General features: G+C 42.7%; 3 protein-coding genes across 6 annotated transcripts; all 3 read right to left on the minus strand.

The window, feature by feature from the left end:
- Positions 1 to 13243: 13243 nt before the first annotated feature.
- Positions 13244 to 80156, minus strand: COMMD1 (copper metabolism domain containing 1; the record flags this gene model as incomplete). The annotated part of the gene is made up of 3 exons (XM_079532870.1): positions 13244 to 13351; positions 60894 to 61175; positions 79962 to 80156. The coding sequence occupies 3 exons, from the start codon at positions 80154 to 80156 to the stop codon at positions 13244 to 13246; spliced, it is 585 nt and encodes a 194-aa protein (XP_079388996.1).
- A 2804-nt stretch (positions 80157 to 82960) lies between these two features.
- PPP1R21 (protein phosphatase 1 regulatory subunit 21) lies at positions 82961 to 110906 on the minus strand (the record flags this gene model as incomplete). Of its 3 annotated transcripts, XM_079550881.1 has the most annotated exons (22): positions 82961 to 82990; positions 84534 to 84662; positions 85521 to 85619; positions 86513 to 86629; positions 87501 to 87536; positions 88873 to 89106; positions 90048 to 90140; positions 90916 to 91068; positions 91390 to 91517; positions 93239 to 93331; positions 93455 to 93591; positions 94273 to 94361; positions 94435 to 94536; positions 98396 to 98545; positions 100617 to 100669; positions 102712 to 102806; positions 105206 to 105264; positions 105360 to 105524; positions 106174 to 106275; positions 107407 to 107553; positions 107939 to 108007; positions 110847 to 110906. In XM_079550881.1, 22 exons carry the CDS (start codon positions 110904 to 110906, stop codon positions 82961 to 82963), a joined length of 2340 nt encoding a protein of 779 aa, XP_079407007.1. The 3 variants fall into 3 exon arrangements, with proteins under 3 accessions (XP_079407007.1, XP_079407008.1, XP_079407009.1); XM_079550882.1 differs by lacking the exon at positions 87501 to 87536; XM_079550883.1 differs by lacking the exons at positions 87501 to 87536; positions 90048 to 90140.
- Positions 110907 to 123402: 12496 nt separating this feature from the next.
- FOXN2 (forkhead box N2) lies at positions 123403 to 137688 on the minus strand (the record flags this gene model as incomplete). Of its 2 annotated transcripts, none has more annotated exons than XM_079532527.1 (5): positions 123403 to 123920; positions 124366 to 124434; positions 129761 to 129822; positions 133646 to 133770; positions 137152 to 137688. In XM_079532527.1, the coding sequence occupies 5 exons, from the start codon at positions 137686 to 137688 to the stop codon at positions 123403 to 123405; spliced, it is 1311 nt and encodes a 436-aa protein (XP_079388653.1). The 2 variants fall into 2 exon arrangements, with proteins under 2 accessions (XP_079388653.1, XP_079388652.1); XM_079532526.1 differs by having other exon boundaries at positions 129761 to 129825.
- Between the last annotated feature and the right edge of the window lie 6491 nt (positions 137689 to 144179).

The raw sequence follows: 144179 nt of genomic DNA on the forward strand, positions 1-144179 counted from the left end.
AACGTTAGGAGCTAAGGAGCCTGGAAAAAAACACTGAAGCTGGAAGGTTTGGGCCTTGGACGTGTGTGATGGCTCACTGTCTTTGAGGAAGGACATTTCTCTGTCCTCCTGCTCCCACACCCACAGCAGTGCCTGCATTGCACCGACACAGCTGGTCATGGGGCTGTGTTGTGAAACCTCGTGGGGAGGTGATGGGGAGGAAGGGTTGTGCAACCCAAATGCATTCTCCAATGCGATTCACAGCCAAGCCTCATCAATTGGCTAAAGGGGGAGAATACCTAGAACCGATCTTGCCACCAACACAGCATATTGTCGTCCTACTGCCTAACTGCAATGCCTCTGTTGTGTTTGGGACAGCTGCACTCTAAAAACCTGGGCAGAGGGTAAGGCAGGAGCTCTTTTTCCAGCCCCACTCCCCTGAATGCAGGCAGCTCGACCTTCCCCTTATCTGCACATCATGTGGGGCTAAGCATTGAGCTGGGGAGGTTTCTTACCTGGCACTGCCAATGAGTTGGTCCCAGCAGGAGTAAGAGTGAATGCAGATCTCTCCCGGGGCTGGGGCAGCAGGGCTTCAGTGCTCCTCAGCTGGCAGCAACTGCATGAGAACCCCTCTGTGCTAAACCCAAATCTCCTCTGTCAGTCATCAGGTGTAATACAATCTCATTAGCAAAACAAAACAATCCCACTGAGCAGCGTTTCCCTCTGCTATGCCCTCCCTTCAGGCTTCATCCCCTTACCCCACATGCTCTTGCTGGGGACAGGACACGGCCCTTGTTTAGGGGTGCGGTGAGCACTGTGGCTAACATGAGCTAACCAACCCCATGGCAAAGTGAGGGGGAGGGAAGCCCACATTCAGCCCATGCCAAAGGCAGTCTGCTTAATTTAAACTAGCCCCCTTCCTTCCTAGCTGCTTGCATTAGCTAGTGCAGCATCACCAACGCCAGCACCTGGTATTGTTTAAAATGTCTTGGTCACTTTCAGATTTATATTTATTTGATTTTACCTGTATCTCTTTCCTCCTTTGCAGCATGCCCTGTTGCTTATGGCCACACAACACAGGAGAAAGTCGAGAGAAGCCATAAATCCACCTGATCCCACACCATCCAGTGTCATGACCTGATACAACCTTATCCACTAATTAACGGGAACCAGTTCCTAACAGCTCCTAGACATGCTGTTCCCAGGCTTGCTGTCATCATTGGTATTGTTCTTTTGAATGCACATATGCAGCCTGGCAGGGCCTGCTGGGGAAGAGGATTTTATATACAGCTGTTGAGATCAGTAGTGGAGTGGCAGAGTGATGACTAGCCTTATAAAACACACTTTTTAAAGCACTGATGATGGAGTAGATACTAATTATGCCTGCCAGCATGACTGCTGGGGAGTGCAGTCCCATGGCCACCTTCAGCACTCGTTTGCACAAAGCAGGATGCAAAGTACAGCATTTGAACTCAGTCCCAGTTAAGTTGTCTTCTGGATAGTTGAGTGTGGTTGGGTAAAACTTAAAGCTCTGAAAAATTAGATATTAAAATTGTTCTGCAGGATTATCGTGTTTTAGGTCTGTATAGCTGAGTTTTCTTCTTACAATTAGAATAGTAAATTGCTGCTTTTTTTTTTCTTTTCTCCGAGAAAGAGAGCAAATGCTTTTGATTGCAGCCATTGTCGGTAGCAGGTAGACACATTTAGTCAGAATCGGGAATAATTTTTTTTGCCTACGTATCAAAAACATCACCTTCCCTCACCATCACCATGTGAATTATTCAGTGCAGTGTTCGGCACTTGGCAGCAAACTGCAGAGCATCAGACAGTTCTCACGGGATGGTAATGATGAAGCAGTACACCCAGGGCACTGGAGCTGCGTCAGTGGGTGACACTAATCCTTAGTGCCTGAGCTTTTCCACAGCAGGTGTGATATTCACAAAAGCCAGGAAAGAACATTTTCAAAGAATTCAATTCTTCACTTCTGACTGAGTTTTAAATCAAGTCTGTTTTTTCCAGGCTATTTGTTCGTTGCTGTCATAGCAATTGGGTGCACTGTAATAAAAAGTTATTTTGGGGGGCTACTGCTTTTACAGCTGAGCTATGTAATTTGGCCTTTTCTGTAGCATTTGCTTTTTAATTAATAATTGGTACATTGCCAGAAGCAAAAAAGTAGGAACACGTCCTAGGTTATAAAATCATCAAGGTTATCTTGCTCTTCTTGTTTCACTGCAGCAAAGTAAGAAGCAGAAATGTCTGATGCAGCCAAGCAGCAAGAAAGTGCTGCCACTGCAATGTGGAGCCAGGACCTGCAAGCTGCTCTCTCAAGGTTCCTGCCCGCAGCCACACTTGTGAGCATGGTCAGCATCTCCTCTGTGGCAGAAGCTCCCCAAAAAGGAGCAGAACACCTTTCATCAGAAACACTGATTGCTCCCACATGGAGCATCTGTAAGTCCATCACAGAATCATAGAACTATAGAGGTAGGAAGGGACCTCTGGAGATCATCAAGTCTAATCCCCTTCTAAAGCAGGTTCCTTGCAGCAGGTTTTACAGGAAGGCATCCAGCTGGGTCTTGAATGTCTCCAGTGAAGGAGACTCCACAACCTCTCCAGGCAGCCTGTTGCAGTGCTCTGTCACCCTCACAGGAAAGAAGTCCTGCATGCTTGTATGGAACTTCCTGTGTTGTAGCTTTTGCCCGTTCCCCTTGTTCTGTCAGTGCACACCACCAAAAAGAGCCTGTCCTGATCCATTTGGCTCCCACAAAGTAGACATTTATAAGCAGTGATAAGATCCTCACTCAGTCTTTACTTCTCCAGGCTGAACAGTCCCAGGTCTACCAGCCTTTCCTTGTGCAGGAGATGCTCCAGGTTCCTCATTATTTCTGCAGAGGCTGGACTCTCTGTAGAAGATCCCTGTGTTTTTTGATCTGAGAAGCCCAAAGTGGGCAGGTTACTCCAGCCGTGGCCTCACCAGGGCAGAATAGTGGGGGAGGATCACCTCTCTCAACCTGCTGGCCACACTTATTCTAAGGCACCCCATTGACACCACTGGCCTTCTTGGCCACAGGGGCATGCTGCTGGCCCATGGCCAAAATATAAACCCTAAAAATGACAGCTGATGTTGGAGTATCTCGGCTCTTCCAGGAACAAGCCTGATTTTCCCACTCAGAAGGTTATAGCCTGGAAGTCAGCCAAGGAAAACACCTCTCCCATGGCAGGCAAGGTTTACCAGCAGGATTTATCAGCAGCATGAACACAAGTAAAGCCTTTGACTGTGTCTCCCATGGTACTCTCCTGCTGAAGCTGGCAGCCCATGGCTCGGATAGGTGTACTATTCACTGGATAAAAAAATGGCTGGATGGCCGGGCCCAGAGAGTGGTGGTGAATGAAGTTAAATCCAGCTGGAGGCCAGTCACAAGTGGTGTTCGCCAGTACTGGGGCCTGCCCTGTTTAATATCTTCATTGGTGATCTGGAACGAGGGGATTGAGTGCTCCCTCACTAAGTCTGCAGGTGACACCAAGCTGGGAGAAAGCATTGAACTGCCAAGGGGTAGGAAGGCCCTACAGTTGCATCAATGGGCTGAAATCACTGGGATGAAGTTCAACAAGACCAAGTGCTGGGTCACTTTGGTCACAATGATCCCAGGTATCACTACAGGCTGGGGGCAGAGTGGCAGAAAAGCTGCATGAAGGAAAAGGACCTGGGGGTGTTAGCTGACAGCTGGTTGAACGTGAGCCAGCAGTGTGCCCAAGAAGGCCAGTGGCATCCTGGCTTGTGTCAGCAGGAGTGCAGCCGGCAGGAGCAAGGAGGTGATCATTCCACTGTACTCAGCTGTGGTGAGGTCACACCTCAAGTATTGTGTTCACTGTTTGGCCCCTCACTACAAGAAAGACATCGAGGCCCTGGAGTGTGTCCAGAGAAGGGCAACAGAGCTGTGAAGGGCCTGGAGCACAAATCTTATGGGAAGTGGCTGAGGGAACTGGGATTGTTCAATCGGGGGACCTCATTGCTCTTTTACAGCTCTCTGAAAGGAGGTTGTAACAAGTTGAGGGTGTGCCTCTTCTCCTGCGTAACAGTGATAGGACAGGAGGGAATGGCTTCAAGTGGTGCCAGAGAAGGTTCAGGTTGGGTGTTAGGAAACATTTCTTCTCCAAAAGAGTGCTGAGGTTTGGCACAGCTGCCAGGGAGGTGGTAGAGTCACTGTGAGGAGATGTGGCACTGAGGGATAGGGGCTGGTGAGCATGGTGGGGATGGGTTGATGTTTGGACATGATGATCTTAGAGGTCTTTTCCAGTCTTAATGATTCTATGAACTCAAGATCCTGAGCGTTTACATTCAGCCACTCAAATTCAAAAGATTCTCACATCCATCCACATCTCCTGCAGCACCACTAGTTAGCACTGCAGCTTGTTCTCACAGGCAAACCAGAGCAGAAGAGCAATAGTGGAATGAAACTTATCCCTGCTATGTTGCCTTCTGCCACTTGCAAGCTGTGGGCAGAGCTCTGTCATACTTGCACTGATTCACATTTCCATAGAATAGTTACTCCCTGAGCTACTTGGATTCAAGTAAATGCTCTAGAAGGACATAGCTGCCTTTTGCAGGTAAAGAGTACAGGAACTAACTATGTTTTCCTCCCAGTGAGGCTCCTCCTACAGCAGTGTACAGAAGTTCATCTTCTGTATCAGTAGAAACTGGGCAATAATTATCTTGCAAACAACGAAAATATGTACAAAACTTTTTTTTTTTTTTTTTTTTTTTTCCCTGTCCTGGAATTGTGAACATTTTATCCCTCTCCTTGCCTTGCCTCAGAGGCATCCCACAGCATTTTGTGCAAGATGAAGAGCTGCAAACCTGAAATCTGCCAAGCAGCATAGTCTCTTCACTGGTGAGAAAACTCAGGAACACATGTACTGGAGCAGATTCAGCTGAACCTCTTCCATTTTGTTTTCATTTTTTTGCAGATATAGTTTGAAGCACCAGTAAACTCCCAGCTGCAGGAATGCTGCCAGTCCTCATATATAACAGATTTTGAAACATTTTGACTTCATGCCCCTCCTTGATGAGGCTCTGCTGCATGACTTCCCTTGGACTCTCAGAGCCAACTTGGGCAACCTAACTCCAGTTAAAGCCATTCATTTTGTGGGACAGGTGCTGACATCCAAGCTGGCTGTTGCCTGGGCAGTGTGAGAGCGTGCCAGTAAGCAGAGGAGACCAAGCCAACACCATGTGCAGGAAGTTTCTAAAGACACTCCCAAAGGTTTGGCAAAGAACTTGCAGCCATGACAGGAGTGACGTTTCACCCAGCCCACAGCCATGCAGGGCACAGCAGGCGTTTCACCACCAGGTTGGGACTGGAACATCCCCAGCGAGATGGAGAGAAACTGGGCTGTTCTGAAGCTCCCTCAGAGGCACTCATCATGCTTGATCCCAAAGGAAGTCCAGGGCATCCTCACTATGCCAACTCCCTGGAACCTTGGCAAAGCAACAGTTGCAAGTCATGGTTTCAGTCCTGTAGCTCTGGCTGGGAAATTCCTGCCCCGCACCCATCACCAGACCCTGTGGATTCCCTGTAACTGGTTTCCCTGGGTTTGTGCTCATAAAGCCTTTGCTGGAGGCCATTTGTCGCATTGCTGCGTTGCCTGAGCAGTCAGTGCCCGTGCCTCAGGCTCACAGCAGCAAGCAGAGGCACACGGTACTCCCTGCTGGGGTACAGGATGCTGTCCCCAGCATCCTTCATGGGGCTCCCAGAGCTCAGAGTGAGTCAAGGCAAGGGTGCACAGTGAGCAGAGGTGTCCAGCTGTGTCAGCCCCAACCCCTCCCCACCTTTGGTGAGGGCAGTTAGGAGGAGTACACAAAAACATGGCCTTTCTTCTGCAGCAGCGTGCACACATACCAGAGCTATCGGAAAGCTCTCATCTTGCTATCGTAGAACTCACTGATGAACTTCAGCAATAATAAAAACAAAAAACAGGGCGAGGGGAAACAAAATAATCCACACATCTCATATTAATATCCAGCCTCACAGCTCACACAAGTTAATGAAAAATGAAGACATAGGGAAGATAAATGGAAGATGTGCCTAGGGACTGAGATCAGCAATGTCATCAAAGTAAATACAGTGTTTTCTTCTTGCAGCTCTGTGGAGAAATCCCTCTGACGTGGATGCGTATAAATAAATAGAAGTTTAGGAGCCAGCGCACAGCACAGATGAGATCTGGCCACATAAATTAGTAAATTAGTACACTGTCTCATGTATGAAATCACTGCAGGTTTTGTGCTTGATCCCGTATGTATTTAACCTTTCCCATGTAAACAGTCTTCTGAAGTTAATGGGGCTGTAGTAATTTGCAATGGCTGGGGATTAAGCCAGAGGGTTTAAGCATTCCTGCCGGCTCACATTGCAGCTCGCTGTAGTAACCAGGCTGTAGGACAACTCGGAGATGTTCCTGCTCTGCCACAAACAGCCATTGCAGCACATCGCTGGCGGTGTCGTCGTGTCCACGGGCAGAGAAATGCAGCTCTGGCCCTGCAGAGGAGCGTGCAGACATGTTGTCGGCCACAGCCAACAGGAAAGCTCATTTCTTGCTTCCTCTCACTGGGGATGTGCCAATGCTTTCCAGAGAGCGTTTCATTACTGTTATGCTGCTTACAAGCATCTTAATTTAAATAGCTTTATAGATGCATTGAGGCAAAATGATCTATCCACAGCCTAAATGATGAACCGGGGTGAAAAACTCCTCGGGCTGCGAGAAGCTAGAACAAGCACTAATTGAAACATATAAACTTACATAACATTATTTATAAAAAGGAGCTCGGCTGTCCAAGGCTGGAGCATGGGAATGTTTCTCTCCGCAGAGAAAAATTAATTACGTAGCTTTATATATTCCAGTTGCTTTGGTTGCTCATCTCCTAATGTGCCTAAGGACTACTCGAATGGTATTTATGGTTCCCAGCCACTGCTTCTGGATGGTGGTTTTTAACTTAGCACTTGTGCACGTCATTGCCTCGCAGGATATTGCAGCGGGGGGGTAATTAGCTTTATGCACCGTGCTCCTCAGCTTTAAAAGAAATGTAGATTTGCCCTGAGGTTCTGCAGTACTGTAGAAGATGCTGGGAGGAGGCCAGGGCTCACCAGATACTTGGTGCAGGGTGGTGGGATGGCTGCTGTGTCTGGAGGTGCAGGCAGAGCTCTGAGGTAGCTGTAGTCAAATGCACTCCTCTCTCTGCACAAGCCTGCTGTCTCCTTTTATCATGGCTTTTATCATGGCTTAATTTCTGCTGCTGCTGCCAGAGAGATGCTACAAAGACTCAATGAAGACCCTTATGCATAGCTGGAAGATCCATGGAGTGGCCAACAACACAGCATGGGACCAAACATCCTCCAGCAAGCACCCCAACCCAGCTTAGTCAGGTAAATAAATCAGGCAACATCCATCACCTTGCACGTGGGCCAGAGGTGTAGCAGGAGTGTTTGTGGTATGAGTGTTTAATGACTTTGCTGGGAACCCCACGAGAAGTGCCAGAGGGGCAGCCTGGCAGTGCCATGCTGGAGGGAAGGTTGCTTGCCATGTGCCACGCCACCACTGCGCAATGGCCGTGGCTGGTACTTTCAGGCCTGGAAGACAGGTTGCCTGAGCCCTGCCCCTGCGTTTCTGATTTGTCTTCTCATGGCTGCCATTGATTTTCATCATAGGAAACTCGCTTATTGTGCGCTCTGTTGCAGGACAGGAAGTGTGCCACTTATTGCAAAAATGCACTGTACAATTTCCTGGTAATGCTGTGTTTGGCCAGGGCTGCCAGCTGGCTGGAAGGCACAGAAAATATGGCAGAAAAAAATGACATATAATCAAACTTGAATGAGGACTGTTTCTGCTGGGGCTCTGCTTAGAGCTGTGGCTTTGGGATTTGTGCTGTGACTGCTACTTTTCTCCCTAACCACATTTGCAAGACTTTGCTCCTGAAAGGTCCAAGATGCTCGCCAGCATCCAAAAATGCCATTTATTCAATTATCTGGGTTTGCATGTTCTCCAGAACTATCTCCTGATGAAAGCTAGCAGCTGAGTGCTGGAGTTTCAGCATGGCTGGTTGCTAAGTGAATTAAAACGCAAATTCCAAGTTACTTGCACCCCAAGGAGGTAAGAGACATGGAAATGTCTTTGGATAAACACCTTGTAGCTCCCTGTTGGGCAATGTCCTCTGGCTGTGGAGCAGCTCAGCATTATGGTGGTCTCCCCACGGAGGCAGCCCCAGGCATGCTTTGCTTACTTCAGTAAAGTTAACAGCTACCTGCAGGATGCTCCAGGCAGGCTCTCCTGACATCCTTTTAAACCTGTTTTCCTGCAATTTCTCATGTTTCAAGATCTTTGCTACCACTAAAATCAAGGAGGAAGGACAAGGTGTTTGGGGTTTTGATCATAGGGAAAACTTCCCCCAGGACTCTGCTGAGGGCAAGGGCACAAGATGGCTTTCCCCCAATTTGCAGACTGCCTTCCAGCACCCACAAATCTCCAGACTTACCTCTTATCAGGAGGTTTTCTTTTGCAGCTTGGTTCCTCAGTTCTCATTTCTCGATTTGTTTTCTTTCCCAAGAATGCCTACACAAGAAGGAAGTTACAGCCAGGACAGTTGTGGTGCAGGGGCTCCCTCAACCCCTCAATTTCTTGGGGAGGCAAAGCTTGTAGCTGGCAGCCTGATCTCCACGTTTGCTGAACAGCACCATGAGCCCTGGGATTTTGACAGACCTGGTTCCACAGCAGTGAGTTGTCATCTATTTTCCAGATACAAACCACATGAAAAGTGCCACAAACAGACATCAGTGGCTGCTGCAAAGGACTCTGAGCCTCCCTGGCCAGGCTGTCTTAAAAAGGCACTGTCTGTACCCAGCACTGACTGAGCACCTTTCTGTAAATATTTGGCATAAATGAATATTTGGAATAAACGAACCATTCAAATTCCCCAGGAGGGGAAGAAAACATTTCCTCCACCAATGTGGAGCAAGCTGAGTCATCAGGTGAAGCTTCTCAGAGACTTACACATCCACAGATGTTCAGTCAATACATAAACGAAGAAGCATACTCAGAAAGATGGTGATTGATTTTATTGATGGGTAACAAAGTATATAAAGGACCGGTGTACAGAAATGAAAATCTCTCAAATCTCTCAAAACGCCCAGAAAAATGTTCTATAAATTAAGCAATTCTGGGAATACATGGACTCAAATTAAAAAAAAAAACAAACAATTGCATCCAGAGAAACCTTTTTGCAACCAGACAGCAAATGTAAGCCTTGCACATTGTGCAATGTGTGACTGAAGGTGATGGCACTGGGAGATAATGTGGGGAGCACCAGATCATAAACAAGTGGCAACTTGGAGGAATTCCCAGAAAACAAGAAGTGATTGACTGAAGAAACTGCAAGGCATATTAGCAATGCAAAAGGTGACATCAAAGGAAGAACAAGGCGAAGGTTGCAACAACACACGGCTGCCATTCACTAATTACAGGCCACAAAAAGCAGCAGCAGATGTTGGGATGAGATGCATCTCTGGAGGTGCACATCTGAGGTCGTCATACATGGTGCCAGAGCTACAGCCACAGCCCCATCCTGCTCTTGTTTGCTGTGGGGTGAATCCACCATGATTTTTGGGAGTCATCACCTGCGTCAGTAGGAAAGCACCGGCAGAAACAGGCCTGACTGACTGCTCTGGGCAGTGACAATGCCGATTTCATTCACAGTGAGGTGGAAGGTTTCCTGGATAAATTCATCCAGGGTTTTGTATGGCTGGAGACCTCTATCCCCAACCACTGAGCATGCTGTGGAGGGCAGGAGTGGCAGTCACAGGGCAGGAAACAGGGCTGGTGGCCAGCTTTCACTGCCACCACTGCAAAGATAACAGAAACACAGAATTATTTGAATTGGAAGGGACTTTAAAGGCCATGTAGACCAACTCTCCTGCAATGAATAGGGACAGCTATAGCTCCATGAGGTGCTCAGAGCCCCATGCAGCCTGACCTCAGGTGTCTTCAGGGATGGGGCATCCGTCACCTCTCTGGGCAACCTGCCACACCATCCTTATGGTAAAAACAACTTCTTTGTATCCAGTCCAAGTCTTCTCTTTTAGTTGGAAACCATTTCCCCTTGTCCTATCTCACAGGCCCTGGTGAAGAGGCTGTCCCCTTCCCTCCTACAGCCCCCCTTTAGACACTGAAAGGCCGCTCTCAGGTCTCCCTGGAGCCTTCTCTCTCTTCTCCAGGCTGCACAGCTCCAGCTCTCGCTCTCTCAGCCTGTTCTTGTAGGGGACACATTTTTGTGTCCCTCTTCTGGATGCACTCCAACAGGTCAGTGTCTCTCCTGTGCTGAGGACTCCCCATCTGGACGCAGCACTGCAGCTGAGGTCTCACAGCACAGAGCAGAAGGGCAGGATCACCCCCCTCATCTTGCTGCCCACACTGCTTTGGATGCAGCCCAGGATCTGGTTGGCTTTCTGGGCTGTGAGGGCACATTGCTTGCCATCCACCAGCACTCCAGGTTCTTTTCAGCAGGGCTACGCTCCATCCTTACATTCCCAGCTTGTACTGATAGCAGGGGTTGCCACGACCCAGGTACAAGACAGCCTTGCACGTGGCTTTGTATTTAGTACACTCAGTATATTCAGTAGGATCACTGATAGCAGGCTAATAGCCCATGCATCCCAACAAAGAGCCAAGTGGTCCTTCACTCAAGGAAGCATAGCAGAGCTGCATCTGAAGCCTCTTCTCCTCCACCACTCTCAGACGAAAGCAGGCACAGTCCTGCTCAAGGGGGAAATCTGTTCTCCTTGCTCAGACTGAGAAAGCACAGCATCCTCTGCCTGCCCATGTCAAAGCTTGTGAAGCAGAAACAATTTTGCTGTCCAGTGACTCTGTGTCCTTACCAAGGGTTGAGCAGTGTGGTCCCAAAAATATTAAGCTTTTTTTTTCTTTCTAGTTTTTGCCTGGTAGTTTACTAAGATCCACCAAGAAGAAAATGAGAAGGATTCGATTTAAACATCTTACCACTACTAGGAAAGTGTCCAATCATTTCCTCAATGGCCCCATCTTTTTTTGCCTCAGCCTCCTTGCCTTGCCTTGCCTGGTTAGCCATTTCACGTATTTATTATTCTCTGTATGAAATAATACTTCCTGACATCTGTTCCCAGTTTGTTTCTCTTTAATTTCCATTTATAGCACATTTTCCTATCCTCTGACCATGTTGAAATAAAACAATAAGTATGTTTGACACAGTGCAAGTTACTTAAGATCACGGTCCTTCCCTGACCTTGACTTTTTTCTTTTTTTTTTTTTGCATGTGCTAAAATGCGGAAAAATAATTAAATGAACATCAAGAAGAGGCAAGTAGAAATCCAAAAGAATCAGCAACCCGTCAGCGTTTCACTCCTCTGATTATCCAGGGACTGGTGTGAGGACCAGGCTCAGCAGTCCCCTGTTCCACTCTGACAAGCATCAGCTGCAGCCAAATGGGGAAAGTAAAGAGCTGGAGCTGTGTGCTCATTCCAAAAAGAGGGGAGAAGCAGGTGGCTGTAAGGGTCGGGCAGAAGCATGGGAAAGCAAATGTTAATTCCGAGTGCAGTGATACAAATCGGCTTGAGTGATGCTTTACCTCCTGAGCAGGGAGATGGGAAGAGGTGCCCTTTCTTTGCTCTGAAAAGAATGTGTGCTTCCAAGTACAATCTGGCAACTCTACAAGCAAAAAAATCATATGGGGAATCAGCGAGGAGCACTTTAGTTACGGCATCTCTAGCTTAGTACAGACAGCCAATATGATTTTTGCTCAGGAGAAGTTTGCTTATGAAGCTAAGGAAGAAACAGCGTAGCCTCCAACCAAATGTGTGAGCATGCCTTCCTGTTAGTGACAAGAGCAGCACACCAGGGTTGTGCTCCATCACTACTCTACGGACTATCAGGCAGTTCTCCAGTAGGAACCATCATGCTCCATGCAGCTCCTCCATGTCATCCTGCACAGGGAAGGCAGGAATTATGGTTAATGCTCCTGTTGTGGCAAAGTGGACAACCCCTGAACTGAAACATGTGAAACAAAACATCTCAGCTCATTCCCCCCTGGCTGGAAGGGCAGCAGCTGCACTGCAGTTCTGTGTTATGGCCAGGGAGAGAGGCGGGTTCCCGCAACAGCCAAAAAAGCCACAGCTCAGTTTCAATCATGATGCTCTGTATGTACCTTATCTGCCTTTGGAAGTTTTCTTCACACAACTATTTTATCAGTAGAGCTTTATAATCTGCACGTGTGCCAAGGGCATTTTCCTTCTGAGGATTCCTAGCTGAGCACACCCACACTACAAACTCTGGGTTTAACCTGGGAGTTTTCAAGGTCAAGACAAACATCATGGTAAAGAGCAGCCAAGTTAAATTGCACACTGACAAAGTACTGGTCTCTCAAACACAGCATGCAGCACCACGCCAGGGCTGTGCCACGTAAGGCTCAGGAGCTGGAAGGCTAACGGGGGTGGCCAGCCTTCAGGGAAGCAGGCTAGAAGTGGCTTTGGAAGCTTGCCAGCAGGTCACTACATCAGGCTTTTGGGAAACCAGTGTCACCTTGAGCTGCCCAAGAGATGCTGCCATGGCCGCCCCCTGGCTCTCTGCGGCATGGGGTGAGTGTTCATCAGCGGCCCGGCAGGGACAACTCACGTGCTTGGGAACCATTTACTTCATCCTCAGCAGCACAGAGGCTTGTGATTAGAAAAAAGTGTGTCTGTGACTCTTCTCCCTCAACTCTCTGCACTTCATCTCCTGTGCTCCAAGCTCTAGGCAGGCAGAGTTTGCGTAGGTAGATTTGTCCTACATAGCCCATGGTTTGGAAGGATAAACACAAATCCCCCTAGTCTGTCTGTTCCTTCTGCTCATTTCTCTCCTGCCACAACTGGCCAATTTACCTTTGCTGTTCACTCGGCACAGCATTTACAGCATCTGGAAGAGTAAAAAACTGATGGGTAGGAAAAAAAAAAGAGAAAAGCTACTCTAAACTCGAAGGGATGATTATGCAAAGCTTTATGCAAGCAACATCACTGCTGCCTTGGAGAACAGGCCTGGAGGAGGGGCTGGAGAGAGCTTTACAGCTTAACTTCATCCATCCTTTGTTCTGAATGTGTTGTACAGTTATAACTGATACTTAACAATCATTACCTATTTTATATACAGGAACAGGCATTATGAATAAGTACTGAGGTCATTTGTTTTTTCGAGTTGCAATCTCTTTATTTTCTGTGAGTCAGGTGGTCTGAGTCAATGCAGTCATGCTGTCCTCTATTTCTGAGAGTTTCTTCAGCATCTGGCTCACCTTGGCCTCATCAAACTCCAGGCAGAGAAATTCAGATTCCTACAAAACAAAATTGCAAAAGCAGGAGTTGAGAAAGATGATAATTTTTCAGAGATACAATAGAAGAGGCATAGCGCATTCTGCTTTCCTGCTGATTTATATCCTGTATCTCCTTTACTTCTGGTCAAGAGGGGGAGGTTTTCTACCTCCCAGAAGTTTGTAACCAACATACCAAACAAGAGCAGTACACGCTGGAGGCCAGCCTGCTGCTGCCTAAGAGGGCACACGTCAACTGAGCTCCACTCTAGCATCAGTGTAAATTCACAAGTTAAGCAGCAGCACTGATTTGTTATTCTCTGACAGGATGGGTGCTGGGGTGTAGTAAAAGAGCTACAAGGGATCGTATCAAAGGCTCAGAAAATAAAGCATACATAGAGAGAGAATTTCTAATCATATGGTACTCATTAGTAAATACAAATGTGAAAAGGCCTCCTGAGATCTCCAGGCCTTTGGTATTATCCACTGGTATGCCTGCAGTCACCAAGTACTTCCTGTGGTGATTCTCCCAGAGGAAACGTTTGAGGCCACAGGGAATGTGACTGCATAGCAAAGGCCACTCTGGGTGAAGCACTGTCAGTGGCAGAGGAACACACTGCAAGTATTTGGAACTGAAAGTGCAGCAAATATGAAGGGATGTTTCCTTATGAGAAATTGGAATAGTTTTAGCAACTGGAATAGCTGAACGTGCACAGAATTTCTGTACATAGCACAGACGCTGCAGGAGAGCATCTGCAGTTCCCATTTGGTTTCGAGCACACTCACTTTCTGTCATTATTTCAAAATATGCTTTTTCGTCTGACAAAAACACTTCAGTGTTATTTATGTTCATAGAACAAATAGTTTATGTGCAAGGGTAAAGTCGTCATACAGATGCAAACCATCCATTTTTACAACTGAATTTCTCACTAAATTTCACAAGCATTCTTTTTCCACAGACACCAGGAACAGTTCCACCTTTTACCTTCTCTCATCCTCACACGGGCATTGGCTTGTTCTGTTTTGTGTAAAAACCAGCAGGCAACAGGCAAGCCAAGACACTGATGGAAGAGCCAAGGGAGAGTTCTGTGTACAATAATGACAAAAGGCCCTGCCAGAAGAATGCTAACAGGAAGGAAACGAGGTGGCAGAAGTCACTGACCAAACACATGAAGCGCATGCAATGGCCGTGCCAGGATTCCTGCCTGACATCACTCACATGGGGAGCTACCACAGTTCAAAGGAGAAATCCAAAGAGCGACTGAAAGCTTGAAATGGAAGAGATAAAACGACACATTTACACCCAAGCCCAGTGCTTTAAGAAAGCAAACCTGGCAAAATGAAAGCATCGGGCACTGTAAATGTTTTTTGTCCTCAAATACAACTGCATCTCCCTGATGCTGCTATTCAGGCACGGGGAAGACCCTTCTCATAGCTATACTGGATGTATCCATCTTCATGAAGCGTGCATTATTTTATCTGCTAACTGCCAAGGAATCCGACTGACCAAGTACAGAGATCAATTATGTATTTAGTGTGAGAGTGCTTCTGATTAGGAAAGGTTTCATGGGATTAAAAGGAACTTTACTGCCACTTCGTTCAATGAAAATTCAGTATGTCGAGTAACTGATGCATGTCAGGTAGAATACACAAATGACTGTTAGGGCAGACCTCAGCTGTGGCAAGCAGAGCAAGCAGTTATGCTCAGGCTGTTCATAACTATTCACCCCTACAATATTACTCAGTACAGTCCACCAGCGTTTCATTAAATGATTGGGACAGCAACATTTGGGATCAATAACCATGCAGACAGGACATGGATGCAACAGCTTTCACACTTTCTTGTCTTTGACAATGGTTGCTGCCACATACCTCAGTGCTACAGCCCACGTAGAAAATACACAGAATGCCTCTGTAGAACATAATTACAGCTGGACAGCACACATAAACAAATGTTTGGTGAGGAATTTCGCAGCTTACCTCTATTTGGCAGTAGGCTTTCTTGTAGATTCCTGCCTGATTAAGAGTTATTAAAAACATAGGTCACATCTGCCAGAAGAAGATGTGTTTGCAAGCTTAGGAGATTGTGGGAGAAAGGCAAATGAAACCCTTCCTATGCTCTGTCCCTGGAGGTGTTCAAGGCCAGGTTGGATGGGGCCGGGGGCAGCCTGGTCTGGTATTAAATGTGGAGGCTGGTGACCCTGCCTGTGGCAGGGAGGTTGGAGATTGGTCATCCTTGAGGTCCCTTCCAACCCTGACCATTCTGTGATTTACAGCCTGAGGCTCTCGGAAGCATCATACTGAAACCACATCACATTCCCATGCTGGAGTGAATCATTCTTACTGAAATGACCAGAACAGGGCAGACCTTTTAGGAAGGACTGACGGCACCACATGCAGCCCTGGGTCACAATCCTCAGCAGGATGAATCTGCCGCCAGACTCATGCTGAAAACTCGGGCTTTCCGGTCACAACTGCGTACCTCAGGTCATGTGAGCCTGTATTCCCAAGCAAGTTTCCCCAAGGCAAGGTCTGCCCATGCAACCCTTAAGATCTGCATCAGCTGCTTTTACAGCTTAATCACAAGGTGAGTGCGAGCAGAACCAAGCTCCCAGTTCTGGCGGAAGTGGTTTTGCAGGAGCCTAAGGCATAATTCAGCTTTTTTCCCCACTTCAGGTTGTGCCAGTTAAAAGAGAAGTAAATTGAGCAAAAGGACACTCTTGAGTTACACTAAGACTGTGCATGCCACCTTATGCAAGTCTAAGCATAAAGTAAAAGTAAAGCACACTTTTGTCCATAAAGCAGCTAAAAGTTGGCTGTAAGTATGGGATGATAGCTGTGTAATTACCACATTCTCATGTAGACTAACCTGCAATGTGAAGGAGGGGGCAGTAAATCAGGCTGCTCAGAGCTGGGTTTAGTCTCATGTAACACTCCGTTAGTTTACACAGTCCACAAAGTTCTAAAGATAGATAAAAAAGAAAGAAGATGGAGCTCTGAATCTCAAAACTCCACACCACTCCCCTGAGCTGTCTTCCAGCAGCAGGACAGATTTGGTATCTCTGCTGTTCCTAATGAAGAAACAAGGCATCCTTTCTGATATCTTCGAGTGCTATAAAAATTTTCATCCCGTTTGGATGCTTCGCAATTAAACAAAACCAAAATGGAACAAGTCATTCATTAGAAGCCAACCCAGAAGCCACCAAACAGGAACATCCCCAGAGTCATGAGCACGAAGCTGACTGCTGACCTGAAGCCACCAAACACGCAATGCAGCACCGTGAGCCCTTTCACCATATGGGAACCTGCAGCAGCCAATTTCTGTACCTCCAGTATGAAGCTGAAGTGCCATGAAGCTCTGAAGCACGGTGCATCTGCCTGCAAGCCAGAAAGCTGGCACTGGCTGAGCCTTTGTGGAAACAGAAAAGGTCTTTAGGCAGGAGTGGATATGTGTGTCAGTGGGACTGCCAGAGCACTGCTGTGAGATGGGAACAGCACGTGCATACCCACTCTCAGGCTGGAAGACCACGTCGATGCACAAAGAGAACCCCACTGCTCTGCCACTGTCCAGCTGAGCCTTTTGGGAAGCTGTGGGGTGGGCATCCACTTCCTGCAGCCCTCTTGGTTCTGTCCCCACACGTTATCCTATCCCTCCTCCCATTTCCCTTCTGAGCCCAGGCTATGAAAAGGCGCTGCAAAACCAACATCCACAAAACACACCCTCCCCCAGGCATGAATCAGGTCTGCCAGGTTGGTTTGTTTGTTTCAGTAACAACAGAGAGTAGCAAAAATATTTATATAAGAGAACATCTTGTAAACACCAGCATTCTTGCTGTCCTCTAGAAAAATACTCAGAAGCACAACTGTCTGTATCTCAGTAACTACATTTTAAAAAAGCCTCATTTTGAGAAAACCAACTCTCACACATTTGAAAGTCAAGAAAAAAACCAACACAGCTGTTCCCTATTGCATCATTTGGACTCACTCATTAAAAAGTTTCCCATTAACTTCAGCTCTTCTACTGCTTTATGTAACAGTGGATTTAGCTTAGATGCCCAGATCCTGGCCCTGGGCAACCTGATCTAGCTATGGTGCTCTGAAAGCAACGCCTCCTGTTTTATTTTGCAGGCCCACAATGTCAGAGGTAGATGGTGGGATGGCAGTACTGATTGAACCTTCCCACCAATATCCTGTTACGTTTTGTTGTGGTGCTGTTATGTCCCTTCCTAGGGAGGTAATGTTATCTTTATTAACAATTTTTGATACTGTGGTGATTAAAGTGCCTTATTTATGAAAGTTGTTTTCTTAACTTAAAGAATTGTGGAAGCCATGTCTTCAATACAACTAATGGTCTTCAGATCTCCAGTATGTCATAAGAGTTTAGAAGTGTGGCCTTTGGGGGGGGGGGGAGCTGAAGCCCAATGATTCAGCAATAGGTGACTGAAATAAAAAGTAATTCATTTCTCACTTCATCAGATATATGGAAGACTGAATCAAAGAAATTCCTGACAATATTTCCTATAGAAATCAATCTGGCTGCTTTTTGCAGACCTCTTAGTTCCTCAGGGCTAAACAATGAATAACAAGTTCTTTACTTCTACGTGGCATTTCTCCTTACGGATCACTGCATATTCTGCAGCCAAGCAAATCTTCTACTTCCTCTGTTAACCAGGAAAAATACCACGCACACTTTACATAAGTAATTAACTACATTATTGGTAAACAAAGACTCTAAAGTCACAATGGTCACACTTCTAAGCATTTTACGTTAGCTTGGAGAGGAAGAACAGGAAAGGATACCTCCAAAACACTGAAATGGTCTCTGTGACACATTGGGAGACAACTCCGTGCAGTTCTCCACCTGAACATCTGCCCCAGTCACCCCTGCGTGGGCCAAAGGTAACCCTCACACAGCGCCTGGCCCCGGCACCATCAGCCAAACCCTGCAGAGCACAGGGCCGAAGCAGGCAGCTCTGCAGGGAGTCAGGAAGAGAGAACACGAGCCCTGCCCTGCCCTGCCCACCCAGTGGGGACACGTCCTCCTGCAGGGATGGGGCTGCGGGGTGAGGTGCCAGGCACGGTGCCCAGGAGGTTGTGTACCCTGCAGCAGGAAGAGACAGCGCAGCACAGAGAGTGAGGCAGTGGCACAGCTGCCCAGGGAGGGATGGAGTCACCAGCCCTGGAGGTGTTCCAGAACTGTGGAGATGTGGCACAGAGAGACGTGGGTTAGTGGACGTGGACTGGATGTGATCTTAGTGGACTTTTCCAACCGTAATTCCGTGATTCTGTGACTCTAATCACAGGTTTGTTTCCACCAAAGCAGGAGATCTGGGGTTCAATCTGTGGTGTCTTAACACCAGGTGAATATTGTGCAATTGACTGTACAAGCAAATTGAGCTTCAAAGCTACAAGCCAGCTGGGATCCCTAAGCGAGTGGGGAGAGAGCTGTCCTGGCATTGCCTTTTTTTTTATTCCTTAATCATTAATAAGTTCTAATTGTAGTCAAAAAGAAAGTGCCCAGAAACAGCCAGTGAGGAAACCTAAAGAACAAGCAGAAGGGTGGCACCGACCCGACAGCAATAACAGCACCCAAACTCCACAGGTAAGGAAATTACAAAGCACTGCAGGTCTCTGAGTCCTTTTTAGGCACCACACAGTGTGCCCCAGCTGTGGCAGCTCCCCGCCCATGGCAGGCAGTTTTAATGATATTCAGTGTATTGCAATTCTTCCTCTGACAGGCAGAAATAGTAAGATATCAACCTTGAGGTTTAGGAAGGACCCATTTAAAGACTTGCATGATAAAGAAGTGCAAATCTCAGGGGAAAAACAAAACAAAACACAACACAGCACAAAATCGGTGAACATCAAAACAATTCCAAGCAATCCTACATCCAAGAAGGCAACAGAAAAGAAATAAAATCCCAGTCCAACCTGGAATCAGAATTGGAAATGAGACGCTTTATAAAACAGTGCAAGGAAGCTTTTTTTTTTAAAGACATGTTCTTAAGTCATTTTTGCAATGATGCTTGGTAGCTCTGCTATGGAAACCTCAGACTAATGAGTGTGAGAATTTCCTACTGCACTGTCAGATGGCAACAAACAGTCCCTCGTAAACAAATCTCAACACAGTCATCTTAATATTGTCCTTACTACTACTACTTGCTTCCAAACTCTTCTACGAAGAGGCCTCTCCTTGACACCCAGTGCACACAACGTAAGTGTGACTCATCTTGGCACTGAGTCTGGATGCTTAGAAGATAGTGGGTTTACTTCTCTTTTGGATGCTGTATTGTCTCTTCCATGCAAGCACCTGCTATCCGAGTGCCTCAGCGTAAGTGGCAGAAGAGGGAACCAGAAATGACCTGCATTATAATTCAGGCTACAAAAATATAAAAAATAATGCATGAGTTACCATGGCAATGTTCTAGGAAGTATGAAGAGATGACCGAAAAAGAAGGGAAATATTGGGTTTGAGCTTATTTTTCTTCTGAAAGAATCAAAGTGGTAGCACATTGAACTCAGTGATTCATGCTAAGAGGAAATATTGATTGTCAGATGTTTATGAGAGTGACTGACTCCTGCTGCTTAGATTCTCAGATCAGGAAAACTGGGGGAGTGGAAAAAAAGCCCACCAAACCAAAGCTGTGCTGCCAAGCCAAGCCAGCAAGATAAAGCAGAAGTTGCATTGAAGCTGCAATCACTTTGCACCAACGGTGATCTTACTGCAAACCTTGGAAGTTATTTTTAGATCATTAATGTGGGTAATTCCAGACAAACTGGAACGGATGGCAATCCACTGACTTTATAGAAGCATGTGTGACAATACTAAGTTCACTATTTTTAACCAAGTTCAGAACTATTTTTGCAACTATAACCATGGCCTTCAAAAACTCTGTGGCTAAGTGTAATTCTTTTCCATGATCCTGCATAAAATAAATTATTACCATACCAACCTAATTCCTTTGTGTCATTCTGGTATTATATGAACCAAGAATCTCTTCAGCTAATGATTATTACATCAACTCAGGAAAAAAAAAACAAAACAAAACATCCTGCAGATTCCTTTTTAATTCTTTTAATGTAAGATCAAGCCTGTAATACCACGGATTAAATAGAAAGCATTGCAGCAATTGGAATAATCCCAGGCACTAAGACCAGCTCTCTGATACCGCACAGCAAATGTGATGTCATTGCTCATATGTTAGCGACCTACTGAAATATTCCATTCAGCATGTTGAACCCCAAATGAAAGATGATTATTTAGGGTTTACCCTGCTGGTGCTTATGGCTTTTGGAAGCACAGATTTCTTATCAGAAGGTGTTAGGGGGAAAAAATATTAGTGTAACTAATTAGAAGGAAGCTTACTCTGAAAATCTTTCATATTTCACGTCATAAAGAATTATTAAAAGACAACTTTAACACCTTTATGCAAGGTGTATATCTTCAATATGGCTATGCTACTTTCAAACTGGTGATGCTACCCCATATTTTACCTGTAAGCCTTCCAACTTCCTCTCTTTTTTTTTTCCAGTCCCTTTGATTTGTGCCTGCTTCCTTTCCTGAACTCATGCAGTGCCTGCATCCCTTTCCCAGAGCATCATCCTGCCACATGCTGTCCCCATGCAAACTCTTCCAATGGCTACTTATGTACACTTCGACCTAACAGCACAACACCACCGTGTATAAATACAGTCTGACACAGCCAAGCTGTCTGTGTCTCACAGTTAATTATCCCGCATTTGTGATTAGCAATCTCACATTTCGTCTCAGCGCTGAGGGAGCACTCAGCCACAAGCGCAGCGTTCCAGATATTGCTAGGACACTGCTCATTCATTATTGACTCAAAGGAGCTGAAACCCTCTGTTGTTTTACAGAAAGCACCACAAACATCTTTTCTAAAATCACAACACAACAGTCTTGATGTACTGAAGTGATGTGAATGCTGAGCCAATTCATACAGCACCTTGCGGGGGAGGGAAGGGAAAGGTTATACAAGTCCCTGCTCTGCTGGGGCTAATGTAATTTGCACAAAACGATATCTGTTTTTGTTGTCAAAATGCAAATTTAATTCTCATTTCCAGATGACTTCCTGAAATGTTATACCTGCAACTTGTTATAGGGGCATATCTGCAATGGCTCCTCGCTTACCTGGTTCCTGTTAGCCTTTTACAACACACTCTCATGCAGCTGAGAAAATGATCGCATAAAATGCCTTTCTAAACATGTTGAGGTCATTGGTCGTCACGGGAGGTAAAAAGGATGGAAACCCCTTCAGCTGTCCTTCGCTGACAAGTGTCACATGTCTAAATGTATGGAACATGCATAGTGCTGCAGCCTCCTGCCTGTTGAGAGTTCAGGTCTAACGATGGCAAGGTCACTTTGGCTGTATGACATAGAGAAACAGCGTCAGACAGAACTGCCAGGAAAGTCCTTCAGCTGAGTCTCAAAGTTCAGAATGGACCCCTTGATCAGTGGTTTATGTCTGAAAGATTATAGGTGCAATCAGTCCTTTACATCACTTAGTCAAGATTTCAAGCTATACTACCAGTAAACCAGAAAAGATGCAGAACCCACAGTCCATCAGTTGTACTCACAGTTTGGGATATCTACTCCCTAACCTTTCAAAAAATGTCAGCATTTTTAACAGTGCTCCACACCTTTTCAACATGGCTCCAAGGAGCTTTCAGTGTAAGCACGCAGTTGGGGGATCTGCCCGCTTCTGTCCAAAAATAGGAGCATCTTCCTGGGAAAAGACTGTGAGAGACTCAGTTGGAGCCAGCTCCACCAAGCCTCATCAAGGGGCTCTTTGGACTGAAACAAGGCAGGAGGCAGCAGGAGGCTCTCTTCTACCTGCACCCTGCATGTGGGAACCCCTACATCAACTCTAGCACCTTGATAACCCATCAGTGAGGGAAAGCTGAATCCAGGGGCACTCTGGAAAGTGCTGAATTCGGGTCAAGTTCTCTAGGAGCTGAGCTTCTGCATAAAATGTTCACCAAGAATGCACAAACAAGGTTTTGAGGGGCTCCTGATATGTCTGCAGCAACTTCTTCATAAGGTTTGAAAGATGCCTCCCTGACTTTGCTGGAAGACTTGACTTAACTTAATATTTTCCTTTCCTTCAGAAACACAGTGGCACAAGTACCTCCTATATGGAAAGATATTTAAGGAGAAATTCTCTAAACGCTGTTCACCTTGAGTATTGATCCTGGAAACAAACCGATGTGGGGAGGGATTCCTCCGACTCCAGCCTGGCGTAGGAGATGCTGACCTTGTAAGCTGGTCAAAGTTGAAGGCTCCTGAACACAGGGTTGGGTAATCCTAGCTATAGGCACTGCCATCACTGTTGTCTTCTCAGAAGACAGAAATAAAGTCATGATAAGAGAACAGAAAGCATAATGCTCTAATTCCTGGTGCAGAAGTGAGGACACGCTCCTGTACCTAAACCAAACACTATTTTGACATAAGGCATGTCACTACTGTTCTCTGGTTTTGCCAAATCTAAGCATCTTTGAAAGCAGAGCTGAACTCAAGGTTCTTTCAAGCCCTGCAACAATAAGCGTGGGATGGTTAACCTTCAACAGGGCGTCCTGCTGCTGCTGCTTGACTGGCTTGAGATAAATAGGTGCAACAGCACACAAAATAAATTACCACACCTCCTGAGTCCACTGACACTTCCTTGGTAACATTGGTATACACCCCTGGGAGGGTCTCCAGCCCAGATATTATGCAGAAGAGAAGACAAACAAAGAGTCAAAATCACTAGTTAAGAACTACATTTGTCTTCTAACTCTTCTTTACACACACCTCATTTCCATTGGGCAAGCTTAAAAAATGTCTACAGAGCTTTTAGGTAAAGTTTGTGGTCAGTTTTGGAGGCCCCTGGTCTAACCCCCACTTAGGAGATGGTACATAAAAGCTTTATATGGAATCACGTTTATTTTGTAACAAACACGGCTGCCAGTCCCCAGTCATCTGAAAAGTGTGAATTAGACTGAAAACTCTTGGAGTCTCACATTGTTCCTCCATTTGAAAAGAGCTTTCAAGGATCCTGTGCAATTCCAGTGCCTGTCATAAGATGAAATCTTAAAGGAAAACATAATGAATTTTATGTTTAACATTGGCATTCACCTTTCTCCATCTGAATGCCCTAGAGCATACCTGGCAGGGCTTAAGAGGTTTTAAAAGGAAAAGCAATATAGCAACATCCATAAGTTTCACCAATCTGTACAGAGAAGCGTTAGAGACAGCTCTAAAAATAAAGCCTTATTAAATTCCCTTTGTATCACTGTGGCATTTGAATCAATACACATATTTAAAAACGACAGAAATACGCTCTGTTTCTGGCACAGCATCAGCTTCTCATCTTACTTCCCAAAGCCATTTCCCTGCAGCTCATCCCAACTGCCCCACCTGGGAGCTCTCCCACTGCCAATGCTCACAAGGGTACCAAAGAACAGAGAATTCCATTGCAGTGTTTGTGAGCTCTGCTGTGTCAGCTCTCCTCTAACAACACAGCTCTCAGCGGCACCACTGCAAGGTTATGTGCTTTCCTTGGGAGGTGCCAATCCCAAGGTAGGGGATCTTCGGGGTGAACGTCCCTCCTCACCTAGGATCACTATCTTTCTGTGCTGATCTATATTCTTTTTCTATCTGTACTTGTTTTCTTGCACTGTATTTTTGATTTTTTGTTTTAAACCTTATCATGGTTTTGTCGTCTCGCTTAATTGCAACTGAAGAGTATTATTCTCAGAAAAAGAGAAGCAAAACAGGACCGAGCAGTGAGAGTTACTTTCATATAAACTACATACACACAGTTTAAGTAATCTGCATTTAGAAATACCCACATTATCAAAGAATACAGTCAGAAGCTCAGTAAAGGAGCTAATCTTTAAGAGGACCCCGGCATATTCTGGCTGAGAGCACAACCAGCCTGCATAATTACCAGGTTGGTAGCATCCCCCAACCAGATCTTTCCTGTTCCCCAGCTCTTCAGTGTTAGTTTATCCATATTATATAAAGGCCTCAACTACCCATTAATGTCCTCCCTAAAAGTATTACACTGGAAATAAAAGCTGACTGGAATTGAACAGTCTCAGACAGCTCAAGTGGCCATATTTTCCAGGACACCAGACGATGCTGACTCCTGTTGGAATGAGCATTTTGGAATTAGATGTATTGAAAACCTTCTTTTCTGTCCTCTTCTGAGTCATGCATGCTGGCTCTGTAGTCTAACAGGCACCTGGCTCTGCTGAAATAGAAGAACAGATGAGGGAAGTGCAGAGCACAGTGATGAAACACTTAAAAACACAGAGCTCAAACAAAAATAATAGAATCACAGAATGTTTTGGGTTGGAAGAGACCCTAAAGCCCACCCAGCCCTAACGCCTGCTGTGGGCAGGGCTGCCCCCCACCAGCTCAGGCTGCCCAAGGCCTGTCCAGTCGGGCTTTGGGCACCTCCAGGGATGGGGCACCACAGCTCTGGGCAGCAGTGCCAGGGCCTCACCAACCTCTGAGTGAAGATTTTCTTCCTAACATCTAACCTAGATCTTACACATTTCCCAAACGGTTATTTAAGGCCACACAATGCCCTTGTTCCCTGAGCAGCGAGGAGCTGTGTCCCCCAGAATTCCCTTCCCAGTTGGATTCCTGTACCTGTACCTTGGAGATTGGTCTGACTTGGCTAAAACAAATACATCCACGTCCAAGAAATAATGTTTTTCATGAGGAAAGTTATTTTTTTCAAGGGCCTCTTTACACACATCCATCCCCACTGTGCCAGGCATTAATTTCCCCACAGCAGTGTCAGGCATTAATTTCCTCCAGGGTACATGACTACCTAGAGGGAAAGAGCACGAAGGCTGGCCCAGCAGATGCTGTACACGCAGCAGTGGCAGCAGCATCACAGCCCAACAAAACACAGAGCCTCTGCCACAGCACACTGTGAGCCACACAGACCCAGAATGACACACAAATGGGCCACTAAAGGAGAGTGAACCGTCTCTAATTAGGACAGAAGGGCTCATCTGAAAGCACAAAAACAGTGTTACTACAGGCTTGAAAAGAGGCTTGCAGTTCGGCATGCGTTCAGTTGAGGTTTTTGTGATTCTTCTTAAAATATATAGCACAGTAATATATTTAGGCCAGAGGCTTTTTTGTTCATTTGTTTTTGGTGCTTTCAGGATGTCTATCTACACTCTTTCCAAAGGTCTGAAAATAGATTTTATGGGGACAAGAGAGACTACTCAGGAGTTCTGTTGCCACTCCAAACATGAATACTCAGCGGGACCAAAATAATGACACTTGCTTCTCTTTAATAATTTGAATGCATGAACTTACAAAGGAAAAATAAGCCAAACTGGAAAAAGAGTGGTTTTGCTTCATTTCTGATAACCACTCTGTTTTTTCCTGATTAGTTTTAGAATGCAAAGTGCTCTCTTTTAATTCAGAAGCCTCCTATGAGAAGCAGGGCAGCCCCATATTGAGTGGGACAGACCTTGCACTCACATTTATCACTGCAACAGCAGCTCCTGCTGAGCATGACACAAAGCCCACTAAGGCTAGTGGGAATCAGTGCTGCTTCGGTGACCTTTGGTTCCAATGCACTGAAATAGTGGCACCGTGTGCAGGGAAGGCGATACTGACAGAACAGAGCTGAAAAAGTGCAGAAGCTGCAGACTTGCCATTTGCTTTCCTTTTTTTCTTTTAAACACAGAGTACGTGCTTGCTAATATTTGCTGCATGATGCTCAACTCCTCTTTTCTTTCCCTGTGTGAGAGGAAAAGCAAAGGCTCACGATGAAAACTGAAGCTGCAGCTCCAGCCCCGCAGAGCTCAGCGTGGGAGGACACTTGTGCCTGCACAGAATCCCACTGAAGTCAAGCAGCCCAAGGCTCTGCCCACACAGCTCCCTTTGCTCAGCTAATATTACAACTCCGCTTTATTGATGCTGCAATTTCCACATTAATTTCTATGAAGAGAATGCAGGCAGGGCTAAAATATGAAACCTGCATTACAGTCAAAGCGCTGCACATTGCTGCGTCTGTCTGAAAGACTCATCAGGAGAGCTCAGGACATTGGTTCTTAACACATTCACAAAATCAGCCCTGCCACAAGGACTATTTTGATGCCCAGCACTTCACAGCCTTCTTGACAGGCACCACGTTGAACCACCTTTTTTTGGAAAGAGAAAAGATTCAGAGGAAAGTTATCTAATTTTGGTTGACCTCTCTTTCTCAACTCAAGGGCAAGTAGTGCAGAAGCAGGAAGCATTTCCATAACTGAATTGCAGAGCAGCCATTTAACAATTAATGTGTGAACCACTCAACATTGGAAACTGAATGTAAAAATAAGCATGTGGGAATTGGAGATACTCCCACACAAAGAAAGACTACAGCTCCTCCATACCAGATATTTAATTGGCTATTTCTTCTTTTTCTATTTCTTCTTTCCCTCTGCAAGCAAGGGAAGGAGAGGGCTGTGTGTGTTATAAAAGAACATAACCAGCTCTCCAGAAGAAAATGGAGATGATGTGAATGACTCATTGAGCTTTCTGCACCTTTGATGCAGAGCAGAATTCTCTCTTCTTTTTATCCACAGCAGTAATCTTACTTTTCAGTCAGGACTTGTGGTTTGGACATCAGCACGTAGCTGAGGGGCCCAAGGCACACACACTCCTCACTGGCACAAAATCCCTAACACCACAGCCTTGTTCTCCTGCATCAACAGAACTTCAGTTTGTAACCCTAGCAGATGTAAGGTCATCGTTCTTGCTTTAGGGCTGCAAGGAAAAGGATGCATCCCACATCCTCCCCATTTCTGTGAGAGGTGTAATACAAAATCTAAAGTCACTCCCTCTGTAAGAAAACAGGAAGAAGAGGAGAAGTGCAATATTGAGCACTGGTGCCTCAACCAGCGCTGTGTTTTTAGACAGCTGCACTGAAGTGGATATATAATATAATATCTGAGTGGGCCGGTGTCCTCAAACCTTCCAAACTCGCAGGTTTGTGCTGATTGCTGGTCTGTCTGCTGTACTCTTAACCAAAACATATCAACTTGCTTTTTTATTTTATTTTGTCCAGCTTTATTTCCTACCACTTCTCTCGCTTGCTATCATGGGATTCACTGTTGGAAACTGAATGGGGATTTTCAGTGACCATTCAGCACTCAAACCTTTTCTATCTCCTGTGAACTATCACAGCTCAAACCTCAGAGAGGTTTACAAGATCCAAATGACTCCTTCACAGCAGAACTGTTGCCTCCCCTCCGGAAACTGGAGAACTTATCTTGGGTAATATTAATTACAAGGCTGGGTTCAGCCCTTGTTAGCTGTTGTTTGCATGTACCACAAAACCCACACTGATTAACTTCCACCAGCCTGCCAAGCCGTTTCAGGGCAGAATGCAGGACTATGCATCAGCAGTACTGCAGATGAAGAGAGAGGGGCACTGCCAGGACTGCACAGCAAAGGCTGGAATTAGCATTGTTTCACTTTTTACTATGCAGTGTTTCACTTCTGGGAGGGCTAAATTTGCTCATAAATTTAAAACAGAGTTTGAAGAACGGCTAAAAGAGCTCCAAGAAAGAACATTCATGGTGGCACATTGGGCTGTATTGCATTAATTGTGATCTACTGTAGACCTGCTAACATCCATTGGCCACTACAGAAACGTACCTTAACTTCCTTGGATAAAAGGATTACCTTGAGATCAAGTACATTGGGAAGCAGCTCTGCATTTGGAACTGCCTTCACCCCCACAGGCCCAATTAACAGGCTTTGAACCAAGTTGTGAACATGTAAAGGAAGTTTTACTACAGTGGTATTTTCTAAAATATCAGCATGGCTTATGAATAGGGTGTTCTTGCTATAGTGAGCTGCTAAAATAATCAGGAGACAAAGATGGTATTTTTCTCTTCTCCCAATTGATTCACCAATAAATTGTGTTCTGGATCAGGAACCAACTTTCCCATTTAATGGTGTTGGTGCTACTTTTGTACACAACCATTTAACAAAGGGCTGTAATTAAGCACTTATAAAGTACCTTACATTGACATTACAGAACTCAGCTCCTCACTTCAGACCGCTGCAGTATTGGTACTGGTTTTTGCTTGTTTGTTGTCATTGGGACAGCACAACGGGGGCAGGAGGCACCACAAGCACTTGCTGTATAGCCTTCCACAAAGAACCAGGCTGTGCTCCTGCCAACGCCCTGGCCTGGAGTGACAGAGGACAGGCAGCAGAACCAAGCTGCTGAACCTGACCCATCTGTGACAAAACCAGGATACTACATCTGTGCCAAAAAGCATCCCACAGATGCTTTGTGGAAGAAGCTCTTCTGACACGCAGTTGAATGATGTGCTATTCTGAAGAGGTTAATATTGATTTTAGCACACTGATGAATTTTGAACAATAAAATGGTTGCAGACAACTTTAGACTTGTTCTTCTGTAAGCTCACTGGGTTTATCCTGTCACACACTTTGCAGAAGATGGATGGAAGAATGGGCAAACTGTTCAACAGCTTTCTCTGAACTTCTCTTGGGCAGGTATGCTGATAGTGTTATCTTGGTACACAGAAAGTACTGCTTCAGTGGAACTGAGGAAATTCTGACTCAGCAGTTTTGAATCTAACTTAGAAAAATGACAACTCCCCAGGCAAACACAAAAGTTCACAGAGAGGTGAACTCTTCAGGAGGAGGAATAGCAAAATGTCAGCAAAATGCTGCCTGACCTCTCTTATGCCAGCAAGGAGCATTTCACTGACCTGGGGCTGCTGCATCCTCAGCTTTCATAAATTTCACTGTGCCACCAGGTAGTCTTCTGCAACTTGATGGCAGTACTGACCTTACAAAAGGCTTGAATGCTGGTGATGCTGAAATCAGACAAGCTGGGGAGATGCCTGCAATAGTGACAGTGATCTTGCTTCGTTTCACCCAGGTGCATCAGTCACCGATTTACTCACACAACATTGTGTTATGCCCTGAATACATTCTCCCTTGTCATAGCTCACTGGCCTCCTCGGCACTTAAGTCCGTATTTCAAGGTGTCTTAAGAGCAAAAGCCAACAAAGACCGAGCAGTGTGTGTGTGACACACTTTGTCTTACATATGCCCTTGTACATTTGTTCATATGGGCACGGTGTTCTGTTCAGTTCCATGTGGCAGGGCATCAAACATTAGGGAGATGTTTCCTTGCCTTCATTTCCAAGTTTCCACCACGCCAGTGCTATCTGCAAGAAAAACTCCAGATCTCCTCTGTTCCAGCCACAAAACGACCTCCAAGCTTCATCCAAACCACACCAAAGCTCTCAGCCTTCAAGAGGACATATCTTAGGATATGAAGGATATCCTAAGATCAGGACATGGGTGGAGACCTTTCTGAAATAAAAATATCACCTTTAAATTGGGCCTCAGACAGCTTGACCACAACAGCCTTTATGTGATTTGCAGTCAGTATGGACAGTGGGGGAAATAACGATTGTATTTAGGATCAGGGGAAGAATGGGTTTAAATAGCATGTAAGTGCTGCAGTGTGCAGAGCACCTTCACCTCTGCTCAAATTACAGTGACAGGAAAGAAGCCCATGAAGGGAATAGAAGCTAAGGGCTGGCTACGCTTTTTCTATTTTAATCACAACACCAACACATCGATAGAATCAGGAGCTGCAGAAGGACATGCACAGAGTACACAGAAGGGAGACACATTTCAGTAGGCCACGAGCCCCATGGCACCTGAGGAACCAGAATTTGGAAGAGAAGTTAAGGACTTGTACGTCATAGAATCACAAAGTGGCTTGGGTTGAAAGGGAACATTAAAGCCCATCAAGTTCCAACCTCCTGACGTGAGCAGGGCTGCCCCCTACCAGCTCAGGCTGCCCAGGATCCATCCAACCTGGCCATGGGTATCTCTAGGGATGGGGCACCCACAGCTCTCTGGGCAGCAGTGCCAGGGCCTCACTGCTCTCTGAGGGAAACATTTTCCCCTAACATCTAACCAAAAACTACCTTGTTCGAGCTTAAAATCATTTCTCTCTTTTCTATCAGCATCAGACCATGTAAAAAGTTGAGTCTCCCTCCTGATTATAAGCTTCTTTTAAATACTGCAATAGAATCTTTTCAGAGCCTTCTCTTCTTCAGGCTGAAAAAGCCCAGCTCCCTCAGCCTTTCTTCAGCTCTTCTTCATAGGAGAGGTGCTCCAGCCCTCTGAGCATCTTCATGGCCTCCTCTAGACCCATCCTGTAACAGCTCCACATCCTTCTTTGCTGGGGGCCTCAGATCTGGACACAATATTCCAGATGGGGCCTCACAAGGGCACAGCAGAGGGGCGTAACCCCCACCTTCACCTTGCTGTTACCCCTCTGTTGTTGCAGCCCAGGATACCATTGGCCATCTGGGCTGCGAGCACACACTGCTGGCTCATGTCTGTTTTGTCACTCATTAGGACCCCCAAGTCCTTCCATGCAGAGCTGCTCTCAATAAGCTCTCCCAGTCCCATGTGTTTGCTTAGAGGCACCCAGTGCCCCATGGCATGGAAGGTGGGACTGGGAGATGAGCAGACATCACTCTTTACAGCCTGCACCGCTAGCAGAAAGAGACCCAGCAGCAAATCTTGGGCAATACTGGGACTGCATGTGAAGTTCAGGCAGCACAAGGCCCTACAGAACTTCCTCTCAACAGAAAGAAATGAAGTACTGGTGAGAACTAATCTGTCTGGTTGCTGTTTGAGGGAAGCAATGAATGATTTTCCTTGCTGGAAGCCTCTCCTACATGTTAACTAACCAGGGTGAATTACAGTCTTCCCTCCTCCAATGGCTCTCCAGAGCTGCTTCTGAAGAATGCATGCGATAAAATCTCCAACATCCTTCCAAAAGAGTCAGTGATCCTGTAAGGGACTAAATGTAGTGTGACCACTGCAGAAGAATCTGAAAACCATAGAGCTGTCTATGTTTATCACCTTGTGCAGAAGAGGCTATGGGGTCACTGTCCATCAGTTTTTCATGGGACAGAATGAAAAAAAGCTCATTTTCCATGTGGACCAGTCCTCCAGTGCAATTCCTTTTTTACTTGTTTCTGGATGCCCAGGACTGTGTTTCTCAAAATGGTTATTAATAGGAAACTTTAAGTAAATGCAACATCTCCACTTATTCCTACAGTAAGCAATATACTCTTTGTGAGCAAAATGATGCAGACTTTTAAAAATTGTGGGGAAGGGTATCTTTAACTGTTGCTACATTTATGGTGAGCCATTAATGATCTGGGTGCCTCAGGACTGCACTGAAGTTATCATCACTTATTATTCAAGTAAACAGTCAGTCAAAGTTAAAAATGAAGCCCTAGAGCTTCCAGGAACTGGATACTATTCTTTGAATCATTCATGAACAAGATAAGGACAATAAAGGCCATCTAGACCATCGCTCACCCTTTGTAATGGGTATAATAACTCGAGACATTTTCATCAGTACAAGACAATAAAAATGTAGATCCCCTTCAGAAGCTGTTGACACACAGGATGAAGGGAAGGAAACCTAAAAACAATTCTTATTTACTGATCTGATTAAAGTTAAGTTAAATCTCAAGCTACATACTTTTTTTAAAAAAACAAGAAGAGACTCCAGTAGCTAAAAATAATAGCTTCAGAGGAATATTACTTGGAAAAACAAAGTTGTAATTAGAAAAGATCTAGTGTTTAAAACCAGGGTAAGAGTTTTTCCAGACAAAACATTTAGAGGATAGTGTATTGCCAACAAACAGAACTGAGGTCATTTCTTGTCATTAAAAAACAAAACATGATACTTTTCTCCATCTATAACCCTTTTACCTGACTATAACAAAGAGCCAGCATTTATGGTCTGGTCTCCACAGCCTCACCCACTACAGTTTACAGTTCACCCTACTTCAGGAGCAAAAGGACGCTGGTACCTGGGTCTTGAGTGCCAGGAGCCCTGTCTGAAGTCCTTCTGTCTCAGAACAGCTGTATCCACAGTGACACGTGATGCACTCCACTCAATGTGATTTATTGCTATTAGGTAAAATGGCCAGAAAAGCAGCTTTAACATGTATATTTGGAGCTTCATTTCCATCACTACCCTCTCATTCCCTCACTGATCACAGAGACACTCTGTTATACAGACCTTACCGCAAACACCTTCCCGTTTTGCATCTCCTTTTCACAGGAGAGTCTGCCCCCCAAACAATCGTTTTAATATGGTAGATTTGATTCATATTTGAAACACCAACCTCAGTAACTTCTTTACATTGAGGCAATGACTGCACAATTGCTGACATTTTCTAACAGCAAGCAACAGCTCTAATGCCAGTGTTAAAAGCCCAGAAACCTTATAAATACATAATGAAGCATCAGAAGAGCTGCTCACTGCTCTTTCTGTTGACTTAAACATCACACTTTGCTTTGCAATCTAGAATTGAGTTTAACTAAGTAGCTGGTTGAGGATTAAATCCAACACTTCAGATCACAAAAACAGCTCAGAAAGGGGAAAAATGAAAGAAAAGAGCAAGTACTGCCTTGGGCACTTGCTTAGCCACCCTGTCTTGCTTTGTTCATTTCCATGTTCCAGGTGTTCCTGACACCAATAAGTGACTGAGCTGCTTGGTCAAACCTATGGATTTGTGCTTCTCTCCTATTCCTCCTCATTCTTACCCCAACCCAGAGCTGTATTCTGTAGGTTCTCCTCCACCTCACTTCTCAGGCTGCATGCAAGAAATTCAGCTTCCCGTTTACCACTTCAGTCTCTACTTCACGTCATCAATACCACAAGCTTCCTTCCCATAGATGTTCTCATTAACGCATCATCTCCCCACCTGCCCAGAACTGCAAGTAATAAACATCACCTGCCATTCTGCTTATACTACTCCTTCCTTAGGAAAGCCTTGGGTACATGTTTTGCACTGACTCAGATTTGAGATTTCTTCCCTTTTCCTCCCCAGAATGTCTCCCACCCATCTCTCAGCCATGCAGAGCTCTCTCTGAAATACTTAGGAAACCAGGAAAACATCTATACTTTTTACATTGTAATGTAGCACTTACTCCCACCACGACAGCTGTGGGATTACAGCAATGACAGCAGAAAGAAAAGCCAAACAGAAAAGAATGGCACTTACAATGAAAAAGAAAAAAAAGTTCTTTCTTCCTCTTAATCTTCCCTTGTTTCTTTCCATTAGCAGTTGGATGGCTAGAGAAGAGAAATGTTATCAGCATGTCTAATGGAATGGGTTTTATCCTGGAATCCCTAAGGCAACTGCAAGAGATGAGAGAAAACTAAGAAAACCAACCTCACACTTTTGCTTTGGAGCAACTTGCGTGTGAAACATCCAAAGGGTTCAGCTGCTGCTTGGAAGATTCCTCCCGATTAACCCAACACACTCAAGGCAAGTGTGTGCAGCTCTTAGGAGAAGCACAGACAAGAAGCACATACACTGCACCCCAGTAACTGGAAGAGTAGGGCATAGGCATATTTTAATTGTCAATCAAGGATAAACTTTATCCCCAGAATTTGACATTCTGCAGTATTCATATGTACTGCGGAAGACAATAAACACCCCAATCTTGATAAGGTGAATACAGCAATCATTTGGGAACTAAAACAACAAGGAAATTCCCATTAAGCTTTGGATTTAATGCCTGAGCCAGTTCAGTTATTAGAAACAGATGTCAGTCCAAAGGGCAAACCTTTAGAGTTTCAAAATCAGAAATTCAGTAATCCACTAACAGTCAGTCATCTTCCATTCTATTCTAATGCCCTTACTGTTCTGGTCATGGATTATCCAGCTCCTGCTTTAAAAAATTTACGTACAGCATCACACTCCGTTACATAATGCTGTAATGCATTTGGTGTGAGAACAGTTTGGCTAAGATTGCAAACCTGTTACATAAGCTTCAGAGGAAACTGGAATGTAAAAGGATTTCACCACGATCAATCTGCTCCGAACTATAATCTAGCTTCCAAAAATGTTACTGTGGTTCCCACTCTGTAAAAGAAAGAACATTAAATGTTTGAGATGAGCTGATGAGAAGGTAGAGATGCTATTTGCAATTGGCAATGAATGAATTTTAGCATAAAAGTTTTTGCAATACTCGCATTTTTCCTTCAGAGTGAGTTTTATATTAATTTTATATGTATTCATCATCCATTAATGATGGCAGCTATCAAATCAGATTGATTTCCATTAAGAACAAAGCCACAAGTTCCTTTAGGAGCTTCAGGAAGAAGGAGGAACTGCACAAATCAATGGTCTTCACCAGATGACAAAGACTGGACTCGTTCCTAAGTCACAGTTTAGCAAGGGGCAACACAAGCTGACAAACAGCAGCTAATGGACAACTTCAGGCATGGATTAATTATCATAGCTGCAAAACAGGCTCTGCATCTGAAAACCTGGAGGAAGGTGAAGAGATGTGAAAGACCCAAGATTAAGGCCAAGGAATCTTTCTGATCCTCAAACGCACAGATGAAAAATTGCATCCAAGAACTGCCTCCAAAAGCCTGGAAGAATGTTAAGTCCCTTTCACTTATATTTGACTTTTCTTTTTCTTAACCATGTATACCTCCTTGTGGGGCATCAAACTTCATGAAGAAGGCTTCTGACCTTATAAAGAGTTTTCTCCTGTTTTATAGGGGTTTTTTTTTACAGTGTGTGCTTTTGAAATTAGACCTCTAATCCAAGTGCACTTTCCAAATTCATCAGATGCAGAAAAGAAGAAAAATAAACTAAATGCAAATCTGAATTACAAACTTCTACTGTTACTTCCAGCAATCTTGATTAATTTGAGACTTGCATATTCTCTATAGAGCAAGCAAGTGCCAGTGTAATGCCTAAGCTGATGTGTAGTGCCTAATTCCAATGCATTTCACTCCTATTTGAAGGCTTCATGAACAAGAAGTTCTGAAGCTCTAAAGGCCTGTTTTTCTTATTACATTGAATTAGCAACCAGTACTTTTTTTCTCAAGAAAAACAAACAAACAAACCCAAAAACACTGCAAGAGTACATTCATTATTTGTAGATCTTGGACAGTTTAGCAGGTTAACGACTAACAGAGTGAGGCACTCCATGCCATAATCAATGCAGCACCCAATACACTAGCTTTCAAGAAGCTGCCAGTGAGCTCACCATGAACCATGAAGTCTGGCAATCTCAGCAAAATGGGTTAAGGAGTGTGTAAGGGAAGAGAAAACCACAGGTTCATTTGAGGACAGCCTTTGGGCTGCAGCCTACTGGGGCTTCTACTGGGGTCTGGCCCTCCCCTTGGCCGCAGCCCTCTTGACTTCCTCCTCCTGTGCGTGTGAAATGAGCTTAGTATGATCTGAGAGCTGCAGCCTTTGTACAGCTCTATATATTTATGCCTATCTCGATATTTGTTTGTAAAAATTTAAGAAGCAGAGGACTGTGGAATTCGCTAATAAGAGGTTCATTATATTAATCAGGGCTGATTTTGCATCTGGATTGCGTTTATTCATTCACGTTTTTAAACAGATGACCCACTGCATTATTAACAAATTCTATAATCCAATATTCTGTAACATAAAAAAACAAGTTATTTTGGGCAGTAAATGTGAAAAAGGGCAGGACACATCTCCCCAACCCTTTCAATTCTGCTTCCTTGGTGCAGAACACATTTCCCTTACCGACATCCTGCGTCTCATCACAGCTACAATCCACAAGAACCCCAGTAGAGCATTTAAACACAAACTGCAAGGAACAAAACAAAGCCCTTCACATTTGCTGGTAAAACAATCCATACTGCTGTCTGAGCAATCTTCAGAACACCTCTGTTAACTTGTGCCTCAGATCAGCTCTAAAAATAGCTCGCCCTTAAGAGAGCTTTGACCAAAACAAATTATCCAGTTTAATAAGCATCACTCCCTCACTATTCTCAAAACTTCATGCTTGCCAAACAAAAATAGCAGTTTTATATTTGTGAAAACTATCTGACCTAAGGGCTCCCAGCAGAGGTGCAGCTAGGAGCAGTGCAAGAGCCAGAGCTAAGAAGCTTCCAAAGGGAATGCCAGCAATGGTCAGTCAGCCTGCCCAGCACCCTGAAGGGCTGGAGGACACACAGCAGCCAGCAGAACCGAGCAATCCTAAACCAAGTTCAGCCTCAGCTCCTGTTCATGGGTTATCAGGTGTTCACATTGAAGGCCTTCACAGCAGTGAGGTGGTGGAGTCATTGCCTCTGGAGGTTTCCAAGAACCATGGAGATGTAGTCAGTGGGCACGGTGAGGGTGGGTTGGTTGTCGAACTTGATGGTCTTAGTGGTCTTTCCAACCATAATGATTCTGTGATTACAGGTATCATTTGTGAAGTTAGCATCATGAATAAACTCCTGAACAAAGCCCAGATTGTAAATATGTAAGTAATAGAGGCTGTGAAGAACATAGAGAAGAAACACATGAGAAGACAGTACCTTTCCAGAAGGCTTCTCATGGAAACATCCACACTTGAACAACCTGAATTTATCCTGAGTATTGTTCAGTGTTCACAGAAATTTCCATGTTTCAAAGACTCCCTCTGCTACCACCAGGATATTTCCTGGCAATAAAATCTGATGCTCTATTAACACCAAACATGCCATGGGAACCTTTGTTAAAAGTGTATTATTCCTGCAGGGCCAGTGTCACGGTGGGATTTGAGCATCTCACCCAGAATAGATATCCCAACCCTCAAAATCCTGGAAATCAACCTCAATTTGCAGATTGCCAGCCTACTGTGTCCATCTGCTGCACTATTTTAAAACAGCTCATTTGTTGACAAAACTTCACCTCCAAGTTCCAAGGCTTGCTTATTTTGGCCCCAAAGCTACTGCTTTTATTGGACGACACCACTGAGAAATACTCTTTGTGTATACAATGAGTTTCCACCTACTACACAGTCAGAAATAGAAATTGTTAACAGAAGATTCTTAACATGAATTTATTGCAGTGTTTTTAATTCATCTCTGCAAGCGAGGGACGAGTCATTCAGCCTCTCCAGAAAAAGCCTGAAAACTGGGAGAACAGCCAATACCTGAAGGCAGAGAATTACAGAGAAAGAAGAAACACTTGCAATTAAAATGATGTAAAATGAAGTGTAAGTGGCTATTTGCATATGGTTTAAGAACTCACGGGAGCAGTGGGAAGGCAGCTGGATAAACACTGAGCACACCAGTGTCTCTCTCCTTAAAGACAGAGGATACTCACAAACAATTTTAAGTATCACTTGAAGGGATAAAAAAATATTGTTGCTGCAAAGCTTAGTAACAAAATCAGCACAAACCACTGGAATATTTTTCTACCTTTGTAATGAATTTCAAATTTCCTGAGTAACTGTAATCATTAAAGTCTTCTGCATTCTGTAGGTTTCTCTCTATAGCAATAAAGCGAATTCTTAGAAATAGTTACTTTCATTCCAAGCATATAAAAAAATGTGTGAATGCCAAAGTCATAATTTTCTCTTTAAAAGGTTGATGATTTCATAAAATACAGCTTTTGCTGGATTCAAACTATACATAGGCTACTTAGCTGCAAGTGCTCTCTGTTCACAGAAGCAACCTGCAATTGCAGTACTGGTTTGTGTTGCACCAAGTCAAGCTCATACAGAGCCATGCAGGTACCAAGGCCCAGCAGCAGTGAGCACACTCAGTGTATGTGCTGGAGGATACAACCAAGCCAGCAACTCCATCAAAGCTCTGCTGAAGCCAGTGGTCAGAGTGATTTAGCACCTTGAATCTCTTTGGCTATAAGAAGAGATGAGATTAATGCTCTTTTCAAGCTGTTCATTGAAGGCAAATAAAAATGAAGCTCATCTGACTGATAGCATGCTTCTAAGAGAATAATACAAGTGAGGAAGAATTTCTGAGACATCCAGAATTGTAGCTGGGATGCCACAAGAAACCAAATACACTGGAAAGCACAGGAAGGTCCCCAAATGTGTTTCAACCCGCTCCTAAGCAAAGCCCACCACCCTGTGACACGTATCCCATCAGACTGGGCATCAGGGATGCTTGCTGCCCACAGGGTCTGTCTGGGGAGTGCAGCCCCCACACACAGGACTGAAACCAGTGTGATGCTGAGAGCCCAGGGCTGTGCTGTCACTGGGCAAGCTGTCCAGGACTTGGAAGAAACATCAAAAGCTAAAAATAATTTGTAATCTTTATTTTTAATGCTGCCACTAACTTCTGTGACACAAACTTTCCCAAACAGTTGTCAGATGCATTTTTTGAAGGAGATATGTCCAAAATTTCACTTTCTCAACACAAGAATGAAAACCTAAACATACACAAATGACTGGATGGGGTATGAGAAAGTCTATCTGACCTCCAGTTGCTCTTCTGTTGTTTATAATACACAGGAGCAACCACCCCAGGACAGAAAGAAAACACAACTTTAAAACACGCGGCATCTTTGAACATTAAGCAGCAGTGCAAGAACATACATGAGAGATGTCAACCCAGCAGAACCAGAAGAAAGAACACCACTGAAGGACAGAGACGGCAGCCTTCTTGAAGATTTCTAAGTGAAGAGACAAGAGGTTGCAGCATCCACAACTTCTCAGGGTAATAGCGGGAGGGGTATGCAGCTGCAATGGGACAACACAACACATCCAGTGCTGTTGCTACAGCTAACCTCCTGGGGCTCCATCTCCCACTTGCTGAAGACAAAACTCACGAGATTTCTCACAGTGGTGCTCTGGGTCTCCTCACTTCTGACCCAACTTCTGCCCAAGGAGGCTGTGGATGCCCCATCCCTGAAGGCATTCAAGGCCAGGCTGGATGTGGCTCTGGGCAGCCTGGTCTGCTGGTTGGCGACCCTGCACATAGCAGGGAATTGAAACTAGGTGATCATTGTGGTCCTTTCCAACCCATTTTAGAGCACTGCTGTGCCTAGGTGAAGTTTTAGTAAAACCTGGAAGGTTTAGGGATATTATTTAGTGCTGGTGTGAACTCCAATGAACGAGAAGGTAACTTCCACCTTTGTATAACCGGGAGCTGTGCAAATCTCACTGCATCTCTGTGCAACCCTGGACTAAGGAAGGCTCCCCAACACTGCCTGCAACCACTAACTCCACGAACAGCACTAGTTATCCAAGAGCAAAGGAAGAACTGGTAAAACAAGCTCTCTCCCTCCACAAATACACCCAGCTCCAAAACATTTTCCAAGAAGCAATCTGTAAACCAACCACATACATCAGTACTGTCTGTGACAGCTGAGTTGGCAAGACGATGCTGGGAATTGCCCCTATCAGACACCACTCTCTAACCCTGAAGGCACACACTGAGCACCAAGTGTGCCCAGCTGCTGCCCGGCTGGCAGGGCTGTGCTGCTTGCCAGGCCTGAGCCTTTCCTGCTCCGTGCTAGACAAAAATGCTTTTCTTGGGTGATGCGACTTTATAATCAAGCACTGGAACAAGGACTTCAGTTCAGAGCCAAGAACACAATAGAAGGCCCTTTCCTTTCCATGTGAGCAAGACGAATTCTTGATTTATGCAGGTCACCGTAAGGCAAGCTAGGTTTCGGAGATTAGGCCTATGTTTTTGGTGTAGCAAAGCCAAAAGGCAGTAAATTTAAATACCACAAAGAAAATAGGCACTGTTCCAGCTCTCCACCAGATCCTCTTCACTGCTGCTCTTCCTTCATGAGGCACCTCAAGATGGAACAGCAGGAGAGTGGCCAAGCTCTGCAGGAAAACGCTTCTTCCCTTGCTATAAGGAAAGCAGAGAAGAGGTGGGTGTCTGACCCACAGCCACATACATGGCCAGGACTGGGGAAAGCACTTATTCCTCCTCCCAGGCTTTATGCACATGTGCACACCCATGTATTCGCAGTGAATACATACACAAAATCACCTTGTAGAACGCTTTGCCCTGAGCATTAAGCTAATGTTCTTCAACTGCACGAGAAACAACAAATTACAGCACGTGTGACAGTAGGCAGAACATGAAATGACAGAAATAGCACTGCCTCCTTTATTGTTTTCCTTAGGCTTTTATTTAAAGCATTTTATTTAAAACTTTGGAGATAAGCAGAGACTTTCTTTTTTCCAGGTCAAATACAATGAACTTGTCCTGAAAGAATGTAACCTTACTTGCCAGTTGTCCTTCAGACACACTACAGAAAGCAAAGCTTTGGGCGTGCTGGGAAGAGCAGAGACAAAAAGCAAAGCTTTAAGCCATAGCCAGCATCAATCCCACCAGCAGGCTGTAATTCCCTGCTGTCCCAGTGCCAAATGCCAAGAATTTGCTTTGCTCACCACACAGGGCTGTGCTGCTCAGCAATCCCCCATTACCTCACCGCCTTTTTCCGGGAGGTTTGGGGTTTTTTTTTGGCAATGCAAATACATGCATAGCATGACAACGCAGGTCAAGTTACTGTAACAAGCATTCGCTGTTAAAATCTTGATGCTGTATTCAATATAAATTATTCCATGCTTTAAGACAAAGATAAGTACTCAAGGTAAATAGAGACATAGCACTTCATGCAGAAGAAATAAAGAGATGCAAAAAAAATTAAAGAGCCTTAATTGTTTTCGCAGAAGTGTTCACATCCTTGGTTGCAAGTTTAGAAAACTACTTGGAGACGTACAGCAATATTTTGTTGGCAAGTAGGGGTTGGCTTTTGTGTGAAGATTTTGTTTCTTTTATAATGTTAGAGGGACAAATTCTTCAGCCAGCTCTTTTCTTTTCCCCTTCGATAAACAGAAGAGTATTTTTCCATTATTTGTATTACTATAAATGCGCAACCTTTATCACAAAATTGCACTCATTGTGAATTTCCATCTTGTTCTAAAACCTTTCCGAGCAGTCAAATGTAAAATGGAAAGAGACGAGGCTCCTCCAGCAGCAGGGGCAACAATGGGCAAACACCCTGCCTTTATTTAAGGATGATGTTACAGGCACAGCTCCTGCAGCATCAGTGAGAGAACACAAAGAAACACTTCACTAAAAGCTCCTTTCAAAGCACAGCCTTTTTTTCAAGCCTCTTGCTACTGCTAGCAAACAGATGACATACGCAGCGTGACCCTCTGAGAAGCAGTGCAGAAATGCTGCCATAGGAAACATGAGTACTGGTGTGCCTGGGGGGAGATGGGACAGGAGGGGATAACCAGTGGCCATCTCCAAGGACATACAGGTGCGTGTTAGCAGCGCCAAGGAAGTGCTCTCTGTGCCATGCACCCAGCTCAAAACGTGGAGAAAAATGAACAAATCCCATCCTTCAGCTGAGGGAAACAAAAATCCAAGCATCTCCATTTGATTCACCGAGAGTCGCATTTTCAGACAATAGTGCAAGTCTCTGGCAGCAGGAAAGAGACATGTGGTGTGGTGAGACCAGCCTGGGGAAGATCAAGCATCACACAGAGAAGTGAGAATGAAAGTCCTCTTGAAAGCAAACACATCAGTGCAACGTTTTCAAAATTTCTATTACAGAAACAGCTCTTTGCTCAACTGATATTGCCAGAATGCAGCTACACCCTTCGTGAAACACAAGCCAGCAGCACCATGGACTTGACATTTATCAGCTGGAGCACTGCGAGGCAGAGCGAAGACAGGCTTACAGACAGAGCTTTAACTGAAACCTGGCCCAGGCAAGTGCTGCATGTTCTGGCGCAGGAGGGCTGGATGGGAATGGCTGCAAACACCTCTGTATCACTCAATGTGAGACTATCCTGCCATGAAGCTGGCACCCATTCCACCACTTGATATCTGGCATGCTCCGTTCCTCGTGTTGCGTTTAGCACCGTTGTGTCACTGAATGCAATGCAGAGGCCTTCCTCCCATGGCCCTGGTGTGACATCAGCCCTGGAACAAGCTCATGACCCCACACACTGCCACTGAGGAACACTAAAGGCACAGCACTCCATGTCTTTCATGTCTTGCTATGTTCAATCAGTTCCATGTATTTGCAGTAGCTGATATTTTTTTTTTAGATCACTCTTAAGTTGTAAGTCTAATTATTGCCAATATGACTTAGCTTCCCTCTTTCAAGCTCCTTATAAAGCCATGATGAAAGAGAGTCTTTTCTGTTGAAATTCACTAGAATTACCTTCCTTAAACCCATGGTGCCTGTGGCTTTCTTTTTGAAGGAGCGGGGGAAAAAAAAATAAAAAAAAAAATTTTAAATCTTAAATCCTGAGATTAGAAACAAGCAACTTCCCTCCAAATCAAAAGACCCTTTTTTCTTCACATACTGAAAACCAGTCCTCGCCAGGCCAACATGACAAGCTATGTAAACACAGAAGAATCTGATTTTCTGCATTTCGATGCTTATGTCCTTTGCATCATCCCAGGAGAAGGCTATCCCACTCAACTGAATTTTATTTGGTGGTTTCTCCCCTTTCTCCCCAACCAGACTTCCTAGTCTGTCATCAGTTTATAGTGCTTCTTGCCTCTCGGCCCTTATATGACCCATGATACAGAAGCAAAATAATTACGGTGTTACAGTATGCTCATACAGTTAATGTTCTCATTAAGTTGTTAGTTGAGTTTACCAACCTTAACAGCCTCCAAATAAATTTTTAGCTTATTGTGATTGCTGAAATCAATGTGTGTTTCAGATCAGGAGGAAGTCATGACAGGACTGCTGGTTCCATGAGGGCCACCCACCCCATGTGGTTGCTGACCCAGGGCCATCACAGCCAGCAAACGGCAAACTTCCAGCAGAGCTCCCTGAGCCACACAAGGCAGCCAGACAGAGGCCTTTTCCCCTTTCCAAAAAATTCTCCACAAACACAAGCAAGCCTCCCCCAGCTCCGGCTCCAGAGCCTCCAGGAATCACTGAGGACTTTTTTGCCCAGTATCTGGCAGAAAATTCTCTTTATGAAGCAATGGCTTTCTGGGAAAGATGAAGAGATGGGAAAGAGGACTGAACCCTCATTCAGCTGTGGTGCTGCTATTAGGAAGCCCCTGCTGCCCACAGCAAAGTTTAAACCCAATTCTGAAGCAGTTTTGCTGCTATTGACATGGCCTTAAGGTCCAAACACAACAGATTTTGCTGTTTTTTTAGGAAATACTGTTTTGGTTTTCAGAACAAGACCATCAGAAATTGCTTCCTGAACAACTAAGAAAATAGTGAAGTTGGGACAATACTGTGCCATTTACTATTTTTACTTTCAAAGTAGAAGTAGGAAAGAGTTCCTTACCAGTGTGCTGTTGAAACAAATTCCTAAAAGAAGGGCCCACTGGTATCTCAGTGAGAATGCTTTTACACAGGCAGATTCCTACACATGTCACAAGTTGTTCTCCTTTAAGCTAAAGCAGTAAAAAAATGACAAAAAGATGTTGACAAGCAGTAAGCAAACCATTAAAGATGGATTTCTTATAAGGTAAGTAGCGTGACATTGCAGTTGGAATTATACATGTTTGTTGTTTAATCATCAAAGCAATGCAGCAGAAAGTATTTGACAAGCACATGCAGGTGATGTGGCAGTGTTTAAGATCACCATGGTACCTGACTGCAGTGCTGCCGCAGTGACAGCAACCCAGGAATCTGTAGGAGTTTCAGACAAGACAAGCTCTGAGGCTTGCTTTTGGATTCTGATTCTTTGCCTGGAAGAAAACAAGTGCCCAAAGAAAAACATTCCTTCCTGCAAGAGAAGAGATCCTGCAAACTGGCGAAGAAATATCGCGATTTCCTTTAGCACCCCGAATACCTAATGAAGACTGCTGGCTTCAAAGTCCACAGGGACAAAACAGTTCTAAGCAATTTGTACTTCCCACCTTTTAAATACAACATTTCCTAGGTTCAAGCAACCTGCAACAAGAAAAAATATGAAATATGCTAGAAGAGAAATAGAACCTTTGGCAGATTGGGTTGGAACTAGATGACAGTTACAGTCCCTTCCAACCCAAGCCACTCTATGATTCACAAATACACCCCACAACTGTATCTGCATATTGAGGCTGGCTGCTCACAATCAAGGCACATGGGACTGATCTCTCCCACATCTAAGAAGAAGTAAAGGATTTCCATTTCCCTGCACACCTATGAGGAAGGAGACAAACAAAAAGAGAAGTGTCAGGTAGGAGCTGCCACAGCAATCACCTGTGCAAGATGCACTTTCCATAATGAGCCAGCAAATGGTTAAGAGCCACACTGCCTTCTCCATGCTCAGCATAGAAATAGCCACCCCTATCCTGGTCCTATGCTGGGACCCACGCACCACATGGAAGCTAGTAATTGCACACGTGACATTTTTGATATGAAACAAAAATAAATCAACAGGAACGCAACTAATCACATGAGTAAAATAAATCTCTGCCTTTCTTTCGAATGGCTTGGATTTCCATTGAAATTACTTGATTTCTAGTCCTGCAGGAAGCTCCCTGGTTATCTCTGGAGCCTTCTCCACCCTGGAAATCTCCCTGGGTGCCAGCAGCTGCTGACTGGCTCCTAGCACACCTACATGCAGCAAGTTGCTGCCTGTGCACCAAGCTGGCAGGGGCACAGCCTCCAAAAGGGACCAGCTACTGACTGCTTAAATGCAGGCTTTCAAAAATGATGGAAGTCTGAATGCCAGGAGGTGTGTCTGTTTGTGAGCGGGTAGCCAGTGCACTGCAAGGGTGTGAAAGATTCAGAGGTGAGAAAGTAGATGAGGCAAAATGAAGAGCAAGAAAAGCCAGGACGCCCTGCTAATGCCAAATCCTCATGCAAATAAGTGCCTGCATATGAAACAAAGTGTACACAGACTTTATCAGCTTTGCAAAGTATAACATTTTCCTCCCATGAGCACACATATCTAACTACGCAGCGCATCGCCCCCTGTGCACGACACTTTAATGATGTCAGATAGCCATAATTGTAGAAGACACACATTTTCTGTTGGGGTTTTTACACTATCACTTCAATATTCAAACACACGTCCTCCCTGGAAACACGTGACAAGTCTTGCTTATCCAGAAGGATAAACTGCACACACAGAGCACTTTGCGTTGATCCAAAAAGACCAAATATCTTCCTCAGCAGCTGACTTACTGCTTTCCACCTGGCCTGTCTCTAATTAGTACCTGCCAAATCTATACAGCAAGCCTAAGAAATAAAGATGCATTTGAACAGGGGAGAACGAAACGAGAGACAAAATGAGTCTTCACAATATTAAGCAAAACAGATTTGAACATACTTGGTTTCAGCACAAGAAGTGATGTTCCATCCGCTCTGCTGACCCAACCTTCATCTCTCTCAAAAATACCATCAAGTGTCAACAGGATGCTGGGCAGGCGCTTGGCATTAACAATGCTTGTACTGTGAATTATGTTTACCACTGGGGAAAGGGGAAAAAAATAAATCTATTTCAGCATGCAACATACAGAGCTAGTCTTCTCTAAATAAATGGACCCATTTGTTCATACATGTTGATCTTCAATCCTCAGAACTTATCTTCAAATAAGTCCTCTTTGTTAGAGAGCAGAGGGCAAAAGAGGAAGACCTTTGTACAGACTGCTAACAGATGACAGATGAAGTCCAGAGGGAAGTAAAATAAGATTAAAAAAAGATTATGACCCTCCAGTTAGCTAATGTTAAATGAAACACACAAAGGCACATCCAAGGCACACACCAGTAGTTCTCTCAGTCTGGTTAATCTATCCAGCCCTTTGATGGCACCCTGCTTAAGCTGAGATTGCCACATGATCCACTAGTCCAAAGGGGAAAAACATCAGAAAGAAAGAACTGCCTCCTCACAGGCTTTACAGCCACATGGATCCCTAGTATGCAAAATCATTTGTATAGTCTGATGTCTCATTTTAATTGAGTGTTTTGCATCCTTCATGGCAAATGCAGTGCTTACAATGCAAACATGCAATGCTGCACTCTGCCCAGCCCCAGCACTGCTGCTAGTGAAACCTCCAGGGTAACAAGTCTGGGTTTTGTTCGTACCAATCCCAAGGACAAAGCTGATTCTCACTTTAAGCATCATTATGTACAAAATCATACAGCTCAAATGCACAAACCTACCTGATAAAGCTTATTAATAGAATACATTGGAGCATTAGGTGCCAAGTAATTCCTACAGGCTAATTGCTTTATAGTGTGCTCTCAGCTTGGCTTTCTAACGTGGCAGAATCATTTTCTCATTTTAGCCAAGAAAAGAGTGGCAGCACCTGTCCAGGGTGGACTTCTGGTGCAGCTGGGCAGCCTCAGTTTTCAAAATGCACCATTGTATTGCAGGTATCTTACTACACCAGTAATTGCTTTTCTCCATGGTTACCTACTTATTTAAACCATAGATTCACTTCACTGTCCAGACTGCATCCAGTATAACCAAGGTTACATTTCACTGTGTATGAAGCATTATTGCTTAGCACTTCCAAATCTGGAAAAAAAGATGTTAGGAGGAAGAGGCTGTATATTACATGCACTCACAGGGAGCACAAGTATCTAGTATCTAGGGAAACCACTTGAGATAAAAGCGCCATTTCACTTGCATTGCAACAACAGGGAAAGAAGAGAGAGGCACTAAAAGCCCTTTCCCAGGTTCTGGACAGGGAGGCATTGATGTTTTGCTCTGCTCTACCTCCAACTCAGATTTTCTTTGGCCGAAAGAATCCCAGGAATATTTTCTCTGGTGGCTCATGAATATCTTAAGTGTTCTGCCTTTATTTGCATGTAACCATTAGGTAAACTTACTTGCTCACGGGTTCTTGCATACATAGTGGCAGTCAGAGCCAGGACTTTCAGCACAGCATCTTAAATTCTTTTCAACTCAAAACACAAAAAACACTGGAATTAGAGTTGCCAGGCAACCTTAAACAACATTCTGCCCTTTGGCACATGCACTGCAATAGTCTGTGACAACCAGATCCCACTAATCCATGGCGTTTGGCATGCCAGAACTGAAACAGGGCTGCGTACTGAAGCTGTGCTCTGCCCAGGTCATTGACTGCAGAAGCTGGAAAGCATGGGGCAAGGCAGATGGGAAGCTGCAGGAAGAGAAGAAGCAAGATTTTATGGTTAAGACAGCAATACCAGGAGAACTGGGCTGTGTCTTACCAGGAAAGCCTGCTGAGCAGCATCGCACCAAACACAGTGTCACAGCTGCAGGTGTGCCATCAGAAATGTACTCTGGCTGTACTACCACGGTTGAGGCTCAGTCTGAGTGTTTTCCACTGAGTGCCAACATCAGTGGAAATCTTTGTAGTTGCATCTTCTGTCCTCAGACTGCACCTCTGAAATAGGAACTGCAATACTATCATAACTGATTTGTATTTATGGGATTTTTATGATAGTTAGATGGCTTGCCTAGGAGCCTCCCCAGTCATAAACATTATTAAAATAAAACACGAAGAAATTCATAATTTTGTATTCAAAGTACACTGAAAAAAAAAGTTCAACAATAAGAAGGAACAAATGAAGACAACAAGCTACTTAACAGCACCCTTTCAACAAGCCCCTTATTATTCTGGGCAGCGAATGAAACGGTGACAGTGTGGGAATGAAAACAAACACAACCACAGCCAAGCAAAGGGCTTTGTGGGAGCATGCAGAGGAACTGCATTCAAACTGGGTAGCCAGATGAGAAAAGCAGTGAGACGACAAGGGAAAAGCACTACTGACAGCTCCTCACCTGAATGTGAAAGCCCTGTCTTGCAGTGGGTAGGGGAGGAAGAGCTGCTGGACAGTACATCCCCTTGGGATTTGCAGGTATAAGTGCTTGCAACGCTCAGCCCTCCAACCCAAGGGCTCTGCAAGGATATGGGTCAGCATCATCTGCTGGGACTGCTAGTGGGAGCTGCAGGGAGTACACAAGAAGGGTCTGAAAAGATGAAGTTGTATCACAGTCCTGGAGCACAGCACCATTCTCCTGCTCTCCACGTGATTTGAGTTGCAGCCTCTTGCACAGCAAGCTGCCACTGCAGAGAGATTAGCTCACCTTCAGCTGCAGAAGTGCTCTTCCAGTATGCAGTGACTAAGAAAAGCAGTGTCTAAAGCTTTCCCTTTAACCCCCAGAGACAGAAGCTCAGTCTTTGAAACAGATCTGTTTGTCCACTGCAGCCCAAACACTCATCCTTAGCTGAAGGCACTGTCTGCCTGCTATCTGCTCTTCTCTGGCATCTACCAAGTTTAACTTAAGGCGTTTGCAGAGCAAAGTGCTATGACAGAAAGCAGCTAGGTCACACACTACATTCAGACAATTATAGTGTTTCAGCACACCTGGGTTACTGCTTACCAGCACCATAACTGTCACACAGTGTTTGGCATGCTTAAACTTGTAAGTACCTCTGCTCTGGTTCTGGAAGTCCAAGTTTGTTTAGTACGGCTTAAGAAAAACACCCATCTATTCAAAGAGGTTTTCTTTATCCTTTCATTCATATCTTGCATTAATTTTACCCCAGGAATTACAAGTTAAACCAAACCCAGATTGCTGTCACCCAGCAGACAGAGATTAATGACATTGACTCAAGCACTTCCCCCAGGGTTAAGCAGGAGCTGCACCTCTCTTCTGCTTCCTAGAAAGAAGGCTGGGAAACCAGCCTGCCCATCTGGCCCAAGATGCACTAAGCAACCGGGTTCTGCCCACAGTGTTCATCTGAGAAGGGTGGTTGTGAACCACCATTCATCATTATCCAGTTCAAAGGGTAGCATTTACCTCACCAAACATCAGGCTCTACAGCTAAGGCAGTAATATTTGCTTTCTTCTGGAGTCCATGAAGACACATGTTCTTTGTACAAGGGAGTGGTTCAACATAGAAAGCCGAAGTGACCCAGGATTCAGCTGTACATTTCAGTACACATGGAAGGCTGCTGGATTCAATCAGCATCTTCTGCTACTGTGGAAAGAAGTAGTAAGGAAAGCACCAGAAGACACTGTTGCACCAGTGCCTGCACCACCAGTAAGACAACAGCTCTGCTTCAAGTCCTCACAGCAGCAGGTAACACAAAAGCCAATTCTGTCAAGCATCATGTTTGTTCTCATTGGATAACAAAGATATTTGAAGGCAGAAACAGGTTCCAGCCTAATTAGGTTGGACTGGGCTTCAGCTTTTTCCCAGGCAGTCATACTTTACAGCAGCCTGTAACCATCATGGTGATATTTAGTGGAAATGTAAGCGCTCCATTTCCATAAAAGCAGGCAGCTTAAAATTAGCTGCAGGTAATTCAGAATGACTGCCTAGAGCAGAAATGTAATTTTCTGAAAGAGGCTATCGGTTTGAGCACGATGCGCTGCTCTCATGCTGTCACACTTCATTACTTCAGACCAGGTAGGCCAGGAAGCCAGGCTGGTGTAACTCAACCATTAGAGACCCTCCCCAATGTTGACTCTTTTTAATATGTTGCCTTCCAGGCTGAACACTTAAAAAAAAAAAAAAAAAAAAAAAAAAGCTATTATCAAACTAATTTTCTCAAGTCCTGTGGCATACTTAACAATTAAATTCAGCTTTTTCTTTTTCCTTAATAATAGCACTTAACGAACAGCTCCATTTCTGAGAGCGATCCAATAGAAATGAAATCAAATGACTTGAAGTTTACTGCCTGTAAGCATTCAAATATCACTTCACAGGCTTAAAGAAATACTTATTCCAGCAGTCTGGCACATTCAGTGAAGGTTCAGAAGCTGTCAGAGAATTTACTGTAATTTCAGTAGCAATTTGTCAATATCTCAGTTGAATAGGTCAGTGCAAGATACTGGGAGGGAACATCACTGATTTACACTGCCATACCTAAGCACAAGGAAAATTTGTTTTTTCCATCCCATATCTGCCTACCAAGATCCACCTAACATTGTTAGGCACCCAATTACAATGTGATAAACTTCACTAACTTCTTCCTGGTGCCATTTATTGCAATTAAATCACTGGAAATGTGAGCAGGGACACAAGGAGGATTAGAATTCAATTCATAGGCTCTCTGATTGGACAGGGTGAGGTGCATTTCTGTCATTTAAACAAGGTGACTGAAATCCTGAAAAAGTTGCATCATTTGTAGGGAATGTATTTCAAGCATTTATTAACCAAATTATGCAAATGTAATTTAAATTATGCTTTTCTTGTCTTATTAACATATTAATGAATATACATCAGTGAGTTGAACTAAAAAGATATCACAGATTTGCATGTTTGATTATCACTGTAGAGTTTTACAAGCAACAATTTGAAAGAAGGACAAAAAAAGAAGTTGTGTCAGTGTCTATGCAAAATCAAAGCTTAGAGAGCTTTCTTAATCAACAACTTGGTTTGTGTCTTTCGTAAGTTAAAATCAGAATCTCCTTCTAATTGAAGAGGAGTTGGCTTTGGAATGATGCTCAAAGTAGTCATTCTCTGAACATCTAAAGCAGTAAGCAGGACAGTGTTTTAACCAAAACCACTCCAAGGATCTCCTTTTTTCTTTCAGAGAAAACAGGCAAAGTTGCACTTCAACACATTGCTCCAAAGGTATTTTCAAAACAAGCAAAAAGGAGAAGAGGCACACAAGGAAACAACGAACTCTATTTTGTTGATGAAATCTTCAACAGTGATCAACTTGTAACAGCAAATATAAAGAAAGTATTTGTTAAAGCTTGGCTAAGTCAAGACCCACAGGGCTGCTGAGCTCTCCTCCTTGCTGCTTCTGTACTTTCAGTATCAGTTCATGCAACTCAGTCAAACCAGCAGGCTCAGCTCACCTTATCTCCCACCAAACAGTACAGTAAACAACTGGAGAACAGGACAAACATTTCAGTCCTATTTAGTATTAATGACTTCTGTGAATATAACAAAGAAATCGAGAAACAAAATAAACCAACACTGCTGCCTGAAATACCAAGATTCCATTCTTACTGCAATGTTATGAGATTGCCATTTGAAATGATTTCCAAACCAGATACCTGTCCCACACTTCTCCAGATTCAGTCTACGATACTGAGCTCACATTCACATATTCATCTTCTGTTAGATATGTGCACACCTTAAGAAAGGCTGTCACTTCCAAGAGGCTATCCTAAGCGCTCAGAGAAGTTGCTTTATTTCTCACATTCAAGAGAGTGCTAGCAAGTATTTTAAATGGGTGATCCTTTGAACGTATGTGACCATAAGAGCATTTTTCAGTGGCATAGCCAAGTTCTCAATTTCTTCAGCTCAATTTTGCTGTAATTTTCATCTCAGCAAATTGACCCAGACTAAAAATAACTTGGGAAAAAATTAAAAAGATAGGGTGAGTATCTCATTTGAGATTGACTCACTTTCAGCTCTGCAAATGCATAACTAGTGGATAGCACTGTAGTGAGAACAAGTCACAAATGTCAGGAGAACTAAGTCCATAATGCTGCAGGGAAAAAAAAAACACAACACATCTGACCTGCAACTTCCAGCTGAGATTTATATATGATTTTCACTGCAGTTCTATTTACTGGCTTCCTCTTGATCAATGTTAGCAAAGTGAAGCAGACTGTGTACTAAGAAGCACCTGTAAGATGAATCCATTTAAGACACGCATACAAATGAGGTAAGTCCACCTGCAAACACAGATGAAATGTTGGAGCTTTTTCAGTGCAAACACCCACCTGTCATCTGCTGAAAACCTAACCTATACAGCACAGAAGTCAGTGTCTGCAAGAAGAGCCTTCCTTCCTACAGTTTCAGTTCACTCCCTTGGAGTGGGGCATAAGCTTCTCTTTTTTTTTTTAATTTTTAATTTTTTTTTTTTTTTCCAGCAATTAGAATTGCATAGGTACTGCCAGGATGAGCAACTGATAGCAGTAACAACACCTGCAGAAGGAATGAGAGTTTACTTTTATACATATTCTGCACTTATTTACCAAGAATTTCATATGTTCACTAACTGCACTGCTGTACAGGGCGCTCTTAACACCTTAGCCTCAATGCTTGGGTACTTGTTGGTATATAAGTCTGTCCTTGCCCTTGACTTATCAAGTCCAGCGGCTGCAACTCAAATCCTTCAGCTAGCACCGTGGTAATGAGAAAGCTAACTGGGGGGAAAAGAATATGATTTTTTCTCTAGTTTTAATTGGGACAAGACAGATGACTCTAGAAGGAGAGAAAGCCACAGCTTGCTACAAATTAGAAGATAAATACCTCCTTGATAAAAAGATTACCCTGGGAACTGCCTACAAACCACATACTCCTGCTGCCCATGCCTTATGCTGCCCAATTTATTAACAGAAGTCTCTCACCACATGGGAACTCAATTTGTGAAAAAAGGTGAAAAAAGATAAGCTGCTGGCAAATACCATACAAGCTGCTCAAAAGGAATGACACAGCTTCACTCTTCCTTCAAAAACTAAAAGATGCAGAGAAGTTCAGCAAGTTAAATCGAACAGTTGGCAGCAATTTCGCTTTGCTATTGCACATTTTGGTTTTGCACCAATTCTCACACAGCCCAAGCTTTTTAAAGAGGACATATATATATATGCACATATGTAAAACAGAATAAAAAAGAATTCAAAGGGTTAAGCAGCAAAGAAGGGTGTGAATTACAAGTATTTCCGCATCAATTACCAGCTTTCCAATTTTCTATCTTCTGGTATTTTCTTCTGCAGCAGCTCTTCTTATTAAAATAAACTCATAAGAATCCTTTGTTATTTACAGTCCTGTATGCAAATATTCTGGGATCTCAAGAGAGATCACAACAAACCTGGAGGGATCTCCAAAGAGCTTTACAGTGGCAACGTGGCACACTGTCAAGAGTGGGAGGGCTGGCCAACTGGCAAACAATTCTAAATGTGCTTGGCCATGCAAGGCCTGTAAAAACAAGACACTTTGTCAGCCAGTGCAGTGAGCACTTACATTCATTACAACTCCCTTTTTTGCTGAGTTTTCTAAGAACAAATTACTTGCTGCTGCTGACATCCAACCGCTCTGAAGAGTGCAGATGGCCAGCAATGCCAAAGCCAAGGCTAAAACAAAGAAGCCAGTTGCTCTGCTGTATAAAGGCTATCCTGCAAAGAAACTCTAACTCCTTCCCGCCTTTTTCTTTTGAGGATTAGGAAAAACTTTTGACTTTTATTAAAAACAGACTAGTGGAGATTACAAGTTTTGGTTCTTCAACCACGATTCCCTTCACAAAACAGAACACATTCACACCAAAAATCGTGTGCTGCTTGTTTCACAAAAGGTGCATAGTGCCAAACCTAACGACTACCCCCATACTGCCCCTTGGGAGGCCTTAGACCAACAAATGCACCCTGGGTGCACAACAGGTGGCAACACAGCAGCTGATGGGCACCATCTTTGCACAGTAAAGCTCCTCAACTTCTACTAATCTTCAAGGAGCTTCTACTACATACATTACAAACCCATCCTTCTAAGTTTTATTTGAAGTTTGGTCTCCAATAAAGCCTTGCTCAGCTGAAACAAAGCTGAATCTCTAGCTGGCTGCTAAACATGGGACCTGCAGAATTGCACTCCACCTTGCAGCAGTGCCCCAGGCCAGGGAGAAGCTCTGAGTGGCTTCATTGGTCACACAGCCACATGGTGCCAACCTTCATGCAGCACTTCATGCTTTGATTTGTGCATCTGCCGTCAGTCTCTATACAGCCCTCTCAGCCTGCTGAAAACTGAACTCCACATCACCTGACCTAGAAGTTGAAGCAGTCAGACTGAACCAGAGCATGCTGTACAAAATCAACTGAAACACTCTCTGGTTCAAACTTCTACATGAGGCTAGTAAACAGAAAGGGAACAAAAATTCATGCAGTGACTGGATTAAACCAAGAGCAGCAAAACATCCAGTTCCACCCCAGAGACTGTAGACAGAATGCTGGGGTCAGTCAGAGCAGAGACCCTGATGGCACGTCTGACTGCAGGGACTTTATCCAACTTCACAGGTGACCTTAATACAGTTTTAAGAAGGTAAAGAATTTCAAGACTCCGGGACTGAACTGGAAGGATGGATTTGTATGTAGCAGTAGTTGAAATATGAAATAGGTATATTAGAAATACCACAATTTCTCTTGCTAATACCAAGCCTGGGCCACACTTAGCCCATATGATTGATTCCTGGCTTACTAAAAAAGCATTTGGGCAGTTATTTAACTAATATCTCAGTTTAATGCTCTTATCTCCGTAACATATTACACTGAAAAATCCCAACATCCACAAATAAAGTTCTGTTCTCTTTCATCAAATTTCACTTGCTTTTAAGAGGAGGTGACAGAAATTGAATTGATGAAGCAGTGGACTGCAGAGAGTACCATGCAGAGGATTAAGGAAATAATCAAGTTAAGTAAGCCAACTGTGCTCCAGTTTTCTCCTGTGCCGAGTGACCCATTGCCCTTTATGGTTTTTATTTGCTTTTCTCTGTACTGTGTTATGTAACTGTTCCCTCCAGCTCATGAATTTCCAAGGTGAACAAAAGCTCAAGTGATTACATTTGTCCTGGTGGCAAAAGGTGATTTCTTCATTTACTGGGTTTTGTATTTTTAATCACATAAAAAAGCCTGTTGCAGTTAAGTCTGTCGATTCAGACTCTGCACTTCCCACTTCTGGCAGGCACAAAGGTTCCAATAACGTTCATATCTACAAAGATTAAAACAGAAAGAGGCTGGAAAGAAGAAATGGTTTGGTGGTTGCTCTTCCTTCCCTTTTGCAGGTCACACTGCCCTTATTCTGCAGTGATGGAGTCTAGAGCTGTTTTTTACCTCAAGAAGCGTCTCCTCACCCACACTGCTGTCCTACAAAAGGAGGGCTGTCTTACCAGAATGTATTCTACTGCAAGGACTGCAAGTCCACCATCTGAAGTTATTTTCACCAATAGTTATGAAGCAGCCTGACCTGAAGCACTTACACCTCAAATCCAGGGACAAGAGCCAAGGCAGACACAGTGCCTGACCTGTCAGACTCACCTCTGTGCCAGAGAACACCATGAATCAGATCTTCCAGAAAGCTACACTAAGGCACAGGGAAGACAGGAAGGTGACATGAGATAACCAGCATGGCTTCATCAGGAGAAAGTCCTGCCTGACCAATCTTGTCACTTTATGATGGTGTAACTGCATCAATGGACAAGGGAAGAGCTACTGATGTCATCTATCTGCACTTCAGTAAGGCCTTTGACATGGTCCCGCATAACATTCTCTCTCCAAATAGAAAAATATGGATTTGATGGGTGGACTGTTCAGTGAAAAAGGAACTGATTGCAAGATTGTACCCAGAGAGTGGTGATCAATGGCCCAATGTCCAGACGGAGATTAGTGACAAGTGATGTTCCTCAGGGGTCAGTATCAGTGCTCTTGCATCATAAATGACATGGACAGTGGGGTTGAGTGCACTCTCAGCAAGTCTGTGGTGACACCAAGCTACATGGTGCAGTTAACACACCCAAGGGACAGGATACCATTAAGACAGACCTAGACAGACTGCGGCAGTGGGCCCAGATGAACCCTGCGAGGTTAAATAAAACCAAGCGCAAGGTCTTACAATTGGGTCAGACCAATCCTCAGTATCAGTACAAACTAGGGGATATAAGGATAGAGCACAGCCCTGCCAAAAAGAACTTGGGGATACTGGTGGATGGCATATGGACATGAATCAGCAATGTTACTCCTGCAGTCCAGAAAGCCAACTGTACCCTGGGCTGCATCCAAAGCAGCATGGCAAGCTGGGCAACTGAGGTGATCCTGCCCCTCTATTCTGCAAGGTGAGACCTCATCTGGAGTAATGCATCCAGATGTGGAGTTCTCAGTACAGAAAAGATGTGGACCTGTTTGAACATGTCCAGAAGAGGGCTGCAAAAATGATCCTAGGGATGGAACACCTCCCCCTCTACGAGGACTGGCTGAGAGCTGGGGCTGTGCAGCCTGGAGAAGAGAAGGCTCCGGGGAGACCTGAGGGCGGCCTTTCAGTATCTAAAGGGAGGCTGTAAGAAGCAAGGGGACAGACACTTCAGCAGAGTCTATTGTGACAGGACAAGGGGAAATGGATTCAAACTAGAAGAGGGGACATTAAGTTGGCTATAAGAAGATTTTTATACTACTGGCGAAAGCTGCCCAGAGAGCTGGTGGATGCTCATCCTTGAAAACATCCACTGTCAGGCTGGACAGGGCTCTGAGGTGTCCCTGTTCATTGCAAGGCAACTGGACTAGATTGCCTTTATAGGTCCTCTCCAACTCAAAAGATTCTATGATGCTATGAAGCTAAATAGCAGGATTTTGGTTACACTGTGAAAGCATATTCAGTTTTAATATTTGCAAATGTGTGCGAAATCAGCTCATCATATGCCTGTTGGACAGCTGATGGAAGTTTTCATCGAAACTTCTGTAGAATATACATAATTAACAAGTCAGAAATGACACCAAAACAATTTCATTCTTCCTCAAAACAGCAAAAGTAGTAAAGATTCAGTCATACAAACTAAAAGTCACTCAAATTCCAGGCTTCAGAGTATAATCTTTTGACCTTCAGAATTCTAATCGCATTTCACTTTCCACGTACAGCACATGACATGGTCATTACAGGTTCTCTAATTTACTCTGAGTTATCAGGATCTGGACCCAGCCACAAGCAGACACCGTGATGTGACAAACCTCAGGTAAGCCACAAGCTGACAGTTCTTAACTTTTCAGCACCTCACAAACACTTGTACTGGTAAAGGGTTAGTTATCTGTTAAGTCTGTTTATCAGAAAATACTTATCTCACTAGTGAGAATTATCATTAGATCTTCTATTCATCAAAATCTGTTATTAACGTTTGTCTGTTTTGTATGAGGATTATATGCTTGTTTTATATGAGGATTTCAGTCTTCAGAAAAACGATATGGCATGTGAGGCTGCTCTTTACCATTAATTTTGAATGAAATTATTCTGATTTCATAGTATGCTGCAGCATTTAGTATTTGCTCTGTGGTAGTAATCGCTATCAGTACTCACATTAACTACGTTTTATGATACCTGTGTCAGGTGGATAAAAGCATTTTAAAACCTGAAAAGAAGAACTATACAATGCTTTGGGGAAAAGGAGAAGTTTTGCAAATCCCCAAGTCAGTATTTGAGATGAAATTATTGATGAAGTATTGACAAAAAAGGCCATAATCCTGATGCTGTTTCCTTAAGTCTTTATAGAAAGAATCCTGCAGTAGAATTCCTGATTTCATGCGAAGGGAAGCACAGAAAATACTCTGTAGAGCTCATGATTGTCAGGAAAGCATCAGCAGAGCAGTTCCAGCATCTGCTACACATCATCTGAGTCAGTGCCAGCCCTGCTGAGCCGCACGGGTAAGCGACACATGACATCATGAGTGACAGTTTCTGGGTAAAATATTCCAGATCATTTCCAATTGCACACAGCCAACAAAAAAAGTCTGCCAGCAAGTCAGGCTAGCAGGAGGGAGACAAGAAAAAGAACGTGACAAAGCTTGTAGAAAAAGTTTCAATATCTCTTACTACCACAGTGTGGTATATCAGTGTGTTTCTTTTTTTCCTCTTAATATTGACAAGGTCAGATATAAATCTGTAACTGGAAAAAGAGCTTCCTGATGGGAAAGACATGAGGAGAGTGGCTCTCCTCGTTCACCACTCCAGCCCTCCCCACACATATGCATCCTGCTGAAATTTCACACACAAAAACACTCAGAGAACAAGACTGAAAGGACACAAAGTGGGCAGGGAGATATAGATGGTTTTAAAAGTAAACAAGGTACAGAAGACTGGAACCATTCTGAAAAAAGAAAACAAAACAGATGGGCTGTTAAAAAGAAAGAATGGAATGGACTGGCATCAACGAGCATAGAATATCACTTATTGTTAATGCAAAATGAAAGCTAAAGTGCAACTACTTAAGGCTTCTCTTAGTCATATTGTCAAAGAAGAAAGGCTTTTAAGGCAGAGCAATCATCATGGCTAGCTTGTTCATCTCCTTTAACCGGGATGTACAATGCATACACCAGCAGCATCAAGGAGACTTTAAATGTCACTGTAAAATATTTACTGGAGAAGTGTTTTAAAAGCACTAAGAGTTTTTAAAAGGGGCTCATTCTTCTAAAGGATGGCAAAAATTAATTCATTCAAGTTGTAATGAACTCTCAAAACCAGAAACATCTTTGCTCCATTAGAAAACATAATATTGAACATACTTCACTCAGAGGGTGGTGATGCACTGGAACAGGCTGCCCAAGGAGGTTGTGGATGCCCCATCCCTGGATGTGGCTCTGGGCAGCCTGGTCTGGTGACCCTGCACATGGCGGGGGGGTTGAAACTAGATGATCTTTACGAACCTTTTCAACCCAGGCCATTCTATGATACCACACATAAACTTGGCCTATTTATGAACCAGATACTTGAAATTCCCCTTTTCTAGCCATATTAAGCCTTGCATATAAACTCTTCCTTCCCATCATAGAAGAATTGATCAATGACAATTCAGAGGTGTAAGAAAGTGGTTACGTAAGTGGGACCTAAGCCCAATCCAGACAGAGACACTGAGAAGAATCAGAGCGACTTCAAACGCTGGGAAGGCATAGCTCCTACAGAGGATTTCTTTGCTTCTGTTGTAACATAAAATATTCATGTTAATTCGCTGCACATCACTGCAGTTGTATACTCCCCTGCTTTCAAACATCCAAAGGAAAACTGCCTATTCTCTTGAAACAGTCAGCTTTCTTCTATGGATTCATATCTTCACTATTCACCAAATCAAATCTATGACTGACAGTTTTTACCTTTCAGAAATGCCACTCTCTCTGTTTCAGAAAGATATTAGCATATGTACTTTTGATGTGCTACAAAACTGGCTTTTTAGAACTGATATAAGTGTGCTAACGATCTAGTAAAAATACATAAAAAGGCTATAAAGGCTGATGAAGAGTTTCAAGTTGATGGGCTGGATCCAGCATGCAAGAACAACCTGCTCATCCTCCAATAGCAGTCTCTGCTTCCACCTTCCCAGGAGTCCCCAGATACGTGGGGGAGAGGCTGAGAGCTGGATGAAGCAATCTCACAAGCTGATTACTACTGTTTGGTCCCAAAGGTCCTACAACTCCCCTGCCCCAGCCCATCATACAAGGGTGCATTCTTCTGAAAGCTTTTCAGCTGGGAACTGATTTAATCCAAAGCTGAAGACTATGTGAGACAGCAGCTTCTTAAACATAAGTTTTGACTCAAGTGGTGATAACAGTAATTATCCCACAATTATTTCTGTAAATACAGTCTCTTAATACCCTTTTTGCACCCGACATCAGGCTTGCTGACAGCTCACTGCTGCACTGTCCTCAGCAAAGATGTTACCCATTACATCCCCTCCTTGGTACATTTGAAATGACACCACGCTGCTAAATTAGTTCATTCTGGTTTTGCTGCAGTGTTCTTTGCTACAAGAAATGACTGGCTCGGAAGTATCTATTCTTGATTCATCTTCACATCCCCTTTATCTCTCTGCACAGGGTGAGACAATTACAAATGTACTTACTGATTGATGTTACTGTAAAAATACATTACTGGGGAAAAACAGCTTCTGAATAGGAGTCTCTAACTGCATAAGTCCCTTATGAAATACAGTGATGGTTCTGAGTTGAGTGGAGTTTTTTGTTTGTTTTTAAACAACACAGGTATTCTGAGTTTGCTCATTAATTAATTCTGATGTACTTACTATAATCTTTTTTTCCTCTTCCATTGGAATGGAGGGCAAAAAAAATAAAGGGAAGAAAAGCTGACTAAAGAAGTACCTTCAACAATACATACTGCCTTACTTGTACTTTCATTCTAGCCTTGGTAGGGTCAGACAGTTCCAGTAAAACCAGTGAGTCTGCACAGGTACAGTCCACATCCTGTAAGCTACCAAAATATTACAAAGCCCAAAGGAAACTCACTCGGTGTTAACTGTGAGCATCAAAACCCAAGAATGCTCACAGTATGGATTGCACTAGCTACTGGTAAGAAGTGAGTTTTAAGATTCACTAATGCCCTGCAAAGGAAAAATATAGCAAACTGAAAAATACAGGAATCTGCCTACAGGAATCTGTCTACAGGATCTGCCAGAAAAAGAAATTTGAAAAGGGGAAGCCATGCCTTCAGATGTTGGTTACAAAGATGAAAAAGAAATGCAGAGTTCAACACTGATGGAGCAACATATCTTTTTCCGGCAGTTAAGACCAGATCATATAATACAACCAGTAATAAAGATCTACTTGTTAGATGAAAATGGGCAGCAAGTAAAATAAAGGGGAGTCTTCCCCCTCCCTTGTCCTAAAATGTGAAGATGCTCAATCATTTTTGGCATGTGAATCTTACTCCTTTTCAGCTTCCACTTGGCAGGCATTATCCAATTTTAGTTGGATATTATTATTTGATTAGTTTTGTTGTTTGTTTTTAAAGAATTACCAACTGACTTTGACTTTGCAGCACGTGGAATACAATTTTATTAATCATAAATTTAAATACAAATTTAATATAATTGCTAACATGATTAATTTTACATTTGACTTTTGTGTTCTCATATTTTCCAAGCTGAAAGTAAGGAGAGCTCTAAGCATAAGTACAATGATAAGCAAACACTGCATTCACCGCACAGGTGTCCAAAGATGAAACAAGTTCAAGAACATTAAGGGCCCAATGGTGAGAAATCTACTGAATTGATTTGGAGGCAGAGAATTCAGCAACAGGCAAAATATCTCATCCCAAACATAACTACGTTAGGTTAACAAACTTCACAAAATAAAGCTTACCTGACCGTTTTTCCCCAGTTCCATTTCAACTATTGCAACTGGAGTATTTATCTGATCAACATGTCTTGACTGTGACTTCAGATCCACTCTCCAGTTCATGTTTTTCAAGACGTTATCCCAGCGGCTTTGATTTACCAGGCTCTCATGGATCCTCACTCGGTGGTTTTTCCAAAATTTGGCAATGACCGCAGCTTGATCCGACGTGATGCCGCCTTGCTTTTTTGTTTGGGCAGTGAGAAAAGCTTCCAGCTGATTCAAATCCATATCAGCTGAAGCAATTGACTGTAGGGAAAACAGGAGAAGAGAAAGGGAAAAGCTTGCTTACAAGTACTCTTTAAAATTCTAAGCTGAAGGTTGTATCTTTAGGGCTTTACAGATGTATTTTTGAAGGATAGCAGAGGCAAGTCTCAGTCACGGAAATAACAACTTCCATTAGAACTCATTTTGCAAGCGCCTACGCTACTTAACCCAGACTCCTGCCTCAGGACAGCTGGATCTCTTACAATGAGGAGAAAACCGGGAATTCCTTTGGATATGAAGCACAGGGTAGCAAGAACGTTTTCACTGCAAGCTCAGCCATATTCTTCAGTGTGCCCTAGGGATACCAACTGGTCTGTACTGGGTGGCTGGGGCAGACATCTGGGGTGATACTGCTGTCCTGATGGCCTGTTAAACAGGAAGGCACAGGCATGCCTTCGGCCAAGGTTGGGACAAACTGGGAGAAACCCCAGCTCATTACGATATTCACAATTTTTCCACCAATGTTTCTAAGGCTGACAATTCTATATAGCCTTAAGTTAGCACTGCTTAACTGGCAGTGGTTGCTAAATACAGCTTTGAAGAGAAGACAGGACGTGAAGGGAGGAAACTGTGGTTAAGTTTTCTCACTGTCATTTCAAGCAGACACTTGTTTCATACTCACACAAAATGGATGTGACTCATCTTTAACAAACATGCTGCCTCCAAGCACGCATGGATACAGAACACAACAAGGAGATACAAGGCTAAAAATCTTGGGACTTGTATCAATTTAATTTTCCTTGATGCTGTGTTCCTGCTGTTGTAGTCTCTAGGTTACCAGTAAGGTACAAAGCCCTTGGTCTGAAATGCTCCTGGTTTAACACAGGACCACTAAATACCTTATGAGGGATGCCTGCAAGATATCTTGCACTGAATTGCAAGGGACCCACAGGGATCACCAAGTCCAACCCCTACCTCCAAACTGCACCTCTCAAACCCAAAGTCTGAGAGTAGTGTCCCAGTGCTCCAAGTCTTGCCAGCTCATGCTGTGACCATCGCCCTCTGGGGCAGAACCTTTCCCTAAGCTCTCTGCAGCACAGCTCCATGCTGTTCCCTCCACACAGCAGAGCTCAGCGCTGCCCTCCGCTCCCTGTGAGGAGCTGCAGCCACCATCAGGGCTCCCCTCAGCTCCTCTGCTCTGCACTGAGCAAACCCGGGGGGCCTCAGGCACTCTGCATAGACCCTTCCTCATCTCTGTAGCACTTTGCAGAATCCAGCACTTGCTATCATTGAACTTCAAAATACACAGTTGAGCGATTGCCCAGCCCTCTAATTGGTCTAGATCTCTCTGCAGGGCTTCCCTCCCCTTAAGGGAATCAACAACTCTTCTCAATTTAGTATCATCAACACAGTTGCTCAAAACCCCTTCTAGTCCTACATCCAAGTCATTCATAAAAACACTGAAGTGCCCCTACAACGGAGCCCTGCAGAACCCCAGCAGTGAGCAGCCACCAGCCTGGTGTAACCCCATTTAATGTAACCCATCAGCCAGCTGCTCACCCATCGCACAATGGTTTTGCTAAGCTGTATGCCAGGCATTTCGTCCAGAAGAACACTGTGAGAAACAGCACAAAAGCTTTGCTGAAATCCAAAGAGATTACATCAACTGGCTTTCCCAGTCAGTGAGATGGGTAACCTTGCCATAAAAGGAGATTAAGTTGGTTAAAGAGGACTTTTCCCCTTGTGAACCCATGCTGGCTGCACTGTCTTTCAGGTGTTTTTCAGCAACTCCCAGAATAATCTTCAGCACTTTCCAAGCAAAACAAAATATACCGGCACCTTTTAAAGCTGCTGTTCAAAACGAGGCCTAGCATGGAGGCAAGACCTGCATAGTGATGAGCAAAGTGCCAATCTCACTCCCAAAGCCTCCCAGTAGCAAGGAGGTGACTGCAGCAGCCAGCCAACAGAGCACAAAGCACACAACCCTCATCACATCAGGACAGTCTGAAACACAACAGCAGATTAAAAACAAGAAGAAGCCCCAAACAAAGAGCTCGCACATCACGCAAGTGGCACAGAACAGCAGCAGGAGGTTTGCTGCTTGGAAGCAACTGAAGCCAACAATAACACACACTTATCTCCAGCAGATACAACACATCCTTTTTACTGTGAGTTTATTGAAGAGAAAAGCAAATCAAAAGCAAATCCTCCTCCAAAACACAACACACACCTTGTGATCTGCAACAGAGTTCAGCCTTTTAATCACCCAGCATAAGATCCGCCTCCTGAACCTGGGGTACTGTTTAATTTAAGAGGGAAGCTCTGCCTTCCCAAAGTTGCAAGATGCAGCAGCTGCCATCTGTTACACAATTAAGAAAATAAACAGCTACCTGTACTTGAAACAACTGCTCTGTTCTATCACGATTCCAGCTTAATCAGAGCATCTGGCAATTTATTTTAAAATGTGACGTGTCTAACATACCATTCTGTGTATTTCAATTCACTGTATCTGCATATTGACTGCTTTCATCATGAGGATATTTATCTGGAGGAACATTAAAATCTAATGATCCCGTAAGTGAAAAAAAGCTTTTTTTTTTCTTTCCTGTTTTAAAAGAACCATTTAGAATCACGCAGCTTTCATGCATATTTTCCTGAAGAGGCCTGCCTATGAACAGCAGTGTGAAATATAAAGGCTGCTCCAAAAGTAATGCCTGCTATGATATGACATGGGTGATACGGCAGCAGAGGTTGAACCTTCCCACCAATACTACACTTTGGTGCTGTGTGACTGATGGCCAGTCTCAGCAGAGGGCCAGTCTGACACAGCAGCATCTGATAGGAGAGTGCACACAAAGCAAAAGGATGGAACTGAATTCCTCCATGTGCAAACAATGGCACCCAGAGACATTCATCGCTGAACATTTACGGAGATGAAACAGTGGATATGAGCACAGTGTGGTGGTAGGTGGTGCGTTTCAGCAGTGCTGACAACGGGTCACCTCCACTGCTGCAGATCTGTACAGGAGTGGCATGCAGGCTCTCATTCATCGCTTGGGAAAATGCATTGCTGATGGTGGTGACTGTGTTGGAAGAACAGTGTTTTGTAGCTGAGAATTTGCTCTATCAAATAGTGTTATCATGCTTTTTGTAGCTGTTTTAGTTTCCATGGAAATAAATAGGAGGCTGTACTTTCAGAGCAACCTACATATTTTGTTATAATATTTTTCATATTACTGTGTGTGTGCATAGACCTGTTGTGTGTTCTGACACCAGCTTTCCTTTATATAAATATTCCATGCAGGTTACAGGAGCGAGGAGAGGAATGAGGTGAATAAACAACCCTAAAGCCCAGCACCTTCTGGAAGCCAAGTCAAGCCCAAGATCAGCCTGAGATTCAGTCTCCCCTCAGCTGCGCAGAAAATTCAGCTGTGCAAAAAATGCCTTCTGTTTTATTCCTGCACAGAAACCAACACTAGCACGTTCTCTGCACTGAATGAAACAAAGATGTCATGAATTAACAGTGAATCAAATAACCAGGTCATTCTTGTGTGCTTGATTGAATATCAATAGCTTTTGAATATTTCACGTATATAACTTGTGGAACTTTTTCCCCAAGTTTTACCACCTCTATGACAAGGAAAACACCGCAAGATTTCTAGCAACATTTTGCTAAGCTGGTAGAAAAGTAACAAACCACACGAAGTTCCTCATTTCGTTTGACACATTATATAAATCTGACTTCTAAATGCAGCTAAAAGAGGAAGATTACAATCAAGCTTGCAGTTTTAAGCATAAAGATGACAGAAAATATAAGTAGGGCTTGTGCAGGACAGTGAAACTTGCCTGTTTGGCAAAGATCATCCAGAGACTGAGAGTCAAGATTCTCTGTGTCTTACACTTAAAACTTCCATACATTCATATAGAAAATACATACTATATATACACACTTGCTACTTGGTTGTAGTAGCCACGTGTCACAATTAGCAGCCATTTAGATTGTTTTCTCACAGACAGGAGCACACACGTACAGAAAACAGAGACTGTTTACTATTACAGATGTAAGAGACACAGCTCCGAAACCATAGCTGTATTGTGATGGAACATATATCAGATAGCATATGCTTCAAACAACACACCAACACAGTCCACTGTTCAGAACAGAATCTCTCTCGGTTTGCAACCAAGATTACTATCTAAAAGTTCATTTTAAAATAAACGAAAATTATATTAACTGGAAAAGAATACAAACAACGAGTTGTACTTCAGTGTAACCGCACAAAGACATGACTGAAGACATCTTCTTTGATATTCCACAACAAAGCCATCAGCTATAAAGGTTTTCAAGAAACTAAACAGCAGCAACTCATTTTAATATTCTTCTTCATCCTAACTGGGAAACATTTCATAATGAGACAGGAAACCAGATATAAGCTACAAAGAATGACAGAACAATTAAGCTCTTTGCTGGTCTTCCATCTCTTGCTCTGTACAAAGACTTACACAGCTCGTTCTTTAAACAAGCACAGTTGTACTCTGTTGCCCAAATGAATGTTGACAGTTAATTTTTATTTTTTTTTAACTTGAAGAAATGTTTTAATTTAACTTGGCTAAAAATTACAGTTCAGTTAAATTCTGGATAGTATTACAAATTCTTTCCATTATTTTTAACAATGCTCCCTTATTGCCTAGTCAGAATATCAAGTTACAGAAAAATACGCCCGATTGATATTTCTAAGGATTTATTTAAAGTTAAAGGGTGAGCCGTTCTTCTGTGTTTATAACTAGGGACAGATAAAACCCATCTGATTACAGGTCTTCCTTTCATGCTTTTCAGCACTTGAGCTTAGCACCACAGAGGTTGGAAAAGACCACTATGATCACCAAGCCCAACCCCAGCCCATCCCCACCGCATCCACTGACACATCTCTCAGTGCCACATCTCCACTGTTCTTGAACACCTCCCTGCACGGTGACTCCATCACCTCCCTGGGCAGCTCTGCCTCTGCCTCACTGCTCTTTTGGAGAAGAAACGTTTCCTAACATCCATCCCAAACCTCCCTTAGCACAACTCAATGCCATTCCCTCTTGTCCTGTCACTGTTACCTGGATAAGAGACCCCCACATTGCTACAATCTCTTCTCAGGGAGTTGTAGGGAGTGATGAGGTCCTCCCTGTATATTCTCTGCTGTAGACTGAACAATCCCCGTTCCCTCACCTGCTCCCCAGAAGACCTTCTCAGCCTTGTTGCCCTTCTCTGGAGACACAAGAATGAGCACTGAGCATGACCAGGACAGCCAGCAGCTGTTGTCTGGTCCCACTGCAGTGATGAAGGGCGTTTCACCCTCTGAGAACAACGGTGCACAGATTTCAGCATCATTAGTGAAAATTCCTCAGGAATTCAAGGTGTTGAAACCGCTTTATCCACCAGCTCCTACAGCTGAATTACTTCTAGCACTGGTTCAAGAGGGATATATCACTACTGCCAGTCACTTAATCCAGATAAGCCTTAGAGTGCAGGATCTACCACAGCCCCACCTCAATCACACACCAAGGACTGTGGCACCGAGGGAAAGAACTTACGTAGGATCCAGTTCCTGTTTGTACTGCTATCACAAGTCATTTACTACTTCAACACACAAATCATCAACTAACAAAGAGCAGGAAGATTTTCTAGGAATACATAGCTGCTCTTTGTCAGCAAGTAATTCCATTTACATTATTACCGCAATTCATTGAAGTGACTAAGGCACCATAAAGCCTGTTTTCACAAGTAGAGTCTTTAAGAGACCACTGTCAGACATTAAAATTCTCCTCGTGTTATACATCCTGAGATTTGATATAACATGCATTTTTTCCTGGGAAGCACGCCTTAGGAGCATCATACAAGGAGCAACTGACTACAGCTTTTTTGCAGAGGCTGGGTAGGTGCATTTAAGCAACAAGAAACAGATGTGGCCATGCTGCCTTCTCCTTGGATTCATCTTCAGTAGAAACCCATTATCTCTTAGAATATAACTCAGCCAATAAAAACAAGACTTCAAATACTATTTCCTTAATGGGACAATATTTGATAACATTGGGATCTTTTGTATTTGCTTAATTAGATCCATTAGACATATGCCTTGGTACACAGAACAGGAAAACAAACTTAAAATCATTATCTCTTCTGAGAAACAGAGCTGGGCAGGCACGCAATGCTAGAGGGAAACAACAACTGGTAAAATCCACTGGGGAAAAAAACCCAAAACACTTCATTTCCAGAAATAAAACATTACTTGTCAATGACAGTGGAAGAGCTGGCTGTGTCAGTATGTGTAGGCTTTTATTCCAGATGACCCTCAAAACTGCTGCTAGCCTGCAGCATGCAGAGACCACAAGCTCAGACAAACAGGACAGAGGGCTCAGTGCCAGTCTCCACGCTAATGAAATCACCTCTGCAGGCTCTGCTAGGTGGGGGTGAGAGGCTATTGCTGCATCAGTAATGCTGCCATTTGGATGCTCTTTGAAATGCAAGCTTGAAAACTGCTCAGATACTTGGGGCACATGTATGTGGTGGGGGACTGGCTGCAGGCAGGAATAAATGTGGAGCAGCTCTGAGACCTGCCTGGCCAAAAGACATTGATCACCCAGAGCCAGTTCCAAGCAACGTAGGGCTCCTGTGCATTTTTTTTCCCAGTTAACATCTTTTAAAAAAAACTTCATTGCAGATGGGGCATGCAGGTTGCCTCTGCTGCATGCAGCTTTGGGAAGTGCAGCTTCTTCCCCTATGTTTAACAAAAAAAAGAAAAAGATCGCCATGAGAGCAGCAGGAACAAAAATGCCCTCAGCATCAGCATCCTGAGGTTGCAATTGCATGCGTGGGTCTTAAAGACACCAAACTACTTGTGAAGGCCAGCTAGTCAATGTTCTACGGCAAACAGCAGCTTCAAACAGGACTACAAGGATATCTCTGCAGCCCTGTGGTTTCTGGACCCTCCCTCCTAAGCATGCTAACCAACGTCTCTCCCAATGGCTGCAGATACAATCAGTCCCACACTAGATGAGCTGTTCATACAACATTTCCTGGAGGGTAGGCTGTGCCCCACCAGTGCTATTTATTAGTGTCTCAGAGCTCTCCTGACAATTCAAATTAAGACAAAATCAGATGCAACAGCCTGCTTGCATGCATTTGAAACACTGATCTTACAAAAATGTTCACCCCAACCTGCTCACCCCAACAAATTTATAATTTGGAAATCCTAAATGACCTTAACAATACTTTTTAATCAAAGTACAAAGATCTTCATTAAAATCTTAGAGTCTTCACCTAATCCATGGGGATGGTCTTTTATTCAAGCTCCATACTGCATCCAGTATTACTTCAGTTTATGTTTTATTGAGCTGTAATGCAGCTGCAGTGGGGATTAAACTGTTGGCTCACAGAAAAGAGATGTCAATCAGTGTGCATGCTGTAATACATTTTATTGATGAGCCTGCAGTTTAAAATTTTCTCCAGTGTGTAACAGATCATCTTAAACGTCATTCTAACCTGTAGAGCCTTTGGAGTCATTGCCAAGGAGACACTAACCAGGTCAGTGGGCATCCAGTGGATGTGTCAATATTTCCAGGTTTGGGTTACTCTGACATCTGCTAAGCTTCCTGCTTGGACAGGACTTAGAACACACAGTGCTGAGTATGTTACATGACTGCTACTGTAGTTCACAAAATACAAAAACAAAAACATGCATGGTGAAGTTTCAGGCAAAATTACATCCTTCCTGCATTTCTAATCTTATTAAGCTTGATTTCACATAGACTTGTCCAGTGGATTGTTTCCATGCTCCTCTATGCAATGTTCTCTGCTAAAATCACTTTCCCACTTGAACATGAAGTCCAACAACAATTTCTGGGAGGGAGTTTATATGCAGCTCTTTTTGTTCACCTGAATGCAAAAGAGATCCTAGTATTTGTTTTTAAAAGCTGGTGAAGTTACCAGATTTTTTTTTCTCCTGCCTGCCTGCCTTTACCATCAGAGCGTGCGTCTGCCAGAAACAACATTTTGGACACAATTCCCCAACACATCACTTCCTAAAATAATTTGCAGGTGGTGTCATTTTTCTGTGGCACAAAGGCTCATCTGATGACAAAGGAGGACGAAAGGCCGATTAAAACAGATAGCCACCACATGAACCACAACCAGAGCCCTTCTCCTGTGGTCAGATAGCACTTCCTGCAAATCTACAGCACCAAGCACAAAAAAAAAAGCACTCCCCCACCTCATTCCATCCTAAAAACCATCTCCAGCAGAAGGAAAACTGAGAATAATGGGCATTATTCTGTCTGGCCTTTCTGAAAGGCTCTGTGCTTACAGAACAAGAATGAAAGAACAGAACAAGCTCAACCACTGATAGTCACAGCTACACCTCCTCAGATTGTGAATAGATTACAAAAGCTTGGATTCTCAGCACTAAGCATTAAAAAAAAAAGAAGTGCTGTCCCTTTCCTGAGTAATAATTTCCAAATTACCTACATTATTTAAAATAGAAAGAGGAAGAGATGCATAAGAAGAGGCAATGGAAAGCACTTCTCAGAAAGCACAGACAGGCACTGGACAGGATGCAAAAAGAGGTGAGAAATAAAAAAAAAATAAGGAAGTATTCTCTTAATAGCAGACATGCTTCCATCTATGAGGTTCATATACAAGGATTTAAAATACAAATAAATTGTCCATTTGGCCTTTACTCAAATGAAATATATTTTTTAAAAAATCTTTTCATACAAGCTTTTCTCCCCTCGAGTCAAATTCATCGCTACGGTTTAGAAAACATTTTGCCACACGGGGTGGAGGCAAAGAAATGTTACTTTTCCAGTCCTTCTTAAGCATGCAGCTATGCTACAGACAAGTTTGACAGGTTCAACCTTTTTCAAATGAACACGCATGCACACATGCCCCCTGAGATAGCTGCAGTAGAGACAAGCTACCTTCTGTAACAGCCTATGAATCTTTGCAGGTTAAGTTATTCAGCCTAAAATGGTTTCTTCGTCATTCCTCCCAAAGGAGCCAGATTCAGAAATAAGAACTTTCAACAAATGGAAGCCATTTAATGCAGCACTGCTAAGGAAAGAGGGGAAAAGGAAAGAGAAATCCAGATAGAACAGAACAAATACCAGATGGCAATACAAAGAAACTTGAGGGAAAGAATTAAAGAAAGGAGAGAAACAGACAAAGTGACAGCCCCAGAATTGGTGGCATGACCTGGCCTGCTCTGAAGAGAGCATGTGATTGTGATTTTTTCCTCCTCCTTCCTCTTGCAATACAGTAAATGAGAACGGTGTTTATCAGGTTTCTACAATCAGTCTGGGAAAATTACCTGCTGTTGTGGACTATTGCTTCACATTTAATCTCATTTCACTTAGGAGAGTTAAAAACAGAAGTCAGATCAGCTTATATTTTGAGGGCATGCAGAAAAAAAGTTACAGCCTTACCCTGAATGCAGAAGGGGAGAGACACCAGCCAAGCTTACTGTAGTGCTGTGCAGGCAGCATTCTTGTAAGCACATCAGGCCATGGACTAACTTGCTTTATAATGAGCCAAGCGCAGAAAACAGAATTCACATCATGAATTCATCTTGATTTTTGCCGACTGTACCTCGATTGTTTGCACCTTAAAGTTTCATTAACTTTGCTAATTTCCACAGTTACATTTGTAGATTAGCTTCCTGTATAGCAAGGCATAGGTACCCCAGCAGCAAACCACATGAAATATTTAAATCACACACTTGAATCATATCACATCTTGCCATATATTGTGATTTGCAGCCAATTTCTGACTCAAGGCTCTGCTTTCCTTCCTTTCACAGCACTATTGTATGTTATCTGCCGTATCGCATTCTGAGCAATAGGTGGAGTTGAGTTTTCCTACCTGGGAGAACAGTTCCTGTAGACATAAATCAGGCAACACTGCCTCTGCCAGGATCTGGGAGCAAACAGCTGGAAACCACTGCAGCCAACTCTAACTCCGCAGACATGTTTAATAGCATCAGAGAGATCAGCATGTAAAGGAGACAAGTTTACAGACTACACAGCTTGAAGGGATACAGAAGCAAGAGTGTTTTACCATCTTGTCATTCATCACTATTTTGACAACTCATGTTACACACTGACATCTGACGGTGAGAGGTAAGCTTCCAGTCTCAGCGTACCAGACGGCAGGTCTTCCTCTCAGCACGTCCTGAAGGAACTGGCTGATGTGGTTGCCAAGCCACTCTCCATCATATCTGAAAAGTCACAGCTGTCAGGTGAAGTCTCCAGTGACTGGAAAAAGGCAAACAGCACTCCCACTTTGAAGGAAGGGAGAAAGGAAGACTGAGGGAACTATAGCGAGCCTCATGTCTGTGCTTGTGAAAATCATGGAGCAGATCCTCCTGGAAGCTGTGATGTTTAGGCACATGCAAGCTCAGGAGGTGATTTGAGACAGCCAGCACAGATTCACCAAGAGCAGATTGTTGGCTCACCAATCTGGAAAACTTCTATGATGGAATGATGATGGAAGGGCAACTGATGCCATCAGCCCGGACACATACAAGGCCTTTGACACGGTCGTGCACCACATGCTTATTTCTAAATTGGATAGATATGGATAGGAAGGCCAGACTATTCAGAGGATGAAGAAATGGTCAAAAACAGGTTGTGGTCAATGGCTCCATGTCCAGTTGAAGGTCAGACACAAGTGGGGTCCCGCAGGGGTCCATCTTGGGCCTTGTGCCCTTTAACATCTTTATCAATGACACAGACAGTGGGATCGAGTGCACCCTCAGGATCTTGCTGATGACACCAAACTGAGTAGTGTACTTAGAAACACAGAACCATTAAAGTTGGAGAAGACTACTGAAACCATCAAGTCTAACCACCAACCCATCATCACCATGCCCACTAAACCGTGTCCCCAAGTGCCACATACCCACATTCCCTGAACGTTCAGTCTCCCTGCAAATGTACTGATTCCACAAGAAAGAATAGATTTCATTAGTCATTAATTCCTTGGATTCAGAACATGACTCTACATGCCCTTCCTAACTGGAATGCGTACAATCATTTATCAAAAGCAGCAGTTTCCAACCACAGTGATGTTTCTTAGAAGTTATTTGAGGGAAATAGCAGGCCTTTCAAAGCAGCACTGTATTTAGCAGAGAGAAATCACAGTAAGTTACACAACCAGGGGGACTTGTACAGGCTTGAAAAGTAGGTTCACATGAACCAGAAGTGGTTCAAGTAGGCCAAGTGCAGCATTTTGCACTTGTGGATTGGGAGCAATTCCAGCTAAGTGTACATTAGGAGAAGAACTCCTTGAAAGCAATCTGGTGGAGGTTGGGGGTCCTGGGGGATGAAAAGCTGGATGTGAGGCAGCAGCGCGTTCATCACCCAGAATACAAATTGCATTCTGGTCTGCATCAACAGAGCAGTGGCAGCAGGGACATGGAGGGGATTGTCCCCCTCTGCTCTGTTCCTGTGAAGCCCCATCTGGAGCAATGCACCCAGGGCTGTAGCCTCCAGCATAAGATGTGGAGCGCTGGAATGGGTCCAGAGGAGGATCCTCAGAGGGCTGGAGCACCTCTCCTATAAAGAAAGACTGAGGGAGTTGGGCTTGTTCAGCCTGGAGAGTGATCCCAGCAGACCCCATTGCATATTTTCAGTATTTGCAGAGAACTTACAATCAGGAGGGAGCCTGACTTTTTACATGGTCTGATACTGATAGGACAGAGGGGAAATGGTTTTAGACTAAAAAAGGGGGAGATTTAGGTTAGATGTTAGGGAAAGTTTTTCCATCAGAAGGCAGTGAGGCCTTGGCACTGCTGCAAAGAGATCTGTGGGTGCCCCATCTCTGGAGATAGATACTCAAGGCTTGGTTGGATGGGCCCTGGGCAGCCTGAGCGTGTGGGGGGCAATCAGCTCACAACAGGGGTTGGGGCTGGGTGGGCTTTAAGGTCCCTTTCAACCCATGCCATTCCACATATGATTCTGAGTACAAAGTGGGTTTTCTTCCTGTCAGCTTAGTGAAACAAAATTATGTTCCCCAAACCACAAGCAGTCATCCTAGTTGCTAAAAGCAGAGCCTTTATGAGGGCAAGAGAGCAGTAAGCCAAACTCTGCACTGTGGGAACTGTTCTGTATGGGTCCTGTTCCCACCATGCTGCTGGAAACCACCACCAGTGCCTGGAAGCAAAGGCCAGGCTGGAATGGCTCAGCAGGAATCACTCCACACTTTCCCATGAGGACTTAAATACTATGTGCTGTACACAAAATGTTCTTAGAACTGAATCTAATACGTATTTTCAGAAAAAGTTAAAGATTTACTGAAACAGGCAAAATATCAAAGTGTTCTCCAATCAAATCACACTAAATATTTATGACTGCTTTCATTAGCCCAGAGGGAATTCTCCATTTCAATGAAACTAGATCAAGTCACCTCTTGGTAGAGCTGGCCAAGCAATCAAGTTTTCCAGTCCATCTGCAGGAACAGCTTTCCACTGCTGTGCCTCCACAGACCATTTGCACTGCCTTTGAGAGCAGGACGCGCACAGCAGAGGTTTCCAGAGCTCACAAATACCTACCTCAGTTAGAACTGTTGGCACTCTGCAACACTTAGCTCTGTGTTTCACTGCCACAGGCTCCAACAGTGAGACTCAGATGTTTCAAGATAGCGCATGTCACCAAAAAGCTCATGTTCAAAGTTCAAGTCGCCCCTTCTCCCATGGCTGTTAGTCAAACAGGGGCTACCTTATATTAATAAAGTTCCTTATAGTTTGTCCACTTGAGCTAGAAAATTTCTCCAGTACTTACATTTCATTACAGGCTGTTTAGATATTTCCATGACGTCATAAAAACAATCCAGTAAACAAGAGCACTTCTGCTAAGCAATGAGCGACCAGCATCCTTCTAGCCTTGCTCTCAGCAAGCCACAGCCAGATCTGTCGCTTTCTCTTCACCTTGTAGACACAGCAAACAGAAACACACATGGCATACATGCAGCCACATGTCACGCAAGAGGAGAGATGTCCAGAAACCCATTTGGGCATTCCTTCTGGCTTCTTATAGCTCTTCAGCTGTGACATGCAGTATAACAGCCTCTAGCTTCAGGGAGCCATCAGGAAAGCACAAGTCTGGCTACACCGGGATCTCATACTGGAAAGAAAAAAGCACACAGTGCAAACACAAGGGGTGCCCTGTGCAGAAGTAAACAGTGTAAAAGAGCAATAGATTCTTAATCTCAAAGCCTAAGACTGATGGGTTTGCATGTTGCAAGAGGACAGGTTTAGATTAGATATATGGAAGACTTTTCTCCCCAGAGGTTGGTGAGGCCCTGGCACCGCTGCCCAGAGCTGTGGTGCCCCATCCCTGGAGGTGCCCAAGGCCAGGTTGGATGGGCCCTGGGCAGCCTGAGCTGGTGGGGGGCAGCCCTGCCCACAGCAGCAGTTAGAACTGGATGGACTTCAAAGTTCCTTCCAACCCAAACCATCCTATGATCCTAGAAAAACCAAACCTGTCACTCAGGTGTGTTAGTAGGGCACTAATTTCTGACCTCTCTCCTTTCTCATTTCTGCCTCTGTGCAGACATGGACACATGCACACACCATACATTTCACCATCTATGAGATTTATGCCACACTACCAAGATGTGTGGTTTCTTAATTCTGTAGAAAAAGGACATTATACACATTTAGTTCGTTTTGAGAAAAGAAAAAAAAAGCTAAAGTGAGGCTTAATAAAGAAATACTGAAGAAATCACAACTACTTCAAATATATAAATATTTGTACCGTGTTTGAAGATGCAAAACTAAAGAGTATTTATACAAACAGTACACCAATTACACTTGAACCAGAAATGGCAAAAAGAGCATGAATGAATCACACATCAGACACGACAGTCTGAAGAGAGACAGCGGAGTCACATGCAAAAAAGACTCAGAGTAAACACATCTGTTGCTCTCCTGCCTTTTACCAAGATTCTACTTCAGTGCCTGCATGTATCCTAAAAGCACATTTCACAATCCTGACATCACAGTTTATGGAAACCGCAAAGCATGAAAACTACCCACCAAGCTGAGTTAGGAATCTTTTGGCAGAGATACAGATACGTATTGACAAGAAAAAGAATTTAACCTTATTTGGAAAAACAAGGAATTGACTCTAACTATACTTGCACTGCAATTATTGCTGCTAGAACTGAGAGAAGCTTTCCAACATACATTAACATCCTAAATGAGAGAATTATGAAATATATTCTTCACGATTGAGGTCTTCCAGTTTCCAGTCTGATATGACATTAGAAGTATTTGATAAGTATGTGGAGAAAAAGTTAACTGTGTTGAAACTATTTATCATTATTTATAATGATTAAGAAACAAAACAACTAAGTAAAATATTTGAAATGCTTAAGGCTTTCTCTTTAAGGAAGTCACTCATTTCACCTTGTCCTGAAGATGAAGCTCGTCTGGGGATGAATTTGAGGCCTTTTCAGTAAGCTGTAACCAAACCTTCCACCAAAGGAGGAGCTCACACAGAGCACAGAAAGATGTGTTTTGGTTATGCTGAAATTCATTAGTCCAGCCTGGCTGCTTTCCATTGGCCTTAGCAAGAGCCTAATCTGACTGAAGACTAAAGAGTTGGATCTTGCTTTTGAAGTTCATTGCTACAAATTAAATGCTTCTACTTTTCTTAATCAGTGTTTGTCAAACACATGCTTTTTAGAATATATCTGAAAAGGGGAAGACTCCCTTAGGATTCACATGTAGTTTTCTGCCTTTATTTCAATAACACTTATGCTCCATTTCCTATTCCCAAAAGAATGGTGGAAATGCTGAAGAAGATAATGAAGTCACTGCTATCTTTTCAGTTCCAGTTGTTTTCTAAACTAACATTAGTTGCCTTTCTACTATAATTCAGGCCATGAAAAGGGGGAAAAAAACATGAGTTGTCTCTTTTTTCCCCTCTGTTTGATACATTAATAAGAACTAAAAGAAAACCAATCAAATATCCACATGGTAAATGAGAAAAAACAGACTTCTTTTGAGCAATGCAAAGCTTAGCACACCTATTAGATCAACAATGCAAGTTTGCCTCCTCCTTTTAATTTACCAATTGGCCATAGATAAGACCTCGATAACTCAAAAGGTGGGCCCATGAGAACCTACTGAGGCTCAACAAAGCAAAGTGCAGGGTTTTGCAGTTGGGTCAGAGTCATCACAGATGCATATACAGACTGGGAGAACTCCTGGAGAGTAGCCTTATAAACATGAGAAATCAACTTTCTCTTTACAAGGATAGACAGTGACAGGACACGGGTGAATGGCTTTAAACTAAAGGAAGGAAGATATAGATTAGATGTCAGGGGAAGTTTTTCACTGAGAGGGTGGTGATGGAACAGGTTGCGCAGGGAGGTTTTATATGCCTCATTCCTGGAAGCGTGCAAGGTCAGGCTGGATGGGGCCCTGGGCAACCTGCTCTAGTACTTCACCTAGTGGTTGGCAACCCTACTTACAGCAGGGGGGTGGAACTTGATGATCCTAGAGGTCTCTTCCAACATAAGCCATTCTATAGATCTATGAAGATGACACATAAATGAAATAGGTCAAGTAAACCATTAAATATGAAGTACATGATTTCCAGTGACATTGCACATTTATGCTATATCAGTACTTCACAGTCCCAAATGAAATGAGTCTAGGATTGGTCTCATAAGGAGGTGATCTTTCACCCTGCCTCGAACCTTGAGTTGTGGAAAATACTACTGCTTAAGTGAACCATGCTATACCAGAGTCCTTGTTTCTGCCTGCTCTCAGTAACTGCAGTCATCACTGCACAGCAGCAGGAGCACCACAAAGGTTATTATTCCCAGGTGGAAAGGAGAATCGCTGCCTACCCTACTTTGTCTGAATGACAGCCCAATTTGTAGAAGTCTGCTCACACTACAGATTTCATCACCTCAGCATCCTCTAGCACCCAGCAAAAGCATTGCCATCTAAGTGTCTCTTCAGCAATTAAAATAGTAATGGAAACAGAATGTGAAAGGCTTAAGCTTAATAAACCATTGAGTTTTACAATCAGAAAAACTGAAAATGATGACTACTAAAAGAAATCCAGAATGATGAGAGCATACTGCTCTTATTAACTGGCACATACGAGCAGACAATTGCTGCTCCAGGCAGTGAAGCACCACACTACTACTTTAAGTGTTCTCCAGCTGTCTAACAGTCTGCAGCCAGCCCTCCTCACCCATTCCTTCTTTCAAAGAACTTCTCTCCACTTCAGTGTTCTTCCTGCAACTGGCAGCTGCACCAGCCCTGATCTGAACTGACTACATACACACAAACTGAAAGCAAAAATAACAAACATGGGAGGAACCCTAAAAAGAGCAAACATTTTTGTCACTGTAGTATAGTAGATGGCATTTAAAGTAAGCATTCAGCTATCCACTATTCTATGATGATGCTGAAATTTAAAAAGAAAGAGATAACATTAGGCATAAAGAACAGAAAATGAAGGGGTAGCCGAGCTGTATTCAGATTAGTGAGCTATGTAATAGGGGTGCTTTACTCAATTAAAAAACTAAACAAAATAAAAAAGCCTATGGTTGTTATTCAGCTGTCCCAGTCAAGCAGCAGTTTAGTTCATCGTTTTCCCATGCATGTCCAGTTACAACACAGTAAATATATCTTCTTCCCCTCACAAAATTATATGCTAAGTTATTGTTAGCACATTTTTGCCTAGCCCAGTAACAAATGAAGTAGTCCAAAATAAGCACGGCTGTAAGAAGGAAAGGTTTGAAACTATGTACCAAGCTGTGGGTAGAATGTATCTGATATGGACAGAAGACTTGCTGATACTGTTTTACAGGTTAACTGTTCACTTTCATAAGAGCTGATAAGAATAAGCATATCCAATGATCTCTGTTAGCAGATGCAGGCACAACAGCAATTCTAACCATCAGAAAACAAGCCATCTTTCGCATCAACTTTCCCAAACTGTTTTATCTCAGCCTTTGCACTGAGGCTGCTCTGCCTCTGAGCCTTGCAGGAGCTTAGACTTGCATGGTAACTGCAAAGCATTCAATAAAAGGAGCCCGTGACCAACCCAGGTATTTGAAGGTTCGTAACTTACTGAGAGAAGGAAAAACGACAGCTTTCTTGACACATTACAAGAGGCAAGAAGGTTGTTTTTTTTTCCCCTGTCACCAATGGCTGCCAGAGGAAATCCTGAAGAAGATACAAAGGTCTCTTTTTCCACAGTGAGTAAATTCTGAGTGAGTAAATTTTACACCTATGTTTCTGCTCTGACTTGTCACATGAGGGCAGCCTCTTTTATGAAGGCCAATAGCTTCAAGGTGGGGCTTGAATAAACTGAATGCTAGTAGCACCACAGAGCCACACAGGTAAGATACCATCTCCTCCTGTTTGAATAACAGTGAGATGAAATACTATGGTCACCAGAAAAGCTTGTACAAGTGTCAGGCAGTTGCTTGTGAAAACAAGAGAAGGAAGAGGGCTAGAGACTGTTATGTCACATGCACATAGTATGGAAGCATTTCATATGTCACATCTCAAACACTGGGTTGTCACATGTTCCTTATGTACAGTTTAATATTTTACCAGCAGCATACTGGTGTAGTTGTTACAGATGGTAACGCCCTCAGTGAAAATACATATTGATAATCGAATATAACAACATATTTAGACTCCTTGTGCTGACTTTGTGCTCATTTAGGCAACGTACAATCCTGAAGCACAGCCGGAGCCACGACAACTCCAGCACCACAACCAGCACGCACAGTAATCCCAGTAGCCTGCTGCCACCAAAAGGAGAAGAGCAGAATTACTGCAGATGGAAAGGCATAACTTCTGTTACCACAGGACCTAACTCAGCAAATTCAACTGCCATAAGGAAGAGACAAATTCGGTATTTTCATCAAGGTGAGGTCTTTGAAAGCCAAAAGCTGGGAGAACCTCCAGGAGCTGATCTTCCCCAGTTTCTCAATGCTTTGAAGTCTGATGGGGTAGGAGGCTGGGAAATACACAACTGAGATGCTGCAACTCTCCAAGGCCAGCCCTCCAGAGCTTTGTTCTACCTCCTAGGAAACACCACACAAGGAATTACATTTCTCAAAAAAGTTCACATGATGTGAAAGCAGTACAGTAACATGACTGTTCCATGAAATACATTGGGCACCTTAGAAAGGGATCAGACGATTGTAAACGTTCTGCAGAAAACTACACAGTTCTATGGAAGAAATGGATCATTAAGACAGCTTTTATAAATAAACCAGGAGTATACAAAGGTCTGGGGGGGATAGGAGGGGGCACTTAAATACTTGTTGCTGCAGTAAATTCTGTGGTCTCTATTTCACCTCCCTGCTTTCCTCGTGCTCCAAAAATTACCAAGCTTTGCACATATGGAATGTGGGAGGGCACGTGGAAGCCCTTTACCTTCGCCAAGCCCTGATACAAGGAAGTGGTTGATTTACCATACTGACTTCTGATTACTACTTAGAGGACGCTGAGTACCACGGAATTAAATAGTCACAAGGGCAATGAAACTTTCTGCCTCTAACCACGAACCGACAGCACACGGATATAACAGGGAAAAAACTCATCATCCCATCTAACGTAGGTGCTCACACCCCTACAAGGTCAGCAAAAGTCGATGTAAGACAGGGAGTCTTTTCCACACTGGCAATACAAAGGACCTCGGCCCTCCCCTCTGGCTGCTCGACACCGCACCCGGGTGTCAAAGACGCCCAGCCAGGGCTGCGCTCCCCCTCACGGCCCCGCCCGCTCGCCCGCCCGCCGCTACCTGCAGCAGGCCGCCCATCTTGGCGCGCAGGGCGCGGAACTCCTCCGGCGCCGCCTCGGGGTAGAGCTGCCCGCGCAGCAGCTCCTCCGTTATATCGGCCTTGCCGTAGTAGGCGGCCTGCGCGATGCCGCCCAGCAGCGCGCTCAGCGCCTTGCCGCCATCGGCCGCCGGCGGCTGCTGCTCGGCCGCCGCCATGTTGGAGGGGCGGCCCGCGCCTCAGTCCCCGCCTCGGGAAGGGATGTCGCCGCACCGCCTCACTGGGCGCCACCCGGCTGGGACGGGCCTGGGCGCTGGGTCGCTGGGATAGGAAGCGTCTTTTGAAGCTTTAAAGCGGCTGCAGACGCAGGAGATGAACCTCGGTCAGATGGACTGTTCTGCGGGCACCCAGTTTCTGCTTCTGACCAAAATGCCAAAAACCCTTGGAAGGCAGCGTATGAACCAAAACAGAGTTCGTATTTAGTCTTCGAGAATGAGATACTAAATGAATTCATGACTTAAGAACTCAGTGTCTGCCTTCCATACTTAAGAGGGCCTGCTCAGAGCATGCAAAGCAATGGCCGTGCTGCCTAAATCAGCACATTTGCTACTGCAAAGTAGAAAAAAAGAGTGGAAGCAATGATTTGTGTTAAGCGCCTTCCAGCAGCTCTGTGCATTTAAATTGTGTATGCCTTATCTGAACAGGCAGGCAGAAAAAATACAACTCCCCAGATTGAGCCTCCACTGATTTTTGAGTGCAGAAACTGATTAGGATAAAAGGAAGCGGGGAAGGCAGAAGAAAGAGAAGAGCAGGCAACATATGCTGCCTGAACTGCAGAACTGCTATGCGTGGCCCCGTGTCACTAGCTACAGGCAACAGTTCACACAAGGGTGGCTCTACCCCTCAGAACTCTTCCTTGCAATCTCATCCTCGGAAGAAGCAGCTTGCTGGGGTGATGATCTGGGTACAGCCTTGAACAGCATACTGCTCATGAGCCAGAGTAACCGCACAAGGGACAGCTGCAACCCAGACAGGGAATCAGGGACCCTGGTCACTTTACACAACAGCCTTTTGCTGCTCAGAACTGCTATAATCACTTTCACCTCTTCTGGGCAGTAGCAACAACTTCTGGCTATAAAGATGTGGGAGAAAGGGATACATTGCCTACAGATTTCTCCAGAACAACCAGAAATGCGTGTTTTTTCCCAAGGAAAAAGAATGTTCCTGATACTGCCTAAAATATAAAAGCAATTCACTTACTCCTGCTGACTCTTGGATTTTCAGACTATCTTCTTTCTTCTACAGAGGACTGAGTCTGTATTAAGTCACTGAATCTCCCTGCCAGTTGACTTTACCATGTAGAAGCAGCACTACAACATCCACCCATGCTGATCCAGCAGCTTCAGCCTGAAGTTGAAGATCTGTTTTAATTGAATGGTTAAAGGAAGTAAACACTTCCCAGCCCTTGTATCTGCTGGGATGCAGTTCTATTCACCAGGATGCCAGTAAGCTGTGCAGCTGCTCCCCCTCTCTTCTCCCACTTCATGACTACATCCATTTTGTCCTTAGAAGGAAAAACTTGAATCAAAACAGCTCAATAGTTGTGATCGAGCCAGAGAAGATAACTTCTGCCACTGAGGAGGCACAAAGGTGAGAAGCGCTGACAGGGAACCAAGTGCACTTTGCACACCACAGCACTAGTGCAGAAGTTCGGGCTCACTCAGACAAACATTCCTCAAGCAAATGAGCACTACTAAGAGTAATCAGGATTACTGCTTCAGGTCACCTCACCAGGAGATAACCTTCAATTCCTTACCATGGTATCACATTCTGTAAGCCAGGCATAAACAGAACTAAGAAAAAAACGGTTTTGTTTAGTTGATTTTATTGTTACATATTGATAACACATTGACACAGCTGATATCAGAGCAAACCCTTATGGGACAACTAAGTGCCACAATGCACGTTATAGAACTGAAGATCAGTGTGAAGCAGCACAACATCTGGTTTAAAAAAAAAAAAAGTCAGATGTCATGAAACCGTATATTATTAGACTTCACTTAAAGAATCTTGAAAGGCCAAGAGATCACAAGCTTCCCAAAGCACAAGAAAGGCTATGTGCAGCTCCTCGGTCGTCCCATCAGAACTAACCCCACGAGGGACTCTTTGCAAATTCAGTGTTTCAGTGTTCTACGTATTTTATATTCTTCATTGTAAGAGAGCACAGTAAGCTGATCTATTCTACACACACATATACTGCTTCACTCTTTTGGGGCAAAATTACAATCACATTTTCCTATAGCTTTTAACAGCTATTTCAACCAGAATATATACACATGTATACAAAATGCCAAAATTAGGGCTTAAAGCAATTTCAGAGAAGTTTCCCAGTTCAGCTGTTTGTGCTCTTTATTTCAGAATCCAAAGTGCCAAATACAAGTAGCAAGAGTTTCCACTATTGCAATCTAACAACAAAAAAAAAAGAGATGGGGATGAAGAACGATCCCACTTATCCATGGGAATTTGGAGAAATCATTTAAAGACACTTGAATTCATTTCAGAGGGCAGGAGTACATTTACAGTAGTAGCTGCACAGCTCACGTGGCCAGAGTTTCCAAATTAATTTTTAAACTGTCATTAGCAAGAACTGAGTGTACAGCTGTTGACAATTTAACATAACTCAGAAACAGACAACTGCACTGATACCAAATTTCTTAATGCATAATCATATTTGAAAAATATACAAAAGCCAAAGTTATTACAGGAAATTAAAACCCAGTTTTAAAAAGTGCACAGTAAAAACTGAAGGTAATTACAAACTATCCACAGAGTGTACGTGTCCTGGTTTAGAGACAACACCAAGTTCTATCTGTTGGAAGTGCTAAATATTTTAAAGCCATGTACAGCACCAAATCAGTTCACACGAGACCCAACACCACCCTGCTTTCCGCAACAAGAGGCACCAGACAGTATCTGCACTCTCTTCAGCAGCAGCCTCCACAGACAGCTGATGAGCTGGGAGCTATCGGGTTTTGTTCTTTTTAGAGTTTCCCTGCAACAAGAAGCAACCAGTGAATACAATATATAATTCACCTAAGAACACCTACACAGGAAATGTACAACCCAGGGTCTGATAATTTATGCCTACAGCAAGCAAAGGAGCACTGTAAAGCTGAAGATAAGCAGTACTGCTTCAAGTGCTTGCTCTGAAAATCCCTCTGTGCTTACAGGCATAACACAGGAAAGTACCAGTGCTTTCAAACAAGCACAAGAACACCTTAATTTAATTGAAAATTATGAAAAAGACATTGAGTTGCATCCCACAACACTCAACTGTATTAGCACCATTTATATTGCAAAGCAGACTGAAGGCAGGTCCAGTCCTAATTTGACCCGGAGTGGTATTTCAAATATAAACCTTAGAGAATCAACGAGGCAATCATCCTTCACCCTAACGTTTTGTCCCAAAACAAATTTAACTTTAGCTTGGACTAAACATTTGTACTTGAGAAAAGGATTTGTTTTACAACAACTTTCTTACATCTGATTTCCAACAACTCTACAATGCAAACATACAGCCTAAAAAAAAAAAGAAAAAAAGCACAGTAGTTTCTTGCTGGCAATACTCTTTTTTACTCTTTCCTTAAAATAACATTTGGTTTTAAACCTAACCAACAAATCTGTTCAAATGATAATGGCTTTAAGCTATATCACTTTCAATTGAGTTGTTTTCTATGCTTGGTAGCATCTGAAATACAAAAACAAGTGTCTACTATTGGGAGATTAAAAGTCACTTCCTTAAAGACAGCTTATCCTTTCAAGTTTTGAAATTATGAGAAGTGAAAAATCCACAAAGCATTTTATTTTTTGTATATTTTCATGTTTTATAACAACATGAAATGCTATGATCCGTGTACAGCTAAGAGCTCATACACCAAGAAATAGTCCTGAAGAGCATGGTCAACTTCAAAGTTTAGGTATCTGAAGAACTTGAAAGAATAAAAAAGATAAAATCACCGTAAAGGAGCTCTAATCTAAACACAGATTTCTCTTCCCCTCGCTGAAACCTGCTTCCCTGCATTCCACAATTAAGGAGGATTATTAATTTCATAACAAAACGAATGAAAGATAAAGACCTTCACAATGTATATTCCTTCCCAGAACCCCCAGGACAGGATATAGCATGGTGTAAGCACCCTCTGTTCTAAACAGCAGACTTCCACTTTTTTCATCACTAAGGTACATTGGAAAACCTTGCCTCTGGGTAAATGGATGGTTCCCTGCCTGGAAAAAGCTCAAGTGTGGTTTAAGAAAGTTCACAGAATGAAGCAAGTTTTTCATTCTTACATGAAAGAAACAGACAACCTAGACTATGGAAATAAAACAGAGCAGGAAGAAAATTGCCAAGAACCAAGTAGCTGCAACTAGGGTAAGAGCACAGGACAACGTGCATGACCACGCTTGGAGTTTTCTTTCCAGCTGGCCCAGAATAGAAACCACAGCTTGTGGACTGATTTGTGAAAGGGTATTACTGCAGCCATGGCAAAGGCAAACACAGAGCTCCCAACTACAGCCAGCGTCTAGTGTCAACACACCTTACTAGTCATCTTTAGTGTGTCAATTTCTTCCCTTTGTTTAGTTAGAGTCTCATTCATACTGCAGAGATGGTCACTCATCATACTTAACTGATCCTCATAACTTCTCTTTGTCGTCATCAATTCATCCTAGGGGGAAAAAGAAAAAAAAGTCAGCAGTTTGAAGCCTTTGTTCAATGTAAGAAAATGGCTGCTTTGCCAGTTGGTCCCATCTCTGCTGGAAGGTAAATGCAACTAAGCCACACCACTGAAAAATATCACAAAAAGCCCATAGGTCCCCTTTTACCTGAAGACTCGTGTATTGTCTGTCACCCTTAATTTTGATTGGTTTCCTTAATAATTTTCCCAACTCTTTATAGCTTACATGAAAGTTGAACAGCTACATTTTCCAATATCACTTCTAGCCAAGTAACAAGTAAAATCTATAGGGTTAAAAAAAATCCACATGTATATGAACAAGTGTGGTAGATGAAGCTCAAGGAGTCAGCAACCCATATACATTTGCAGTGTGACTGTGACTTTAGAATTAGAGATATGGAAAACCTGTGCACTACTAGAACATAGCAATGACTAGATACAGACCATAGATACAGACAGGATAGGAAGGGGAGGAGTTGCACTCAATACAAATGCATGGTTTAAATACACGATGTTATAATTGGTACGTGTATACTTCAGTAATCTTCCCCTCACAGAGGGAAATAAGGCTAAAACAATCCTGTGCTTACACATACAGAAAACACATTTTTATAAAGCAGCCTTGACAGTGGGCTAAAAACACAGGCTTGGACACTACAACCATTTCCTTGCAAGGATCTTCCACTCCAAGTGTGTTATTTCCATCTAGTCTCCACATACCTCTATTTCTTACACCATATTACTAAGGACCGAAAAAGCACAACTGCAGCTTAGAGGTTTCTTCACCTTCCCCTTATACACAATTACCTTAACAAGCACATCTATTACATCACTTAACATCTTACTTGCCTGTAATCTACTGATGCTTTGACTAGCCAGTTTCAACTCTTCTGTGAGTGATTCCTTGGACTTCTCTGCTAAAGACAGTCTTTTGGCAAGTGCTCGACACTGGCAGTTAGAGCAGCATAGGGAGGACAGAAGGGAAGAAAGTTAGTTCCAAAGTGTTATATTGTGCCATCTTTAACTAAATGCTTCGAGTGTTTCCATCTTTTTGTAATCCTCAGATATCAAGAAACTTACTCACAATCTGCGCAGTTTTAAATACAAAGATAGTGAAATAATTAACAGTAAACTTGCTTTTATTTTACAGATTTTCCATATTAGTAAGTGTTCTGTTTTCATCCCATTACTGCCAGGAAATATTTCATAGAAAGCAACACAAACATCTCACTTTGTACATTATTCAAGTATCATACAAAGATGGCTTACTATGTCATCCACTATCAAAAATTAATTTTTAGTAGTTTCTGTTAATCCCACAAGAAATATTCACTATGTACAAGAATTACTTCTTGACCTAAAGTGAAAAAAGGAAGCTAGAGGGACCATGAATTATTTTATTAATTCTTAAGTAAAAAAAAAGTAAAGTAAAATTCTTAAGTAAAAAAAAAAAAAAAAAAAAAAAAAAAAAGATTCTCAAGGGAGCTATTTTCATTTCTTCATGATACATTCAAGTATTGAATGTTCCCAGCATCACTTTAAGATGAAACCAAAAATAGCTTTTTTGGCTAACTAAAACCAGCCACTTCAATTTATATCAACAGACCAATACACAATACACATTTTAATTCTTAAGCTTTTTTAGCCTTACTGGGTGACATTTTTCTTCCTGTTGTTTAAAGTCTTTCTATAACACCCATTTTTATGCATACAAGACCACAGCCAAAAAATGTACTGCAGAAACACATTTTTCCTGGAATACGTACCATAGATTTAACACTTGCTCATGGAAAATTCAGAAGGGGATTTACTGTTTTCAGTAGAAACAACTGTATTCTCACCTCTGCATGAAAGTGTACTGATTTGCTGTCAGCAAGCTGTAGATGGGATGTAAGTTCTGCTATTCTTGCCATATAGTGTTTTTTAATCAAGTCTTCACGAGATTCAACATCTGGAATCTTATAAATATAAATGACTGTTTAATTTTTTGTTTTAATAGACTGAATACTTACACCACAACACTGTCCTCTATACTGAATCCCCTTCTGTACTGAGGCCTCCCAGTCATATCCAAAAGCATTTATTTCCCCAGTTCACAACAAATTACAGGAGGTCAGCTGACATCAGCTCATACTTCCTTTAAGGACCAAGGATGCAAGAGGTTTGCTTAATTTAAGATATGAAGTCTGATGATGAACCCACTGCAAAAGCTCATTCTACCAAATTCAAGAAATCCAAACACTTACTGGCTTTTCTCTTTAAGGAATAATTCTTCTGCATAACTAAATTTCAGAAGCTACTAAACTGTAAGAACTACAACTAATGTCACACGCTCTACAAGATCATTTAAGATATATTTTTGTTTTGTTGTTGATATTTTGTCTGAGCTGCTCCTATGTTTCTTTGAGAACAACTTCTGGTTTGGGATAGCCTGTACTTGTGTTAAATACAGGGCACTTGAGCCAGCAACTTCCTCTCTCCCCAACCTCAACCCCTTTCTCAGGGATTGAGGCTTTGAATCCACTTCTGGTTTCTAAACACAAAAAGCAAGACTCTCCTTCAGGTACAGAGCACAGATCTGGACGAGCTTGCACTGCTCCAAACTGCTGGCACGAATAAGAGCTACAATTCATGACACAGAAGAATATTTAGAAGAAACACAAAAACAAACAGAAATATCATTTTAGAAACCTGAAAATACAGTACACAAACTACCTGCGTGACTTCTGTCATTCTACTGTTATTTTTAATAGTTAATTACACCTTTGGAATAACATTGAGTTTTAAATTTTTACTAGATACATTTTGATAACATTTAAAAGAGATTACCTTCTCGTTATCAGTAGTTATAGTCAACATCCCAATCTAAAACAAGGAAGACAATATGCATGCGAAAACAGACATCAGTCATAAAAGGACTTCAGTCAAAAACAAATTCTTGTGACAGTTAGAATTAAGTTTAAGCATCTCTACCTGCAACATAAGCAAGGGTGGTGCAATGAACGCCCTGAATAGATCTTAAGGCGACACCAACTCTCCAAAAATGAAATATCCCTTCTACACGTTAGGAGGCTTACAGGGTAACAGCAATGAAATCAAACAAGATCTAGTTAGCTTACCTGATTATAGCTCCCATATTATACACACATGAAAATTAGTGCTTCCGTGTATTGAGATGTCTCTTACTTACCCAGTTTCAAGAGCAAGGAAATCCACCTTGCATTTCTTGAGTACCTTCTGAATTCTTTTCTCTGCAGTTTGATTAATAAATTACACTGGCAGCTGAGTTTCACATACTCACAAAACTCCAGCTGAGATGTATGTGAATAACAAGTTTCACGTCTGGCCCTTTACAAAGACATTCTTACATGTTTTCCTTGACCCAAACAGGACTACAGATTTATGTCTATGGGCAATGTTTACATGATTTACTGACCTACCAGTTACAGGAAGCACCAACCAGAAAAAGATGTCCTCCTTAAACTCCTAAAGGAGAAAACTCCAAAACTTAACATGACAGTTTATTTCAAAACTGGTTGGCCATGATGACCTTTAAGATCAAATCTTCTCCAACCTAAATGATCCTATGAAAACATCTCGTTAGTATTTTTGTGGGCTATTATTTACCAACATACAAAGACAAGACAGAATATATGCCATATCCAAAAGCACTGTTGAACCCAAGCTCTAAGAACTCATGAAAGTTATGCAAAATTAATGATGCAGTGAACACTGGAAACTTGAATGGCTTCAAGTCCAAATTAGGTTATACTACACTGACCTGTTCTTTCTTAATCCACTTAAAAATACTGATCACCTATTTCTGTTTGCTTTCACACACCTGCAAGGGAAGAAGTCCTGGAAACTCAGAGCCAATCTAAGATACATATACTCTTCGCAAGGCCTCCTACCTGTAGTCATAAGAGTCAACAAGTCAAGCACCTATTATTTCCCCCTCAGCCAATCAAGTACAGAACTACATGAATGTTTCCATTAATATCAAGGTACTGAACAAAGTCTCAGAAGTCAAGTTCCAAACTCTGAGGAGAGTATCAGCAAACAGCTTTGCAAATCAGGAGCTTAAGCATGACTGCATTTCAACATCAAAAAACTTTCAATATTAACGTTCCATTGATCAAGTAGTGCTGTTGTCAATTACCTTTTTTTTTTTTTTCTTCTGTTGAAGTAAGAAGTCACTTACCAGACTAGTACTTTTGATAGGTTCCCTCTGACTCTTCTCTGTAGTTTCCTCCTTTTGTTCAGCTATATTTGATAAAACAGAACACTCTTGTACAGTTTCAGCTAATTGTCCACTAAGAGAGTTCTTCAGCTTTTGGTTTTCCTTCTCCAGTTTTATTTTTGCTAGCTGGGCCTCCAACATCCAGTGCTCTTTCTCTTGTTCAAGTTTCGCAATTTTCTCCAAACTCTGCTGGACCTTTTGGATGGAAGTTCACAGTGCATCTTACTGAACATAGGAAAAAATACCCTCCAGGAGATGTTTGAAGACAGTACTATTTTAAACTATTATACAGGTGAGGTAGGCTGCTATCTGTAGGCTTAAGTGTGGTCATGTATCACAAATGACTCATCTGCTCAATGAGTCTGAAATAAGGGTTACCAGCTACTGCTCAAAGAGCCGAGGACAAATTAGATGAAAATCAGAGCAGGCAGAGGTTAGAAGAAAAACAGGAAAGTTTAAAAGATGTTTGCAGATAACAAAGCAATGCTGGTGCCAGGCACACAAGTGAAACACAATCCTTCCCTTCCTAGACATTCCACTGACGCATACAGAAAACCCCAGCTTGTCCAAGTAAGGAAAGCTAAGGAACGTTATATAACCTATCCCTCCACACATTTCTATTTGAAGTCATCTCATCTCAACTAATATGCTTTGAATCGGTTATTACAAAAAACAGTGAAGTCTTTCGTCTACAGAAGTTAAAGGCCATAAGCACAGCAAGAACATTCAAGCTAATAGCTAAGTTTTAGTCAGTACATCAGTCAGTCTCACTCAGAGATGGACAGATTGCACAGGCCTTTTAAACACCACTTAATCTCCCTTTGCCTCACCTTCCAGAAAAAAAACAAACACATACTTCAAGAATGATGGGAATAAGACCTATTTAACATACTCTAAGAAACTTGTTGCTATAAACAACTTCTGCGTAGTCCAAGAAAACCCACTCAAAACAGTACACAATATTAAAACATGTTTGTACTCTTTTACTTCCAGAACTGTAAATAAGATATCTAGAGTCTTATTTTAAGACTCAGAATTTCTATTTATGTACAAAACTACACACAGGTTGACTACTGAATAGTACTTTGCCTTTATAAATACATTACCAAGTATTAGTAAAATGTATACCAGGATACCTGTTGTGCGAGACCTTCTCTACTTTCTGTGGAACTCAGAAGGACTCTGCGATTGGCCAAAGCCTCTTCATAAGGCACTGAATCTGCACAAGGCTGCAGAAGAATAGGAAAAAAAAAATCAAAATGTTTGACAGTAAACCAGAATAAGTGTTCTACATTTATTTTCTTCTTACCCTCGTTACTTTACCAGAGGGAAGAAAAACATTCTCCAGGTGTTTACCATCAGTAGAAAAAAGTTCCAACTTAAAAAAACCCACCTACTCTCCATCAAAATGCACACCTAATTAAAAGGTGCTAAGAAAACTATGTGCTACTTAGTGATCAAAAGTATCTTTAGGTCCACTTGACAGACATCAGAACATCAAAGGGGAGCGATAATAACCCTTAAGTACACCTATATCACCACTCAGTTTTTAATTTTAATAGGAACTGCAGGAGATTTGGTAATGTTCAGTCTTTTAGTTCAGCATATTTTCTCTATCATACTTATTTCCTAACATCTGGTTTCTTCTTCATTTGATCTCAACTGTCTTCAGTTAATGCAAATATAAAAATGATGCCACTCAATTCACATTCTTGGCAAACATGGGAGGCAGGTTAAAATCAGTAAAAAAGATCAACTCAGGACCCTCCTCAGTACAGAAGTTACTCATGGAAATGGGTAACAGCAGAACCAACACATACTGTCAGTTTTGAGAGCAACTGTGCTCTCAGATTTCTTCAATACCATTATTTCTCTATTTCTCTGTTTTCTCATTGAGAAAAATGCTTTCCAAATACTGGAAACCATTGATTTGTATTCTCTTTGTTACAACTGAAGAGCAAGCTAATTATGCTATCTCTATGCAAGCACATGAACAGAACAAACCTTCTTCAGAGTCTTCATATAGGCAACTGCCTTTTTCTTGTATTGCAGCATACACTCTGCTGAAAGAGGGCTGATGAACTCTGTTCCTCCTTTTGGGCCATAGCTCAATGAAGAAGTGAAGTGATCCAAGTTGTTGCTAAAGAACGAAGCAATCTAGACATACCAAGAGAAGTCACTTTCTGAATTAAGCTGAACAGAATGACTTGTCAGAGCAGTTACATGTTTAAGTGAGGGAAAAGCACTTAGTGAAACTGGACTTCACATAGCTCAGACATCACTAAGGCAAAACATCCTTTTCAAGGTACCTACTATTATCACCTATTGTTTTTAATGTACAGCACAAAAATACCTTAGAGTAAGTCTGAATATAGGTAGGAGTACTAAAGACACATTTACATTTCTCAAATCTTTTTTTTTATTAAAGAAAAAAAATGCTCAAGTTGTGGCATTATATTTAGACAAAGTTTCCATTACCTTGCCTATTCCATTTGTTAAAGACAAAATGGAGGACAAAATACAGTCATTTGTAGTTATGAGCTTCTGTGTGGCAGTTGGAACATCTTGTTCTAGTGTAGCTTTTTGACTGTAGTGCTTGGAAATGTCTAGAAAAATAAAAACATTGATATCATTTATGTTTTTGTCTATTTAAGTGACCATTTCCAACTTCAGCTTGTGACATTGAAATTTGAATACTTCTACCCTCCTTGAGTTGAATAAATGTTTAGTCTGGGTACTCTTAGTTGTTCCATAGATTGCCATAGATGGTTGATCATGATCAGAACAGACATTGTATCACAGAAGGGAGAAGAAAGAGACATATTTAAGTGTGCTCTGTCCCAAAAACCATAATTAAACAGGGAAGACAAGCTCCCACTGAACATGCACTTTGTTCCAAAGCATATTTTCCACTTCCACATACTTATATCAGGACAGTAGAGACAGACATTAAACATTACTAACAATTAGTCCAAAGCTTATGGAACTTAAAAGGGTAGGGTATTAAAATCGCCAGGGCAAATCTAGAAGGCTACGAAAACTACACAGCACAACAAGAGGTATTCTAAATTTCTTTCAGGCAAAATTAACAGAATTGTCTTCTGAGGGTGGGGGAACAAACAAAGATCACCACCACCACACAGAGAACTTTCTGAAAGTAATTTACAAAGAAGCATTATTTTCACAAGTGAAGTTTCACAGGTACAAAAATGAGAAATCTCAGGTCATTATCACCAGAAGTTGTAACCTGATGCAAGCTTAAGGAATTGGAGTTACATTTGGGTTAGGGAAGGTAGAGAGAAACTACAGATCAATAATTCTCTAATGCGGGAGTCTGAGGTGTTGCAACGTTTCCATTGCTAACTAACAAGTTCTGAACTTTTCTTCAGACTTTCTCAGTCTTCTTTACTTCTTTTGTTAAGTACAACTTACGCTGATGTTACGTTAGAGAAACCATAACAAGAGGCAGAAGGCACACATCAAACTTACCTATGCTGCAGTGCTGCCTGGTTTAGTAATTCACTGTGTTTGACCTACAAATCTCTAATGTAATCATTTAGTTAAACCAAAGATTCTATAAAATTAGGTAGTACTATTGACATTATTACTAATAGATTAAAAAAACCAAAGCATCTTGTTTAAATTAAGACCTTAATGTTTATATAGCTGACTGGTACCAAACCAGTTCAACTACAGTAATTACTCTCCCCAACACAGCGACACAGGAACAGATGTTACAGGATACATAGACACATCATTGCTTTAAAACTCCTTGAGTGTTAACCAAACAGTACTCCATTAGAAATGCAACATACCCACGTTCTTTATACATAAGGAGAGTCAGTCATTTAGAAGGAAGAAGTTCTGTTTTAATTTTGAAACCAACTCCCTCATCATCTCTGGTCATACAATCATATTTTAAAAGTGTAATCAACTTGAAATCTAAGAAAACTTCCATTTTGATGACAGTGCCAGGTTAACATTATATAAACAGGGAATGCATACATACAACATTCCATTCTATATGTGTTCAATTACAGCAATACAGTTCAAAAACTAAGGTGCCACAGCTCACAAACGGTCTAGAGTGTCACAATTTAATCTTCCAGAAACTTACAAGAACTAAACTAACAGAACAGAGTACCATAAAACATTTGGGGGTGACAAAAACTTGTACTCAGCAGGTTTGGTGTCAATCTATAAAGGCAAAACAAATCAGATTTACTATGTACCACACATTTAACATTGTAACAGAGAAAGCTGATGTTTGCTGTGTTGAAAGACTAAGGATGAAAACTGAAACCTACTACTACTCACGTAGCCTCACCTTTCAGGATGTCATGAGACGCATGAAGGCTTGCAGCAATGTTCGTAAACACCAAGCTGTAATTTGTTCTAAGCAGTCCTTCTGGTTTCGTACCTAAAAGTACCATGAAAAAGGAGAAAAAAGTTAGAACTCTATCATTAATGAAAACATTAACTCTAAAAATCTAAGACCGGTTTCTCCTAGCCTCAAAGCAACTGAGCCCAAGCTCGCACTTACTTGGTAAAGCAAGAAGACTAACATATGTATGTAGCTTCTCAAAGATCGCCGTCAACCTTTTCATGTCTCTGTGTAGCTCCATATTTCTAGCTTTCAAAGCAGCTGTGCAAAGAGAAGACTCACACTCTTCTTCCAAACTAGGAATATGATTTTTAAACACACAAAAACACAAATGAGCAAATCTCTTACATAAGAATTTCAGGATCTTGGGGATAGATAGGTAGTTCTTTCTACACTGCCAGTCCAAAGAAGCAATAAAGAGGTTATTTTAGAAAGGCTAACTTATTGGAGTTACACAGCAAAGTTACAAAGAAATCATAAAAGCCTTTTTCTTAACCCAAATCCTCTTTTTAAGTCTTCTTTTGCACTGACAAAGTACCTCCCTTTGACCAACTCAGGAGCACACATTTTCACTACAGAAGGGATGTGCATCCAACAGTTTTGCTACACATGCAGATTAACAAAATCTTCAGACAGGCCCAAGAAATCAACAGTTCCAGTGTACAATATCTGCATAGTATCAATACTATTGAGTAATACAATTAAGCATTAAAGTCTGTACAGCTTTTATTAAAGCCACATCTTCAAGGGGAGAAGTTTTAAAATGTAGTGGTTCAGTTCCAATGCCTACTGGAAAAAATGGCAGAAAAAAAAAAAAAGCATAACAAAGGCTCAAGAAACAATATGCAAAGAAAATTTCTGCCTTTAATCCAAGGAGCTTTAAGGTTTGAGTTAATATTTGAGTTGTAGACATCGTCAATGTTGCAAATCTGACAGTGCCCCTTCAATGTGATCTATTAAACAAGTTTAAAAAGTACCTTTTTAACTGATAAGGAAGAATCTTTCTTAAAAAGCATAAGTATGAAGCTAAATGTTCTGAAAAGGCCTTCAATTTCACAGTTGTTTCCTGGAAAGAAAAACAGTGTAAGTATTTCTGCTCTGTTAAAGTCTTTTTTAATACTAAAAGTAAGAAATCTTACCAGGACTGTCACAGTATCTTCTGTAATACTCTCAAACAACTGAAGCATTCCTTCCTCCAGAGGGCGAACATAAAAAGCATTTTCATGAAGATACTGTGAGAACTGAGTACAGAGAGATATTTGAGATGGTGCTTGCTGAAGACTCTCAAACTGTTTCACATTTAACAACAGAAAAGTCAATTTTAACACAGTATCTATCACTTTAAATGATCCCCAAGACACCAATAATAAAGTCAAGTGATGTACAGCCCCCTCCTCCACATGGCACACAGACATACAACCTTGAGGGAAAGCAAAGACAGTCATGGAAATCCAGGCAAACCCCTCCCATGTACTGCTCTGTCACAGCACCTTCTCTACCTATACCTGTCATGCACAGTACACCTGGGTTTTTGACTGTAAAAAACTTTGTGTTACTTGCTCAACCACATCAAATTAAGGCTAGGTCCATGCACTCAGTAGGTCACCAAAACAAGCTGTGCCACCTTCCTCTCAGCTACTGTTTTATCAGCCCTCGTGCTATTAATCAGCACAAACATTTCAACAGTTCTGCTGTGCAAAGTAGTGAAGAACTGAACTGAGTTAAAACTGACAGCAAGAGAAAGGTATACATTTTATGTTTTCAGTCCAGTCCTCCTTGTGGGCAAAAGTATGCTTATGCCAGTGTAAAGGATGGAGGGGTAACTGAGCAAAGTAGGAATGGCTGCTGTCAGCAAATGTGACAGTTAAGAGAAATCCTGAAACTCTGGCATCATTGCACTGCCCATCTTTCCTAAAATATGCTTAAATAAATTTTATGGCTAATTTATCCTCCAAAAAAGTATGCCACAGAACAGAAGTATTCACTCAACCTCTCCAAAATAAACACTGGCAGTACTCTCAGGTTTAAAAAGTTTAACAATGTAGAGATACGTATCACAGCACTAAAGAACCTTTTCTGCAATTGATACTGGCGACCAGGATTCACCCCACAGAAAGATACTTTCACCTTTGGTTATTTATACTACAACAGCAAGTAAAGATCCCGGGCAAACAGGGTACAAGAAATTTTTCTTATTATTATTATGCTGCAGTAACACAGTGTTAACAAGAAGAGATGCCAAGCTCTTATGCATGCACAAATCTGGATGGAATTATGGTCAGTTCTTAAATCTAAGGAAAAAAGAGCCGCATGCAGAAAGCTCCTGCCTCGTGTTGCAAGGAAAAAGACTGGAATTATCTGGCAAGATGCTGAAGCCCCAGCAGAAACCAGCAATCCAATGCTTAAGGAGAAAAGGAATACTTGAACCTGGAAAGGAATTGTCCACATCTATTTTGAGTGTCTGGTGGGGAAAATAGCTTGAAAACGCCAGACAAGACCTGGAGTTGGGGAAAAACAGGTCAGCGCAAGTGTGCTAAGTCACTGCATGATACTTGTTTCATTTTCTGTGTTAAGAAAGGCTTCTGAAGCACTCGGTGCAGAAGCTAAGGCCACACTGAGAGTATCTGCTAAGCAACTAGGTGTGTTAATTGAAGACGCAGGAGCAACAGCAGCTTCAGTGACTGACAAAGGAGACTTTGTTGCTGGGCAATCACCACAAAAGCTGTGAGGTAGGATGCACTAAAGCATTTAGCTCACAAACATACAAGAATAAAGGTAGGCTACAAGAGAATTCATGATGACAAAACCTAAACAACTATCCAGAGAGAAGAATCAGAGTTGGGAATAAGTTGCACTTTTCAGCTGTGTGAAAGCACTTTTATCTGCTGAAAAACAAAGAACTGTTGATTAGGACATTAAGACAAAAACATGCATGAGAAATGATGTCTACGAAACCCAGTTTATCTGACCAGAGCAAACAGCAGTATGTCTGTGGAATGCAATCACCACACTAGGCCACATAAACAAGGAGACTCAGTTTCTGCCCCGAAGAACTTGGAAGATAACAAAATTACAGTTTTTAAAAGAAGGATGTGTCATTCAGAGTATTATTAGTGAAGCAAGAATATACTATTCTCAAACGAAGATCAATGTTGAACCTCTGGGAAAGCTTATTCTTTATTATATACGTAGAAGGGTTGAGAAAGTAAATTGAATAGGATTTCTCTAGCTGATAAATATCCACAAAAGCATATTCGTTGCCTGTGAGGAGATTAATGGAGGTCCTTCACAGAACAGTCCTTAACAGAAAAGTTTTGCAACAGTTTACATTTGCTTCTACAGGTGTTATACAGCCATTCAATGAAAGAGATGAACAAGACTTCAAAGTCTGAGCCATACAAACTACTAAGCTGAAATCACAAAACACTGGGTCATCTAGCAACTTTAATGCATGTTCGTCTGCTGATGCTACTTAGTCAACAACTCAGATGTTAAAGCAGTTTTATTCCAAAGCATATACATGGACCTCCTGCACGAATATTTGTGCACAAAATTATCATCTGTGCTTCATGACATAAAAAGAAAACCTCAGAAGATGCAACTTGAGAACTCTGGAAGATATCCCTATGAAGTCACCCCATTGAGTTGTGAAAGAAGAGCCAGGTCAGATTTCTCAATGTCAACATACTTAAAGTCATAGCAGAATCACAGAATGGCCTGAAAAGGACCACAATGATCATCCAGTTTCAACCCCCTGCTCTGTGCAGGGTCACCAACCACCAGAGCAGGCTGCCCAGAGCCACATCCAGCCTGGCCTTGAATGCCTCCAGGGATGGAGCATCCACAACCTCCTTGGGCAGCCTGTTCCAGTGCTTCACCACCCTCTGTGTGGAAAAACTTCCTGCTAATATCTAACCTAAATTTCCCCCGTCTCAGTTTAAAACCATTTCCCCTTGTCCTATCACTATCCACCCTCATAATCAGCTGTTCCCCCTCCCGTTTATAAGCTCCCTCAAGTGCTGGAAGGCCACAATGAGGTCTTCCCAGAGCCTTCTCTTCTTCAAGCTAAACAAGTCTAGGTCCCCCAATCTTTCCTCACAGGAGAGGTGTTCCAGCCCTCTGATCATCTCAGTGGCCCTCCTCCTCCATGAGCTCTACGTCCTTCCTGTACTGGGGGCCCCAGGCTTGGATACAGCATTGCAGATGGGGTCTCACAAGAGCAGAGTAGATGGGGACAATCACCTCCCTCTACCTCTGGCCACCCCTTTTTAATGCAGCCCAGAACACAGCTGGCCTGCTGGGCTGCAAGCGCACACTGCTGGCCCATGTCCAGCTCCTTGTCCACCAGGACCCCCTAGTCCTTCTCCGCAGGGCTGCTCTCAAGGAATCTTCCCCCAGTTTGTATAAAAACCTGGGATTGCCCCGACCTAAGTGCAGCACCCTGCACTTGGCATTACTGAACCTCATTAGGTTTTCATGGGCCCACTTCTCCAGCCTGTTCAGATCCCTCTGGGTGGCTTCCTCTCTTTCTAATGTATTGACAGCACCACTCAGCTCGGTGACTTGAAGCTTCAGAACACTTACAAGAGACCTCTTCACACAGGCAGCCCAAAATAAACTATTCGACAAGTGAACGGTCTCCTTCATAAACCTAGCTTACATCCAGTTTATTTCATGTTGTAGTTACACCATATTCCATGTGTATTACAACATATTCCATACCCCAGTACATTTTCCTACTACTTGTCCAGCTAAGACAAGCATCCAGGTAGCAGTGCAATATTTAAATAATCAGCTCAACTCTTCAACAATGCACTTCCATTTAACGTTTCAAAAGCAAAATTATGATTTGATGACCATGCTGCTGCTCTCCATGCTGTTATTTTAACAGAGGCATAGAGGGAAAGGAATTTTTGCACCCACCCCTTTGGGCATGGACAATCCACCCAGCAGAAAAGACCTCCCATGTAAGAGAGCTTGCCTCTCAGGAACACATTTACAACCTTCCAGTAAAGGTGGCAGAAGTTTCCATCTGTGATTATTCACTCAGGAAAGTCGACATAACTGAATATACGTACAGCTGTAATCAGAAAATTTTACCTTTTGATTTAATGGCGATATAGTGTCTGTTGCAGAATCAATGGGAAAGATCTGGACCTTCTGCTCAGTATACGTATGAAAATTCAGAAGAGCTGTTACAATTTCTTGCACAAAAGACAATGCCTGGCCAGCAAGGTCTCGCAACTTGAGCTGTGAAAACAGTTATAAAAATGACTGTATGATATGAACCTATTTAAATACAAAAAACATTCTATGTTCAGATACAAGAAAAAGGCTATGACTTCTTTCCTTCTAGTTCAACCTAAAACAGTAAAGCAATCATTTATAATTTTCCTTAAACGTTTTTAATATACTACAACACAATTTAGAAGTGCATGTTTTTCTTTGATAAAGTGTATTCCATACAACAAATGATGATTTTGCTCTACTTTGCTCTACTCAAACTATGGGCCATAAGAACAACAGCAGTTACTATAAGGACAGACTTCTAAAGATCAATAGATTAATTACTGATGACAGCTCAGTTCTGTAAGCATGGCAACACTGAGAAGTTTATGACGACTTGCTGTAAGGGAGCTTAACTAGGTACTGAAAAAAACAATGGGATAAAGGAATGCTTATCCTGTTCAGTAGAACTCAAGTCTCCCACCTGGACAGAACTGAGCTGCTGCTCTCATTAGGCTGTTCTTTAGTTTTACTGCAGCAGGAAGGTATCTGAGAAACAAATTCAAAATGGAGCAGTCCAAAAAAAACCCACAAAGGCAGTGAAGAAGAAAACCATGTTCTACTGTGGATGTGAAAGACAGAATAGTATGACACTGCAGACAAGAATGAATTATTTTTCAGTGATGAGCTGGTAATACTTCAATGAAGTATTAAATGATGTGAATCTAAACAGTGGATCAGGTTTAGAGGGCAAATAACAGTTATTATACTCAGTCTGTGTATGTCAATTAGTTATGCAAGGAAGGAAAACAGACCATTACAGTTTTTTTGCTGTCTTTTATGCTGCAGCCAGCGCTTCTACAAAAGAGCAGAGTCATAAAAGTCTGCCCCAGAACATTCTCAAAATTGCAGACCATTAAATGTGAAGTTCTCTCACAAGGGACTACCACACAACTGTAAAGGGATAAACTCCATGCAGTTATTCAGATTTTTTTCTGGTACTCAGCAACAGGCTGAATTAAGACCATTTCCATCACAGAACTGTACAGCAGGTTGCCATTTCTCAATGCAGGCTTATGAGGAACAAGATCACTTACAGACATATCTCCAAGAAAAGGAGAAAGAAGCTATTTGAAACACTTCTACAGAGAAACGTGAATGCATTACCTCAAAGATCCTAGCTACACAAGTTGGACTAACCACCTCTGCATCATGGAGTCCATCCTCATTGATAGCACAGTCAGTACTGACAAAGAACCTCATTTACTCCAGTTAAATCCCTAACACATATTGGAATTCACACAGTACTGTGGTGCATTTTTGAATATAGAGCAAATCATCTTCCCAAGGAAGATGAAGGAAGTTGGTGATATTACAGCAATGAACTCAAACTGTTTTTAATATTTAAATGATCAAGGGGAATTTGGCTGCAATAAAAAGTGATTTGTCTAGGAGTATTTCATAAAATGCAGATGCATCTCACAGAGTTCTCAAAATTACATGATTTATTCCCCGAAAGGATTACAAGCAATGACAAGTAATACTAACTAATATAATATTCTAGTGTACAACCATGCATTTTACAAACCAAAACATTCTTCGGAGCTCCAGTAACGCAACTAAAGAAGCTGACTTTCAGTGAAATGGAATTTAAGGTAACAAAGCTTTCTTTTTTTTTTCAACAAGAAGTTTAAAACCTCTAAACTAAAGCATCTTTAAAAATAAAACGTGAGATTTTAAACAGTGCAGGTTGGTGCTGTAAAAAATAATATCTCATGTAACTTTTACTAAAGAAATACTTAAGCCTTTTTACCACTCTTCCTACGGAGGTATAAGTGAATTAAAACCTACAACAATCATCATCTGGGAGTTAATGGACTAGTTCTAGGCCAGGGTGAAATGAGCAGTTAAGTATTAATAACCCAAGAGAAAAGCATCTTTAACAAGTGCAGAGGCTTTGTGGATAGAAGTTTTCTTGGAGTGCCAAGTGAGACAGGCCATCTTCTGCCACCTTGGGTTGCTAAAATGGCAGGTTTTATTCAATACCTGTGTAGAAAGTTACCTCTTTAAACATGAAGTCCCAAGAAGTGCTTACCTGATATCTTCTGTTGTGCAATGGTACATTCAGAGCATTGTACCGATTAGATCCTACAGGGCAGAAATTGAGATGTGTACTTATTAAGACACTTTTTTTTTTTTAATAAGAAAAACACATTTATTGGTATACAGCAATTTAAATGAAAATTTCATTGCAGTAACATTTTAGTTCATGTAAGTAATAACAAGAAACTGGAAGAACTTATTTAATGAGGTTGGACTAATCACTGCCACTCAAGAATTGTTACTGTGACTAAGTGGAGAGGAAGTATTTCCATGTTCATCTTTTAAAAGTGATATAATTACCTGAACACCCTAAATTTGATAGGAAACCTAAGAAACTTCTTGCACAGAAGAGCAGTATTTATTTATTTTTTTACTATGTAAGAGTGAGAAGTCTTTTTTAAAAATCCTCACAAAATTTAAGATCTGCAAATTTCAGTTACATCCCGGCAACTGTTAAATAAGATTGGTGTATTCTTCCCACTGTTTGTGTGCTCTAAAAAGCTCCTCTACCTACATCATTTGTTGATAATTTAGAATAAGATCTACTCTCCATACATTTCAGGCTTTGTTTAGCTATAGAGCACCTGGAACAATTAGTCAAATAACAGATGAGCACACTTATAAAGAGGCAGAGGGATATTTGTACCCAATGAACAGCTTACAAAGCCTAAGCACTTAAAGAGAAACAGATCCATTCTCAATTAAATGCAATAAGCACCACTTTAGTTTAAATTGGCATAAAAGAAAACTTACAGCTTCTTACTCTTTTTTCCTGTTATTCACAATGGAATCCATAGCAAACAAACATTTCCTAACTTTCTCTCATTCTTCTGTCACTTAAAAGCTTTCCATTCCTGCAATGTTTTCTACACAAGCAAAAGTGTTGCTATGTGATCATGGCAGTTGTGTAAGCAGATAAACTACTTGCATCCAAGATCTTGCTACAAGGACAACCACCTGTGGATATCAGCCAAAGCAGGCAGAGAAGCATAAACAAGAAGACAGTAGGCAAAGCTCCCTACTTGTGAGAGGAATGAAGGGGAAAAAAGGGATATCAACTGAAAGCACTGATATCTACGCATATTATGCTGTACGAGGGTCAATGTTTTCTAAAGAGAAGGATCTGTTTATTTCTTTATTTCTTCCACCCCCAAGCCAAGACTCACTGGATTGCCAGCACAGAACCTGGATGGCTCACCCTGCAGCACCCAGCCAGATCAGCTTCTAGAGAACATAAGACTATTTTGAACATTTTTGACAGAGCTTAGAACCTCATGAAAATGCGAAAGCTTCTACCAGTAAAACCTATAAGAAAGACAACAAACAGCCTAGTTCTGCTTTTCCAAACTACCTTACCAAAACCAGCTTTTTCACTATTCCAGATCCTCCTACTCTCACTGCCAAAATAGTAGAGACTGACATATGCTTAAGTACAACCTCATTTTCAAGCTATTGAAAACAGCACCCAGCACTCATCTTGCACATATTGGTTTTGGTACCAAAATAGTCCTTCAGGTCAAAAGTCCCTGTTCAAAAAAATCAAAGTATCTTTTCCTTGGAAATATGAGTGAGCCCAAGATAAAAGATGAGTAAGTAGTAATCTGAGTGTTTTCTAATCAGAGGTGAGAAATGTGACAGACTTCCCACAAAGCACAGATCCTTATTTAAACAATATATTTCCATAGCTACTAGCTTATCTTTGGTTTAACAGGATTTTAAATACAATCTACAGTAACACCCTTTCAAATGAAAACCTGAACAAGTGGAGAAACTTTCATCTTTCACAATACCGTCAACACTAAGCAACACAAGCAGCAAGTTACTGGAAAGCCTTTTAAAGTTTCAGTTTTCATTCTATATATAACACTTGATACTTTAAAATCACTAAACAAAAAGATGAATGTCATCACAGAATGGTTTGGGTCGGAAGGGACCTTTAGAATACAAAGTACAACTAGCACCAGGTACCTGTAAGAAAAGTTGGGCATCTAAACATCTAATGCATTTTAATTCTTACAGTGCATTTCCTCCAGATGAACACCCAAAAGTAAAGAGGGCTAAAAAACACACACCAAGGCAATACGTACTTGTGTCATTAAAAGGTACTTTTTCATTGATTATGCATAGAGATTCTTCCAGTCGACTGCCCAAAGCTGCTTGAAGATTCTTTAACTGCTGCTGACTAAATAACAGAACAAAAACACAGAAAAAAGCACCACATATACAGTGTAAAACTTTAAAAGTTAACCTGTTTCACCACCACCTTAGCTCACCCTAAGCAACCCTTGAGTGCACAGGACACGTCTCTCTCTGATGTCAGAAAGAGGAGAGTTACAGTCATCCCTTCTCCTTTGTGTCACATTTACAATACGTGAATGTATTTTAATCATTAACAAACACATTGAAAGATGCAACAAAACACTGTAGATCCCAAATTGCATTCTCAAGTTACTTTAAAGTTGATCTTCACATTATTATCCAGTCCCACAGTTACTGCGTGTTGTATAAAAATGTTATTTCCTACTGAAATTTGAATGGGAATGCAAAAGGGCCTCCATGTTAGCTAACACATACTTGATACAGAATTTCAACATACAAGCAGTGAAATGCTGACAATTCAGTAAATCACCACATCATCATTAGAAGTATCTTCAGAGCTTTTCAAAGCCCCCTATTTAAGCATTTTTACCACAGCACTTGTTCTCCCAAGATCTTGCAAATCGTTCTGATACATTCTGAAGCAATTTTTCCTTAGATCTGCTTCTCTTGAATCTGATTGCATACAGAGAGGCAAATCTGAGTTATTATGACTATTAATATCTCTAGGATAGAGATGAACAGTAAACTACTCCAGCATTATATACAAAGATTACTGAGTGTTTATTTTTTCAAACCAAAATTCTACACCTTACCCAGCTTAGGCCCTCAAAATCTTCATGTTTTGTTTCCAGTTTGACATCTAGAACCCCTGCACATATATTGGAGGGTAGGAGGAAGGTGTCAAAGCAATAGTTTGCTTTTTCTTTCAATAAAACATTGAAATACATGGAATTTTATCAGGACTGACAAGAATCCAAATAGACAAGCAATATATGGAGAAACTACCCAGTAAGGAGCCCATGTACATTAACAAAGATCTTTATTGAAGAACAGACCCAGAACTGCATAGAAACTGTATAATATGAAATACAGTAGCATTAAGCATGACAGAAAAACTCAGACAGATTGCAGAAGTACAGACGTTTCCCTCTTATAATAAAAAGGAATGGCTTATAATTTATTTGATAAGTTTTGCTTCACATTTTGCCCTCTAATTTCCTAGGCATGCACACTGTCAAGCATTATATCCCTCGCCTTCCGAGGACAAAGCTTGGATCTCAAAGGAAAATGGAACCCTTCCTCTAAAAAGCTGGGGAAAATGTAAGATAGTGCTTCCATGAAGGAATATTAAAATAATGATCTGTTGAGCACTGGACATAATGGCTGAAATCACTCAGTATCAGGCTTTATTCTTATGAGTCTCCCTTCATAAAGAGTAGGGACAATTTCTTACAATGACATTAATTACCCAGTCAGACACAACAGATATGTTTAAAATCAAAAGTAGATTAGGACAATGCTTTTCTTTTTTTTCAACTTCTCTTAAAATAATCCCCCAAAACTGCAAACAAGCTGCAGTAATACACAGCTTTCATGAGCTTTTAAAGTCATTCACAGGTGAATTCACAACGATCGTTTAATCAGAGTTCATAGAATTCAACTATCTTTATACCTGCCAAAATAACACATACACTTCCAAGATTACTATTGCATGGAAGTTTTTCATCTGTCCACTGACCATTACTGTGCATTTTATCCATCTCAATAAAGATCTATATGGCAATTTTTTTTTCTAAGTGCACCACAATAAGGAACTTCAGAGAAATACACCCTAACTTGATCTGGCCCGCAATTTAATTCCGCATTTTCTACAACTTGTCTTCAATACAGTAAGACTATTCTAAACTAGCAACAGAATCCCTGAGCCAAAAACACACCAAAAAAAAAAAAAAAAAAAACAAACAAACCTCCAAACATTCCAGCTGAATGTTCTACCTAAGAAAAAAAAAGCTACTGTTCAGGAGGCAACGGAGGGGGAAAGTGGGTAGAACAAGAGGGAATTCTTAAAGCTCCTTAGTTGGTTGCCTTGGTATCTTACATAAGTTTTCTGAGGCTTTTTGTTGTTGTTGTTTGTTCCCCCACCCTCATGTGCAGCTTTTAAAAACTCCTATCTTAGTTTCATGCAAGTTCAGTAGCCCCTTTGCAGTTTATAGTGTTCAATTACAAGCACTCATCTACTTCACAGCTACCTAAAGCATTCCAGCAGACAAAATCATTTATTAGAGCTGCTCTGGACTGCTTGTCTAGACACACACAAAATGAAGAGGTCAAACCTGCACCACCTTGATGATATGCTGTTGCCTTGTATTTTCTGTTTATCAACTTTTTTTTTTTTTTTTTTAAAAAACATTATCATTCCTTAAAAGTAATCAAGTCAATCTTTCAAACCAAGTTGTTGTTATATTAAATAAGAACACTTACCATTCTTCGGTTCGAAGCCTACAGTCCTTAGCTTCTCTTTCTAGTGTCTGAGACTTGATCTTTATGCAAGAAGATAATCTCACAATGTAATTACTGACAGAGCAAAACATTTCAATACTTTTTAAACTCGTCACGTAACAGAAAAGCTCCTTACTTCCAATTTGGATTTATCATTCTGCAGCTTTTCAATGGTATCTGTGTATTTCCTTGTTAAGCTGTCCACTACAGCTTGATGCTGGGCAGCATCAGTTTCCAGAACTTCCAGTTTAGTTCTCAGCTCTGCTTCTAAACGTTTATGCTGCTCATCTGCTTCAAAGTACTAAAGCAAGAAAAGAAGAACCTTGCGTTAGTTTCATTCACTGCAGAATCTAGTTCTGAGTTACACTGACGTTCAGTTTCAAAACAAGTACAAGAAGAAATTCTACATTGTTCTTCACAGAAAAAAAACTATTCAGGATCCAAGTACTTTCTGCTTACCGAAAGATCTGCAACATCAAACACTTAAAATCTTTCTGGTGGAATTTTGAGAAATTAAACTTGAACCACAAGGTTTTCTGCTCACATTTTTAAAACAAAGTGAAATGTATTCTTGACTCAATGATGGCAATTTGCAGAAAATACATTAAGCTTCAAAGCAGCTCCAAAACGGTACGTGAATCTAGAAGTTTCCAAATCAGTATGAGCCACATGAGTACTTCCAGTAGATTTTCACCTTTTAGTGACAGCTAATTTAAGTGAGAAAAACATCATTATATGAAATATTTCACACATGGTCTTCAGAACCTGAAGTCAAGATACTTTCTTGTTTGACAGGGGAAAATATTTATAAGCAATACAGTCGGATCTAATCTACTATTGTGCATGCAACGAAATGCTTAATAATACTACATTTTTAGGCGCTGTTTTACTCTCTTCATCATTGTTTGTGTGACTAGTCTTATCAACTAAAAAAAAGATTGAAATCTTACAAGTATATGCAGGCGTTCGTTCTCTTCTATCTTCTTCTGAAGATCCTCATTGAAGACACTTTTCTGCTCTTGACTCAACTGAGATGAAGATTCTGCACTTTTCTAAAGGAAAACAGATGCGTGCATCATCCCCAGGTATGTGGGGGTATCCCAAAGCACAACCTCAGGTGTCTGAAAATGCATTGCAATCACCGATTTCCAACAGAAGCACATGAATGTGCATTCCACCGAAACAAACACCTCTAACACCACGCAATATTGCACACAGCATTAGCTTCAAAGCAGCGCTTTTTCCTTCACGCTGTTTTTACTGTACTGAAGTAGAATGCTCATTTAGTGATGACTCAGGAAGCCTCTACACAGACTTTACATTCACTCTCATGAGATGGCTTCCATAGCGGGTTCAGGACATTACTTGAATCTCGCATGATTCCAAGCAGTCAGTAACATTAAAGTCTATGCTTCCTTAGTTCCAGGATCTACATATAAGGCACATTTCCCCCATCAAGCATCCATGTTTAAGCTGGCCTGGTCATATGAAAGATGAGGAACAATCACAGGAAGCACTCTACACTCTGCCATCTAATAGTGCAAAGAAGCACAGGAGAGCACAAAGACTACAAAGTAGGACACCTGAAACACAGGCATATGTTCCCCTCTTTTTAAAAGGGCTGCAGTCTGACACAAATCATCCATCAGAAACAATCTAGATAGATCTAGATGCAATCTACTTCACCCCCCATCAGCAAGAATCACAAGGATGACATAGAATTTTGTACACTTATATTCAATAGAACATACTCAGAGAGACCCAACAGGTAAAACTACCTTTTAGATACATTCCATTTAATATAAAGACACCTTACAATAATACAGAACTAGGTATTCTGGCAGTTGAATACGAAAGGAAAAAAAAAAAAGTCAGTGGTGATGGCTCACAAAGCTCTTCAAGCCAAGCCGAGATCCTTCCACATTTGGAAATGTCTAGAGAAGCTGTAGGTAACATAACTTGAAATAAGAAAAGGACCAAACTGCATTTTGAAGAGTCCACTGTGGTTAATAACGTAAATAGAGGCACTACACTTGTCAAGCAAGCAGATAACAATGCAAAGGTGTTTAGGGAAAAGAAAGGAAGATGAGCATATCATTAATCAGTTGAGTGACTTCTTCAGCATCAGTCTTCAGAGCTGATATCGCACATTTTGAGGGATACCCAAAGAGATGAGCACGTACCTTGTTCTTCTTGCCCCTAGTTTCACTTAACGAAAGTTCATCTTGAAGTAACTCCACCCGTTTGGCAAGCTGCTGATTTCGAAAGGTCAGGCTGTCCATTTCTTGTTGCAATTTTCTCAGTGATTGGTCCTTCATCTTCAATTGCTCCTTGGTGATGAAGAAGTCCAATTAAAAAAAAAAAAAAAAGCCAACCACGTTATTTTAATACAAAAGCATCAAAAGAACTCATTAAAAATAGTCTTTCTTTCATATTTGAACCGCGACAAGTAAAAAACATTCTACTTCCTTTAGCTGCCTGCAGATCATTCTCAAGTAGATACTTAATTCTACAAATTAACCATTAAGAAGCAACCTTCCGCTTTCACAATACCAGCACCTGCAGAGACCAATGAACACAGCAGCCACAGAACAGAAGTTCTTACTAAGCTAATACCTTTATTTTTCTCTTCATAATACCAAGTTCAAAAAACCTTCCATTCACCTTTTTTGCCACAGCTGAATACATTTGACATGAGCAGTTTTTGGAGATTACCTTCAGAGATGCAGAGTTTGCTTGCTCATCCACAACCCCTTTTTTCAGTACTTGGTTCTGAGCTCGAAGCTGAAAAATAAAGAGATGCCACTAACTATGCAGGACAACCAAACAAAAGCCACTCACTAGAATGTGCATAAAACATCATATACTTTCATGACAGCACTAGATGTGCACGCTTCTTACAGCATTCTGTTCAAGAAGGTAGTTCCAGGCAGAAAAGTTGCACCAAATTTGTATCCTGAACTGATAAGAAACACGATGTTATTTTACCAGCTGAAATTCCTGAGTCAAATAGAATAAAATACTTACTATCATGAAGATTAGTTACTAAGATACAGTTAAGGTTTCAAGAACTGTAAACAGCTAAGGAAAAGTCGCAATCCTTGCTTGGATTCATTGCTACTTCTGCCTCTTCCTTCTTCTCCCCATAGCTGTCTATGACATTAAGAGAAGCTCAGAATAAACAGTTAAAATCTCTTTCAAGAAGAACTAAGCTATACTTTAAGGAAGAATACATATTACCATACGTAGCAGCAAATAATCCAGAGATCAGCTCAACAAACAGCTGAAGAAAATATAACAAAGAATACAAGAAGTCCTCTCAGACTTTCTTATGAAGTTTACAAATCTGAGCTACAAATCACTAAGGTGAAATATAACACTCAAGAAGACTCTTTCCCAGTCACTTCACGGAGTACCTCTACCCTGTGGCAGTAAGGATACCAACAGCATCAGCTTCCCATTTCTTGATGATTGCTTGAATCCTGGTTTCTTTCTTCAATGGTAGATTGTATTCATTTGATATGTTTTAGTCCAGCTGTTACAGATACAAATTAAAGGGGTTTGTATAATCCTTGGGAACACCTCTGGCAGAAGCATTAAGGCAAGATTCAATGTGAATCAGCAACAGCACACCTTCTCTGATGACTGAATATACTTCAGAAGGTCAAAACCCAATTGACATCACTAAACACAGGCTTTCACCCTTCAGTATTCCCATTGTGTTGCTAGGGCATCACAAAGGTAAGAAAAGAAACTCGCAAGAGCACCAGAGACTTCCAAGCACAAGGTGTCCCAGCAAGAAGAAGCACTGCAGTAGCTTTCAATTCCTCTTTCTGACACAGCCACTAAGGCAGCAACATGTGAGATGCAGAAATGAAACAGAATGAACTCGCTCAACTGTGCTGCATCAAGTTAACTACGCTCAAGTGCAATCCACCAAAGGCTGTCACAGATTGAAAGCTCTCCAACTACTGCTTCAATTAGTGCTGTGTGAGAGAGCAAGAAGCTGTAACTCAAAGGGAAGAAAAGTTTGAGAACACAGATCCTTCTTCTGGACTGCGCTGAACTGAGAGGGAAAATTATCTTTTGCCAGATACTTCTCTTATCACTTTGTGAATCTATTGAGCTCTTGTCTGCCCTATTCCCTGCTTTCACACCGTAATCAGAGAACAGACACATAGCTTTACAGATCTACTCTCCTTTTCCACCTGCACACAATAAGCCACCAACTCTCCAACTGATTACTTGCATGAAATGAGTTACCTGGAAAGGTGATCCCACAGTGTTCTGGGGCTATTCAGCAAAAAAAGGAACAGGAATAAAAAAAATAGTTCCCACAGAGATCCAGTGGAACATTGCAGGCTGACAGTTGCAAGACAAAGTTAAAAGAACACTTCTGGACAATGCGATTTTAGAAGAGAGAGGATCCAGTAGCTGAAATATTCCGAAGCTATAGTCAGAAGGTCCACACAGCAAAGGAATTAAGCAGCAAAGTCCCTCAGTTACCTTATCCCGAGCCATGTTTAATGTCCAAGGTACAGCAGAACCACTTTAGAAAGCAACAAGAAATACAAACAGACAACAGTTATGACAGACAAAACCCTAAAATCAGTTCAGTTTCATTAAGTGTTCCCACAAGGTGAGTTTAAGAAACATGTATCTATCTGTGAATAATTTTGACTCAGTACAGTCATTTACAGCAGTTCCAAGGAGAACAGTATTTAATGTGTTATTCTGTAATCTTGAGAAAGGTGTCAAATGCAGTCAGTGTCTTGTACCAAGCTCTTTTTGATGTAGAGACATATGAAAATTAAGTGCTGACTTTCTTTCTCAATGTTGTAGAAAAAACTCTGATATTCAAAACCAAAGTTTCATCTTCTTTTCAGTGAACAGAGAGAACAGCTTTGGATTAACCACGACTCCCACCATCCAGGAAATCATTTCAAATGCACTGGGAAAAAAAAGCACTTTATCCAGGGACAGATGTCTTTGCGAACACTTCTGCAAGCAGTATAAGAAACAAGAAGCAGTCAGTCACCTCAGACAGCTGCAGAAGGATGGGAACAGGGGTAGGACAGATGTGAAGTCAAGCATCCTCATTGCCAAGAGGCTGCAACATCCCTGTGAGCACCCCGACTGCCTCTGACATCCATATCCACCAGTCTGAGCAAACTCAGCTGCAGGTAAGAGCTGCACAGACACACACTCAAGAAGACGGCTAAGCCTCACACCTGACTACGAAGTGAAAAGCCAAGGGAAAGCACGACTCAACTCGCCTCCCCAGCGCTGCAGAACCACCTGCTTGTCCCATAGATGCTGTGCAGACGATGCCACCACTCCTCCCCGCGGTTTGACCAGCCGGCAGGCGGCACCACCGCGCTCCGCCCGCGTCTGCAAACCCACACCCCCAGCCTGCCCAGCGTGCCCTCTCCTCACAAACAGGCGATCTTCGGCCCCCTCGTCACCTTGACCCGCACAAGCAGCAGCCGGCGGGAGAGCGCCGGGCAGCACCGGGGCTGCGCGAGGAAGGGCCCCCGGCCCCCCGCAGGAGCAGCCGTTAGGTGGCGGCAAGCAGCGGCCGCGCGGGGAGCGGCTGGAATGCTCGCGGAAAGGCTCCCGATACCTTGGAGTATTCCTGAGCCAGCTTCTGGTACTTCCCCTGCAGCTCCGCGGTGGCCGCCATCCCCCCGCCCCGGCACGGCCGCACCGGCGCTAACGCAGCCGCCGACCCCTCACGCCCACCAGAGAAAGACGCACTTCCTGGTTCGTGCGGCGGCGGCGCGATGACGTCACCACACCGCCTCGTTCCCGCGAGGGCTGTGGGCGGAGCTTAAGTCGCCGGCGCCACCATCTTGACGCAATTTCCAAGATGGCGGCACGGAGGCGGGCGGGAAGGCGGGTTGGGTCGCGCGACCCCGGGGAGGCGGTCCCAGCGGCTGCCGTTGTCAAAGCAACGGCCGCCGGGCCCTGCGCAACGCGAGCGCGGGAGGTCGGGCGGGGGCCTTGAGGCGGCGCGGGCGCCATTTTGGCGTAGTCCGGCGCGGGGCGCTGCAGCGCTGCCGCTCGCCCGGGTGGGGCGGCGGTCCGGCTAAGGCACGGCTGGCGCTAGGGGGAGCCCCGGGTACGAACCGGCGGCCGCCTGCCCGTGTGGCTGTCCGGGCTGTTGGATCTACCTGGCGCTTGGGTCATCCTGCGGGTCAGACGCTGAGAAGGGAAGGGTGGCCAACTGCTGCAGTGCGAGCAGTTTGCTCGCAGCCCGCGGTCTCAGGGTCCATTTTCAGTCTTGGCAGCCTGTGATTCCCCGGAGCCCTTCTGTGCCATCTCGCAGGTCCCTTTGTTTCAGAGCCACGTTTATCCTCACGTTTGGCGTTTGTTAAGATGTGTGTACGCCATCGGCGCTCTGCATCGCAGCCGGTGCGCTTAGTTATGCCAGGCATCTCTCTCATAAAGAGTTCTGGTTTCGAAAATGCCTGAGGACAGGTGTACAAGGAAAAGAAATAGTAAGGCAAAAGATGGTGCTTCACCAGCGTGCTGTGAGCGCCTGGTGATGTGCAGGTAAAGGGCTGCCTAGTTAAGGATGGACATGTAAAAGCAATTCATTATTTTTGTGTAATTTCAATGGAATCATTACTTTCCACTGGATTCTAACGTGGTGTCTTCATAGTCCTTCAGCAGCAGGCAGTGCTAGCAGTGCTAAGTGACCATTTTCATACCTTCTTTTCTCTTTGCTTCCTTTTAGAGGGAAGTAGTGGCCCACAATGGGTCCTTCTCAGCCTTGAAGCTGTGATGGTGTGTGCTGCTGTTTTTCTCATCACGGCATGGCGCTCAGCTTAGTAAATATGTTTGTATCTCCGCAGGAATCCGTGTGTTGGAGGACATGTCGCTGATCTGTATTGCCACGAACAGAGACTGCATGTTTTTAGGAAGTCTAAAAGAGGGCAAAAGCAAAAGACATCACTATTCACCCCAGTGATTTGCTGCTGTTCTGACTGACCACAAGAGCTCAAATAGCTTTACAGGAGTAAATAATCTCTAACATTTAATAGTAGACTCATATTACACTACTACTCCATTTTGTATTCCGTACTGAAGTTCCTAACAAAGTACTTGGAAGCACACTGCAATTGCTATTCAGCATACAGGGGTTAATCACAGCCCGCTTCACATGGCACATCTTTTAACAGCTCAGTGTGGTAAATGTTATACTGGTGAATTATTGAAAACCTTTACAACTAATGCTAAGCCTGTATTTTCAGGTTTGATTTTCTAGGATGTATCTTTCATGAAATGTTAGATTGAAATGCTTTGAGCATATGTTGCAAAATGTGGCACTCCCATTTTGTGATGAGTTCAAAGATGCTTTTGTGATAGAATTTTCTCTTTACGACTGATGCAGTGAATGCTGACAAAGAGGTTTCACAGCTGAAAGCTGGGAAAGAGAGCTGATGGACATAGGGTGTGTAGCTGTAGCTGAGTGAATTGCTTCCCCACTGACTGCTGCAGTGACTGATTGGTGGGGGAACATGGACTTTATCGACTGCATCCATGTAGAATAGCAAGATCCAAACATACGTTCTGTTATATAGGGTCTTTCTTAGGAGATAATACCAGTTTCTTATAACACGAGCAGATTGAGTGGATCAAAAGATAGGTGGTCTTACTGCTGAAAGGCTGTAAGGCTGAGAGCTGACTTGAGATTTTTAGGCTCATCAGAAACAGGTCTACTTCAATGCATTTTGAGCACCAGGCTGGCCTCATGTATTTCAAAAATGCAACGTCTCCTAATCAGCTTCTCATAGATCATGCATGAGAATAGTGCTAGCAACATATAGTGTAATTTATCACTGTTCTGTGGTGGTACTTGGTAAAAAGGTCAAGTCAAAGTTCCTCAACCATGTATGTAACAGAAAGTTTATTTTTTTACTTTCTCTTAGCAGATTGTCAGATTTATCCTTTTGATTTTGTCATTGCAACTATTTGCAATGCTATTTCCCCTTCTTACAGCTCTGAAAAACTTCTTTGTTGTGCTGCTTCCACTCAGGCACTTTCTTAATATCTGCCTTCTTCAGAAAGCAGGGCTGTCCAACCACTGCACTGGGGAGGTGCACAGCACGTGCTGCTGCAGTGCAGCGTAGCCAGTGATCCGGTATGTAATTGTGTAAGATTGACTCTGTCATCGTAACATCAGAGCAAGAAAGGTCGACTGGGTAGAATGCCAAGTAGCGTGTTGCGGTTTCCAAAGAACCCCCAAAATATTGTCTTCTGCAAGTCCACCCATGTGAATAAAAGAACACATTACCACAGCAAAACTTGAAGCAAGCTGAAGCATGTTGAACAAAATAATCCCTTACAAGGGTCATATAGCATTTGTGCTTGTCTTGTTGGCTCTCACTGGGGTGAATGAAGAGCCAAGGATATACAGTGGATCACAGGTTGTGCTTTTTTTACATCTGCACCCAGCAGCTAGTACAATGGGTGCTGAATTCTAGGCGGTGGCTCAAGATGGAGAATTTATTTAGGAATTACAGTGATTGTTAGGATATGTTCCATTTTCAGGCTCATTTATCCTCCACTCCTTGCTCAACAGTGCTTTTTCTCTATCTGCTTAATCAGAACTTGCATTTTGCTTATCCTGTAAATAGGTGCATATAGAGAAATAAACAACGAATGTATTTTCAGTCACCCAGGATGTTTTCTGTGCTTTGTGAAAAATAAACTTCATTGTCATCGCTTGCATGCTTCCAAGTCTTCACAACAAAAGGGTTTCTAAGGTCTGGAAAAATTTCAAAACCTTTTGGAAAGGAGCCATCTTCAGTCTTCAACTATCACAAGAAATGCATAAACCACATCCTCAGAAGCTGCAAACACCCTAAACTGGTGTTTTGTTTCTGTTATCTTAGCAACGGCAAGTATGAACAGCAGGATATGTGCTCACACTGTGCACTCGTTATTTCTCACCATGACTCTGTAGTGAGCCTTTTGTTATAGGCAACCTTTCACCTTGCTCAAAATCTGATTATTCTGATAAAATATAAGAAAACCAAGCACTCAAAGAAGTGTGACAAACAGAAAAGCACTTCACAGAACAGTTTCATTATCTGTAGACTTCACTATCATAATTTCAGGGTTTCCGTAGCACTTAAAAATAGAAATGAAAACAAGCTTCTGCCTCTCGTGCCCCTCCCCAGCCCATAGGATAAGTAGCTTGAATCATTTATAGGGTGTGTGCGTGACCACAGGAGCGGTGCCTTTGCACAGAGAGAAATGACTGAGAACAAGAGTACAGAACAACTGAGCAAGCAGGGTGCCTGTGATAGTTCAGGGCTAGTTCAGATAGAGCTGACTTTGCAGCTCATGGCAGTTCTCTTCACGTGCTCCAAACTCTTCTCCGTGGGGCTCGGTTCCACTGCAGCACAGCCCATACCAGCCCGTGGTGCAACAGCAGCGACTTGGGTATCTTCACCAAAAAAAGAACAGCCATACTGGCTTTTGCTCCACTTAACCCCAGAACTCTGCAACAGCTGAGAATGTTTTGCTTCCATTTTTCTCAAAGTGGAATTTTGTCTCATCCAGGCAAATGCCACCTCTTCCCTCACTCTACCATCTTTTGTTGGAGGTCTACTCCTATTCTACAATCTCAGTTCCTGCTTTTCTTCTTTTGGGGGAAAACACTGACCCAAACAAGTCCTGCTGCACTCACATTCCAATGTTGCACTTTCGCAGGAGAAAAAAACTGCAGACAGTGTGTCTTATTTTCAATGAGCCAAATTAACCAATTTCATAGAAAAAGATAAAAGAGCTGAGGATTATGGAGATTTTAAAGTGAGAAGTAAACACTTTTTCTTGTACATAAGGTGTGGACAGAGACCTGCAAGCCACTGAAAACAGCTCCAATTAACCTAGGTGAGCGACAGCAGCAAAGCAGGAGCTGTATCTGCAGTAAAGGTGGCAGGGCTCTGCTTTTGTTTTCCCAACGTTGCAGAGAGAAGAGAGAGAGATCCGGTGGATTTGCTGGTCATTCAGGGAGCATTTTAATCAGAACTGTTCCTGTTTACAAGGACTTGAAGTGTCATCACCAAAAATAGTTTAGACTTTCAGCATGAGCGAAATGCATAAAAAAACTATTGTGGAAAAAGAATGAGGAAAAGAAGGGGACATGGTTCCCCACTGCAACAGCCCAAAGAGAGCAGAAGGAGAGAGTGCCATAAGTGGTTATTCAAACATCCCAGGCAGAGATGGGAAACACGGACCTGAAGAACCAGAAGAGGGGATCCCCAGGAGAACCGAAAGCAGAGGGGCGTTGTGATCACACCAACTGCTGGAAAAGGGGCTGTGGGCAGAAGCAGAATTGTCTTTGAGTATTAGCATGGACTGCAAAGGAGAAGCAGCACAGAAGGCACAGCCACGTCGGATCTGAATCCTAACAACAGGAGGAAGAAGAATCTTAGTGGAGTTCACAAAGCTGAGATGGGCAATATTCACATTTTTTAAAATATGAATGTTCCAATTGTTTTTGTTTGCATTTTACTAACATTTTATTTTTGTGTGCGTTTTCTTCAGTGTTTTCCCTTCCTTTGGTGGTTATGATACTGTGCAACAGAAGCAGCATTTTAGCAGCTGAGTGAAATACCTCGTGCCTTAAAGAAGCAAGCAGCAAGCCGGAGAGCACTTTAAGGAGACACGTATTAATGAATCAAGGAATGACACAGTCAGAAAGAAGTTCATTTTTTGTAAAATATGAGAGTAGGCTTCCAGGGCTCTACCCCTTTAGACAGCAATAAAATGCAGCAAGCTGTTTTAAATATATATTCATTGGCACTTCTTAGTGATCTGTAAATATTCATTGTAATCTTTTAAGCTTCACAGCTAGAAAAAGAGTGAAAAAAAACCAACCGTCCACCATTTCAAAATGCCAGCAGTGTGCTGGAATGGCTTTAGAGAAGACGACAGGCTTCTGGACCTCGGTGAAATCCAGCACACATAACACTGCTAAAAATGAAAGCCAAAGTGTTCTTGGCACCTTTCCACCTGTAAGCATTCATTCATTTGAAAAATAGTATTCCTTAGAGAGGAGCAAGCTAGCAAAGAAAGGCAGAGTCACAGAAGGACAGCGCACAGTTTTCCACTTCCAACTGCACCCACAATTTCTGTGCACAGATCAGCACTAAAATAAATTTTGGATCAAGATCTGCCTGGCTCTAGGTGCTGCACGTAAAATTCTGCACCACGAGAATCAGAGTATTTCCAAAGCTGCAATTCGTTGGACACCAACAAGTAGGGATTAACAACCACATCGGAAATAATGAGCCTTGACAGATCTAGGGTTAAATACTTTAAAATTAGATCCTGCTGAAAGCTGAATCCTGTTGCTTAGCGACGGCTGCATGGGATGCTGCTGTCACTCCATGATGCTTCTCTGGGGAGTCAGCACTGCGCTCGCAGAAGTGGGTTATGATTGGGTCAAGGTGACATCATGAAGCACGGCGGCAATATTTTTTTTAAGGTAGCTTGTAGCACCATCACATTCAGTACAATAGCTGTGTAGCCACTGAGAGGCTTAAAGAAACATCTGGCTTTTCTTTTGAAAGGGCTCTGCTCTACCAACGCGGTACCTGCCTCAAGGAAGGGCTCACGGACCCCATGGAGACAGCAGGTTGTTCTGGCAAGCGTGCCATAGTCCAACACAACAGGTGGACTTTTAATCTTTTCCAATTACTCACAGCCAAAAGAAAAGAAAGATAAAATGCTTGTAATTTGTGGAGGTCAGGCTGTGCATATGGAGCATGGAATCCTCCACCAGCAGCTCAAAAAACACATGCGCAAAGCTCAGAGAAAGGAAAATGCATCCTTCCAGAAAATGACTGAAGAATCTGGTTTGCTGATTTCATGTGAGCTTCTAAAGCCAAGAACCTGCTGGATCTTAGTGAGGAAATACCAAAATACTGATTTAATGAAATAAAAAATGTGTTGCTTCTGAGGTTGGGCTGGTAGGGTCCAACCTGAGTCCATAGGCAAGGAAATGCACAAGTAATGAATCACCACCACCTTTTTAGGAATGAACGCAAAAATGGTGCATCCAGTCCAACTGATTGTGCTGCCTGTTAGGTCTTGGGCAGTCAAGAATCAATAGAAATGGAGATTATGACAACCATCGTAAAAGCAAAGCTCAGGTGAACATCGCAGCTTTAATAAAAGTCAACTGTCCTTTTGCAGATGCTGAAAGAGCTCGCAAGTACTTGGTTGAAGGTAGTCATTCTGACGACTCAGAGTATGACGACACCAAACGTGGCATCTCATAGGAGCAGAGGTGCTGAGGCCAGAAAGCTCTGAGGCCAGCTTGCAGAAAGCACTGGCATTCCTGAGGAGCATCCGTAGATCTTACCAGCGTGTGTCAGCATGCTGAATGCAAACCAGGACTGAGCTGAAAGAACCAGAAGGGTGGCTACAAGAAATGCAGATCATGTCTTCCAAACGGAAAGCAAATGATCTTGGTTTGTTTAGTAGCTCAAGAGCCTAAGGAGGGGAATGATTGCTTTTGTACTGAGGCAATGAGAAAATAAGCACTCATGTTTAACGAAGCTCTTTAGACAAACACTGGCAGGGGATAGCTAATTACGTTAGCAGGAAACGGGCTGTAGCTGAGAGAGCAGGAAGCTTTCAGGAGAGCCTGCTTGAAGAACAGGGAGAACAAGAAACCCACTCCATCTGAAGACTGAAAACTTCAAGTACAGCTGATACTGCTGTCTTATCTCAGATGCAAGAACAACTCACAGCTAAAAACAGGAGTTTCTACATCCAGATACACTAGGGAGAGCTCTCAACAACTTCGTTGGACTTTTACTGGTACTGTGATTATCACAAAGTGTGCCAGATATTTGCTGTTACACACACACACAGAACACTCAAATTAAGAACACATACAGGTATACAGAAACTCAACATCTAAGAAATTATCAGCGTCAAATTTCAACAAGCATTGTCAAAAATAAATCCAATCTAAGAAGTCATTCCTGAACAAGTGTCCTTAAAATCCAAGTGGCATACCTGGGTAATTGCTTTGGTGAATGCTTTGTTCCAGGAGCTGCAGCTCCACACAGAAGATAATTCCCAGCAAAGTTGTCACAGAGGAAAATGCTTTCTGACATTTAGCAACAGGACTGTGAATGAAAACTGGATGTCATTAATATGTGATTCTTAGCTGTGATTTTGTCCAAGAAAAGTAATTTCTCTATGAACTACAATGAAGTGAATACTTACACAGTTCTGCTCCCACCTCCTGACTGCTCTGCTCCCCAGGCACTGGGAGGAGTTCATGCACATGTGCTCATCCAAGCAGCAGATCTGTCCCATTGGCAGGGTGCAAGCTGAGACAGGTGGAGAAGGGATGGGAGCATTTTGCTCCTGCTGCTGGAGGAGGGTGCTGCTACTGGTATGCCTTCCATAAGGCCTTATGGATAAAGATGCAACAGACCCTGTCGACCACAGCTAAAAGGAAATACTGAAAGAGCATCAAGTGAGAACTATGAAGCTTTATCCAGGGATATGCTCTTACAATTATCCATCCTATACTGCATTGCTGATCTCTAAGTGCTATACAAGCAGCTTAACTGCAGCAACACGGATAAAGAACAAAATAATCATAGATAATCATCAGAAAACCAAGTTGTTTTTTTTTTTTTTTAACCAAAAAGCAAAATAGCAAGGTGAGATGTCTCACACAAGGACAGAAGATGTGCAGTAGCATTCCAGCAGTTTCCAAAATGTCAGAACATTCCTTGAGTTTCATTAAGTTCCAGCATTAATAGAATATACTTCAAATGTTACAGCCAGTTATGGATGAACTTGCCTGAAAACAGATCCTCCTATGTGTTACCGTACAGATTACTTCCACGTGCACACAACATTCTTTACCAAGCAGAGACCTACAGCCAATTACATTTGCTTTTGGTTTTTCTTCCAATCCAACCCACTCTTGTGGAGCAGATTTAAAGGAAAGCAGGGGACTCTCCAAGCACCCTTTGGGACTGATACCACCACCTGTAGATAAAGAGAGAACGCAGCACTTTGTTTGCAATGCCATTTATTTTATAAAAGCCCCTTTGATCATCTGAATGAAAAATGTGGGCAGAAAAGTCACAAATGTTATAAAACAAAGTTTATTCTGCAATATTTTGTCATAATGAATTGCATCTCTTTGGTAAAAATAAACTTTATAAACATTTTAATTAACAGAGATTAGCATACAAAAAACTAAACTTCTGTAAATATTCTTTAAAACGGGTAAAGGACTAAAGTGGAGGAAAGAGGGTTAGAATTGGTCACCTACAGGCAAAATTATCCTAACCAAACCCAAGGACGCTGCTTATGCTACATCAGAAACAAGCAAGAGGGAACATTTTAAAAACAACTCTGGTTCATTTGATCAGAAAGCATTCTTACAATTCACTTTTAAATAAATAATAGTTACAATGAATTGGCAATTATAAAATGTTTTATATCACTATATGGCAGCAACATAATACTTTTAATTATGCACTTTTTAGTTTGAAGAAATGTACACTTATAAAACAGACTTGGTAATGGCACTGGCAGTTAGTTGTGAAGAATGTGCTTTAAGATAGAATGGCAGGTGCAACATTTAAAATATTCTATGTCTTCTTTCCAATAAATATTTTGACTACACCGTTATTAACACGTGTGAGCGTAGTTTGCTTTAACCAAAGCTTTTCCTTTTCAGCCTAATGAGAAGCTGCAAACTAGGCGACCTCCATTTTAAAATTGGATTTTAAAACATTTGAGGCAAGTTTCACAAAAGCAATAATTTAGAATCTGGGTCTGAAAGACCAGCACAGGTTTGTACAGCATCCACATCACAATTTACCCAAAAGCAGAGCAGCCTCCCTTCCACACCAGTCCTGTGCACTTCTCCACTGTGTTTAAAGGAATGAAGGTGGTTCATTAATACTTCTGTTGCCTTTTAACTGCTGTTAAAGTATATTTGAGTCAACCATTGGCATGAACATTTTACATATGTCACTAAAGAAAACCAACCCACCAACAGTCAAAATAACTTTTAATTATACTCCATTTATACTATATACACCAGGGTCTTTAACTCAGGTGGCAAACAAACCCAAACCCCATTCTAGCTATGGAAGCGAAAGGAACCGCAACTATTCTGACCTTCAGTTCTCTCCTGCTGAAAGCTGTGAGGATGGATGCAGCTTTCTCTGTTAGCTGCTCACCAGCACAGGTTTATTGCTTGTTGCATATGGTCATTAAATGCACTGGTAGCTTCCCAGTCCCACACGATCACCTGCTTCAGGGTGAGCCATGGCACAGCCATGCTCCTAGTTAAGTATTAACCTCCTCAGGTTTTATCCAAGGCCAGAAGCAGCTCAGAATCAAACCCAGCCATGGAGCTGATATTGGCACGTTTTCCCAAGTGACCGGACATTGATCCGGCTTTCCTTGGAAGCCAGAGAAGAGTTGCAACCAACTCCAGCATGAGCCGTATGGCACCCTTCTTCAACAGCACCCCACTGACGTCACGGCACCGAGCAAAACTCCTGACTGCTAACAGCATCTCTCTGTAGGTGAATCCTCATTTTCTGCATTGATGCAGACTCTGCCCTTCGCAGTATTCAGTCAAAACGCCAAAGCAAACTATGAGCAAAAAGTAATTCCGCTGAGCATTCACATCTGCACTTCCAAAAATCCTAAGAACCACTGCATTTATCTGTAACTTTCTTTCAAATAGCGAATTTCTCCCCGCTATTCATCAGTACCATCCAATATCAGATCTAATTGGCTAATGCACCACTTGTGATATCCAGAAGACATACACATCTGTACAAACATTGTCCTGTTACAGGTGTAGACTAATGGGTGTTAACACAAAGTAGGAAAGCAGCAGAGTTCTTCCCTTTCAAGAAATAAAACAATTCATTCTTAAAACAGAAGTGATTGGGGAAAAAAAAAAAAAAAAAAAAAAAAGGAAAAGACATTTTCTAGTGTTTGTGCTTTAAAAAGAAAATTGGCTTTGAATTCCAAAACATGCTACAAAAGAACCTCAGATATTTCAGGCTTGATCCTACAGCCATGAAATCAGTGGGAGCACCACTATTGTCTTCAAGAGGCACTGAACCAGGCCCTTAGAGCAACAGACCCTCAGCAGCATGGCTGTATTCATATTTAAAGTAGACATTTATGGCAGTACTCATGAAAAGATTGACAAATAAGAAAAAACACTGATCTCTAAAAGGCCTCCAAAGAGCCAGAAAAGCATTCCACTAAGGATGGTTACCTTTTGGCTGAACCCAGCACCGTTTTCAACCACCAAAACAGTGGATGCTGGTTTCCTACTTCTAATTCTTACTCAGCTTTGCCCAAGAACTGCTGGAAACAACGACGTGTTAGCTGAAAACTTTATGGCACATCGCACTGCCCTTCAGAAACACGAAAGATGAACGCCTATATTGTCTAAGATTCTGAAACATACTTAAGGCATCCTTATTGTTACAGCACAGTTAAAACCCACTCTAACAGCACTGAGTACCCATTTTTGGGCAGAAAACCTTTCTTCTTTAAAAAATAAAACAACAAATCAATAAAAGATCAGAAACCATCACTTATATAAACTAAAGAGGAAGAAATTCACCATAACACTAATTTTTTTTTTTTTTTTTTGGCCAATAAACGTGTGGGAACTCTACAGATTCTTTTATTGCAAAAATGAATTGTGAAGGAATTCCTTCCCAAAACAGAGAGCTACTACAGACATCCAAGGGGCAAAGGCTCGCCTTGCTTGTTAGATGCACTGTATGTGGCAGGTCTAAAGGATTCACAGAACAGAAGGCACGCTGATCTGGGAAACAGAGTACGGACAGCCAAAAAACACAAATTGCTTTTCTGTGTTCAGTAATTCAAAAGGAAGCTATTTGGCTTTGTTTCAGGTTGGGGGTGAAATTTCTCTTGTCAGCGGTCATTCATGACCGAACCACCTAAAACCTCTACCTTACTTCCAATTTAACAGCACGAGCTGCTGTTCTTTATTCTGAGTCCATCTCTTCCACTGGGGAGCAAGGCAGCAGATGTGGCAGTGGGACAGCAGCAGAACTTCTGCTCATGCTCTCAGACACGTGGTCTGATTATCGGGTGTTGGTACGTGGAGCCTGGAGTTGGACTCAGTGATCCCTATTTTTCCCTTCCACCTCAAGATATTCCACAGTTGTACAATTCTACTACATGTTCAACAGTGGCAGTGATAAGAGGACATCAAGCTTGGAAAGCAGCTTTCACTGTAGGCTACACCCAAGATGTGTGCACATCTGTAACAAAATGATCCTTAGCCTCTGCCCCCCAGGACATTATGTCTTAAGATGGAAAAAACAACAACAAAACAACCAACAGGTTCAGGAACCTGACCTGCAGACAGCAGGCTGGCAGTGAGGGTACAAGCAGGAAAGAAAAATAAAGCAGAGGGTGGCACCCACCTCAGCTGCCCCTTGTCCACTCTGCCTGGGAGGGCTGTACTCCTTCCCTCTACCCCTACCTACAGCTTGCTGAGAGCACCTCCTGCAGTGGTGCAATTTTCAGACGCCGTACTGGATGGGCTGAAAACTGCAGCCACTGGGAGCTACCTCTGCAGCATTTCCACTGAAGAGCAGTTAGAAGAGCAGAGAGGAGCACATGGGAGGAGGTAATTCAGGCCAGAACATTTCTTTTTTTCCTTCTTTCTTTCCTTTTCTTTTTTCTTCTCCTTTCTAAATCTTTACATGGAAGTCAGAGCCCTTAGACAGGGCAAAATTCACCTCTGCAGATGACGCCAGCAGAGATGTCAACATGAACCATAACATGCATCTGAGCAAATAACTCTGGAAAAAAAACCAAAAAAACTATTAAAAAAAAAAAAAAAGGAAAAAAAGAAGGAAAAAAGTGATCATTAAGAAGTATGCTTTCAGGTTTTCACAAGTCATGCATCTCTTCTAATCTGATTTTTTTTTTTTTTTCTTTTTAGGCAGTGATTTAAAAATAAATGGCTAAATTACAGTTAGTGCCAAAAATAAAAAAGCAATGAGTCCTCTTATGGCTTTGATCTCCCTTGTGAAGGGTAAAAGTAGAAGAGTATTGCCACAATTAAAAAAAATATATGTATATATTCAACATTGACAAACATACTATTTTTTCCTTTGCTTGTGACTGTGGGTCTTTGCAGTACTTATTAAGGAACCCAAGCACGTTTGGATGCCAGCAAGGTGGAGCAGGGACCCCGCTGCTTCTTTCAGCTCCTCATCAATTTCTTGACACAACTCCTTGAGCGCTTTGTTGCTAGGCTGACTTTTCTCAGAGGTATCTACACAAGGTTGTGATGCATAGCCACTGTCTCCAAGAGGATCGTCTTCATAGTCAACGTCTGTATCCACTTCACTGTGAAATCCTTCACTGCCATCACTTCCAGCATGGCTGTTCTTGGAGATAAATTCATACACCTCATCAACAGAGGACAAGGAAGACACACTGGACCTAGATGCACAACGCTGCGAGCCCAAACTGCTAGCACTGTAATTATGATCCTCCTTCGGATCAATATTGGTGGCTGCAGAATCATTTTCTTGCAGATTTATGGAACTGGAAGGATTAAACGCACTGCCGTAACTCCTCTTCTTAGGTGTCTTCAGAGACTGAGGTTTCTCACCTATTAAAAATTAATTCCATCAGTAAGCATATACTCAGTAAGCATAAACTCAATCATTTTTGAAAAAACCCATGCTTTGGCTGCTGATTGCAAAGAATAAGCTGGAAGCTAGCGCTAACAGAGAGCTAGAATTTCTTGTGCACATTTCCTGCCATCCATGGAAGACAATGGTCTTCAGCTAATCACAGATAAAAGATGGAGAAACAGAGAAGTAGTTAAGAGCATCTTCTTAGCATCTAGTACAGAAAGGGCAAGGGAAGAGCTTTACACACAAGAAAAAAAAAGGAAAAAAGAGAAGGTGGTTCTATAAAACTGATGCTAGCAGAAAGAATGATCAAAACAGTTTTGCTTCTTGACTCTCCTTACCACTGGTGAGATCCACCACTTTAAAGAAAACATTTAGCCACAGGGTAAAGGAAAAACCAGTAAAATGGCTTATGCTTACAGTCTAGCATCCCTTGTTCAATTGAAGTATTCAACAGCATCATCGCAGTAGCAGCATCAATATCAGATTCTGCAAAGGAAAAGCAGCAAAATGTTACAACTTGGGAAGGACTGACAAGGTCTTTAGAACACACAAAAAATAAAATATATCTGCAGACATTGGTCCACCATGAAGAACAGCAAAACAAGTGTCAGGATTCAGACCCAGCATGATTCTAATATGGTAAAAAATTAAGGCACAGTGATCCAGAGTGGCACTGTATGAGCAATGTGGCTACAGAATGGCCATGTATCTCAAGTATGATAACTCTACTAATGCCAAACTCTTGCTGAATTCTTACTTAACTGAATTCACATAACCACATCTGAAGCCAAGAAACAGCAACATTAATCAGATGCTCAAGATGATGATATTACAAACAAAAGCCACATGTTGATAAAGAAAGATAACGCATATGGCAAAACAAGGCACCTAGTCAGCTTCATACCCTTATCCTCTGAATGAACGCACAAGACTGAAGAATGCTGTTAAACACAGCACTAATTCAGCACACATTTTCTGCTTCCTATTCCCTCAGCACAAAGTGCCCTCTTCACAGGATTTTTCACACTACCAACATGTAAAATGGAGCAAATAGAGAAGACAAAAAGGGAAAAAGAACAGAACTGCTCCATCTAGAAGATATAGAGATATGCATAAGAAATAGGCAATTGAAAAAGATTCAGATGAACAGCAGTGATTTAGTTATGGTGACAAACTACTTGTAAAATGCTGTCCTTTGCTGCACTGAATGGATTACAAGCAGAGAAGTGGGGCTGGAAGAAAGTGCCAGCATTAAGTGGTCTCTGCATCCTGCTCAGCTGCTGCTGAAGTGAAACATCAGCAATCCCATTTGCAGTCCATCCCCCACTCCACTACATGCATTAGCTGTGTTACCCAACTTCAGTGGGACTGAATTTTGGGAGGGAGACTGCAGAATTGCCAATTTGATTTCCTTACCCTACACAGCTTTTGATAGCCTCACTCCACTCAGTGGGAAATTTGAAGAACACCATGTTGGCTTTTATTAACACGGAAAGTGAATGAGCTGCTGCTTCCAACACAGGTTGTAAGACATACACCTTCCCCATTATTTTCTATCATTTTTAAATCAATATACTTAAAGGTCTTGTTCCACTGCACTTGCAAGATGTTTTTATCTCTGATTTAGCAGTAAAGGAGCAACTGAACTGACAAGTCATAATTCGCCATTTATGGTGCAACTGACAAAAAGAAGTAAAATCTTCAACAGTTACTTTCTTTCACTTTCCATAATCAGAAAATGAGATAGTCTGACTCCTTACCTGCCATCAGACTCCTTCCAACAAACAGTGTTGGTACAGAAACACCACCCTGACACACTGACAAGTAATGGGAAGCACTAATGAAACACTACAATCTGCAAGTGGTGTTTCTGAATCACAGAATTATTAAGGCTGGAAAAGATCTCTAAGATCATCACATCCAACCCCAACCCGCTCCCACCATGCTCACCAATCCCTATCCCTCACTGCCACATCCCCACAGTTCTTGAACACCTCCAGGGACTTTGACTTCACCACCTCTCTGAGCAGCCTGTGCCACTGCATCACTGCTCTTTTGGAGAAAAAGTGTTTCCTAATATCCAACCCAAAACTTCCCTGGCACAATCAAGGCCATCATCTCTCACTAGTTTCCTGGGAGTAGAGGCTGATCCCAGCCTTGCCACAATCTTCTTTCAGACAGTTGTAGAGAGTGGTAAGGTTTCCCCTGAGCATCCTGCTCCCCAGACTGAACACTCCCAGTTCCCTCAGCTGCGCCCCCATCAGACTTGTGCTCCAGGCCCTTCATGGTTTTGTTGCCCTTTTTTGAGGACACTCCAGGGCCTCAGTGCCTTCCTTGTAGTGAGGGGCCCAAAACCAAACACAATGCTTGTGGTGTGGTCTCACCAGAGCTGAATACAGAGGGTCAATCATCTCCCTGGTCACGCTGACCGCACTGTACATTCTGCATGCTAGCATCCCCAAAGAAAAAGGAGGGAGTTGTGCAGCAACTTCATTCATCTTGAAGAATTACCAGTGTTCTTCATCACCATTATAATGTCCTGGCTTCCCTAGCAATTGCTCTGCTTGAGCAATTATTTCTCAAATCTGTCTTCGGACTCACCAGCAAAATCACTGAGAGAGACCTCTTGTACGCTGTGTAGAGCCCTGAGCATCCTAGGTCTGCTCAAGCAAACATATTCCTCCTTCAGTACTGCATGAAAGCAAGCAGGGGACATCCACCAGCTCTGCAGCAGAACAGGGTGCTTCCTTACCACCACAGCACAGCCAGAACCTCTACATCAATGTGGTCACTATCACCTGTGGGACAGGCTCTGCCTTTAAAGCCTTGGCTCTGCTGCCCAAGCACTGCTTCTGGTTTGTGGCTGAAGACTAAAAGCAGCCTCTCACCTCAGCAGAGCTGGGCGTCCTGTTGCTGCAGCCCTGCTTTGTTGATGGCATTTTATTATCCTTCTGAAAGAGCTCTAACAACAACACAACAACAAATTAACCAATGCACACTTTTTCTTGGAATCAGCTGTTTAACATTTGAGCCCGATTCACCTCCCAGCACTTTATTTTTGACGAGGACAAACCGTCAGTGGATTTATCTTTATTAGTGAGGTACAAGGCCTGCTTCTAAAGAAATGTGGTGACATCCCAGTATGCTGCCTAGCTCCTTTCTGGTGTGAAGGAGCAATACAATGTTGTAAAACAAGAAGAACTGTACAAGCACATATGGGAAAATGAAGTAATCATCTCCTGCCCAGCAGCTGTTGCTACTTCTATTTGCATATGTCTATCAGTGAAAAACAGATTTCCATCTTAAATTCACCTTTTTTTTTTTTTTTTTTTTTTTTTTTTTTTTTTTTTTAAATCTTATTCTGGTGTGCTGTTCTTCCTCATGGAAAGTGAAAGCATGGCCAACTCCTCAAAGCCTTTAAAATCTATAAGAGTAGGTAGATACCAGTGGGCTGAGGAAGAGGATATCAGGAAGACAGCAACACTGCATTCAGCAAGAATTCCCTGAAAATAAACAGTAAAACAACCCAAGGGATGCAGAGGTGAGCACACCAGCTAGTTACAGATGTAAATTACACACAGCCCTGAGTCCTGCTTCAAACCATATTTCAGCAGGAAGCTGCTCCTCCCAAAGCTTCAGCAAGGCACCTTCACCTGCAGGTGTCCACACTAAAAGACAACTCATTCCTTCTTAGGAGCAGCCTCCCTTTGGTTCTGTCTGTGCTGCAAAAGTGGCTACATGGACATCCCCTACTTAGCTTGCATGCTGCTGCTGGTGTGGCTGTGACAAGGGGTGCAATTCTGCAGCTGCCAAGAAAGACTGTACTGAACAATGCTACATCACCTCAAGTCCTAGTGCTGCCTACTGCACAGGCAACCAAGAGGGGTGGGCATGTCATGGAACATCCTTCAGACATCTGCAGTCACCTGCACTTAATGTGGTAGATGGGGAAATGGATTGTACTATGGAGTTCTAGCTATGGCCAGAAGAGATCATAGAATCATCATAGGATGCATTTAGCTTGGACAAAATCTTCAAAATCACCAAGCCCAACCATCAGCCTAACCTACTGAGTCCCATCACTAAACTATGTGCCTTCATGCCACGTCCTTACATCTGTTAAACACCTCCACAGACAGGGACTCCAGCACTTGACTTGGGCAGCCTGTTCCAGTGCTTGACTATCCTTTAGGTAAAAACTATCCTTTAGGTAAAGAAATTATTTCTATTGTTCAACCTAAACCTCCCCTGGCACAACTTGAGGCCATTGCCTCAATCCTATCACTTGTCACTTGAGAGAAGAGACTGACCCCCATCTTGCCACAACCTCCTTTCAGGCAGGTGTAGAGGGCAATGAGCTCTCCCCTCAACCTTCTCTTCTCCAGACTAAACTGCTCCAATTCCCTCAGCCACTCCTCACACGTTTTGTTTTCCAGTTCCCTCACCTGCTTGGTTGCTTTTTTCTGAATGTGCAACTCAGAGTCTTATAGTGAGAGGTCCAAACCGAACACAGTACTCTAAGGTGAGGCCTCACCAGTTAAGTTCAGAGCGAAGGTCACTTCCCTTGTCTTGCTGGCCATAGTATTCCTGATGCAGGTCAGGAACCACTGACCTTCTTGCCCACCCGGACACACTGCCGGCTCATGTTCAGCCACCATTAACCAGCATCCCCAGGTCCCTTTCTGCCGGGCTGCTTGCCAGGGTGCTCTTCTTTGAGCCTACACTCAATCCCCTCAACCAGACTGCTGATAAAAATATTAAACAAAACTAGCTCCAAGCCAGAGCCCTGGGGAATGCTGGTAGTGACTAGCCACCAAACGGGTTGAGTTCCATCCGGCATGACTCTGCTGAGCCCAGCCATCCAGACAGATTGCTCCTCCACAGTCATATCCCCAGCACAACTCAGTCCAATCCAGCCTTCCTGTCCCAAGCTTTGGTGACAGTGGTTAAAATAATAACTAGACAACGTAAACTCTTGCAGTTGTGGATGCCACTGTTGTGGTTTCTTCCTATACCTCCTGCATGACTTGTGCAGTTGCAAACACAGAGGCATAAACTTGGTTACAGAGCAGCACAGGTACTGAGGAATCAAGAACTATGTGTCAAGTCAGTTTGTTAAACCCATTCTGTTCATTTCTTCTGAGGACTAAAGGGAACATTTTGCATTTTTTAAGGTGATGCCTTAACTAAACAGATATCATACATCTATTCTGTTCATCAGCAAGTTTAGATATTTCTACACAGCTACACTGGCAACAATATCAACTTGTGCTTAATTTTTTTAACAAATAGAAGTGCCATCTGTGTAGCACTCTTCTGACTCGCTCCTCATTCTCTTGTAATTACTGCCCAGCCACCTATACCAAACACCCAACTTTTAGGCACTACTGTGGCTACATACCACATACAACAAAAATTTGCTGCCTTTCTGTCTCAGTTTTGTGGTAACCAATAAAAACCTCAAACTGACTAGACAGTCCCCAGTGTAGAGATGCAGAGATTCCAAACTGGTTTTCTACAGAACTACTCAGTCTTAAAGTAGGTCATATTTAATGTGTCTGCTAAATGCTTTGCTGGAAAATAACAAGACTTCTTTTACAGTTTGAAACCAATCTTATGGATTTATGCTTAATACACATGTCACTAATATAATAAGCATGCATTCTATTAAATGAGTTTTGTGTTCTTTTGTAACCTAGCAGACCCTCCAGAAAAGGCCTATATAAAAAATAAATCCAAATCACCTGAGGTTTAGAATACATTTGTGACTAGCAAAAGCAGCACAGCAGAAGGAAAGAAAATTCATAGTTACCTTTGAGAGATCGGCCATTATTCTGTTTAAGTACTGAAGATAAGTAGTGAGGAGAAGATGACCTACTGGAAAGAAATTCAACAAGTCAAACGAAACCTCAATTAACCAAATAATGTATACATAGTGTATTAGACACAATATTATCATCATAGAAAAAAGTAGAGCACCCAAAAGACACCACAGTTTGGCTGATAAACCAAACAGGCAGCAATTTCTATTGCCTCAGTGGAGTACTGGACACATTGATTATTACACATTGTTTATATAACACAGTGAAGCATCATCAGCATTTGGGAAACACCACACACAGAGGAGAAGCCTTGCTGGCAATGCAGACTTCACTTACCGAAATGTACCTTTGCTTGATCCTACATGTGAGCAAAATGGTACCTGATGTAGAGACACTCAATCTGGGAGAAGCAGCACTGGTAAGAACCAGTTGTGTTTGTTTCTTTTGCAAATGATGAAAGATTAGCAAAAATAAAAGATTCTTTGTGCAAAAAGCTGGGGAAGAACAAGAGCTATCTGCTGATTCCCAAGTCATCTGAAGCTGGGCTGCTCTGTGGATGACAACTGCATTTTGCATTACCTTAGCAGCTTCCATCTGGCAAAGTACCACTTAATACACTGCAGAATACAAGTTGTGCTATACACCCAACCCTAATTATTCCCTTCATTACAAATGCACCGTCAAACAAATAAATAGAACAGTAACAATACACAACTTTTAAAATGGCATGAATCACAGCAATAAAATTTTTTAAACTTCTTTTACCTGTACAGTAATTAGGCAATAAAGAGACCAGTCCAATCTATAAAAGCTACCTCACAAGATTAATAGAATAATTTTATCATTAAGGCATGTTTACATCTTATACTAGTTCTTAAAAATAAAGCTGCCTAGCAAAGATATCTCCTCCTCTCCACTTCCCCTCCCCCCCAGCACAAAGCTGCTAAGTATTTAATCATATAGATTTTTAATTATTGGTCCAGTTCATTAAACAAAACCAAACCAACTGCACCAATTATTAAAATACCCTTTTAAAACTAGAATATTCCTTCTTTAAGTTGAATTGTGCTGCTGTGGCTGCAAACTCCTTTCCCATCCTGCATCAGCTGCTATGGGGGATGCCCTTTAATGTTGCTGCTGCCCAGATTTGCCATCACCACTGTGCCCAATCTCAGCTTGTCAATGGTGACGGCTCCAAAGGTTGGTGCAGCGCAGACTGCTAAAGACAAGGAGAAAGGTGCACAAACTGAAAAGCAAGGTGACTTGAAACACATCATCTGAGACAAATAAAGAGTTCCTGCTGTGCTGCAGCTTGCCTTGCACTGGAAACCAAAGTTCCTGAAAAGGACAACAATATTTAGCATCTCCCAGTGAAGTAGGCACAGGAAGAAAGATTCAGCATAGCTGAGTGCAAACACACACAAAAGCCAAGTTTGCTGTCTGGTATGTTTTCTTGTGGGGGCGATGGAGTGCAAAGGGAACAGATCCAAAAACAGAATTGAAAAAAAAAAAATAATCACAGGGTGAGCAGTGGACTCAACCTAACATGGGTCACTCCCAGGTAAAGTGCACAAATAGATGCTGAGCTTCATCATCCTTTCGTTCAAGCCCAGACCCTTCAAGATGCACTTAGATCTTCCGCACAGTAAATGAACGCTTAGTACTAAGACAGCCTATGCATATGCACAAGGCATGTGTGAGATGAGGGCTGTGGAGACTGCCAGAATCAGGTGCTAGGAACAGAATGCAGCCAGGCAACCTGCACCAACCTGCTGAACAACCTGCACAGAAATAAAATGCATCACTGATGCTCATCACCTACTACAATACAATTCAGTTTGCTAGACACAAATTACAGCTTTGGAAAGCTTCTGATCAAAGCGACACTTTAAACTGTATTTCACAATGCTGCTGAATTACAGGTGAACACAGTAAAAAAAAAATTACAAACAGAAGCCCACCCACTGAAAAATTCAGGTATCGCCCTGGAGTTAAGTTTGGATGGTTCAGTCCAGCTCTGCCCAGCAGTACCTCTGGGCTTACTCTTTCCCTCTACACACAGGGCAGTGCCTTGTGGCCCTTCCTCAGAATTAAGCCACAATTTAAATCTCAATTCAAGAATTTTTAAGCACTGAAGAGAGAAGAAAAATACATATGTTTTTCTGCCTATGAGTGAAAGTCTTAGAAATGTATTTTTAGTAGTAATTTTTTAAAAAGCTACAATTAGGGAGAAGTTGAGCATCTTAAACTGCTGTTTCTATCTTACTATTCTTATAAATACAAGCACTATAAAACTCTTCATATTTTGAAGTCAGTGGGAGTTTTGCCACGTGCCTGTATTTCCTTGTAATTGCAACTGTTGGCAAGTGTCACTAATCCTTCAATGAAGGCAACCAGTTACCAAAACCAGCAGCTTCAAACCGAATCTTGGTCCTGCAAGCACTTCAGAATACTTCCCTACACCTAACTTGACTGCACTGTATTTATACAAACAAAATTAATCACGTTAAGGCTTGTATCATCAGACTGACTTGAAGAACTTGGAGAAACTGAAAAAAGTAAGGGTCTGAAGAACCTGCCCTGGCCTGGGTCTGACTCCTTCCCCTACCCCTTTGGCTGGGCAGACAACACCCTGAGGTCCTGTTTCATTTGCACCACTCCTACAGCTACAGCTCACACAGGGTGTGGGATCCCAAGGTCAATGTCCTGTGAGACTCTTAGAAAGTTCTGCTAAATATTCAGTATCGGTTTCACAGATTGTGTCTGCAATCCCAGTTCCTCCTGGTTGTTAAGGAAACTCCTTGCAGTAAGGCAAGGCATAGGGCAATGTACAGACATCATAATTACCTCTTATCTCACCCCAATTGTTCGCCAATCTAGATAAACCAGCCACATGCCTACCTAACTCCCATCAGCAGCTGTGCATTCCTAGCTACTTTCCATCCTCCTACTCTGTGCCACCTCTAAGTGCTCACTCTGACTGATGTTCCTCTTCCTGTACCAGGAACACACTATGATGTTTACTTGAAACTCTCCAAAATTTATTGCCTAATCTTAAAATGTATCAGATGAGGAAGCCTCATTGAGTGTCCTCTGAGGTGGAATCTGCTAAAGGGAAAGACTGTTCTTCTCATCCCCACCACAAAATGTTTCTAACAGCCTCAGAGAGAAATGCTCCTCTCTTAGATCAGCTTTTCCAGGCACTTCAGACCATAGAGAAGTTGACTGTTCTTAACAGCAGCATATGATATATACATTTTATATCCAAACGCAGTGATTTATGAAAGAACACACGCTCCCTTTCCAGGGAGCATCACCAGATACATCCCAGATGGTCCAGGTGACCTGTGCTCAAAGCAGGATTTTGCTGCAGTTAGGGCCTCTGCCTGCTCTCCAAAGAAATGGCTCTCATGAGCACCCCATCAGCCCAGCCTCATGTCACCTCTTGGAAACCAGTGAGAAAAGCAGTGGCTGTTTGCAAAGCCCCACAACAAAGGCAGCATAAGCCTCAGCACTAATTGCTCGCCTGGGTTATTCCAGCCAGGACCCCTAGCAAGACACAATAAGAAAGGGGAAAAAAAAGAAAGAGGTAGAAGAAAGAAGAGAGAATATTTAAGAGAAAGCACTTCTTCAGATCATTAGTGACCCCAGATCTACTATCTGGGAAGCCTGAGCTCGTGACCTCTTTCTCACTTGTGACAGTACCTCTCTGGTCCTGTCTAGCCAGTCTTCCTGGCCTGTCTACACAGCTCACCAAAGTCCCACTCAAATTCTTCTCCTAGTAGAAGTCAGTCATCAACAACTGCTCAGGTATTTCCTGTGGTAGGTGGGTGAACATAACTGCATGTTGCACTTGTATGAGAAGATTCACCTACCTTGGTGGTGATGCTGGTGGAGTGTAGAATGCAAGTGCTGAAGGAAATGGCTGCTTTTTCAGTGCTTGAACGAGATTAGGCTTATATTCTGGATCGACACACCACAAGGAACCTTTTCCATTCACCTGCAAAAGGAAGCACAAAAAAGATGCTACAGAACTGGTAACACACACAGCAGAAGGGAGGGCTGGCTCAGCACCTGGGTAGGACTACAGTTCTATGGGATGAGAGATGTGTACCTCCTCTGTTATCCTCCACTCTTGCAGTACCGCAGGGCTAGTGGCACATGCAAGAAAACAATGTGCTCCAACTAAATATGTGAAACTATTAAAAGATGGAAGTGGTCCTGTCAAGGCACAGAGAAAAGTCTCAAAGCAAACCTCAAAGTTTGGTGGAACACCTCCTGCATGCCCACAGATGCCATCAGGCCATCTTCACCCGGTGATGAAGTGGAATGCAATTTTACAGATGGATACTCCATGACTTCAAAAGACTCATAAGCCATACAAGTTTGAGGTCCTACATTAGTCACTGGACTTCTCAGAAAGAGTGGAAACATTCTGCTATTAATTAATGGTGAAAGGAAATCAAATCAGGGAGAGTTTCTGCCTGAAAAATAGAGAGATACTGCTCTGTAATTTTAGTTGAAGCCACGGTCCTTCATACAGATGTCTCACAGCATCTCTCAGTTATTTATTTTTTTTAACCTAAAGCTTTCTTACATCAATCTCTTTGTGCTAAAAATGAGCACAGCCTGAGAAGCACAAGATAGATATCAACAAGCTTATCCTTAATGAAGCAGATAACCCCTGCTCCATGATGGCTGACAGGAGGCTGTAGCAGGCTGGACAGTAACAGGGGGATCCTCTCAGCTGGCTCCATCCACCTTCTGTGCACCAGACTAATGCTCTCATCAATTCCTGCATCTCTCCTGGAGCTCAGCACTTGCCCTGGCCTGCACAGTGGCTCACTGGTTGTCCCCCATAAGAGGCCAAAACCTGGCTTTTGTTTCCTTTCAGAGCTTTGAGGCTCTTCCATTCACAAAGTTCTGGGATCTCAACCCACCGCTCTGCACTACTTTATCTATTACCTTAGGCAAGCACTTCTACTTCTGGGTTAGTATGAAAACATATAGCTGTGCACCACTATTTACCCTCAAAGCAGACATTCAGCAAAAAAGATGACCCAGTGCCTGTGAAACTGCTTCTAGTCCATCACTGCACTTGGACCTACTGCTTAACAAAAATAGCAAGAAGAAAGCCAACAGTTGTCAAGTCAGTGCCATGCTTCTACAGGAAGCAAAAATGCAGGTGGAAATTCCATGAAGTTTTCAGAAGGCCTGCGATGCTTGGTAAGGATGCAGTCCTGCCTCCTCACAACTTGACCCCCGCTGGTGGCAATTAATAAAAAATAAATATTAAAAACCCCCAAACCCACAGCCATGTAATAGTTTAGCAAAGAGCAGTTGCCTGACATCTCAAAGCAGTTACTTGCCCTTCATCACTCTTCACCTCACTAAATTATGTAACTGCCAGCATGCAAAAGCACACAGCTTTTCAAATAACTGTCAGTAAGGGCAGAGGAAGAAATTTTCATCCCCCCCTCCTACAAAGCCCAAGGCCATACGTACTGCCACTGCTCCACTGCACTGTGAGAGGGCTCACAGAGGAACAGAAACACGTCCCTGGTGAACCAAACAGGCTGCAACTCAGAGCCCCACATCCCTTGCTTGCTGCCCTTTAACCGTACAACTTTCCATATCGACTCTACCACCTTCCCTGCTTAGAGGGAAAAAAAAAACAACAACAAAAAAACAGAAAAACAACAAAAAAAACAGAATACATTTGCATGAATGCAACCTTTGACTTCTCTTCACCTACTCAGAACTCAGTGGATTTGCTAAGGAAGGAAAGGAGTGGGCAGTTCCTGCTGCCCTTACGCCAAGACATTTGGTGCAACTCCCATGCGCACCATGAGGCTTCCAGATCTGGGGCAGATGAGCTGTAATATGCAGATCCACAAAGCAGCAAGCTGTAGAGCAGTTTCCAAGACTTCCCTACCCTCACTCTTCTGAGCTTCACATCTCTTCTCCCAAAGGTGCCCACTCATTTAAAGTAGGCACACTGAGAACCAGCATCCAGCCCTACAGTACAACCCAGCTCTTCCTGACATCTGCTAAGCTCCAGGCTGTACAGCAAGGACCTCCATCTCCATTGAGATGCCAGACACGCACTACATGCACTTCTGATAACAAGCCTGCTACCACTCGTGCTGAAGTCCAACCACGTGGTTTCAGGTTTTGTTTACTGACTTTGGGGCGAGGGCAAGTGTTGTTTCACTTTGTTTTGGAAGCCGGAGCAGACTCTTTGAGAAACACGATGGGAAATGAGAGAGGGAGGATGGAAGTCAGCAATAAAATCATTTGAGCCAGTAAGCCATCTATACAGAAGTATCCTTGACTTTAAGAAGTGGATCTTTACACGCAGCTTGTCTTGAGAATGCTTTTTCATAGTGACATGCAGAGTTATAACAATACTGTTACTGCAGAGGTTAAAACACTACAATACATTAAATGCAGGAATTAAGAAGGTTTTTGAATGCTAGAGCTGTGCCAAGAGACCACAAGTGAAAGGTCAGTTTTATATTCAAGGCAACTTCCAGTTAATTCGACCCATTTTTTTCCTGATAAGATTCCCTACCACTGTGATGCCTCATGTTCTACAGCATATGTGTCTCCAGTTACTTTCATTCCTGCTGGCAGAGTACATGTGCATCTTCAGAAAGGTGTGGAGGTGGGAAGGGGACAATAAGTGTCCTCAGGCTTCCCAGCTTGGCACCTCACACCGACAACAACATCACCCCGACTGCCATGGCACACAGCAACACACTCACTGTAGGTACAAACTGCAGTGTCACCTGCCAGGCTGCCAAAGTCACCTAGAGGGGCAGAGCTCCAACAACAGTCATCTGTAACGGGTTCCCTAATGATATATCCTTCCTAGCCATGAGGATGCCCTTTGCCAATTCCAAATCCTACATGTGACACTGTTCCGAAAATTAGCATTGGTGGCAAAAACTTAAATAATTGCCCTCAAACAAATTAGTTCCATTAGAAGAAAAACAAAACAGAGCACACACACCAGAAAACAAAGAATCACTCCACAAGACATCCTAAAATAGATGTCTAATATCTTTGGCTGAGTACTACAGCCTAGCAAAATCCTAAGTGGAAATAAAGCCCTTTACAATATGGTTCATAAGGAATGTATTGCAGGTGGCTCTAACCAGCTGAGTATTAAACACAAACACAGGATCAATTAAGGCACTTAAACACTTGTCAGAAGTGGCATTTCCAAAATATCAACAGTTGTGAATAACGTGTTAAAGGATTTCAACACACAACTGCTTCACACGTGGTGAGGGAAAGAAGCCCTTGAGAACAACAGGGTCTTCTTAATTCCCTCGTGAATTACAAAGCTTATTTAACTCCCTCCCCATGACCTCACCTTGCCATGGCTTCGCTCCACCTTCCGGAAACATTTATTCAAGGAGAGGTTGTGTCGCACAGAGTTCTTCCATCCTGTTGGTGCTGTGGCGAAATAGGGGAAGCGTTCCAGGATCCAGCTGTAGATTTCTTTGACTGGGAGGCTCTTGTTGGGAGAATGCTCAATAGCCATATAGATGAGGAGGCTGAAAGAATAAGGAGGCTTGGAAGTAGAAGATTTTTTTTCTGGATTCTGGTAGCAGGAGGGTGAGAAGGATGGCACGCTGTCACCCTCAATGTCATATAAAGGGCTAACAATTGGAAGACCCTCACTTCCAAGGCTGAAGTTTGTTAGAAGATTAGTACTTTCATGCAGCCAGTTCAAGTTTGTGAGCTCATCGTCTGCTGAATCACTGTCCACTACAGTGGCCTTAGGCCTCCCAGCATCTCCTGCATCAGGCAGGCTTCCCATCCTGTGTGACTGTCTTAGCCCTGCAGCTTTTTCTGCTCCTGGAGTTTTAGCTTTCTTATCCGGAGTCATTCCAGTGACTGGACCCATTTAGTTTGATTGGTCTGCAACAAAGGAGACAGAAATCAATGCAAAATTTCAAGATCATATTGAGTGGCAGCATGCCAAGCCAAAGAAGCTCCAGGGGACCATGACACTGTACCATCCATGTACTGTTGTCACCGAGGAGGGCCAGGCCTAGCACAGCTCCTCCAGTAACCTCATAATGGCCTTTTAACTTCCCTATGGCTACAGCACACAGTAAACAAGTGGAAATTGCTCTACTTCTCTTGAAAAGTCAATTGAGACACAGAAATAATAGAGATGACATCAACATCTGAAAAAGACTTCATCAGGTAGGACCTAAAACACACTCTTCTCACATTAAGTCTTTAATGATACTCATCATATCATAAATTAATCCTATTTGGAAGTGTTTGCTTTTGGTTCCTAAAGAGGGAAAAATAAGTCACAAAACTTCAACAGCGTAAAGAATTCATGGTCATGGTGCAAATGTAGCCTTTACAACCCCCTGCAAGTCACAAGCACTCCCTCCCACTGGGGAGGTTGAAGCAGGCCAGCCAGCAAACTGTGAGCTTAACAGCTGCCTTTTCTGCTGATGTAGTCACATTAGAGCCTCGCTGCACCTAAACTTTGGCCAACATAGCTGTGTCAGAAGCACAGCCCAACAAAACCACTTTACAGATGTAGCTTGCTATAAATGCAAGGCTATCCACTCCAGATGCAAGTCCACCAGCAAAGCTGATGATCACATGAACTGTAAGAAGTAAAATCCATAAAAATCTGATTGACTTCACTGTCCCTGTACACGAGCTATCATTCTGGTTTCATGCTCTAGCACCTACTGCAATGGCTCAATTGTAAACCAGACAGCAGATGAGGATGGTTATCTCATCAGACAGTGTGATTCAAGTTACTGGATGGCTTTTTTTGGAGCAGTTTTTGTAGTATTTGCTATAAACACATGGCTTAGTACACTCGTGTCTCTGCAGAGACAGCAGGGACAAGGACCTGCTCCACCTTTGTATAAGGGCAAACCAATTAAATGAAGTCTATTGCTACTAAGATTTTAGACAGAAATTATCAGGTAACGCAGAATTCACTCCTTCCCCAGACAATGCACCAAGCAATTTCTTCTCTTCATCTACTTGTACTTTTTCCTGTGAACTCTTGCAAAGCTCCCCTTGTAAATCCCAGTCCCCTCTTCTCAAAGGATCATGCAACCTGGAGCAGCTGAACACCCAGACTCACACGCAATCTGCCCAGCACACAGTGGACCAATTTCTCCACCTTCTCCAGCAAACAAAAGCAGTACTTACCTGCACCAGTACTGGAAATCGTCCCCAGATTTTCAATCTATGTGCAAGGACAGGCATGATTAACTACTGGCTCAGCCACTAACTAAATTAAAGGAAAGCAAACTGCTCACATAGCTGGTCAAAAGTAATTCTGCTCTGCCTACAAATTACTTCTCCAAACTATCAGAGCAGATTTACATTGGCAGCTGATGAATGTTGGCTTTAAAACAGAGCCATTTATATTGTTGATAATTAATATTCGACATACAATTCTTTGCAAACAATATATTTATAGTACATTAGCATATATTATTTAATGTTAATACATATAATAACATATAAATATAGAAGTGATGATATGCCGTGTTTTTCTTAGTAGTTGCATTACAGAAAGTAATATATCCTCCATAGTTCTTGTTTACCACCTCGTACATCTTCTACACAAACACATCAGCAGAAGTTACATACTTTTTAGAAGGTTATAAAGGCCATTATTAGACTATTATGGTCTGATCAATATCGGTGGAGAGGAAAATCAGTTCCCTAACTACTGCAGTCTTCAAAGGTGGCCTTAAATGTAAGCATTGTATGACTGCTGCTGGGAGCAGGAAGAGCTTTGGGGACAGGATTGATCCTGGGGGAGTACCACAGGACAGCAGTCCAGCAAAAAGCATGGAAGAAGCCCCGCAGAGCAGATGCTGTGACAGAACTGTATACAATTGGACCTCAGTGTTTTTCCTCACGTTTTTCTCTGCTGTCAGCTGGGAAGGTTGATGCAAACAAGGGCAGAGGCAGCCAGTAGGACTTGCTCTCCACCATGCTCCCAACCAAGCTGAATTAGCAGTACCAATACAAAACAGGAGAGGCCACTTCCCAGCCTCTCCAGTTGGCGAACCAAATACTCAGAAACTCGCTCCTATTCCCATGGTGACAGCCCCAGCCCTGCCAGCAGTGCTAGAACCTCCAGCCTTCCAAATGCAGGAATAACACTTCGACTGCATCTCTGAAAACATGAAGCAGTGCACACTGAGTCTGCTTCACGGTAATATAACGTGCTGCCATCAACATCAGCACTTGCAACAGAATGCAGAAATACTAATGGCATCACACACGCAAACCCCAGCCAACTCAAGCATTTATCTTCAATGAGCACCTCAAAAACAAAGTACTGCAATGGAGAAGGCTGTAGATGTATTCATGCAGGACAGAAGCTCCAACATACCAGGAAGATATTCAGTGTCACGAGACACTGCACACAGTGCTGTTGCTGAATAAACCACTCCACACCACTCAATAATCACCAGTTCATCAGAAACCAATGAGTTGCTAGCTGATGTGAGACCATATTATGTATCAGAGACAAAATTTTAGCCATGCACGTACAGACTGAGTGCTTGTAGCAAACCTGGAGGCTGAGCAGTGGCACCTGCAGTCTCTACCCACCACTGCAGTTCGCACACAGAACAAGCAGGGAGGTTGCCCATTTCTTTTCTGAGCAATGTATTCAGCTGGAAAATCCTTGGCAAGCCCAATGCCAAGTTCAAGGAAAACCTGTCTCTTCTAAACACAGAGGACATTCCTCTGCATGGCTCTGCACTCCCAGTGTGTCATTCATGGTGTTAATGCTGCATTTCAGACCTGGATTCTGCGTCCACCTGGAAGCACAGCATCACCTGGCTTGAGATTGCTGCTATTCTGGAGAGACAAGGCATAAATTTCTTATTTATCATGAGAGAGAAGAAAAAAAAAATATATAAATATATATCAACATTTCTATTTAAAAAAAAATGGTGGTGGCTTTTGCAGTCTTCTTTTGAACTCACTAGAGAACTCAGTTTGTGAAAATCTCTGGGGGCTGAAAGATACTCAGTGTAGCACATTACTCTGTGGTTATGCCAGGTCTGTACATCTCCATACATATATATATATTGCAGCTGTTACTTCATTTTGATGAAAGACACTGAGCCCTGCTATGTTCTCTACCACAGAAATGAATATTTGTGAGCGTTACGAGAACAAAAGTTCTTTAATTTCTGGCTTACAGCACGTGCATGTACTCATACAAACCATAACATGTTATGGCCATAAGCAAAGTGACAGTACTGCTGCCACAGCATTTATTGTGTGATCCCCAGGCAAGCTGACACGACTCAATTCCTCTTACCTCCTGTTCCCCTTTCCTCTCCCATTCTTGTGTCCAAGCATAAGATCCTGCCCCATAACACCTCCAACATGCCAGAGCTTCACCAAGCAGGTGAGACAGAGGAAATCTTCCAAACACTCCCCTTGGGACAGCTTTCTGCTCTTTTACCAAGTGCCTAACACAAGGCACAGTTTTGCTAACAGTCTCAGATGCAGCAGACTCCAGCTTCCCTATGTGACATGGACCCTTCCCTGAACCAGCAGTGATGCAGGTAACAACGCACAGTCATTGTTTTAACTCTGTAACTGCCACAGGCAACGCATGGCTCGACTTCCAACCAGACAAAAAGCATTCAGCCTTTTGTTAAACAAACCAACCAACCTTTTCTGCATAGCATTGTGTGGGCAGGGCTGCTACTTAACTCTTCTTCACTTTCCAGCTCAGTGCACGGCAGCCCGAGATGAAAGCTGCCATAAAGCACCCACGATGCCCCAGGTTGCAACAACCTTCTCCAAACACGACCACTTGTTTCTGCAGGACCAGCCAAGCAACCAAGTGACCTCAATAGCTAGTTGGGAAGACCTGGAACCTGCTAACAGCATAGTAATTTCTCTCAAAAGTTAAAAATAGACCATGCATGCACTGTCTAAGGAGCAGTGCATGGCTTTAATCCAGGAGGTTTTTAATGGTATCACACTGCCATCACATGAGGGCAGCTCTGTCACCATATTCTCAGGGTGTGCAGCCTTAGTTACAGCAGTGAAGTATTTGTGCAGTCAGCACACAGGTCTGTACCCACGTACACAGGCTCTGGGACAGTATTTAAAACATCCATACGTGCTTTTGTATACCAGCAGCTATACTGGTGTCAAACTGTTCTATTGATTTTTTTGTATTTGCTTGCATTTATGGGAGCTGCATCTACACCAGGGACTGTCCTGACTTAAATATATCAATGCATATACTCTATCATTACAACGGGACAAGAAGTACACGCATGGCTGCCACCACTCACTCACGTTTGCAATAACCCTTTAAGCCAGCACACACACAGCAAAAGACCAATGGCAAGTGTTTTGTGCATCAAATGGAGAAGTAACAGAGCTCCTCTCACAGCTAGTGAAAACCCATGGAGAAAAAGCTGGAAATGCTGAAGGTACAACAGCCGCATGGCTGCAAGCATCCAGAGCCCAGCACTGGACCACTTTCCCTGCACTGAACCTTCTCTGCTCTCCTTTGTCTCAGGCTCCCCCCACAGCACCAACCACAGGCTGGGGCTCAGATTCAAATCCCCACAGCACTGCAAACGGCCTATATTTGATTACGAGGCCGCGTGATGTCACGTATCCAAGACAACTAAAGCACCACAGTCTCCTGAGGACAAAACCACCTCTTGGTCGCAGATCTGAGCAACCTGGCAGGCAACCAATCCCTTGTCTCCAGACCAGGCTGCCATGCTCGCCAGCAACACGGGGCACAAGCACCTCCTGCCTCACAAACCATGACAGAGAAATAATTGTTCGAGGTGGTTATCAGCTTAAAGCCAGCCTGCCACACAGAGAGCACGGGAGCTTCAGCATTTCTTCGTCATCCTGCTCAAAGGAAACGGGGTTTCCAGGAGTAATATTTCCAAGCTTCTCCCCTTTTAATATCAATATCCTCCCACAGCATTTCGCCTAATTACACAGAGAAAAAAGAAAAAAAAGAAAAAAGGAAAAAAAAACCCTGATTTTCCAATATCTGAAAAAGCTACAAAAAATACTCTGCATAATTTAAGAATGGGAGGGAAATAAAACCTTATCATAGCCCAGGGAAGGGAAGGCAAAAGGGGAAGAGATTTCATCTGACATCTAACAGAGTGGTAGAATGGCTTGGATTTTGGAAAGGACCCTGAAGATCATTTACCTCTAACTCCAAACTGTGTGGAAAAAAAAGTCAGTTCACCAAACAGACGTACATACACACACGGGAGTGAGTATAAGTGCTTTTAACCAAAATTATATATAAACTGAGACAGGCACAGGTAGCTGGGCCCTGTAGGTCTCGCTGGGCCCAGAGCCACTGGGTCACGTGCCCAAAGGCTGCAGCCAGCCTGGGACCTGGCTCCTTGCGCCTCAAGTTTAACATATGCACATGAAAACAGTCTAACAGAGAAACTGGGAAGTGGAAAACAAGAAATAAGAGGGAAATCTATGCCATTTTAAAAAAGCCGTGGTGTCAATGAAGGAGAAAAAACATTTTTGATTAAGAAAAACCCTTCGCAGTCAATAGTAAATGGCTTACCTTGCAAAGACAAAAGGTACCAGCCGTGTACCAAATTCTGTATGCTGTTGAATGAACTGAAAATGCAAATAAAGAAGTGAGCCATTCACAAATGAGTCATTTGAACAAATGCCTGGCGAAGACTGCCTGATGCTAATTTCCTTTCCAGGATAACTGTTACACGTTTCTCTACCATCCCCTTGAAACAGAAGAGAATATCCTTATAGCTACATTTCAGCTGGTGTCAGTAACAATTTCCCAACACTTGAAACATAATGCTCCATTTCCCATGCAGCTTGTCAGCCTTCTTCAGCCTTAAAGCACCAGAACATCTACTTTCCAACTGAAAACCACCAAGTTGAAACCTTACCTGAAGCAACCCTTATGTAAAATTTAATTTAAAGGCAACATCAGAACCAAACACAAAGCAGACTCCACGTTACAGCTTAGCAATTGCCAAGTCGTCACTAATTGCTGTTTTCCAGTTACTGCTTCCCAAGTTCAAGTTTTCCTCTTACTATTTAAGGTCTGGCTAAACTCTGAGAGGGCTTTTCAGGAATTCTTGCTGCCCAGCAAGGACAGGAACTACTGCACCGATGCTTCATTTTCTTTTAAGCCATATCCTGAAAGCTCCATAAGAAGGAAACTACTAAAAAGGCAACAAAACTCAGGAGTCACTAGCATTGATATACCTTGAGACATGCCAAAGGGATGAGCAACACCAGCCTGCATCCTCAGAAACACTCAGGCGCTGCTCACAGAGCTCCTGTCATCCCAGGCAGACACAAAGAACCCAAGGCAAAACAGAATGACGTTCC

Source organism: Tetrao urogallus (assembly GCF_951394365.1).
Source record: "Tetrao urogallus genome assembly, chromosome: 2".
Lineage (NCBI taxonomy): Eukaryota > Metazoa > Chordata > Aves > Galliformes > Phasianidae > Tetrao > Tetrao urogallus.